At 34.9% G+C, this 144,179-nt stretch overlaps 7 protein-coding genes and 2 long non-coding RNA genes across 31 annotated transcripts; 5 read left to right on the plus strand and 4 right to left on the minus strand.

Moving 5' to 3' along the window:
* Positions 1–6,645: 6,645 nt before the first annotated feature.
* LOC18422111 (chaperone protein dnaJ 20, chloroplastic) lies at positions 6,646–6,951 on the plus strand. Its single transcript, XM_006826923.2, has one exon. It carries the CDS (start codon positions 6,646–6,648, stop codon positions 6,949–6,951), a length of 306 nt encoding a protein of 101 aa, XP_006826986.2.
* A 16,557-nt stretch (positions 6,952–23,508) lies between these two features.
* LOC18422108 (tRNA modification GTPase) lies at positions 23,509–30,313 on the minus strand. Of its 8 annotated transcripts, none has more exons than XM_020666345.2 (12): positions 29,803–30,084; positions 29,278–29,579; positions 28,447–28,552; positions 28,117–28,360; positions 27,204–27,342; positions 26,865–26,986; positions 26,375–26,578; positions 25,177–25,236; positions 24,912–25,050; positions 24,677–24,795; positions 24,269–24,493; positions 23,509–23,950 (listed from the first exon to the last, which is right to left on the minus strand). In XM_020666345.2, exons 4-12 carry the CDS (start codon positions 28,129–28,131, stop codon positions 23,756–23,758), a joined length of 1,218 nt encoding a protein of 405 aa, XP_020522004.1. In that variant the 5' UTR covers positions 28,132–28,360; positions 28,447–28,552; positions 29,278–29,579; positions 29,803–30,084; the 3' UTR covers positions 23,509–23,755. The 8 variants fall into 8 exon arrangements, 6 of the variants coding, with proteins under 6 accessions (XP_020522004.1, XP_088721861.1, XP_088721860.1 ...); XM_088865735.1 differs by having other exon boundaries at positions 28,447–28,535; positions 29,803–29,952; XM_088865734.1 differs by lacking the exon at positions 28,447–28,552 and having other exon boundaries at positions 29,803–30,106.
* Positions 30,314–34,395: 4,082 nt separating this feature from the next.
* Positions 34,396–65,828, minus strand: LOC18422112 (DNA ligase (DUF630 and DUF632)). Of its 3 annotated transcripts, none has more exons than XM_006826925.4 (5): positions 64,699–65,828; positions 45,407–45,582; positions 41,790–42,013; positions 40,730–40,948; positions 34,396–35,125 (listed from the first exon to the last, which is right to left on the minus strand). In XM_006826925.4, the coding sequence occupies exons 1-5, from the start codon at positions 65,573–65,575 to the stop codon at positions 34,540–34,542; spliced, it is 2,082 nt and encodes a 693-aa protein (XP_006826988.1). In that variant the 5' UTR covers positions 65,576–65,828; the 3' UTR covers positions 34,396–34,539. The 3 variants fall into 3 exon arrangements, 2 of the variants coding, with proteins under 2 accessions (XP_006826988.1, XP_088721864.1); XM_088865738.1 differs by lacking the exon at positions 64,699–65,828 and adding an exon at positions 44,755–44,852 and having other exon boundaries at positions 45,407–45,544; XR_016054874.1 differs by lacking the exons at positions 34,396–35,125; positions 40,730–40,948 and adding an exon at positions 44,755–44,852 and having other exon boundaries at positions 41,955–42,013.
* Positions 65,829–73,656: 7,828 nt separating this feature from the next.
* Positions 73,657–76,219, plus strand: LOC110006933 (uncharacterized). Its single transcript, XR_016054876.1, has 3 exons — positions 73,657–74,255; positions 74,357–75,659; positions 75,804–76,219. It is a non-coding gene; the product is annotated as an uncharacterized LOC110006933 (long non-coding RNA).
* On the minus strand, positions 73,885–81,619 carry LOC18422113 (sulfate transporter 1.3). 9 transcript variants are annotated; one of them, XM_088865741.1, is made up of 17 exons: positions 81,529–81,619; positions 81,319–81,366; positions 81,201–81,222; positions 80,423–80,488; positions 79,430–79,820; positions 79,294–79,342; positions 78,562–78,769; positions 78,229–78,403; positions 78,061–78,126; positions 77,376–77,489; positions 77,125–77,241; positions 76,913–77,039; positions 76,250–76,536; positions 75,952–76,142; positions 75,767–75,852; positions 75,555–75,631; positions 73,885–74,232 (listed from the first exon to the last, which is right to left on the minus strand). In XM_088865741.1, the coding sequence occupies exons 5-17, from the start codon at positions 79,763–79,765 to the stop codon at positions 74,089–74,091; spliced, it is 1,977 nt and encodes a 658-aa protein (XP_088721867.1). In that variant the 5' UTR covers positions 79,766–79,820; positions 80,423–80,488; positions 81,201–81,222; positions 81,319–81,366; positions 81,529–81,619; the 3' UTR covers positions 73,885–74,088. The 9 variants fall into 9 exon arrangements, with proteins under 9 accessions (XP_088721867.1, XP_088721866.1, XP_088721870.1 ...); XM_088865740.1 differs by lacking the exon at positions 81,319–81,366; XM_088865744.1 differs by lacking the exon at positions 80,423–80,488.
* LOC148782598 (uncharacterized) lies at positions 76,437–78,047 on the plus strand. The gene is made up of 2 exons (XR_016054877.1): positions 76,437–76,559; positions 77,998–78,047. It is a non-coding gene; the product is annotated as an uncharacterized LOC148782598 (long non-coding RNA).
* A 24,939-nt stretch (positions 81,620–106,558) lies between the features above and the next one.
* Positions 106,559–124,670, plus strand: LOC18422114 (low affinity sulfate transporter 3). Of its 3 annotated transcripts, none has more exons than XM_088865746.1 (13): positions 106,559–107,118; positions 107,248–107,296; positions 107,623–107,830; positions 107,950–108,447; positions 108,806–108,871; positions 108,965–109,078; positions 109,443–109,559; positions 114,325–114,451; positions 119,653–119,939; positions 120,364–120,557; positions 122,400–122,476; positions 122,673–122,749; positions 124,430–124,670. In XM_088865746.1, exons 5-13 carry the CDS (start codon positions 108,851–108,853, stop codon positions 124,574–124,576), a joined length of 1,161 nt encoding a protein of 386 aa, XP_088721872.1. In that variant the 5' UTR covers positions 106,559–107,118; positions 107,248–107,296; positions 107,623–107,830; positions 107,950–108,447; positions 108,806–108,850; the 3' UTR covers positions 124,577–124,670. The 3 variants fall into 3 exon arrangements, with proteins under 3 accessions (XP_088721872.1, XP_011621488.1, XP_088721873.1); XM_011623186.3 differs by having other exon boundaries at positions 107,950–108,127; XM_088865747.1 differs by lacking the exons at positions 114,325–114,451; positions 119,653–119,939; positions 120,364–120,557; ... (1 more) ...; positions 122,673–122,749; positions 124,430–124,670 and adding an exon at positions 113,009–113,471 and having other exon boundaries at positions 107,950–108,127.
* Positions 124,671–127,763: 3,093 nt separating this feature from the next.
* Positions 127,764–128,738, plus strand: LOC18422107 (zinc finger CCCH domain protein). The gene is made up of 2 exons (XM_006826928.4): positions 127,764–128,039; positions 128,538–128,738. The coding sequence occupies exons 1-2, from the start codon at positions 127,926–127,928 to the stop codon at positions 128,670–128,672; spliced, it is 249 nt and encodes an 82-aa protein (XP_006826991.1). The 5' UTR covers positions 127,764–127,925; the 3' UTR covers positions 128,673–128,738.
* Positions 128,739–130,974: 2,236 nt separating this feature from the next.
* On the minus strand, positions 130,975–139,692 carry AAT (aspartate aminotransferase). Of its 4 annotated transcripts, none has more exons than XR_016054879.1 (10): positions 139,393–139,569; positions 138,237–138,474; positions 137,765–137,858; positions 137,482–137,585; positions 132,884–133,175; positions 132,671–132,784; positions 132,418–132,501; positions 131,815–131,985; positions 131,369–131,482; positions 130,975–131,217 (listed from the first exon to the last, which is right to left on the minus strand). XR_016054879.1 is itself a non-coding variant. In XM_088865748.1 (10 exons), the coding sequence occupies exons 2-10, from the start codon at positions 138,396–138,398 to the stop codon at positions 131,077–131,079; spliced, it is 1,233 nt and encodes a 410-aa protein (XP_088721874.1). In that variant the 5' UTR covers positions 138,399–138,474; positions 139,561–139,692; the 3' UTR covers positions 130,975–131,076. The 4 variants fall into 4 exon arrangements, 3 of the variants coding, with proteins under 3 accessions (XP_088721874.1, XP_006826992.1, XP_020522046.1); XM_088865748.1 differs by having other exon boundaries at positions 132,927–133,175; positions 139,561–139,692; XM_006826929.4 differs by having other exon boundaries at positions 132,927–133,175.
* Positions 139,693–144,179: the final 4,487 nt, after the last annotated feature.

Genomic DNA, 144,179 nt, shown 5'->3' on the forward strand with positions numbered 1-144,179 from the left:
GTGTATAAATTCTATAAGGTATATAAATTCTTGTTTCAAAGAAAATAAAACTAACAAATCTAGTATCTTAAAACCTTGATGTCAATAAATCAAATTTCTTTAAATAAATAAAATAACCACAATTTTTATGCTTGCGAATATAAAGACAATATAATTAAATATGGGAAGAAATAAAAAGAGAATACAGGAGATTACTTCTACCAAGCTTATTACACCCCACACTGAGTCATCACCATCTGATGGTGCGGTATCAACGATCAACCTTCAATCTCAATCGGAAAAGTAAGTTTTTAGGTCAAACCCTTCAATGAAATCAATCTAAAATCAATATCTATGTTTTTATAAATCCAAATTTGACAAATAAAATATCTTAAGACCTAAAAAAATTCAAATAAGAATTCTAAAAATCATATATCATTAAAACAACGGTGCGGTTTATATAGAGCCTAGGCTCTAAACAATCAAACTAGAGCCTACCTTCAAATAGTGTCGAGAAATGTAGTTTTAATATTGGAAATCTTATTGATAGCATTAAAATATTTTTTTCTTCTTTATTTATAAATTTTAAAGCTTAAAACATAGTGTAGATCAACAAATCTATGACAACTTGAAATTTTTTAAACTTGATGGTCCAAAAATGTGTTACAAAATACAATATTTTCAATACTTGAAATCTATGTTTTTCTTATGTCCATGTATCTTGATGTAGAGATGATCAATTTGAGGACATTTGACCATCAAACCAACCTCTTCTAGTGAAATTTTTAAGGTAAGCTCTAATTTGATTAGTTAGATCCTCGGCTCTATATAAACTTTTCCCTTAAAACAAACATAATTAAATTTATTAGATGGGAAAAAGATCTATATGGTCTAAGAATTAAATAAATAAATATTGGGGCACTCCACTTTCAATTGTGGAATACAGTCCACACTTGCTTTATCAAACTGACCCAACGTTACCCATGACCCACAGTTCATGCATGGGCTCATTAGTGGGTCACCAAAGTCTAGCTAATGAGCAAGAGGTTGTAGTCCCAATTTATGGATTTCAGGTTCTTCCCTAGAGGCGTACCAAGGTCATCTAGACCTGATACGACTACAACTCATATGGCGCATAGAGATATCTCTCGCACATGCATAAACCTCACCCTGAAAGGTGGTTCGTTTTCTCAAAATGACTATCATATATGCATGCCGTAATAGTACAGGGATGAGGCTTTGGCCTCTGTGTCTAAAGGCCACCATCACACACAAGAGCCTCACAGTCCTTCTGCTAAGTCATCTATACATATCTTCTGCTAAGTCATCTATACATACTCTGACCTCATCAAGGAAAGACCTCTTAAAACCCTTATCAGATAGTTTTCTATGTCCATGTAACATACGCTTTTCCAACCGACTGGCTTAGTTCATAAAGCTCAGTTCAGTATCAGCAAATGTCACTTGCTTAGTGTGGTCTATGAAGGATTGCACTCCTACTGAGTTCATGTTCCATGTTTATTACAAGCACTCATAAAGCCTTTAATGGCCACACTCACCCAACAGTTTTTGCTTATTTTAAAGGAATAAGCTTACCATGTGCATTGAATTTATATGAACAAAAACAACAAAAACAATAATCATCGATCTTAGTACCATTCTCCATTGCTTACACTAATTTTCTTAAGGTTGGTTTGGATGCACTCATTATAACGGATAATTCATTCTTTGAATAAAAATAATCTCAATAATGAATTGCATGTTGTTTGGGGACTATCCATCACAAGTCATCAGAGTTAAACTTATAGGGAGGTTTACATGTAAGTATATCTTTTTGAAAAGCTATTTTCACATTATTCACATGATTTACTGAAAATCACTTTTTTTTTTAACCAACAGCTAAAAATCTATTTAAACAATATACATTTGCAATTCTATAAAAACCTCAAAGTTCCACGCGTGTAATGGCAAACCTGCAATCCTTGACAATATGTTTTTTGATTTAATCTAAAAAAAAACTTAAAGACTCAGGCCACAGTTATATTGTCAGAAAACTTCTTTGAAATCTCTAATTTCATTGCTTGATAACTTGATCAATTTCATCTTTAGAGTTTAGCGTAATCAATACATTATTATTCAGAAAGCGCTTGTACACCGGTTTAACATAAAGCTTCCAAGAGAAAGAGCCTAGCATGGAGACCAAAAAATAATATACGCTCAGAAAAACTCTAAATTTAAATGGAAATTACGAAGAAAATTCATTCTCAAATCTTGCCAAAAAGATTATTCCTCAATCGTGTTTAAATTCGTTTATGTATTTCTTCAAAGAAGTGAATTTACTTCTACTCCAACACGTGTTGTTGCATGTGGGATAAGCTCTTATGTAAAACCCATAAGAGATGTAGAATTTAAAAGAAGAATGGGACGAGTTAGCCACTATGTATGGACAGAGAGCCCCACAAAGGAAGACATTATTGGAAGCAAAGCAATGAGTATATAAACAAGGCAATGATTAGATCTATGAGTTTTCGCAAAATGTGAAAGATTTTCACTGATTAGAGAATGGAGAATGAAACTTGGAAAAATCATAGGTTGAGTTCAATGCCTTAAGGATTTTGATTTAAAAATTCAAATGACACCTGGAGGAGGCTTAAGCCTTTTGCTTCAAGTCAAAGTAATCATTGAAACAAGAAAATTGGAGTGAAATGGTGGATGCAAGAAAGTGGAGTTCATGTCAAAGGAATCGACAAATTCTTGTAAAGGAATGGAATCATGGACACGCCATTTCTTAGAATGAGATTATTGAAGTAGAACCAACATTTTATAGAGGTCATTCCAGCAAATATTAAATGAAAGCAATTTTCTTTAGGTTAATCTCATGTCTTTCATAGATCGAATGAGGATATCAACTTCTCTATAAAAAAAGAATCCGTACATGTAGCCATATCTTTAGGTCTTAAGCCTGTAAGAAATGTGGTGATGAAGTCCGCTACAATCTTGATAACAATTATATAAAAGAAAGACAGATTGATACATCGATCCAGTGAGCTGAGATCTTATGAAAGCTGAGATGTGAAGTCTTTTGGGCAATGACAAGAAGGTCCACAAGGAATTGAAGGAGATGTGTCTTGATGCCTCTCAAGCTTGCCACTTCACACAAACAAAGAAGAAGGATATTGCTCCTTCAAACTCCTAGAAAGCAAAAATTATCTAGTTACAAAGCTAAATGATTCTTATGTGTATTATATGGATTTTAACTTGCCGAGGCTTTGAGGGTAGTCCTTTGAGATGAACCACATACATATTGTGTTATTGTGGTGTATTTTTGTTTTTGTTGTACTTTCCGAACTTGTATTGTTATTATACTTGTATGTTTAACATCTAGTCAACTATGTATATGATCTTGGGTGAGATATTGATTTCTGAGGTTCTTAATTATGCAAAATAGAGGTACCCGAGGACCCTACATCTTCGATTGGGTAGCATGGATACAATAAAAAAAAGAAACATGAAATTCAAAGGGGATAAATATAGGAAACCAATCACTATAATTCGAGTTTTAAGAATTCTGAGTTTCATGTGGTTGTCGGTTCACGGGTTTTCACAAGTGGGGAAAGTGTTGATTGAGAAATAAATTGGAATTGAGATTCAAATACTTGGAAATGGTATGCCGAGACTTACCTTGGCCGGAACTCACTCCTAGCCGAGGCAAGCGACACTTGAGTCCAGCACAGGCCTGAAAAGCCCTCAATAAATTAAAAATAATGAGAAAAAAGCCCTCAATAAATTAAAAATAATGAGAAAAAAGCCCTCAATAAATTAAAAATAATGAGACAAAAAATCCAACATGAAGAAAAAAAAATATTAAAATAAAAATAAAACAAAAACCTTGAGGAGTCCAAATAAACTTAAAAAGTACTGCAAAGATGGATTTAGGAAAATAGATATATAGTTGGGGCATTTTTCAAAAATTTAAAATATATATATATATATAAATATGGATTTATGGCAAAAAAAAAAAAAAAACACTTATCGATCTTTGCAAAAAAAAAAGGATATAGATCATACACAAAAATTTATAAATCAATCCCACTTTTTTTTTTCTTTTTTTTGGAACTTTTTTTAGAACTTAATATGCCTGAGTTGTACACAAAAACTCTGGGATAATAGGAGTGAACTCAACCGTGGGATCTATCATGCCGCGGAAATGGTGCTGAAATGAATGGATTAGAAGTACACTTTACAATTAATGGGATATCATCGTGTGTTTCTAAAGATCAAAGAGAATTTTGAAATGGTCAAGATTTCCAAAAATTGTTAATAACCGTTATTATCCTGTTGGTTTTTTATTGATTTATGATAGTTAGGGATATTATGTAGAGCAATGAGAGGAAAATGTGTTTAGGTTATATCTGATTTTGTGTTTTGGGATAATATTCATAGCCTGCAGCTTGGGCTTTGGGATAATATACATAGCCACTTCTCTTGTTTCCACCATTGATCCCGATGTAATTGAGATTCAGACATTTCTTGCAACCATTAACTCATTTTTCCATATTAATCACCTATGTATGCTGCCCTAGGAAACCCAATACCGATTTCCTTCTTTTTTTCTTTTTTTTTTTTCTTTTTTTTGTCTTTTTTTTTTCCTGCAGTTCATGTATGTGGGTTTTAGGCAATGGAGTGAATCAGTTGTTGAGGATTGGATTTTGCTGGCAATATGGTTTTGGATTTGCGTCTTTCAGTTATGGGCTGAGTTTATGTATCTTTGGCCATTTTCTCTTCTGGGTTTTCTTTTCCTTTTTAATCTTGTTTATAATAATTTGGCTCCACAAATTATCATAAGATCAAATTGAATTTTCTTGTGTCTATGATTGTTTCCAATCTCTATTCAGTATGTGGTCCATTCATTGACTACAATCAGATGAGCTAGCTTTTAGAGACTCATCAAAAAGAGAAGAAAACATGTTTGTGTGTCTTTAAAGTGAACTTAGGAGTTCTTTAAATACAATCTTTTGGAAATCGCCGCAGCCATGGACTTTGTCCATGGATGAGGCGAGTAATAGGGCCGAGCCCGAGACTCGGACTTGGTTGAGTAAATTGCACACAAAAAACAAAAAAAAATAATAAAAAAGTAAAAAAAATTTAAAAAGTATTTAAAAAATCAGAGAAAAGGGTTAATAGGAATAATCGACTAAAGATGATTAAAAAAAATCTATAAAAGATGGATTATTGAAAAATTAGATTCAAATATCAGATATTTCTGAAAAAAAATAGAAAAGGAGAAAGTTTCCAAATGATCTTGAAAACTAGCTAAATATTCCTAAACATTATTTCTAACCATTATACTCGTGTTTTCTTATTTTTTATTTTTTCTCGTATATTTAAATTTTTCTAGGAGTTTTTTATTTTCCAAAAAAATGCTATATATCTAAGTAAAAAGGGTAAAGTTTATATAGAGCGGACCTCAAAAATTTCATTTCACTAGAAGAAGAAGTTGTTTTGATTCATAAAATATTCTCAAGTAAAAATAAATAACAGTTGTTTTGATGCATAAATATTCTCAAGTAAAAATAAATAGCAGTTTAATTGATCTACGTCGACAAAAAAGTTTATCTTTAACCCATATAAATATATATAAAGAAGAGAAAAAACCTAAGCTCTGTATCCAAATGGTCTCCAACCTTACTTACCCCCAAACCTACAACTAAAATTAGTCAAAAATATATATCATCATCATCATTATCATCTCAACTTTATAACTTTATTCCAACTTGGTCGGTTAGGCGAATCGTGCGTTCAAAACTCATAAAAGATGCAGTAAAACCTAACGCCGGCAAAATCTCTCAAAAATATAAAATCTAAAATTTGAGTCAAAGTCAGCCCAAAATTTGAGCCAAATTTGGTTGTCTACCCAAAGGCAAACGGTTCAAACAATATTCATTTCTTGCTCTAATGCAATGAATGTGTCCAGCAAACTGGCCCCTCCTGCTTTAATTTAGTTTTTAGAGATAGAAACAATTAATTTAGCTTCTAGCGAGAGAGACAATTGGACACCCTACTACCTACCGCGTGCATGGCGATATTTACCACACTAACAATTTTCCATACAAATCACCCACCTCCACTCCTATTTAAATTCTCACCCTTCCATGGACACCCAAACCCACTTAGTTTCTCTCTCTTCTTTTTTGTGACCAAGAGAGTTTCTCTCTCTAGACACACACCCCCACAAACTCTCTCTCTCTCTAGACACACACCCCCACAAACTCTCTCTCTCTCTAGACCAACACCCCCAGGTCCAAGCCCTCTAAAAAACACCCCAAGGCCTCCTCTCTCTAGACACACCCCCAGAACTCTCTCTCTAAAAAACACCCCAAGAAGGTCCAAGGCCTCCTCTCTCTTCTTTCTCTCCCTAGACTAACACCCCAAGAAGGTGCAAGGCCTCCTTTCTTCTTTCTCTCTCTAGACTAACAGCCCAAGAAGGTGCAAGGCCTGTCTCTCATGGCTTTGTCCCTCAAATTCGGCATTCCACCAAACCCAAACCTTACCTGCAAAAGGAATTACAGACCTCTTGTTCGTTGCATGGCCATTGCTAGCCCAAAAATATCTAAACTCTCTTCTTACTATGACACTCTCTCTCTAAAAAGCTCAGAAAAGTTAGGCATGGAAGATATCAAGAAAGCATATAGAACCATGGCTCTCCGTTATCACCCTGACGTGTGCGATCCGAGTATGAGGCTCGAATGCACAAGAAAGTTTGTGGAGCTCAACAAGGCGTACCGTGCACTATCCGACTCGAAGCTTGGAGAGATGTACGATTTGGACATGGCCGTGATGGACGGTTTTGATGAGGAGGAGAATATGAGAAGGGTTTGGACGGCCCAGATTGTTGGATTGGAGAGAAGGTCGAAGGATCGTGCAGCTAGGAGGAATGCTCGAAATCGAGGGCAAGGCATGCCTCATTCTTAGTATAATCCAAGGATTAAAAAAATGTCGATCTGGATATCGGCAATTCCAGGTCGGGCAAACTGTTCCCCCAAGAATAAGGAGCTCTCCACATGTCAGAGAACCCGACCCACTTTTGTTTAAATTTTTAATGGGTGATTCAGTAGAGGCCATCGATCTAGATCGCCGATCTGCTGAACAAAATTAGAAATCCCGATGCATGATCGGGGTCACGAATCGAGTACCGAGTTTTTGTTTCCACTTTTCTTGTTATTCAATTAATTTTTCTAGAAATTATGGGGTAGGTTGGTTTGTACAGTAGGAAAATGGGTTTTTCTTTTATTTAATTTTTCTAGAAATCATGGGGTAAGTTGATTTGTAGTACCAATGGTTTAAAAAACGGATCGGTGATCTGGATCGGGCTTCCAAAAAACCGATCCGGATCGACGAATCGACGATCCTGATCGAGAATCGGGTGAATCGGTCAGAATAAAGCTTAAAAAAAATCCGAAAAAATCATTAAAATTCATTATAAATATTTTTTTTTAGGAATTCAATAAAAAATGAGGGTACTCCATTCAGAATTTTCATGTTTTTGAATGAATATGCGAATATTGATATGTTTTTTCCCTGCATGAACCGCCATTCAGCATTTAATTTACATTACACAAAAGGATAAACATATAATTATCATGGAATAAGTATATCAACATACATGGACTACAATAAAGCATAAAATTAGTAACATATGATCTAAAAATAAAATGATAGACGACGTTATTGTTCTTCTTGGTCACGCTGGTACCATTGATTGAATTCGTTTAACAATTCATTGATTCGATCTAAAAATGAATCATCGATATTAACAGGCGTCTGACTATTCCCAAATCCCTGAGTGTTAGTGTTTTGTTGTGTTCCCAATCTAAAATCCCCGAAGATTGTCCATCTTTCATGCTCACCTGCACTATCGTGCTCATCCCTACAATGTTGCTGTTGGGACTCGATATGTGAATAATATGGCTGGGATAGGGTGGCCTCAGAATCATCATCTCTCTCATTTTCTCTTTGAATAATATGGATTAAAAAAATATATATATATTTTCAAAAAAATCGATCATGGATTAAAAAAAAAAATCACAAATTTTCAAAAAATTCTATCATGGATTACAAAAAAAAATTCGATCATGGATTAAAAAAAACAAATCACAAATTTTCAAAAAATTCTATCATGGATTACAAAAAAAAATTCGATCATGGATTAAAAAAAAAAAATCACAAATTTTCAAAAAATTCAATCATGGATTACAAAAAATTCAATCATGGATTACAAAAAATTCAATCATGGATTACATAAAATTTGATCATGGATTACATAAAATTCGATCATGGATTACAAAAAAAACAAACAAAAAAAAACAAAAAATTCAATCGTGGATTACAAAAAAAGAAAAAAACAATTCGATCATGGATTACAAAAAATTCAATCATGGATTACAAAAAACTCCATCATGGGTTACAAAAAAAGCAAAAAACAAAAAATTCGATCATGGATTACAAAAAAAAAAACAAACATTTCGATCATGGATTACAAAAAAAAACAAACATTTCGATCATGGATTACAAAAAAAAAACAAACATTTCGATCATGTATTACAAAACATTCGATCATGGATTACAAAAAATTCTATCATGGGTTACAAAAAAAAACAAAAAAACAAAAAATTCGATCATGGATTACAAGAAAAAAAAACAAACATTTTGATCATGGATTACAAAAAATTCGATCATGGATTACAAAAAATTCTATCATGGGTTACAAAAAAAAACAAAAAACAAAAAATTCGATCATGGATTACAAAAAAAGAAAACAATTCGATCATGGATTACAAAAAAATCGATCAAGTATTACAAAAAAATCTATCATGGATTACAAAACAAAACAAAACAAAACAAAACAAAAAAAAAAATTCCGTACGGGACTCGCCGATTCACTGTACGGACACACCGATTCCGTACAGTGAATCGGCGAGTCACTGTACAGAATCGTCCGGTTCTCTCAAGAACCGGACGATTTCCGTTTTTTTCGCCAATTCGATCCGTCCATGGCGATTCCCGAGTCGAACAGGGCGAGTCCGGTTCGACTCGGCATTTTTTTAAACACGGGTTTGTACAGTAGAAAAATGGGTTTTTCTTTCATTGTTTAATTAATTTGTTCATAAAGTTTAGGTCAGGTTTCTTACTATTGGTACACAGCAGGTGTATCCTGTCCAAAGCCCTTATTGGGTTAATGCCCTTGAGTTGCTCCATGTATCATGTACGAGTTGGGTATGGTAACCTTTCGCGTTATTGTTGAATTGGTGGCATTCTTTATTGTAAGGAAGTTAGTTCGATTCGTTTAATTACCATTGGAATAATTAAGGAAAAGTATAGAATGAGACTATTTACATTTGGTACAAGGTGCTCACATTAATCTTGAGTATTGGATGTAAAATCAGGTAGTGTAATTCTTCTATTGACCAAGTTCAAACTTCAAAATAAATTTTTTCGAATTTTGTGATACATCCAAGCTATCAAATTTCACGTCGATAAGTACTTGTGAGAGCACCTTCTATCAAAAGTAAATGGTTTCATTGTATACATTCCAACAAATTAAAATGTATATTCATGATAATTAAAAGGTATGTTCATTATTTAAAGCATTGATTTATTGAAGTTGTATGTTCATTAGATGTACTAGACACAAAATAATTTCTTTGTTTGACACTAATTATTGGGGAATGGAACATGGGATAAGATGTGCAAAGAAATGAATAAATGAGTATTTATGCAAAAGAATGACTAAAGGAGTCTTTTTGTGAGCTTTATGTATCTGCTTTTGTGTATCTTACTTGGACCCACTGTTGGGTTTGTACAATTTTTTAAAATTGAATAAAAGAAAAAGGTATTTTGAAAAAATAAAAATGGTATTTTGACAAAATAAAAAATAATAGAAAAAGGTAAATATGACAAAATGGGAATTGTTTTCCAATTTCAAAAAATAAAACATATTTCTACATTATTTACACATATGAACAAATGAGACATACATAATTATCTGAATTATTGAGGGATCAAACTTATGAGCCACATTATGAAGCCCTAGGAGATATTGTTCAAGTAACGACTAAGCCATGAAATGTGTGTATCAAAAAACCAATTCGGTTTTATGCCAAGGAGGACAATAAACGAAGTTATTTTTCTCCTTAGGCAACTAATTGACAAATTTAGGGTAAAAAGAAAATACCTCCGCATGGTCTTTATTGCTCTAGAGAAAGCTTATTATAAAGTACTTGATATTTGATTTGGTGGATATTGAAAAAAAAAATGAGTCTCTAGACACTACATCAACTTGGCGAGAGATATGTGCAATGGAGTGCTAACTAGTATACGAACAACTAGTGTAAAGACAAATGAGTTTTCAGTAACAATAGGTCAATATCAAAGGTCAACGTTGAGCCCATAAATCTTGGTCTTAGTTATAGATGACTTAATAAGGCACTACAATATGAGATATGGTACATATTGTTTGCAGTGTAAAAATAAACTACATATTTATAGATTTAAGAAACAGAAAAATATATAAATCTTTCTTGGATCGTTATTCATGATTATTGAAAAACAAAAATAAAACAGTAATTGTAAACATACCTTCCATGATCCAGCAATAAAAGAAAACAGTTTGTCGTTCTGATCTCTTAATGAGGATATCGGCCTTCACATCTTTTCTCCTCCAAGCTTGATGGGAAGCTTCCTTTTGGAGAATGAGTAAGAACTGGGACCGTCACCTTATATCCTTTCTTTATAATGTTTCTTTCATTTATCCTAACCCATCATAAGTAGCTATCTTTAAGAAATAGTGGGGAAGGTGATTATCACTAATTCTTAACTTAATATTAGATAATCGACTAACTTAAATTGTGGATAATATTACCCTTATATAATTATCGTTACACCATAAATTGAGGATATTTTCTAACATCCTCCCACTTGGGCTAACAACAATTATAACTAAAAATACATCATCAACTTTAGCAAATGCAAAATACTATCTCAAAAATCAAGACTTTGACAAGTAGAGCTATTAATACCAAATCATGAAGGCTAATTGTATTCTATAAATGACACATTGTCGTTCTATGGTTATAGTATTAGCACCAACACTCTATAGTCTCCAACATTTAACCTTTATGGTGGACGAAAAACTTTATGATAAGGGAAAATCTATATCCCACTTAAAAATAGTCCAAAACTTTATATCATGTTATCCTTATATATACATATACAACAAGAACTTTGATGCATCCAATATGCATAAATCAAACTAAATGAGTGTCATACTGTATGCTAGCAAAATAACTCCCACTGACCAAGTGCATCGCATATGTTAGTTAAATCCATATGAGCAACATGCTCTACTAACCATTTGGGACTCAAACCATTGGTCAAGGTAATAACGATCATCAGTTTTGTATTGATGTGCTCAATGGACACTACAAGTTCCCTTAACTTCTTCCTTACAACAAGATATTTAATTTCTATATGCTTGGATAAATCCATGCACTTGTTGTTTTGAGAGAAGAAAATTGCAACATAATCATCACAGAAAATTCTCAGCGGCTTGGAAATAAAATCTACAACATGAAGCCTCGAGATAAAATTCTACAATCACAAAGCTTGATTGGTAGCCTTATAGCAACCTGCAAATTTTGCTACCCTAATCGATGATTCTGCCATGAAATGGCTCCACCAGCTATCATGAAGTACAACCTGATATCGACTTCCTATTATCTAGATAGGCAGCAAAATCTGTAATTATATCTAATTATATCAAGATGATCAAATTTACTTTATGTGAGCATAATGTACTTTATCCCTTGCATATACGTCATTTTTTTCTTAGCCTCTTTCTAATATACTAGCCCTAGGTTACTTTGATAGCTAAAAGCTATATTTGGACAAGTACAGTCTTGAGCATACATTAGACTTCCCACAGCTAATATATACGGAAAATTTTTCACATTCTTCCTCTATAAGTTATTTTTGGAATATTGTAATTTTTTACTTTATCACCCTTAGTAATAGGTGCTATACTTTGAGAACAATTATGCATATTATACCTTTTGAGTACCCTCTCAATATATGCCTTTTGTGGTAGTCCCAAAATCCCTTAAGATCTGTCTCGATGAATTTCTATGCTAATCACACATGAAGCTACACTTGAGTTCTTCATATCAAGGATAAAAATATTTATTTCATGCAACATATGAATGTCATTGTTGGCAGTAGAATGTCATCACATATATAACCAAAATAGTGAATCTGCTCCCACTGAACTTGAAATAAATCCTTTCGTCCACAAGATTCTTCATAAATCTAGAAGACTTAAAAGTAACAACTTATAGACCGTAAATCTAATTTCTTTTCAAAAATAGTTATAAAATCTAGCTTTTGCAGGTCATCCCCATATATGCAAATGTCTTAAACTACTCTTCTTACCAGTCCATAAATTCAAATAAGATTTTTAGTATAGCTTTTAACTAAGAACATGACTCACCATATAAATAATATTCTTCAGGGCTCCACGTAGAGAAACAGGCAACTTTGAATTACAAATTATGCTCCTTACTTGACTAATCTCTGCAGCCTTTCTTTTGGGATGTGCCGTAGCCTTCCATACAACAACATAAAAATTCTCATTCACATTTTTATGTTTCACATTGCACACATGAAAGGATAAAGAGACTCAACAAAAACCGAATCTAAATTCAATTTATAGAGACCATCACACAATATTCCAGAACTCACAAATAATTTTCATTGGTCAAATTAAATTAAAACTATAAATATCTAATTTTCATACTTTCCCAACAGTTGGCACATTAAGAGTATATCTCAGGGCTACTACAAAACTACCATCTAGAAGAAGCTAACTACTCATATCGCCTTTATTTATTCCTCTACTTCATTAGCCATCCCAAGCTTTCATTCCTCATAAATGAGTATCTTATTATTAATGGATACCTTTATTTTTCCAACCACTTCTTATATTTGAAGCAATTTTTCTTCAAATGCCCTTTCTTTCTACAAAAGAAGTATTTTCTTTCCTTCCGGTCATTTTGTTTCTGAATATGAGGAGTAGTCCATTTTGATTGATAATTTGTAGGTGTCCCATAACATTTATTTTTTGATGCTCTAAAGGTTCTTTTTCTACCTGAGCTAGTTTCTCCTAAATGGGCACCTTCTAGCTTATTTTGATTTAATCTTTCTTCTTTTTGAACATACATAATTTGAACCTCATTCAAATTCCACTTTTTTTGTCTAAGTATTATAAGCAAACTTGAACTGATCATACTATGTAGGTAAAGAGTAGAGAATGAATTGCACCAGAAAACCTTCTAAGATATCCATGTCCATAAACTTCAATTGATTTGTAATACCAATCATTTGCTTAATATGGTTCATGATAGAGCAGTGACAATCATTCCGCTTGGTCAATAACTTTGTCATAAGGCTATTCACTAGGGCTTTAGTGGGACCTACAAATTGTTCATGTACCTTGCTCATGAAGCTATTAGCATTATCCTCATCAGGAATAACACCTCATATAATCTTATCGATAGTCCCTTTCATAATTATAAGGCTCACTTGTTAGACCTTTCCTATTTCTCATATTTAATTTTATGTTCAGTAGTGTTCATATTATTAGATTTAGGAGGTTCATCTTCACACAAGGCTAAATCAAGATCCAAAATGCCTAGAGTGATCTCAATCTTTAGCTTCCAATCAGATAAGTTAGATCTGTTTTGAGTTTCAATTTCGACTAAGTATCAAGTAAGTGCAGAGGGATTTAGAGATGCCCTGATTTTAAATTTATTATGCTCACAAAACTGTATTTACTCATAATATTGAGTAATTAACATTTCATTATTTTAAAATCATGTACCTTTAGTAAACCGATGCATCATCACAACCCCTCCTTTAGATAACGAAGACGTTACTCCTTTGGGTTTAACATTGTCTAAATCTACAGTGCTCTCACCAACCACCCTATTCCGCTAAGTCGTACAAATAAAAAACCGTATTTGGGTGTGATTTTTATCTACAAGTGCTCAACGCCAATTTGTGGGCTCCTTGATGACTCATACAATTTTTTTTAGTCAAAATAAATCAAAAAATATATATTAATAAGAATCATCAAATATTTTAAAACCATCCAAGTTCTCATGATTACACCACTTTGGCGGTCACACAATCATTCCAAAATATTTGGTTTAAAATACGAATCACCACCCTTAATGGACTAAACCAATTTAATCTGGCCTTTTTATTTATTTATTTACTATAAGCAAATTGTACTTTTGCTAAGGCATAAGGGATTCCACAATAGACAATAACAAAAATAAATTTGCAATCTAGTTTTAAAATAAAAATGCATATTTCCAAAATATTAAGACGAGGCATCCCACATAACCGAGGAAACCATATAAAAAAACGATATTTTATACATGAATCCTTTAAAAGGGAAAAATATACCATACATAATATGTGTTGCTTTACATGGTACAAGCTTTCCATACTATATAAAACTTGAGCACGACATATTTCCATCAGCAAAAACAAAAAAAAAAACAAAACATGAGATAACCAACTTAATAAATATACTATAACAAAAGTAGATTGCAGAAAAATGGGAGCAAATCTCAAATCTCAGTAAGGGGCCAAGTTCCTCTTGAAAACACCCCCCAATCTCCATTACCGTCTATATTTGGGCTTCAATAGGATCGTGAAGAAAAGGGCATCCTTTCTCTCTAGAAGACTCATGAATATTTGGGTACAACATGGGTGAAAGGATTGAAAGAGGTAGAAAACCAGTCCGAAAGCATATCCCTCAACCTCCTCAGGAAATATCCTTTTTTTTTATTCGAGATCTTCAATGTCTTTATTGTCCAATTTACCCAACATATTTGTCTTTCTAAATATACTGTATTTCTTTGAAATATACCTTCCAAAAGGTCTTTGGTATACTGTAGGGTTTTAGAAGTATACCTATAAAAATATACCCATTAATTATATCGTTGGATTTTTAAAATATACCTTTCAAAAATTATCTTTGGCATGTCTTTGATATATATCCTTAAAAATATAAATATTTAATTCTTTTGCTTCTCCCTTTAAATATAATCCTTACCGAAGAAATATACAGTAACTAATAGATATCCATTAGCTAAAAGTTTTCTGCCTTTCATCTTTAAATCAAGTAAAAGCAGCGAAAATATCAATCACCAAAAAGTACGCAACAATCGAAATTTTGATTAAACCAATCATTGAAGATGATCGACCTTGAAAAATTGCCCATGTAGAGAGAGACGTATAAGAGCACAAGCCCCACCCTGTTTTTTAAATGAAATATGCATTTTCTCTACTAAGCATCCCATCATCAACTTTTTATTGTTTTTGGTATCCGTGAACAAATCCACCAAAGCTCCCCATGTAAAAATAAACTATTGATTTACAGTTTTAAGAACTTGAAAAACATATAAATCTTTTTGAATCGTTGTTCATGATTACCGAATAACAAAAATAAAACAGTAGTTGTAAATATATCTTCCATGATTTAACAATACAAGAAAACAACTTGTCGCTCTGATCTCTGAATGAGGATATCGGCCTTCACCTCTTTTCTCCTTCAAGCTTGACGGGAAACTTCATTGTGGAGAATGAACAAGAGCTATGACCGTCACCTTAATTATGAAGAATGAACAAGAGCAAGAGCTGGGACCGTCACCTTATATCATTTCCTCATAATGTTTCTTTCCTTATCCTAACCCATCGTAAGTAGTTATTTTTAAAAGAGAGTGGGGAACATGATTATCACTAATATTTAGTTTAGTATTGCTATTTATTTTCATCTTTATTTATAAAATTTAAAGCTTAAAAAACAATGTAGATCGATAGATCTATGAAAACTTGAAAATTGACGGTCCAAAATGTGTTACCAAATACACTATTTCCAAAACTTGAAATCCATTTTTTTCTTATGTCTATGCATCTTGATGTCGAAATGATCAATTTTAGGATTAGATCGATAGATCTATGAAAACTTGAAAATTGACGGTCCAAAATGTGTTACCAAATACACTATTTCCAAAACTTGAAATCCATTTTTTTCTTATGTCTGTGCATCTTGATGTCGAAATGATCAATTTTAGGATATTTGAACATCAAAACAATCTCTTTTAGTGAAATTTTTGAGGTAGGCTCAAATTTGATTGTTTAGAGCCTCGGCTCTATATAAACTTTTTCCTTTTAGTAATAGAGAAAAGTTTATATAGAGCCCAGGCTCTAACTAATCAAATTAGAGCCTACCAAAAAAATTTCACTAGAAAAGGTTATTTTGATACCCAAATATCCTCAAATTGATCATGTGGACATCAAGATACATGGACATGAAAAAAAAAATAGATTTCAAGTTTTGGAAATAGTGTATTTTATAACGCATTTTTGCACCATCAATTTTTAATATTTTCAGGCTTTCATAGATATGTCGATCTACACTATATTTGAAGCTTTAAACTTTATAAATAAAGATTAAAACATATTTTAAAGTGATCACAAAGATTTTCAGTATTAAAACCACATTCTCTACACTATTTGAAGGTAGGCTCTAATTTGATTGTTTAGAGCCTAGGCTCTATACAAACCGCACCCTTATAATAATCGGAGTAGCGACTACGAATTTGAATATATATATATATATATATATATATATATATATATATGTGGCAAAGTCTACCCAACGTCTATAGGCGAAAATGAACAGTGATTTCGCCTACCTTCATTAACGTCCAAAGTTCATCACACAGTCCCGATTGTCCGGTAGTGTTTCATTTTTCATCTCTTTTCTACAAATCGAAATGATTTGACTTTTTGAGGGTATTATGGTCAATATTTTTCATGTAAAACAATTTTTTTATATTTTTTGTAGATTCATCTATTTTTTATGAACACATGTTCCAAATTTTAGATCATTCTGATTTTAAAAAAAAATGAAAAATTAAACACTACCAGACAATTATGACCATGCGATGAACTTTGAACGGTGATGAGGGTAGGCGAAATCGCTGTTCATTTTCGCCTATAGGCGTTTTGTAGTATATTCCATATATATATGGAAAAAGTTTATATAAGGATGCAACCTTAAAATGTAGAATTACATATGCACCTCAAAAATGCATTGGAAAAAATTGTTTTAATCTTGATAAACTCTTTAACTGATCATATTGACATCAACATGTATGAATATGAAAAAAAAAAATATTTTGAGCCCCAAAAATAGTGTATCTTGCAACAGAATATCTAGGCTGTCCATTTTCAAGATTTCCATATGTTTATAGATCTCTTTGATTTTAACCATTTCCAGAGTTTAAAATTTTATAATTAGACATAAAAATAAATTTTGAGATAATCCTAAGAATTTTTTACATCAAAATTATATGTTATAATAAAATTTGGACGTGTGCCTTAATTGGATTGTTTAAGGTTGCAACCTTATAGAAACCGCACCATATATATATATATATATATATGATACTGTTGGCCAGCCCATCTATGCCAATAAGGTGAGCCGAACGGGTGGGATCAACTTGTGGACTTTTAACGGTGGTGATCCCTCTTGGCTGATATCAAACTCAACCTATGCAAATAACCTGATGGACCACACTACTGTATCTCTCTAGCGTCATGGGGCAGCGGGCCTCTGTCTCTCTCAAACAAAAACCCTAAATCTCTTGCTCTTCTGCTGCCCCCTTCTCTCTCTCTCATCTCTGGTTCAAGCCTGCCCTCCCTCTCTCGCGTTTGTGCCCCGCTTCTCTCTCTCGCGTTTGTGCCCCTTGTCCTCTCTCTCTCTCTTATTTGTGCCCTACCCCCTCTCTTTCGCTTTCTGGCCTCTGCAGCCTGGTCTCCCTCTCTCTCTCTCAACATAGAAGATGAAGCAAGATGAACATAAAAATGTACAAACTCTCTCTTTTTCTAAAAAAATATTTTGCAATCTCTCTCTATCTAGAAAATCTTCTCTCTGATCACAAGAACCAGAAGTAAATTTCGGTTCAGGCAATAGAAACAATTTGTGGCCACAGGAACCAGAGGTAAATCTAGGAGAGATGGGTTAATGTTCAAACAGCAATGGCTACTATTGAAAATAATAGGCGATACGTTGTTTGTATAAAAATTCAGAATTTCATAAATAAAAAGATTCAAGGAAACTAACCTTATTCATCACAAATTTTCTTTATGCGATACATAAGGGTCAGGTTGATGCCATTGACCATATTATTCAAATTGCAATTCATAGTATGTCTATGGTGTAGTTACTCCTATCTATAACTAAGTTGAAATCGATATGCATGGACATTTTTGAAGCTCACTTTCAATGAAATTGTTTAGAAAATTGGCTAAATGTTTTTAGTTGGAGATTGAAACTTAACCTATATATATATAATGCTGAGATTAACTCACTAGCCCATATGAACATATGATTCCAACGGTCCAGATTGAATATGGGTCGATCTAGAGGTCACCACTAAATTTCATGTTTGAATTTTAATTTTTTTTTCTACAGTGTTTCACCCCCATGACGAACATACTATATCCGTGACAGTTTTGTCTAAAAACAGTCATGGACCTACGGGAGCCATAGTGGTCCCCCCATATATTTTGTTTCAAATTTGAGTGAAAAAAATCTCACCAACGACTTGCTATATCCATGACGGACCGTTACGGATATGCTACGTCAGTGACGGTCTTTAATCCACACCGTATGAAAAAATCGGACGGCACCTAGCCTATGGGCAAAAATATTGTTCATTTTCGTTCATAGGTGTTTTGTAGTCTCTTCCACACACACACACACACATATATATATATATATATATATATAAAGAAAAAGCTAAAAATAGTTGTCCAGCTATAATGAATAGTAATATAGGTGGAATCTCAACCGTCAGATCTTCATCATGTAATTCAAAATGCATATTATTTTATGAATTTTAATATTTTTTTAAAAAATTGGATCATAACGAAATTTTATATGTATGCACTAAAATATAGGTCGCACAATTAAAAAATATATAAAAAATATTTTTCAAAATATAAAATGACCAAAATACCCCTGAAATATAACGGGGGTAATTTGGTGATTTTAAATTATTGCAAATAATTTTTTTATATGTTTATATTGAGCGCAATAGTGTTAATTATATACAACTAAAATTTTATTTTAATCAGGTTTATAAAAAAATTAAAATTAAAATAGTGATATGTATTTTGAAACACTCGATTAAAATCTGAAGGCTGGGATTCTACCTATATTACTATTCATTATAGCTGCTTAGCTATTGTAAAGTTTGCTTTTATATATATATATATATATATATATATATATATATATATATATGGAAAACTCTTAACAATAGCTATAAGCGTTTTTGCCTTAAAAACCACCACGGATCTACGGGAACCGTGGCAGTTGTCTGTGTTTTTTTAAGTGAAAATACCGCCACGGATATGCTATGTCCGTTATGGTTTTTTAATCCACGCTGACGGCACCGAACCTATGGGCAAAAATACTATTCATTTTAACACTTGGTTTTATAAAACCTATATGATTTTCTCGATCTAAATCGAACAGGTTTTACATGAAGAAAATTTTGTTCATCATGTTCTATTCGATATTGGTAGGAAAAGAACCCAACTCGATATTGCTAAAATAAAAAAGATAAAAATAAAAAAAAGAAATAAATAGAGGACACAGAACCACCTCACATGCCTCCGATTCAGCAACAATGATTGATGCACGGCCTTCAGAGCATTGCAACGAGCCTTCAGGTCTAAACCTTAAATTTTGAATAGTAAGTATGAAGAACAATTACCTTCTTAGGCCACAGGTTTGGGAGGTTGCAGGTGTCATCATGTCCAAAGTTTTAGGTCTCAAATTAACATTCAGAAAGCGAAAATTTTATGAAATATCTTGTTATTTTTAATATTTAAAAGGAATTGTATATAACAAGATGATTTATCTTTAGTGCATGAAGGTCACAGTTATTTACATCCATCCATTGTAAAATCAGATAGCATGGGTGTGTCACAAAGTTCGAGAACATTTCTTTTGAACATTGAGCTTGGTCAATGAAATAAATGCAGCCACTCAATTTCACATCCAATGGTCAAGATTAATTGCGACCACCTTATACCAATGATACATGGTCTCTTTATATACTTTCCCTATTTAAAACTGGAAAAAGTTTATAGAAGGTTGCAACCTTAAAATGTTCAACTACATATACACCTCAAAAATTCATCAAAAAATGGTTGTTTTAATGTTGAAAAGCCTTAGGATTGATCATCTCGACATCGAAATGTATGACTATAAAAAATAAAAAGATTTTGAGTCCCAGAAATCGTGCATCTTACAATATATTATCTACACCGTCCATTTTCAAGATTTTCACATGTTTATAGATCTACTTGATTTTAATTATTTTTTAAATTTAAAATTTTATAATTAAATATAAAAATAGATTTTGAGATAATCCTAATAACATTTACATCAAAATTATATGTTATGATAAAATTTGAAGGTGCACTTTAATTGGATTGTTTAAGGTTGCAACTTTATAGAAACCACCTTTAAAAACAATCCTTTATATTTTTATATTTTTTTACTCAAGCTCTCTTTTTAAAATCGCATATTTTATTTTAATTAAATTTTTATACATCTGATTATGTTTAAATTTTGGGGATCTACACATCTCACCATCAAGCACCCAAAATATGAAAAAGTTATTCAATAAACATCTGATTATGTTTAAATTTTGGGGATCTACACATCTCACCATCAAGCACCCAAAATATGAAAAAGTTATTCAATAAAATAAAGGGGAGTTATTTCATGTAGTCGTGTTGTTGTATTAAAATGAAACCACACTTCTAGAAAATTTTGTTTGTAGCACTTGTATGACCCTAAAAGTGGCACATACCGTCTCTTCATCCCAATGATCAATCTAAAAAAAAAAAAAAATTGCTCCCTAAATAGAGCCAAAATGAGTCCACCTCCAACAATAAATCTAGACCATCCATTTGGTGACAATAAAGTCATTTAAAAATTTTGAAAAAATAAAAAATCTTTCTAAAGCCTAGATCTCAGCCTCTCATCAAAATAAATAGCCTATGCTAATTGGGATAGGAAAACACTTTTTAGAACATATTTTCAAATTTTATTTTTTTATAATTATTTATTAGAATTAAAAGAGTATGTATATATAAAAATCGTTGTGACACAAATGGCCCAATATGATTTTTGAAGTCTATTTCATTATATTACATAGACTGTTGCCCGAAATCACTTGTTTAAGGGTAAAGGTGCACTTGTTTTAGAACAAATGCATCGCAAGATCATGTCCTATGATAATTTGGACCATACTATGGGTATGGTACAGAGCTTCTTAGACGTTCGTTTCCAAAACGTTTTTGGGATGACAATAGATTACTGTGTCATTATTTGCACGGCCATTAACCAGTCATAAATCACTGGGGCTAGTCATACTCACCTTTAACTGTTCAAATTGTAAGATGGACGGTTACATAACATGCAACATACCTACACTATGATGACATTCAACCAAAATACAATACTGCCTAGAAAGTTACATCTAGAACTTGAAATATTTTCTTCATGGGACCCATAATAATGGGTGAGATTTTTTATAAGGTGCGCACCTGATGCTATACAAGTAAAGCACACCTCTAAATTTTGCTTGAAGACTCGTGTTAGAAACCTCACGATGGTTCGAAAATCTAAGTTCAACTCTAATTAGAAATTTTAAAATGTTAAAAATAGTGCAAATTGAACAAATCTATAAGTACTTGAAAATTTTGAAAATAGATAGTCCATAAAACTTGTTATATAATATATACTATTTTTAAGACCTGAAATTCATTTTTTTTCTTTATATCCAAATGTCAATGTAATCAACCGGAAGGTTTTCCTTTGGAACGCTCTTTTCTTTTGAATTTTTAAGGTTCAGCTTACTTTTACATTATAAGGTTGCAACGTTATATAATTTTTTTCTGATAATAATTCAACATATACTATGTTCAAAGGGTGAGGTTTGTATAAGGTGTCAACCTTAAACAATCATGGTAAGTTGCGCCTCAAAATATTATTAGAAGATGTATTTTTGATGTCGAAACTCTCATCTGGCCCAAGAGTCTATTTTTCACATGTATTATAAAATTGACAGCTCCAAAAATGGTGCAAATCTAGCAGATCTATTGAACACATGAAAATCATAAAAATAAACGGCCCAGATAATATGTTACAATATGTACTATTTCTAAAACTTAAAATTTATTTTTTTATTTTATATCCATACACATAGAAGTCAAGATAATCAATTGGAAAATTTTCTAGCAACAAAACAAGTTTCTTTGATGGGTTTTTAAGGTGCACCTTCTACTGTATAGGTTGACACCGTATATAAACTTTTTCCTTCCATAAAACCATTATCCACATTTTGAATGAAAAGCCTAGATTATCCTTCATTTTCATTGATGTATAGGATTGGAGAGGACATCGCTCTTTTAATGACATATTTGATAAGAGAGTTTAGAAAAGTCACTGTAATCTAGAAATCCTAACTCAAGAACCTAAGTTGTGGGGCTGACAAATCCTTGTTTTCTAACCTATATTGGGGATGTTGGTCATTTAGTGGAGCATAAGGAGAGACTCATGGGCTTGGAAAGGCAACATAGCAGGCCATTGATCATCAAAGAGGATTCTCATAGAGACACAGTGATAGGAAGTAGAAGAAATCAGCAAGATTCCCTCGTAAAATGGATACTTCTCTCAAGAAGAGAATTTCAATAAGGGAAAAGCTTATACAGTGCCCAGGCTCTAAACAATCAAATTAGAGCCCACCTCAAATATTTCACTAGAAGAAGAATTTTTTATTACAAAATATCCTTAAATTCATAATGTCGAATGAGAAAAAAATGAATTTCAAATTTTGGAAATATTGCATCTTGAAGTGCATTTTTAGACCATCAATTTTCAAGATTGTCATAGACCTGCTCGATCCACACTATTTTTTAAACTTTAAATTTTATAATTAAAGATGACAATGTATTTTACGGCTGTCACAAAGATTTCGAGTATTGAAATCACTTTTCTCCAACACTATTTGAAGATAGGCTCCAATTGGATTGTTTAGAGCCTCGGCTCTATACCTTTCAATAATGTTATTAAATAACATGGGAGCAAAAATGAAGTTCTAAAAGCAATATGGAAGTGCTCAATCCATCCTAGAGCTGCCTAGTTCCCTTACAGTACAGACTTCTAAGTTTCCCGTTCTCAAATTATTCACATGTTAATATAAAGGGCGGGGTACCCGTTTAAACCCCTCACAAAATTAGCAAAGAAAAATAAATTACTTCCATACTAATATTCAAAATTGCAGAATAATCATTTCACATTTGAAGCTCAAACACTGCACAAAAATTTACTTAAATTCAACAAAATTTTAAACTATTTCAAGAGAAGTTGATCATTTACTAACATCTTCCTCGAGGTTGAAGTGCATAAGATGATAACAATAACATAAGAAAAACAAATCTGAGATTTTCTGCATATAAAATATTCAAAAGAGATCTCTGCTCTCGAAGATGGAGGAGAATAGCCGCATCGTAAATAATAAATATATATATTAACTCAAAATACTAAGCGAAAGCCGTTTCATTACTTTCCAATACAAAACTTGCCAAAGATATTGGATAAGACTTCTTCTGAGATGTCAGCCCCACTAATTTGGCCAAGCGCCATGGCAGCCTCCCTCAGGTCGATGCTCCAAAAATCCAATGGCAAATCCTCATTGATTGATGACTGCAGCCTGGAAAGTGCTTCCCTCGTGCGTACAAGCTGCTCCGATTGCCTCTGGAAGAACAATCAAATTGACATTGTTATTGCACACACCAACACACACAAATCAGAGAGAGTAAATACTGAACTGTGCATGGATAACCAAGAGAAAGGGAAGAGATAGAGAGTACATAATTATAGGTTGTATGTTCATTCACGTTTGTGTGAGAGAGAGGAGGACGCATAAATAGAATGTGAGAGTGGATATTGATAGACTGTGATTCTGTGTGCATATGGGTGTTCATGCATGAGATAGAGCATATTTCTTTGATTGAGAGAGAGAGAGACTATATTTGTCACATGTGTCTCTTAACTACATAGGTTCACAAATACCTGATTTACAGCCCATCTCCGCCCCCCAGATGGAATCCTATCAAGGCCTACTATTTCAAGTACAGCAGATTCCAAATCAGAGATACCTTGCCCTGTTAAGGCGCATGTGGAGACTAGCTTACTGAAAGCATTGCTCACAACCTTTGGTAATTCGACAAAAGCCAATGGAGCACGGTCAATTTTGTTGATCACAAGGATTGCAGGTGGAAAAGAACCAGGAGATCTCTGTATCAAGAGGTTCCCACATTTGAGTAAATCAATTAATATAAAGAAAAGAGACACAAATCTTTCTCATGGAGAAATAAAAGATGAGGTAGACCATGTCAACTAAGGAATGCAGGATTTTATCAAAACAGGTTACAGAGAGAGAGAGAGAGAGAGAGAGAGAGAGAGAGATGAATCCTGAACCTGATTAATTTGGAGGCGCTCAAGGATTTTGTCATCTTCAGAAGTCCACCCATCAATTGCACTCACAGTCATTATAATCAAATCAGCACCTTTTGCAGCTGCCTCAGATCTCTGTACCCCTAGAATGTAAGAAGATGTAGATTACATAAGTCCAAATAAATGAAAATAAGTAACAAATTTAAAAAGAAATTTTGCTAGAGCCTGTGTATCTCATTTAAGGGTTTGAAATTTTCACCAATTTTCTCAACAACATCATCGGTCTCTCGAATGCCTGCTGTGTCCAAAAGAGTGACAGGAATGCCATGAACAGTTATACCAGCTTCAACCACATCCCTTGTGGTTCCAGCTATTTCTGTCACAATTGCCCTCTCACTCTGCACACTAGGAAAAAGTAAGAGAAGAAAAGAAATCGAAGAGTGAGAAACCATGCCAAAACTGCCACATTACAGAAAAAGATCAACATATGGAAGAAATTCACAATAGAAATTTGGGCAACCTACTTTGCCCCATGCATTGAGAAGGCTTGATTTCCCTACGTTTGGCCGCCCAACAATTGCTATCTGAAATATTGAAAATTTGAAATTTCATGCATTAAAAAGCACAAGTTCTCAACATTCAACACCAATCATGAAAACAAAATTCAAGGCATGCATACTCAATATTATAACACTAGCATATTTTTTCTTTCTAACATACATATGTTACATGTATGTGGCACGTAGATAAAAAATATATATTGATTGATGCATGGATAGACATGTACCTATGAAGCATTCTCTCTCTCATTCTCTCAACATGTGTGTATATATATACATATACATATACGTACACAAATATATATATATATATATATATATATATATATATATATGGATTTTTTCTATTGTTAACACCACATAGAACTCTATGTGTTACATTTAGAAAGGGCTGAATCATCTAAACTACCGTAGTTGCCCCATTTCCTTATTCTATTGCCATAAAATAAGTAAGGAAATATTTGTCATTGGAATGGGTATTGCTGATATCTGCACTCAAAGATAAAAGATCTTTTTGTCATCACGAGAAGGACATTTTTGAGTTAATAGCAGCCATCGATTCTAGTGGATGTTAGATCTGCGGTTAGATGTGCACCAAATTTTATTTTATTTTTGTAAGTTGTTCGTCTAGTGTTTTTAGGACCATGTAAAAATTAAACAAATTCGGAGAAAGGGGTGGAGTTTGACTATATATATCCACACACACATATTTGGTATAAGGAGGTCACAAGTACCTATAACTATCAAATGTGAAATCTAACAGCTTGGGTGTATTACAAAGTTCGAAAAATAATTTTGAACTTTGAGCCTAGTCAATAGAACAAATGCAGCCACCCAATTTCACATCTAACGGTCAAGATTAATTGCGACCTCCTTGTACCAAAGGTTAATATATATAGTGACAAAGTGACAGACAAATAGATAATAAATGGTGATAGAGAGAGAGAGTCTGATGGCTATAGCTGTAGTGTATAGGGAAGTTACAAGAGAGAGAAACAAAGATGTACACCATTCTTCTTTTATGACAAAGAAATGCCCCATTTATCTAAAGTAAGGATGCAAAATTATTTTTTTTTGAAACTGCAGTAAGGATGCAATATTGATTATATGAACTAACATGAATCCCATAAAATAAATCATAAAACTCCATTGCCTATGACACCTGTAATCCAGATTCTAATAGAACATGGCGATTTGCAGTTTCCAGCGCCTGATTTACATTTTGGCAAATCTGATTGATTTTGTCCATCAAATGTTTGGTGTCCAATGGTGGCAGTTCATCATCAAAGTCAAGTCGGGCTTCAATTTCTGCAAGCAGCTCGATGCACTGTGCTCTAAGAGATTTTACTAAAGCAGAGAAGCCTCCCTATCACCAGAAAAGAGAAAAACTCAATTTAGATAGAGCCAATTCAAGTTGTTCTTGAAAAATTAAGTCCCCGACAGAGAAGCCAAATTCAAGTTACCCTGATACACATGACGCCTTCCTCTCAAAAAAAAAAAGTCCAATTTAGTCCAAGAGCCCATTATAAATTACCGGAAAACATACACAAGTCCAAATCAATATAAAAGTCTAGGATCATAAGCAAGTCCAACTAAAAGAGCCTCTCACAAGAAAACAATCACAGAAGCTGGAGTGACAAACAAGGACGTGCCTGAATTCCAGCCAAAGCACTATCAGCTGCAGCTACAGATTTAGCCGATATTAGTTTCGCTATATTTTCTGCTTGAGCGAGGTCCAGCCGTCCATTCAAAAAGGCCCGTAGAGTGAACTCGCCTAACAAAAGAAAACCCAAGAGAAATTCCATATGAGGGTGCTTGGCTTGTATAATTCATGGGAATTTTGTGACATTTAAGTCAAAACAAGCGTCCCCATAAAAAGTGTTCTGGTGCCTCATAATAGAAAAGAATCGAACACTGATGTTAAACCATAGTGTAGAAATGAGAGAAAATCAAAGAGAGAGAGAGAGAGAGAGCATAAAAAGGAAGCTGACCAGGTTCTGCAAGCCTTGCACCCGCCTCTAAACAGGTTTTCAGTATTCTCTGTATGCATAAATTGCTACCATGGCACTGGAGCTCCACGACATCTTCTCTCGTATAAGATCTAGGTGCCAACATCGGTACAGCTAAAACCTAAACAAATCATTCTATCACTTTATCCCCCTCACTGACTGACATTATATACAAATATATACACAAAGAAAATTATTTGTAGAAAAATATTTGGAAATACATGCAACAATCAAAGAAATATGATAAAAGGAACTCGGTCCTGATTTACACAAACTACTCACTAGGTCACAGAGAGAAGAAAGACAGATGACATATGCAAGAGGATAAGGATTATGTACTAAATATATTTCTATCATATGCTCATTACGATCGTTTGCAATGGTTCTGTAGCCACCGAGATAACTCGGAAAGATATCACTTATTAAGATGAAGAGGGGTGATATGTGATGCTTTTCTGGCTAAATTTGCCATGACACTCACCAGGAACCCAAAATTACAGTAATTAATCCTTCCACGGCTCTAGTTTTCTTATGATTTCGTCTCTCTCAGGACGGTCCAAAAAACTCAGTCAAGAAGGTCAACAATTGGAGCTGGAAGAACTTAGGTCCTCTCAAACTAATAAGCAATTAATCGATCTCTCCCCCTTCTCCCTCCCTCCCCATGGAGTGTTTGCTCAAAATCCTTAAACCTTTTCTTGTTAAGGCCTATCCCATGCAAAATCTAAAGGCATAAGGAAGACAATATATCCATCACGACATGTGCTTAGTTTTAATTATTTTATTTATTTCAGAAATTAAGAATAAAAAATGGTTGTTCACTAAATTCCAAAAAGAAATGAATCGGTATTAAGCATCGTTGAGTTCAAAATCCATGACATGAAATGAAGTTTATTACCCTCCAAATCTCCATATCCAGGGTAAACAAAACAGAGGGGCCCCAATGCTTGCACTCGCATTACCAGATCCATATTCTTCCTCCAAAAATTGTCCAGTGAATTTAGACCAGAAAATAACCCAGCTCATGTTTAGCTTGAGTCTTTAGCACAATAGAATAATTACAAGCAAACTTATTTTTGTCGATTTCAGCTCCATAGGAACACCACATTCATGACCAAGTAATTTCCCTATATAAAGAACACCTGTAAGCAAGAGTATAGTTTGACAGTTATAAATATGGAGTCGCAGAAGGGTTCTGTAGTCATAAGTATAAGGGTTTGGTACTCACAAGTATAACTGTGGTGTGGACAATGGCAAGGCATTGGCTTTTGTGGCTAAAATTGATATTGTTACAAGTGTGACTGTGCTTGCGTGATACTGTAAATTTTATAGAGCTGATGAAAGTTACAAAAAATAAATTAATAAAATAATTCAAGAAAAAAAAGCAATCTTTGGGATGAAGAGGTGTATGTACAGCATCCAAATGAGTTTGCACAGTCAACTCCTTAACCTAAGTTCGTTTTCTAAAAAGAAATTTTAGTTCTGATATTCATGCCAATATATAATGGTGACATGGTAAATTGAGTATATTGCATACTGGATAAACTGACATAAACTGTAACTAGTGATAAACAATTGGGAACTCCAATAACTGTTATCTGCCATAATGGTCAACAAGAAATTCTTTTTCTTTTCCTTTTCTTGTCAAGTATAAACCAATCATAGGACAGATATCAATGAGGCATTTTTAACATATTAAACCCACTATGATTCATGAAACAATGATACAAAGATGTATAAAAAAAAAGTTATGAAAGTCTATAACAAGTCAATTTCAAGGAGTGAATTTTTTTTATGTATAAATAACTCAAGAAATGCAACAAAGAGATAAAAATCCCTGATTTAGACTATAAGACTTCACAAATTGGAGAATTCATTGAGAAGAAGACATGGAAATGAATTCAACAAGCTACAAACTAAAAACCAATTACCTAGACATCAGACCAGAAAAGCTAAATACAAGAATATTTTCACCTAATAAAAAGAATTTAGTCTTGAAATATTTATAGACCTCAGTTATCAAAAGAAAGAAAGGAAGAAAGAAAATGAATTCACATACCTCATCAACAATGTTTCCCTCCCTGTCCAAAACCACCCCATATTCCACAAAATGACTTTTGGGTTCCCAAACAAATGGACCCTTAGACCTATTCTTCTTCTTCCTCGCTGGCGTGAACACACGGCCAGCAATGGCAACAGCTGAAGAACCAGAGAGGCGAACAATGCCTACAGCGCTCGGTTCACCACCCAATGAAGTTACAATGGCCGCAATGGTGTCGAAACCCTGCTCTTCTACCCTTCTTACTGTAACTGGGGGAGAAGTATTTATCCTCTCATCCTTTGGTAGAACAAATCTTCTCTCTATGCAAAAACAAAAAAACCCAAGTGAAATCAAGCCAGGAAAAACCCACAAAGATCAGAGACAGAGATAAATATGCTCTTGAAAGCAAACACATGGAGACCCAAGCATAAATATGCCTATAAAAACAAACCCATCAAGAGAGAGAGAGAGAGCATATATATGCTTAGAAACCAAACCCACCAAGAGAGAGAGAGAGAGAGAGAGAGAGAGAGAGAGAGAGACCTTTTCCAAGCTGGTCATCATTCACATGAGTGGGGGAGGAAATGGTGTGGTGGTTGGATTTGAGGTGGAGTTGAAATTTGTGATGTGGGGAAGAGGGAAGGTAGGAGGAATAGAAATAGAGAGAGAGAGTAGGGAGAGTGAGAAGAGGAGAGAGAAGGGATTTCCCTTTCCTGTACTGGAAGATAAGGAGGCGATTAAGAGGAAGAAAACTCGCCATGCCTTCGATGAAGGCCTATCCGCCCTTCTCTCTCTCTCTCTCTCTAAAATGCTAGGCCTCCTGTTACCGCGCCTAACTGGGTTACACGCGGGTGAGGCAGATTGACGATAATGAATCTAATTTTCGAGTAAAATAGTCGTGCTCCTTCGGGGAGTAAACTATATACCCCGCTAGAGTACCTTCATTAGATCTCACATTTTCACATACGAGTTCTTTTTGGACCTAAAATTTTGGGAATCAATTTGTAGCCTTACAGGTGAAAATGTGCGGTTGGGAGCGCTCCACTGAAATTTAATGGCCAGGGGAGATGTGATCTCTTTATACCAAATGTAAATGATCCTATAGTACACAGTCTTTCAAATTCCAATGGCAAGGGGAGATGCGACCTTCGTATACTACATGTAAACGATCCTATAGTACATAGTCTCTCAAATTCTAAAGATTTAATTTAATTATAGATATGCATACCTTTGTTTTATTTAAATAGCTATGGTCGAAGCTTATTATTTGGGATTGTATGCAATGAGACTATTTATTTTTAAAATAGGGAGGTTACCTTTTCCATCCAACAATCAAATTTCGTTTTCCTGTTCATACCAATTTTTATTTTATTTTCTTTTCTTTTTATGTTTTATTTTTTTTGCACACCATAGTGAGGCTAACATCCTAAGAGGCAATATTTTGATTGGCAAATTTTTATGCTTCAAATTTACGTTTTGTCGAAGCAAAAAGCTAACCAAAACATGAGTTTTTGTTTGGCAAATTTTTATGCTTCAAACTCATGAAGCAAAAAGCTAACCAAAACATGAGTTTGGAGCTTTTTCTTTAGTGCGATCCATCAATATCCCATGAGGGTAAAAGCTTTTCTTTGGTTGCTAGCACAAGACCCGAACCCTTGTTGTGGAAGAAAAATGTGGAATCAAACTGCCATTTATTTTTACATTATTCTTTTACTGATTTTATTGGGGAATGGAGCAACTTCTTGGAACTGGATAACACAGAAATATTTGCTCCTTTTTTTTATTAAGGACCCCGTTTCTATAAGTCCATGCAGAAATGAGGGGCTTTTTAAAAATATATTTTTGAGATGAATTTTTTTACTTAATTTTTAAGGACACGTAATCTCTAAAATAGAGATCATGAATATGAAAAATAAATAAATTTTGAAAATTAATAATAATAATTCTATTAAGAAAACATTTGGACCGTTAATCTTAATTATTTTTAGAAGAACTACCTATTTACATCCATCTTTAAAATGGATGCTTTATATTTCTGAACTGCATATATAGGAATGAGGTCCAACTCTCATGAAACAATTTTCTTTTTATTAATGTTTTAATTCCCCCTTCCCTAAAAGTGGCAAACACCTTTGGAGCATTGTGGTATCTACAATGTGTTGGAGAATGTGGAAAGAGAGAAATGCTAGATCTTTGAAAATCGCATGAGGGATCCTGAGCAGGTGATTCATGTTGGATTTGCTGCTATTCGAAATTACCCATATATTAAAATGTCATATTATGTGGAATTGAGATTTATGTGGAATTTAAATTGATAGTGATAAATTTCTTAAAAGAAATAGAAATCCGAAAAGATTAGAACTCTTTGATGGTTACATCTCTTGGGTTTTAGATATATATAACATCTATAGGAAATTTTCTATTTAGAATAGATTTCTAACTTTATATATATAATATAAAAGTGCAGAGAATTTGTGTGCCCTATTTGGGTCATCATATGGGAAAGGTGGTTTCCTCTAGAGAGAGATGGGGGCAGGGCCTCATGTGCATAAGATGTAACGTTTCTTCTTAGTGAGAAGATAGCTTCCTATGGATAGAAATATTGCGATGGTGCCTCTTGTAGACTCTGAAGATTGAGAGACTTGTTTCTTGTAGAGAAACGGTTCCCATAAAGATTTTGAGTGTTTTTCTTTTTAATGAGAAAAAATCTCGGTTGCTCTCAAAGTTTTTCTTCATAAACCATAATCTCTTCCTAGGCAATGGTCTAGTTATGAAATAGAGATGAGAGAGAGATTGGCAGTGGTGCTATTTGGGAGAGCGTGTTTAAAATGGTTTGCTCGACTGGGTTTTGTCGAAGTTAGAGAGGTAACTCTATGTCTCAAACTCTTTGATGTAAGTTTCATTAGTATAGTAGATTTCTGTTTGTCGTGCCTGTAGATGTGTCCCTTCTGGGATGAATCATAAAAATCTTTGTGTTTTAGTGGTATGTGTTTTATGTTTTATTTCTCAGACTTTATTTGTCAAACATTAATCTATCGGATTTAAAGCTTCCGGGCACAATAATTCAAAGCATTAGTATAAAAGTTATTCAATAGGCACTAAGGCTCCCAAACTTCAAAGATATCCCAACATATATATGGGTGCGGTTTGTATAGAGCATGGGCTCTAAACAATCAAATTAGAGCCTACCTTCAAATAATGTCGCGAAATATGGTTTTAATATTGGAAATATTTGTGATAGCCTTAAATATATTTTTATATTTATTTATAAGGTTTAAAGCTTCAAAATTAGTGTAGATTGACAGATCTATGAAAACTTGAAAATCATGAAAATTGACGGTCTAAAAATGCTTTACAAAATACACTATTTCCAAAACTTAAAATCCATTTTTTTTTTTTCTCGTGTTCATGCATCTTGATGTCAAGATGATCAATTGGAAGATATTTGAGTGTCACAATATTCGAGAAAATATGGGTGTCACAATGTTTGAAAAAATTTCGTTTGAGCTTTAAACTTGGTCAATGAAATAAATGCAGCCGCCCAATTTCACATCCAATTGTCAAGATTAATTGTGACCACCTTATACCAAAAGTAAATGGTTTCATTATTGAAAATCAAGAAATATACCCAATAATCCTAAATTTTTTTGAATTTTTATTTCCCACGAGGAACTTATCCATATTAATCACATCAATCACATGCCCACATAATATAAGATTTTCCTTATTTTGGACGGTTTTTAATACCACCATATCCAACACATGTGTCTACGTAGTGCCACATATACAATCCAATTAAACACAATAACATGTTGAGCATATCTAATTTGAATACGGACCCTACATTTTTAGGTGGTCAAACTTGGGTGTTTAGGGAAATTACAAAACGGAGAATTTGACAAAACATCCTTTCTGAAGAAAATTGGACAAAATCATCATTCTGACAGACAACAATGCCCTTTCCCTGGAACTTAGAAGAACCTCTCGTGACTCCTACTTCTCTTTTCTTTTAATGCTTTAAATGGTTTCATTACTTCTCTCTGTCATTATACTTTCTCATGACGCAAAAGAATCGTGTTGAAAATTTCATTACTAAAGACCTGAGTTTTCTTTGCTCCTTTTCCGGTATATGCTTTCTCATGCCTTAACAGAAGGCCTTCTGCCTCCTCGGGCACCTCGTGCTACTATCACGAAATCCTTGGCTTCCCACAAGAAAGCAGCCAACCATCCCTCCACTTTACCTCAAAAAAAACTCTCTCTCTCTTTCTCTCAACATTCACACACAATATAAATAGCCAGCAGATATCAACGGGAACTAGATTCAAAAAACATTGGTTCTTTAATCTTTAAGGATGAGAGGTGCACTTGTTTCAAGACTGACCGGTGTTGTCTTGATGGTCCTAGGGATAACAATGGCGAGTGGTGCTAGTTTGGAAAAAATTTGGGTGATAATTGCTAAACTCTTGGTGCTCTTTGGGCCTCTTGTGGCCTCAACACTGACTGCAGTTGTGATTGATTTAGGGGTTTTAAGGCCACACTTGCATGAAGCCCTTTTAGGTGAGCAGGTGAATGAGATCATGTCATGGCTCTTTCAACCCCTAGAGGTGAGTAATTACTCGCAAATTCATGAAGACCATGGCTGAACATCATCTCTCTTCTCAAAATCAGTCACTTTTGCAGATTCTCGCATCTAGAACCGTACAGCTCTCCTGTAACATATGCGCCTTTCAATCTAAATGTTTATAGTCTTCTTTTCCTCTTCAAACAAGTTTTTACTAGTATCAAATTTTGCCTGTCGGTATCCCATTTCTGACTTTAACCAGGGTGAGATTCTGCCAGTTCTCTTTTCTTTTCTTTTTTTTGTACTGTTAACTGAGATTCTGGCATTTATTGACACGACAATCACCCCTGCAAGAGAGATGCCGTAGTCCATGCAAAAGAAAGAGAGAGAAAGAGGACAAGTGAGTGAGAGAAAGACTGCAATTTCCAGCAACCAAAAATGCAACGACCGCCTCACCCTGTTTCATCCAAACCCTGCGAACCCATCATAATAGCAGTTCATAATACGTGAGGACACATTTAACACCACTGCACGAGAGAGAGGGGACAAGTGAGAGAGAGAGAGAGAGAGAGCCATTTCCACCAACCACAAATGCAATAACCACCTCACCCTGTTTCATCTAAACACCGCAAAGTGCAAACCCATCATAATAGCAGTTCACAACATGAGACTACCCATAACACTAACACTGCACATAAATTACAAACACCACCCACCCCTCAACTTGAGCTCTCTGCTGGCTTACGCTTAATTGTGACTACATGCAGCTCTTTGTAGACCTCCGAGCAAGTGTGTGCATAATCTGATATGGCCCTAAAGAGAGGTGGAAGCCCAGTCTTAAGGCTCCCCAAGGACTTCTCTCTCACTTGTTTACAAATCTTACGATGCAACTCCACCTCTTCGTCAAACCTCTTCTTCAAGGTTTCTACGACAAATTCTTTCTCTACCAGTGGATCTTTGTGAGTTCCACCCTCCCCTCCTCTCTCTCCATCCACCTCCTCAGGCCCCCTCTTATCCAAATATTTTTGTTTCCAATCCACAAAAGACCGGTTCTTTCGATTATAGTCTTCCTCTAACTCAGCACACCTCTCCTTTATTTTGATCTCTTCCGCTTGTTGCTTATGTATTGCTTCAATGACTGCAGCGAAACCCGAAATTGCATTTATGGTGACCTCATCAGAAAGCTTTCCAAGGCGGGCATGCCATTCATGGAGGAGGGTGTGAATGGGGGGGTTCACAACACGAGGGGGTGATGAGACCTTTTCTTTTAGGCTGCTTTCTATGGGAATGAGATTGAGGCGCAACCTAAAAGAAAGAGAGTTGATCAATATTTCACATTAACACCGGGAAAGTATACTATAATCTGATGGACCATGGGAAAGATAGTCTATTGGGTTATGAATGCCAAAAGGAAGATAAAAGAGTAGGACTCACCAGATTAGGACAAGACCACCACCATCCATTAATTCATCAATCGGTCATGTTCCCAATGGAATGCCATAATCCAATGGACTACAGAAAAACATAGTCCAATGGCAACATGCCCGTTTGATAAGATGGAATTGTGCTGATGAAAGAGAGAGCAGGACCCATCATTGGGTTGTCATACACTTCACAGTCCCACTCTCTCCCATCACCATCCAACAAACTATCGGATATGTTAAGGTTCTCCACAGTCCAGTAGGCCACCACATATGCTTTCCTTTAAAGTTACCACACACAAGCACACACGAGAGAGAGAGAGAGTCGATTTTGGTTTTATTAAAAAGTTGCCGTCCTAATGTGTGTTGTGGAAGTCACTCCGCAACACGAAAATGAACAGTGTTACCCATAAGCTCAGCACCATCCGATTTTTTTGGACAGCATGGATTAAAAAACCGCAACAGACATAAGATGCCCGTGGTGGTATTTTTTCACACAAAAAAACACAAAAAACTGCAACGACTCCCGTAGATCCGCGACGGTTTTTAAGGTAAAACCGCAAAGGGCGAAACACTATTCAATTACACCTATAGACATTTTTAAGAGTTTTCTTTTATATATATATATATATATGGTGGGGCAAAACACTATTTAATTTCGCCTATAGACGGTTTTAAGAGTTTTCTTTTACACACACATAAAGGGTGAGGTTTGCATAGATTGCAACCTGAGACATCAAAGTAAAACGCACCTCCAAATTTTATCATAAGATGTAATTATAAAATTCTAAACTCTAAAAATAGTTCAAATCAAGTAGATCTATAAACATATGAAAATCATGAAAATGAACAGTCCATATGATATTTAGCAAGATGCATTATTTTTTAGACTCCAAATCTTCTTCTTTTTTTCTAAATTTCCATATGTCTTGATGTCGAGATGAACAATTAGAGGGTTTTTCAAAATAAATACAGCCTTTTCTAATGGACTTTTTGAGGCACATCTTAATTTTCATTTTAAGGTTGCAACCTTATATAATTATTTTCCATACATAAATACTCATATATATATAGGATTGTATAAAGTGAGACCATCTACCTTTTGATATAAGGAGGTCAAAATTATTTATTACGTTAAATTAGATAGCTAGAGTGTGTTACAAAGTTCGAAAAAAAAAATTGAAGTTTGAGCTTGGTCAATAGAATAAATGTAGCCAGTTGATTCCACATCCAATGGTCAAGATTAATTGTGACCACCTTGTACCAAAAGTAAAAGTCTAATTGTATATTTTTCTTATATATATATATATATATAGAGAGAGAGAGAGAGAGAGGGGCAAATGTCGCATATAGGGCAAAGTGGAGATGTGCAACCAGAATTTTATGAGATCGTCAGATACCAATGAAGCTGAAAGGGAAGTTCCATATGACAACAGTGAGAACAATTTACATTATTGGAGCAGAATGTTGGGCGGCCAAGAAATAACATAACCATAGGATGAGTGTAAGATGAGTGTAATTGAGATGTGGATGTTGAGATGAATGAGTGGCAAGACAAGAAGAGATAGAATTCGAAATGAATACATTCAAGAGAACTTGCATGTGGCTCCAATAGGCGATAAGATGACAAGAAATAGACTTATGTGGACTAGCCATGTATTAAGAGGATAAGAGGTACGAGTTGGTTAAAGTGGAAGGCTCAAAAAGCGCAAGGAGTAGGCCCAAAAAGACATGTTTGAAAGTAGTGAAAAAAAATATGGGGACTTATATCACAGAGGGTATAGTGCGTGATAAAACAGAACGGTGGACCAGAATTCATGTAGCCAACCCAAATAGTTGGGAAAAGGCATGACTATGATGACGATGATGATGATATATATGTATTTAAATATGGGTTATCTAGAATACACCACGAATGGCAAGCTAAGAACTTGTTGCTCTAAATCTTTTGACCATAAAATGTCATTATATATTAAATAAGGTCTTTTGACCATAATAGTTCACATATTTCAGGAAGGGTATTTTTTTTCTTTTCAAAAAACCTCCAAAAGACCAAAACTCAATTTCAAATTAAAAAAGATTCCTTCAATTTTTTGAATGATAATTAGATTCTAAATGCACACACACACACACACACACACACACATATATATATATATATATATATATATATATATATATATATATATATATATGTGTGTGTGTGTGTGTGTGTAAAGCTATCAAACACTTGGCAGCTATAATAAATAGTATATAGGTGGAATCTCAGCTGTAAGATCTCCATCAAGTGTTCAAAATACATATCTTATCTGAGTTTTAATATTTTTTCTATAAATCTGATTGATACGAAATTTTAGGTGTATATAATCGACACCATATAAAAATATAGAAAAAATACTTTCAAAATTTTAAAATGACCAAATTGACCTTGTCCTTGTTTCAAGGATACTTTGGTCAATTTATATCTTAGAAAATATTTGTTTTATTATTTTTTTAATGTATGCCTCATTTTTTAATATACATGCCCAAAATTTCATCATGATACGATTTCAAAAAGAAAAAAATATTAAAATTCAAATAGTGATACGTAATTTGAACCACCATATAAAGATTTGACGATTGAAATTCCACCTATATTACTCTTCAAAATAGCTACCAAGCGTTTGATAGCTTTATCCCATATATATAAATATATATATATATATATATATATATATATATATATATATATATATATATATAATTTGTGCACCCCCCTTGTTTATGGAACGTCAAAGAAAGATTCCTCTACTAAAAGTCAAAATGAATGGCAAAAAAAAATCAAGAAACTCTAAATTTTTATTTTTCAAACGGAAAAAAATTTCAGATTCATGATCATCATCACCGTTAAGATTATCAAACCATTTTTGGATCCAAAGTCCATGTTCAAAATGAATTTTGAAAAGCAGTCGTACATCAATGGGTGAGCAGGCTGAATTACCATATATATATATATATATAGGAGAAATGATATCATGTCACCATGCCATTATAGTATAATGAAACCACACTTCTAGAAAACCATGTTTGTGGTATTTGTATGAACCAAAATTTTGCGCACACGATCTCTTCATCTCAATAATCAATCTCAAAAAAAAAAAAAAAAAAAAATTCACCCCATATATGGTCAAAATGAGTCCCCTCCAAAACTAATCTAGACCGTTCATTTGGTGAATTTTAAGATCTAGGCCTTTATGAATTCAAAATAATTTTTTTCTTTTTTAACATTGTTAATCTAATGATAATAAAGTCATTTAAAAAATTTGGAAAGAAAAAAAATCCTTCTAAGATCTAGATCTAAGTATCCTATCAACATGGACAACCTAGTTGGGCTAAAAAACACTATCTAGGTTGTGTTTCCAATTTTTTATTTTTTTGACTGTTCATTAGAATGAAAAGAGTATATATTTTAAAATTTGGGTCAAACAAATGGCCCTAACATGGTTTTTTAAGATTGTTTCATTATATTACTATACAACTGCAGTATGAAATCACTCCCATATATATATATATATATATATATATATATATATATCGAGATTTTCAGCATTGAAACAACTTTTTCCAATGGATTTTTGAGGTGCATCCTTAATTCTACATTTTAAGGTTGCAACCTTATATAAACCTTTTCCATATATAAGAATGCAGTTTTCACTAGGATGTTCGTCCAAAAAGCACTTTGGGCATCAGAAATCTACATGATGGCTCTAAAATCAATGGCCAACCCTGACTATGAAATTTGAAGCGCAGAAAGTAGCATAGATCTTACGGATAAGTAGACACTTGTTTTTAGGTTGAAATAGACAGTCTAGATAATGTGTTACAATATACTCTATTTTTAGGGCTTAAAATCCTTTTTTCTTTTCCACAACCATAATGGTCAAGATAGAGATGATCGATTTAAAGGTTTTCTGATGCCAAAACCACAATTTTTTGTGAGTTTTGAGATGAGGCTTTACTTATTTTGATATAACTGCAGCCCTATCAAAATATTTTCCATACATACGTGTGTGTCTGTGTGTGTGTATATATATATATATATATATATGGAAAAACCTATAGGCTAAGTGCTACAATGTTTCTCCACCGCCACGGACTTGCTATATCCATGACGGTTTATTGAACGGACGACATGCTGTCCATTGCGGTTCCGCGTGAAATTTCAACCACCACAGACCTAGTATGTACATGACCACAGACATGCTAGGTTCGTGGCGATCGAAAAATGTATGCCATCAGATTTTTTCGAGCGATGATTAACCTATGAGCAAAATCATTTTAGCATTTCGCCCATAGGCGTTGCGAAGATGCTTCTCAGATATATATATATATATATATATATATATATATATATATATATATATATATATATATATATATATATATATATATATATATATATATATATATATATATATATATATATATATATATATATATATATATATATATATATATATATATATATATATATATATATATATATATAATGCTGACATTAGCCCACTAGCTCATATGAACATATGAGCCCAACGGCCCAAATTGAATCTGGGCCGATCTGACAGTCACAATCTCATGTCATATTTTAATTTTAATTTTGTTTCTACGAATCCAAATAATTTGAAATTTTAGGCGTGTATTCTTAAAAAATAGAAGAATCTAATTAAACTACCAAAAAAATAGTTTGCAATAAATAAATTGATCAAAACACCCCTGAAATGTTTCGGGGGTATTTTGATTAATATATTTTTTGCGAATTATTTTTAAAATATTTTTAATAGGTGTGCCTTGATGAGAAAAATGGACACCTAAATTTCCAATTATTTGGATGCGTAGAAAAACAATTAAAATTCAAACACGAAATGAGGTCGTAACCGTCAAATTGGTCTAAATTCAATTTGGGCCGTTGAGCTCATATGTTCATATGAGCTAGTGGTCTAATATCAGCATTTTCCATATACATATATATATATATATATATATATGAAAAAAGTTTTCATGGACATGAGCAACGTTGATCATCTCGACATCAAGATGCATGGACAAGAGAAAACATTGGATTTCAAGTTTTGGAAATAATGCATCTTATAATGCATTTTTGGACCGTCAATTGTCGAGATTTTCATGTTTTCATAGATCTGCTCGATCTACACTATTTTTTAAGCTTTAAATTTTACATATAAAGATGAAAATATTTTTTAAGGCTATCACAAAGATTTCCAGTATTGAAATCACATTTCTCAACACTATTTGACGGCGCGCTTTCCTTTGATTGTTTAGAGCCTCGGTTCTAATCCAATGTCATGCAACTGTCTGTGTGTGTGTGTCTATATATATATATATATATATAAGAGAGAGAGTCATCTTGATTTGGGTTCCATTAAACAAATGCTCTGCCCTATGGGCATTGTGTTTGCGAGAGAGAAAGAGAGCGAGAGAGAGAGGTTACCAGCTGTTGAGGGCCTCAATGTACTTTTTCTGGAGGGTGACAAGATTTTTAAAATGGCTGTCCCAGTCCTTGGCGGCCTGACAGAGCTGGCCAGTCTGCTTGTGGTGCTCCTTGCTTGTCTCCTTTGGGGCGTTGGAGATGTCGAGGGAACGCAGGTCAGCCACAATCTTCAGCTGGTTCTCATGATTCTGGTACATGGCCTCCCACATCTTTGCCAGCCTGTTCCCATACAAATGCTTTAGAAATACACATACAGCATAAAAAACTCAACTATTTAAAAGAAACCCTAATCAATCTATACATTGTACACACATACAGACACATGTGCCACACATCATCGGAGCCTTTTCCCAGACATGTGCCACACAAACACAAATAGCCCAAAATTATATCCCATAATTATCCTGAAGACAACCATCGTCAAATTTTTAGCCATAACCCAAATGGGCAAAGAACAGATAACATCCAAATCTTACCGTAGTTGTTGACCAACTGATAAGAAATTAAACAATAGTCATCACAGTTTTTATGAAAGATAAATGAGAAATGGAGACTGTCTTAGACATTGATCATACTCACTCCATTACAAACACCAGCCCAACTTCTGTTTTCTAGCCACTTTTTTCTTTATTTTATAATGAGTTAGAATTAACAAAGCTCCATACCACAGCCAAACTCATCATGGAGAACTCCTCCAGAATGTCAATGGAAAGAGAACTTCCACAGCGAGGCAATGAATTTATAGGAGAAAGAAATGAATGCAATAGAGCAGGGTTTTCTAAGTGCTGCTCATGGTTAACATCAAACCAAGATTGTCATATCAGAGGAAAACAAACCTTAACTTTTACTATTCAGAGAAAAGTGACAATTTCAACAATTGCCCAAGAAAGAGTAAACATATCAAGATAAATCGTGATGCAGATTTCTATAATGAACATAGAAAACTATAAAATATGTGAAGTAAATTTGCTGCAAGGTATATACACATATCAAACAAATTCGACTGTATTCCAAGATATAGACAGAGTAAAATAAGTTCTATTTCACCCACTAAACATACCCATCAACAAGTTCCACAAGTTTTGGGTAAAGTTGCTCATCACGTAGCCGGCATATCTCTGATGCAGTGGAATCCATGGCTTGGATGTCAACTATGTATCTTGTATGCAGATATTTTACCGCAGCTTTAGTTTTCTCAAGGGCTTCAGAGCTGACACCTCTTCTCTTTTGCTTATTTAACAAAGCTGTCTTCCTCTGATACTCTTTCTTCATAAGCTCACCAGCCTGTCCACCATGATTACAGAATCCATTAAGTGTGGCTTGGGGTGGTAACCACATGATAAACATTACAACTCATGGCTTATACTTGGCAAATAAACAAGATTTAAACAATAGTACAGAAGACCACAAATTTTGGGAGTATGAGCTCATGTAACATTACATCTTCCAAATTGAAGAGAAATAGTTTTTTGGGTAGAAGTTCACAAAAGGAAAGGGCAGATTTGAGGCACACAAGTACACAACAAATCTATTGGTCAAGCAATCAATAGTAGGTAACAAAGCCACCAATCTAAATGTTGCAAGCTCTAAAGACCAGGCCAACCTTCAGGATTATAGAAGGTAATGAGAATCAGTAAGGGAACCAGTCTGTCAACAAAAAAAAATAAAAAAATGCAAAAAAATACCCAATTGAACATCATTTAAAACATGGTACAGAGGCACTCAATATACAGATTGAACCAGCTGGTTCCCATGTGAACAACTGATTCTGATAACACAAAAGGAACCAGTAGGCAAGTCACTTTTGGTAGTTTTCCAAGTTTCCTTTCTAAAGGCACTATTAGCAGGTCATTGAGGAATTTTTCGGCAAAAGTTTCAAAACGGTGATCAAACTGTTTACATTGCCTCAAAAAAAATTTACAAGTTACATACGGCAATAGAAACTTCTAGCCATCAAGTTTTGAAGAAACTGACTCCGTACTAAAATATAAAAAGGAGCAATGATCCAATGCAACGGTTGTATCATAGTTTAATGCAACAACACTTCTAGAAAACCATGGCTGTGGCATTTGTATGACCTCAAATTTTGCACACACTCTCTTCATCTCAATAATCAATCCCCAAAACAAAAAAAGTTCAATTTGAACCCTAGATATGGTCAAAATGGGTCCCCTCCAAAAACGAATCTAGACCATTCATTTTGTGAATTTCAAGATCTTAGCCTTTATAAATTCAAAATCATTTTTTCTTTTTTTAACATTGTTCATCTAATGATAATAAAGCCATCAAAAAAAATTGGAAATGAAAAAATCCTTCTAAAGCCTAGCTCTAAGCATCTCACCAAAATAAACGGCCTATGTTAATTGGGCTAAAAAAATACTTTCTAGGGTGCGTTTTCAATTTTTTCTTCTTTTTGTGATTGTTCATTAGAATGAAAAGAGCATATATTTCGAATTTTGGATCAAACAAATGGCCATAAAATGGTTTTTTAAGGTTGTTGCATCATATTACTATGCAACGGTTGCATGAAATCATTGCCCCATAAAAAATGTACAGACTAGATGTAATGGTGAATGGCCAAAATAGTGGACAGAGTATATGTGGCATGTACAGGAAGGATACAAAACTTCCTCATTAGGATTGACGAGCAGTAATCACAAAACTGTTTCCAGAGACACCATCTTTTGTAAAGGGCATCTGCAGCTGCATTAGCCTCTCATCACACACGCAGTGAACGGCAAATATTGAAGACACGGCCAAAACTGGTTCCACTAGCTAGGGGCAGGGGGATGATCCTTTGCCCAATTTATGAAATTCTTAGAATCCCCGTCTACTGGATGTCAGGTTCCCTATCTATCAAACAGTGACCCAGTAGAGCCTGTGCCTCAGCTGACTGAGGACTTTGTGATTCAGATCAGGAGGCCTGAGTCGAGCAGTAACATTACAGAAGCTATTTCTGAAGATACCTCCAACACCAGCTGGTCCCGGGTGACCGAAAGAGCAGCCATCAAAATAGAGTTTAATGGCACCCAGTTCAGGCAGTATCCAATGGTTAGATCTAGGGATTGTCATCAGTCTTGACCATAGAATGGGAACATGTGTATAGCTATCTAGCCATATTTAATGGAATTCTAATTATATCACTGGTAAATAACAGCCACTATCCCTCTAGTCATGATACTAATTTGTTTGTATGATGAGCTGATTCCTTATTTAAAACTATATATTTTTTGGACAAGAATTCATAACATGGAACAAGTATGAGCATGATGTCAAAGTCAAGTGTAGAAGCTTAGCATATATTGAAGATGGCCAAAGCAGCAGAAATTACTCGGGCACCATCTCCTTTCATATGAAAGAGAAGTTTGATTCCATAATATTGCACTGTAGAGTGTGCCACACATCTATCTGAAAATCTAGTTTCCCATGATTGCATATTGCACAGAACATATCAAAACAAACTAGCAATTTGTACAGGAACAAATGTCCACTGAAGATAATAAGCAAGGCAAAACCAGTGCAGGCTTTTGCAGGCATCCTAAAGCAATTTAGGAAGGTATAGTAAAGAAATTTAAATGTGCAGGCAAACCCATTGAATTGTCTAAAACAAAATTCAATTTTGTACTGAGCACCAGATCTGTCGGCCGGGGACACCCATGTTTCGTGGGATGTTGTAATCATATATATGCTTTAATATAACGTCAGATATTCTCAAAAGATATAACTTGAGGAAGAGCCAAAAATATAATGTTCACATGCATACAAGCATTATTCATTTCATCCAGTAATCCCCCTAATGCAGCATAGGACTTGTTTTAAAAAAAAAAAAACGGAACTTTAGTTCCTTCTTACTCATAAAGAAAAGTTTCACTTTACTCCATTAGATATGCATCATATTGTACATACAATTTATACATATTTCCTCATATTAAACTTTTAACGATTACAAATGTCACCGACTCAAGTTACCAACTATGCATAATTCAAGCAGGCCCTCATCATTACATGGGTAACATGTCATCTACCTCCAACATCGGAACTGCAACCTCCCACATTCTTTAGTGTTGGTAAGAAATATCACCAACTTCCTCTTCTGTTGTCCAATGAACTACCAGATATCAAACTGGAAAAGATAGCATCAATTAGCCTTGGAAACCACCTCTTCTTAATTCGGAAAAGCTCTTAAAAGCCGTATGTCCCCAACCTGCAACCTCTCCACCCCACTACCCCTCCACCCCACTACCCCTCCCCCTCCCCCTGCCTCTCACAAAATACATGTCTTTTTTAAAAATAAAAAATAAAAATTCCCTTCAAGTAGGATCCTTACATTAAAATCATTCAAGAAAGTATTATTCAGCTTCAACACATTCAAACATCAAAACAATAATATTCATACTGAAGCAGGAAATAAAGCCAATAGATAGAAAGCAATCATAAAAGAAGCATTGCCAACTTGTGAAAGCATTTCTTTTACGAAATCAATTTGCACACAGTATCACAAAAGAAAGAAATAACTAATATTCCAAAATAAAAATCACAGGAATTATCCAAATTATCCAACATTAAACTTCATAAAAATAGTAGAGAAAAAGGTGACCATCCTACAGCCTCAACATAGGCTAGAGTCATCAACTGTTTTGGATATATAAATGCATTTAATAAACAACTCTAGCATACCTTTACTTCATCAAATAGCTTTTTCTCCCATGCTAGCAACTTGTCCAATATCGTTGCATGAGTTTCCCACTCATCCGCCTCTAGATCTTCCTTTCCATCTTCAGGGTTTTGTGGACCTTTGAATGACCTATTCCACGTTATCACACGCATAACTCGTGCAGAATGATCAATGTGTCCTGCAAGAATTTGCATGATTTAAAGATAACAGTCCACACCAAAACTCTGTCTATATCAATTAGTAGGCAAATGTCATCACGAAAAGTCTACAACCAGTCTAGGAAGCTAATGATGTATAAGTTTCAGTGATATATAAGCTTCTGCCCTAAAACCATTCATAAAATTAATCTGGAAATCTACATTTATATTGCAAGGTACAATAAGATTATTAATCAAGGTTTCACAAATCCCTGCTTTCAAGAGCAAAGGAAGGCAAAGTAAAGGTGTACTGTGGCAATAAGAGCTAACATACTTTTGGTTTAAATAATGAACATAAATTTCTTATTAAGTTTACATCTTTAAATTTATATTACTCAGGATATTATGGTTGCAAAATATTATTAGGCTTACCAGCTTGAGAGATTCGGAGACACAATTCCTATAGTATTTTACCATAGTTATTCTTACTCCATTAGTAAAAAAAAAAGATAAAAAAAGTTATTGTTATTCCATTTAAAACACATGTTTCTCCAAAAGGACTTCAATTTTCAAAAACAGTTTTAAGACGCTTGAACTTCAAAAGACTCACTTTTTTGAAGAAAATAAAATACTTCCATATTATATTTTTTGAGAAAGCACTTAAACAGCACTCTTACAAATTGTCTTAAATTTATCTTCCTTCTTGTTTTTTCTGTGTAGCGGCTTAATACTGGGTATAGCTATTATTGAGTAGCAACAACATACTGATAGCAGATCCTATTTAATTAATTCAAATGCAAACTAAGATGTTTATTTGTTTTACACGAAGTTATATATCCGCATTGTTCTTGCTCCATTTTTTTTAGCCAAACCCCACTGAATCACGTTCTTTTCCTCAGTGATTTCATGGTAGTAAGTAGCATAAATTGTTTTGGCCATTTTTTACTTGGTTTTTCTTCTTCTTTTTTTCTTTTCCTTTTTTGTGGCACCAAAACTAAGTCGGTAACATTTTTCATGTTTGCTGATAGTTTGCTGTCACATATATCGCTAACTATGGTATTGACAGAGTCACATATATCGCTAACTATGGTATTGATCTGGTGGTAATTGTAGATGACAGCAATTGTAGATCACAAGGGATGATTTAGATGTTAGGATTGTTGTTCTGATGGTAATTCTAGATGATATTTTAATCACAAGGGATGATTTAGATGGGATCAATCAACTGAAAGAGCCAGTGGGGGACAGCAGAAGATAGAGAAGCGTTCACATGTAACATTGAGACACAATCACCACGAGCAAGCATACCCCAAGACAACGATGATAGAGCAAATATTAGGGAAATAAATAGGTGAGTCACACCACAAACTGAACATTAAGTTGTTTGCACATGTAGGGGAACCAATAGAAGATAGGATGGGGTATTGGTAGCAAGTGGAAAGCGCCATCCATTTATAGCCACTCGAATATGGACAAGCTTGCCACTAGCCAACATACAAGTGATCTACAATGACCAATGGAAAATCAATTCAACCCTGAACACCCAAATTTGGCTTTACTCTCAGACTTGACATATGACATATTAAACTATCAGTGCTAGCTGCATGGTTATAATTATAAGTAAAAGGCATTCCACTAAAACGATGCATACATATTGCTCACTGATGATTCAGTACCAGCACAGATAACCCAGGTGCTAGTCATTGCATGCATAGCCATGTCCTTCCATATGGTTGGTGCACTGAATCATCAGTGAGCAATATGCATGCATCGTTTTAGTGGAATGCCCTTTACTTATAACTATTAGCATGCAGCTAGCACTGACAGTTTAATATGTCATATGTCAATATCCAACAAAAAAAAGACAAGTCATTGATTGTGGAAGTAGCACCTTAGAGAGATCTACATGATTTGATAATTATGAGGGTACTGGTATCTTACACTTATAGTGCTTTCCCGAGGCTTGCTCATGTCCTCTCTGGGTACTTTTGGACATTCCAATCCAATCATGAAACTTTCCTAGATAATCCTGGTGTGTGTATGTGCATGTGTCTGTATATATATATGTCCATGTACGTGTACGTATGTGTGTGTGTGTGTATAACACGAATAAAACCTCCTTGGCTTGACCACTTTTTTATTTTTTTAAGGGAGGATAACACATGGTTGGTCCATTCGACATTAGGTTGAACCTAGAAGGTAGTTCCAGTCAATTAAAAATATGCAAAAGGAATTACTATTTGTCGCTTAAATTTTCTTATGGAGTATTGTTTATGTTTTAAATTTATTTTGACCCATACTTCTTCAACTTAGAGGATAGGTCCAGGCATCAAACATGCTCAAGGGTCTTTCAGTTCGTAGTTTACATTTATTTCTAACCATACTTAAAAAAAATACTCATCTATTAGGGTATTTCTGGACGATGTTGATATCGCATGATGATTATCTGGTTCCCACAGACAGAGAGATCTTAAGTCAACTTCACGGGGGACAGTTCTCGGTTTGAAACTGTCAACAAGGTGAGTTGAGGGGCCTCAGCAATAAAACATTTACAGCATTTTCAATTGAGACAGAATTTCAAGAGTGGCGATTTTGGAATGAATTATCCTGGATTTCGCTACCACTACAAAAACCCTATTCTCATTGTCTCTTACCAAACCAAAACAGGAATGGCTAAAGAACTATTTCTAGGCAGGAAACCATAGCTCAGAAATTTGAGAAGGGTTGCCCCTAGAGTATCTAATTGGATCCCTCACATTTTGTAGTACATTGCTCTTCATGGTGTGCTTTACAAATTTGGGCGAAGGATAGCCTTTTTTCTTTTCCTTTGTTCGTTTTGGGACAAATTTGGGCTGACCAAAAAGTCCAAAAGTGAATGTCTGAGTTAAAAATGTTTCGCTCCTTCAACTAATAGCTCAGCAGCCAAAAACTTGAACTTAGACATAGAGCAGGGCAGCGCCCGAGCCTGAGTTAGCCAGTCTGATTTGGTCAGGTCTCAACAAGACTCATACAAATCTATGAAAGAATAACATCGTAACTCAGGAACCGGCAAGCCTCAGCCAGCTCCTAAGGAATTTCAATGTGACCTGGCACCCTGCCAGACCAGAGTAACTTGAGTGTGTCTAAGTCAACTCAAAAAGGTTTTAAACAGTGGTGCAATAAGATCACTCACACATTTTCAATGGTAGGAGCCCAAGTCCTGTCATGTATGCAGTGATGATTGACCCTCATCTGAACTGATACAGGCCACCCATAACTGAAATTTTAATTGAGGGCCAACAAATAGGAATCTCACATTTACTCGACATATCATAGACATGCTTATGCTTCATTAATTCTTAAATAGAAACGCAAAAGAGTTATTAGGAAAAATGAATGAGTGGTCCAGAAAATTGAATGTACAGTATTCATCCAAGGATTAACAATCCACCAATAACAAATAACAACCAAAACACAAAACTGATGCAGGAGGTCCAATGGAGCATAAGTTTCCATCCATATGTATGTTCTAGATGATTCAAATCTCTTCTCCAAGATCTTCCAAATATCTATTGATGCCGGATAGGATGCATCATGTTTTTTATTTTATATTAAATTTTAGGGATGTATGTTTGGGATTTTTCAAGTTTATTTTTATGGTTTTTCCAATTTTTCTAAGGATTTTAGGAGTTCTTTAAATTTTTTTAGAATATTAGGGGGTGTTTGGAAGAGTAGTCAAAGTCCTTATGGAATTAGTTATTTTATCAAGGTAAAAGTGTCATTACAAATTTTGTTTTAATTAGGGCTTCTTTTTCAATTAGAATTTTTCTTAGGTTCTAAGTAAGGTATGCTATTATAAACAGGGATTATATTAGGGTTTTTATTCCAGAGTTGAATATCATTTGTTTTGAGAGTCCTAGTTAAACCAGAGACATAAGAAGCTTGCCTTATAAGCACCCACCATTATTTTCAATTCTTTGATTTCATTCTTTAAATTCTCGATGGCATTATTTGGAATCAGAACAAGCATGTTACCAAAGTTCATGATGATCTGCTGCAAGTTTGCATGATGGCCGCTAGAGGAGGTCAAGTACATGGCCTAGTGGAAACAAAGTATACTTGGAAGCAGTGTTTCAAAAAGCGCTAGGTGGCACCTAGGCGATGGGGGGGGCCAAGCCGCCCAGCGCCTAGGCGGTCGCCCAATAGAATTTTTTTTTTTTTTGGGTTTTCTCTCTCTAAAATAGCCTCTAATGGGTTTTAGGTTTCAAATGAACCTAAAACCCACAATTTTTCCATTTTAATATTAAAAATAATGACCCAAAAAACCCTCAAGGAGCAACATTTCTGTCCCTGGGCGGGGCGCAGGCACAGGCGCCTAGGCAGGTTCCTTGGCGCCTAGGCGGGTGCCCAGGGATATCCGTCTAGTTTGGCCGCCTAAACCAGGCCTTCTGGACCGCCTAGGCGGCTGCCCAGGCGCTGGGCGGTCCGCTTTTTAAAACAATGCTTGGGAGGAATTCAATGATCTGAAAAGGAGAATTGAGGAACCAATGTTTGAAATACACAAACAATGTTCGAATCACGGGAGGTTCATAGATTTGACGCACAAGGTGCATCCAACCCTGCTTTGATCGATGTTTAGTTGTTTAAGACAAAAGTTAGATATGAATCATATGGATTTGACTCCTTGGATGAGGATTCTTTCTGTAGCCATGGAAATGATGAAGCTTTGCTTCACAGCCAAGGGAGAAACAAAGATATTTCTCATGATGAATACCTACTTAACACATTTTTTATAAGGAAGAAGGTCTTTGACTCGAAGCTACTTAAGGAAACTTTGATTGCAGGTATGACCTCCAATTTCAGTTTAAATCACCCCTCTTTGATCCCATAGTTGGATAGATCAATGATGAAAATTGAGATCGTGGAGGTCATCCAGCTTTTTATGAAGTCTTTGGAAGAAGCTCAGGAAATTGGATCCTTTCTCTTACAGATGGTGAGGACTTATTAGAATCTTGAAAAGGATGAAGAAACCCTAGATGGCGAGGTGAAAAAGGAAAACCTAGTTGACGACATGGCCATGGTGATGGCAAGGAAAACGAGGAAACCTCATGTTTGTTGTGGAAGTCTTGGGCAATAATTTTTGTGTCATGTCAAGGGCCACAGACTTTTTGCATACAAAGTGTTCAATTAGGTGTGGTGAATATGACGTTGATGGGCTTGCACACTTGGTTAGGGCTCTTAAAGTTGCAAAGGAGAATTCTATGGGTTTTAATGCATTCGAATCAGAGCGGTGTAGAGGAACCGTGGAAGATCCTTAACCCAATAATCAAGGCCCTAGATTCAATGAAAGGAAGTAGTCGTTAAGGAGGCTAAAGATAGCAAGGAAAAAGAATTGGAGACACCACGAGAAAACCGAATAATTGAGGTTAGGAAGATTCAATTAACATGTGAGCTGATTTTGAGGATTGTACTGTCAAGGGAGGTAACTTTTCAATCGTAGCTCAAAATCACTATTATTGATACTCGTTGGATTGAGGTCCAAAGCTCAACAATGTCCAAACCCACTGCCTTGGTATTACCAATTGCGAGTTCTGGGAAAGCCAGATTTGATATATTTGTGACAATTTTTCAACACACATATCAAGAATTCAAGATGTATTTCTTCAGGACGTCTTCCTATCACGAATAATCTTAGACCCAACAAAGGAGGAGGTTGAAGAAGGTGGTGGTTGTGGTGCAAAATTAATCTTGGCACAATTCAAAACTTGATGACAAGGTTTCTCCAACAAGGGACTCTGATGCAGGATAGAAACTCTTATTTCTGAGTTTTTTTCTATTACATCTTATGGACGAACTTTTTGGGATTTATTGGGTTTGTCTTTAGGGTTTTTCCGTTATTTTAAGGATTTTACGCTTTTTTCTAATTTTTACGATTTTAAGGGCTCTTTAGGGAAGTATTTAAGAGTCTTTATGGAATCAGTTATTCTATAAAGGGTGGAAGTGCATTAAAATTTTGTTTTAATCATGATTTTTTCAAGTAGAATGAAGATTTCTACGGTTCCAAGCAAGGCCTTTTATTATAAATAGAGGTAGTATTAGGGTTTTTCTTTCGTAATTAAATATTACTTGTTTTTTAGAATCCTAATTGAACCAAAGAGTTACAAACATTGTTGTTGGAAGTGGAAGTTTTCCGAGAGTGTTTTAGGAATTAGAAGCATGGAATTGCGAGATGATAAACGCTCCATATGTTAGGAAGCACCATCCGTACAATGCATATCATAAGAATCAAGATTCCTAAAGTGCAAGTAATTAACAAGGAAAGAATTTTACAAGGCCAAAAGGTCAAGGTTCTAGAATATCCTTATCCAAGAATCTCTTAGTATTGGAAGCAATATATTGAGGACGCTTAGCCAAGATTCCACTAGTATTGGAATCGAGATCCTCAACTGCCTTATTGGAGTTGATGCATTGAGTGCCCTTAATCACGGTTCACCACAAGTTTTGAAATCAAGGTCATCGAGTGCCCCAAACTAGTTCCTTAATTACTAGAGTTGAGTTTTACTAGAGTTTGCAGATTGAACAGAGAAAGTAAAACTATTTGATTTACTAATAATGAATTTTAAAAAAACAAGACACTTATGTTGGGCTCTGGACTATAAGAATGATGTTAAGTAGAGTTTCTAGGCATGCATTCCTATGTTAAGTAGAGTTTCTAGATATCCATCACTGTTGAGTAATGAAAGTACAATATATTCATTAATTAATCATAAATTTTAAAGACCAAAGTGTTTCAAGTTAGGGAGATGATCATGTAAATTCTCAATACACTTTGTTGAGGTGTATAAGATCTATGGACTTTTCATCTTAACAAGTCAAAAATTTCATGATCAGTTGACTTTATGACTAAAAAATGGTTTTCAAGGTTATCAGCTATTTTACCTTATTGTCATCTTCTCTCTTCCCAGTTAAAATCTTCCTCTTTCTCTCCCTCACCATCTTTTGTGGTAAAATCAATACCTCCACCCAAATCAAATCTTTACAAAGCCAAATATCAATGCCAAGATCAAAAACAACAACCCTTTTTTGGGGGAGAGAGATTGATAAAGGAGATATTCATTGTTTTCAGAGAGAGAAGGCAAGCCGAGAAGGGAAAGAGCTTTGGTGAAGGAGAGAAGAAGGGCGAGGATTGTCAGAGAAGAGAGAAGAAGAGAAAGGTTTGTTCGTTTTTATTTTATATGTATATTTGTGGATCTTGGAACTCTGTTTTTGGATATGGGTGTCGAGGAAGAGTAAGAATTGGGATTTGTTGAGAGGGAAAGGGCAGGAAGGGAAAAGAGAAAGCACTCTTTGGAGACAGAAATAAAAGGGAGAAAAGAAAGGGCAATTTGTCAGTCTTTTTTTGGTCTTGAAGACCTGTTTTTAAATCTAGGTTTCGGTGGAGAGAAGGGGTTTATGAAATTGGTAGCTTTCTAGAGAGGGCGAGGGTGGGCAAGGGAAGAGAGAGCTTTGTTGATAGAAGAAAGAAAAGGAAAGGTTACGCAGGTGAAGAGAGAGAGAAGCATCGTAGATCAGTGTAGGAAAAATTGGGCGGTTCAAATTCTAACCACCCGATTAGACCCAGTTATATCAGAACCGACGCCGGTTCTGATTTTGCCCAGTTTGAGTATTTCAAAAAAAATTATATAAAATTCCAAAAAATTTAAGGGATTTAGTTTGTAATGTATTTTTTAATGTTTTCCATTATTTTGGAAAGATTGGGAATTGTTTTGACCATTAATACTTATTTTTACATTTTCTTTATCTTTTTGAAAAATTTCAAAAATACCCCTAGGCACAAATCAATTCTTTAAAATCCATTTTTTTCCCATTAATTTCCAACTTCATTTGGATGTGCTTTATTTATTCATGCTTTAAATATAATTTTAATATATTATTAGATATGTTTTTGTATTTTATTATTTTTTGACCGCCTGGGACTTGCCCGATTAGGCAGGTTGAACCGCTTCCAGCCCCATGTTCGGTTAACCATTCCGGTTGGATTTTTCCTACATTGTTTGTAGATAAAGAGAGAAGAGGGGTTTATGGGATTTTCATGCGTGTAAGAAAGAATAAGAGGTTTCTTTTTTTTTTTTGTTTAGATGAAGTTAACTTGTTTTAATGATGAAAGAGATTACGTGGCTATGGGAGTCCGATGTCACCCACACATGGGGACTCGGCTAAAAATAGTTTAGTCTATCATGTACAAAACGGGCTTATAGAAAACGCCCAATTACATTGATTTACATTGAGCTTTCAAAAAATCCAACCGTGCAAAAAAACCCAATAAGAGAGAGGTTTAAGTTGTGTGCCACTGGTCCCGAGCAAAAAAGGTGGACCCGGCTTGAACATCTTGTCTTTGACTTCTAACTACCTCTTTCGCCAAGCGATCTGTGTAGTCGTTGGACGTCCTCCATATATACTTCCAGGAGACGTCCATAGCCCTGCAAATATGGTGAATCTCATCAAAAATTGGAGTTAGGTGCCAATGGTGGAGAACTTGCTCTACTTGCCCAGGATTTGACATTTTGGGAGTCACCTTCCACTATGAGGTGTGAGCCCCAAGAATGATTTAAGTTTTTCAAGGCTATTAAGAGGGCCAAGGCTTCTGCGTGATGGGAGTCCTTAAGGCCAAGGTGCTCAGACAGTGTTAGGAGGATGTTGCCTTCGTGGTCTCTAAAGACCCCCCCTGCCCCTGCTAGGCCAGGACTACCTAGGGAGCACCCATCAAAGTTTAACTTGATGTTTCCCTCTGGAGGAGGTTGCCAGTTATTTGGCCTTGCTACCCATTGTGGTTGATGATGGAGGACATTATTCCATTGGGAAAGGAAGAAGCTCCCTGGGATACCCGAAAAGACCTTGTGATTTGAGGCCCAAAAGGTGACCATAGAGATTTCCTTGTGAAAGAGTGCCGGTATATGGATTTTAGAGCCTAGAAAGATTCTTGAATTTCTTTCCAGCCAAACAATCCAGATAGTTGCAGCTAGTGTTGCCTTCCACAAGATTCTTCCGGCCATAGGCCAGCATGAATCAAGATCGTAAGATATCAAAGCCTTGACTAAGGGGGCGGTGACCCATTTGATCCCAAAGAGTCGCAAAACACGGCCCCAGAGGTCTTAGAGGATGAAAAGGTGGAGGTTTGTTTCTTCCTCACATTCACACAAAGCACACCTATTAGGGATGGGGATCCCTCTCTTTTGGAGGTGGTCCACTGTGAGGGCTTTATGAGAGAATGCGAGCCAGCTGAAGGTCTACACTTTAGGTAGAGCAAAGGTGGCCCAAACTTTGACCGAGTTTTGAAACCCCGAGGGGGTGAGTATGAGGGTAAAGATTTTATAGAAAGAGGCAACCGAGAAGTTCCCAGAGGGGGCTAGAGTCTAGACAATGGCATCGTTGCCTGAAGGGAGGAAGAAGAGAGAGTGTAGGGTTGTCGAGAATACCTGAAAGGGGCTGGTTTCCTCTTCGGTTAGGTTCCTTTCAAAGGATGGGTTCCAAACTCTACGGCCTCCAGTCAGAATCATCTCCTCAGCAATAGAGGATTCTTTATTACGAGCAAGAGAGTAGAGGGTAGGGAACCCCTCACACAAGGGGGAGGGTCCTAACCACAAATCTGACCAGAATTTTACTCTGGAGCCATCTCTTGGGTGGAACCTTACATACCTTCTGAATGGAGTCAAGGCAGTTGAGAAAGATTTCCAAGCTCCTGAGGCGTTATGTCGTTGAGTCCTTCTGACAACCACGCACCCGCAGGGATTCGATATTTATGCCTTAGAACCTGTGCCCAAAGTGCACAAGGCTGAGTCACTAGGTGCCACCACCATTTTCTGAGTAAAGCCAGGTTGTGTTTTCACAGGACTCTGATACCTAGACCACCCTGGTTTTTAGGTCGACAAACATTGTCTCAAGCTACTAGATGATATTTTTTCTTTTCAGCCTGCCCTGACCATAAGAAGTTTCTCATGAGTTGGTTCAAACGGTTAGCCACCTGAGCAGGCATATGGAAAAGGGACATGAGGTAGACTGGAGAGTTTGCAATAGTAGCTTTAATCAGGGTCGTTCTACCTGCCATTGAAAGGAATCTGCCCTTCCACCCTGCTAGGCGCCTATCTACCTTATCTAGGACTTGGGACCATTGCCTCTTCCTAGGTTTCCCATGTCCCAGAGGTAGACCAAGGTATGTGGAAGGGAGATCCTCGACTTTACACCCCCAGCTTGGCACGAGTGCTCTGACTTCTGCAGTTGTCATAGCAACAGCCAGCATTCTGGATTTTTGCAAATTAACTTTGAACCCAATTGCTGTTTGGAAACAGTTGAGGAACATTTTTAGGGTGTCGACTTCGCTTGGAAAGGCATCCAAAAACACCAGGGTGTCATCCGCGTATTGCAAATGAGACACAGTTGGGCCATGTCTGCTGGTTATGAAGCCAGAAAGGAGACCTGCCTAGTATATTCAAGAGATAGAGCGATTGAAAACTTCAGTCGCAATTGCAAACAGGAAGGGGGAGAGGGGATCTCCTTGACGGAGACCCTTCAAGGAGGGGAAGTATCTTTTTGGGATTCCATTACTGAGAATAGAGAAATGTGGATGGGAGTAGCAACCTCTCATCCACCTCCTCCATCTCTCCCCAAAACCCATTCTGGCCATGAGCTCATCCAAAATTAACCAGTCCACATGGTCATAAGCTTTTTCCCAATCGATTTTAAAAATAAGACCTGGTTTTTTTGTCAGATGTCTGAAGTGAATACACTCGTGGGCCACTAAAGCCCCATCGAGAATTTGTCTACCTCTGATGAAGGCTGATTGTGAGGAGGAGATGATAGAGGGGAGAATATGTTGAAGCCTAGTGGCGAGTACTTTAGCCAGAATCTGGTAGGTGGAGTTAAGAAGGCTGATTGGGCAGAAGTCTTTTATTTCCTCGGCTCCTACTTTTGGGATCAGTGCTAGGAAGGTGGCATTCAAGGCTTTATGGAGAGTTCCCCTTTGGAAAAATTCCTCAATGAAGAGAAGGAAGTCAACACGGACGACTTCCCAAAAAGCCTTGAAAGGGGAAATCGAAAAGACATCGGGTCCAGGGGCCTTGTCTTTGGTTAAAGCATTGATAGCTAGTAGAATTTCTTCTTCTGTAAAGGGTCACTCTAACCAAACAACTTGGTCTTCAATGAGAGTTAAGAAATCAAGGGAAGACATTCTCAGTCTAGGACCCAACGGAGCAAAATATAGGGTCTGAAAGAACTCTATGATTGCCTGCTCTATTTCTCCAAGTTGGGTAAGGTAGGTGTTGTTTACTTTGATTATCGAGATAGTATTGTCTCTTCTGTGAAAGTTGGCTATCCGATGAAAAAAGGCAGTATTATGGTCCCCTGCCTTCAACCAGGAGACTCTTCATCTCTGAAACCAGTAGATCTCTTTTTTCTTGAGAGTAGAAAGATATTCCAGTTTTGACTTGGATTTGAGGTCCTGCTCTGAGGCATCCAGAGATCTTGTTTCCTCGAGAATGTCCAAATTCTTGATGGTTTCTAACAGTGAAGACTTAATGTGGGAGAAGTTACCGGGGATGGAACTACTCCATGTTTTGAGGGCTGATTTAAGGAGTTAGAGTTTGGTCTGAAGGATGTAACCAACTCTATCCATAACCTGGGGAGCAAAAGAATTCCACCAAGTTTGGACAAGGGTATGTAGGGACTCTTCTTGGAGCCAAAGAAGTTTAAATCTGAAGGGCGTGGGGCCCCTCGTTATTACATTGGTATCAAGCAGAATCAGGCAATGATCCGACATAGGTTTAGGGAGCGCCAAAGATAAAGATCTCGGAAATTTTTCCTCTCAATTTACTGTAAGGAGGAATCTATCTAATTTAGAAAGGGTGGGATTGGTAGAGTGGTTTGGCCATGTATATTGACAACCTTGAAGAGGAATGTCTATCAATTCATTTCGGCAGATGAAATCTGAGAAGTCCCTCATCTCCTGTGAGATCGAAGTTGAGGAATTTCTCTCATAAGACCATCGAACAACATTGAAGTCTCCTCCCACACACTAAATGGGGTGTGGAAGGGAACCTACATGGTCCAGTTTCTACCCAAAATCTGTTTCTGAGGGTTTGTGAGTTTGGCCAGTAGACAGCTGAAAATTTCCATGGGACCCCATCTGAGATGTTGGAGAGGAGAAGGGTGAAAACTCCCCTAAAAAGTGGGAGTCAAGAGTTAGATCATAGGGTCCCAGACCACCCATATACCTCCTGAGGCCCCATTCGCGGGTATTGAAACCCACTGGCAAGGTCATCTTCCCCATATCCAGCGAATGAGTTGGAGATTAGGGTCTGGTAACTTGATTTCTAGGAGAGTAAGAACGGTAGGAGAGAGCTTTGAGGCGAAGGCTTTGACTGCGTCCTTCTTAGAGGACTGACCTAGCCCTTTCACATTTCAAATAAATATAGACAGTCAATGAAGAGGAGGCTAATCTGGGGGACCTCCTCGGACGGTCTGCGGTGGAAGAAGAGAGAGGGCAGTCTATAGGCTTTCCAGCAAAAGGTGGAGGAAAAGAGGTTACGAAGTTCTCTATGTCCTCTGAATCTCACCTGCATCCTGCTCTGTGCGTCGGCTGTGATGAATCTATGAGCAAGTCCTTCGAGACCTTCGTATTCAAACCCCATTAGCCTGTACATCATTCTCATCCAGTCTTATTCCCTATTTGTCCCATTCCGGTTTCTTCCCTATTTGTCCCATCTCTGTCTACCTCCTTGGCATCGTCGCCAACCTGAGCAGGGGAAGAGGGTATCGTTGAGTTCACAAGTAACAGAAGTGAATCCACGGGTGCCTCAGGGGAAATGGGTGCCGTTGGGTTCTCGGGTACTATAGAGTTCTCAAGTAACTCAGGTGAATCCTCGGGTGCCTTAGGGTCAGGAGCTCCCACGAATGGAACTTCGAGGAGCTCTGTGGTAGTCACAGTTTCTGCCAAAGGAAAGGTAAGGTTGGAAGGGTAGAGGTCAGAGGGAAGCGAAGGAAGGGGCGAAGTTTCAGGATCGGTGGCCACAATAGAGAGGGAGCATGGGTGGGTTATAGGCAAGATGAAACTATTAGGGCAATAGAGGTAGAGGTAGGGTAACGAAAGAAGCGGTTGAGGGTTGGGGTCAACAGGTAGAAGGGTTAACAGAAGGGGAGGGGTGGACCCGGGGGGGGTTTGAGTAGTGGAGGTAAGGGAGGTAAGAGAGGAAATGGTGAGATTGAAAGGAGGAGTAAGTGGAAAACAAAAAAGGGGAGGAGGGAGGCCAAGCAACCTATAGGGTTTGAACTCTGTGGACGTGGACAAGGTGTGGAATAAACAAAAGGTGGGGTGCCAGCAAGTCTAAGATAAAAGTTGGGTCAGGAGGGTAGGGAATGGGCGGCAACAATGCCCAGGGGTACCATATCACTGTTCATCTTCAAGTTTGCATGGACTTCTAGGCAAAGGGGGTAGAAGGTGAGGGAGAAAGGGTAACGAGAAGGAGTAACAGTGGATTGTGTAGGGGCACTAGGCAGGTTTAGGGTTAGGGCCTCCTGTAGATAGTGGGCTGGTGGTATCTGTTCACAGGGGCCGGCATCTGTAGCGAAGGTCGAGGGCGGGAATGATGGAGGGGTGGGTGGAGGGGGCAGAAAAACACGAAGGGACTGTGATGGGGACGCGTCAGCAGAAGTAGTCGACAGGGGTACCTGGCACGCTGACTCCGACTGGGGCGCGTGGCGAAGAGACAATGAAAGAGGCACCGGCGAAGGCAGCGAAATGACCTCGGATGACACGTGGACGGCAGAGGGCGGCTGTGGTAGAAGCTGAAAAGGTGAGGCCTTTTCGGCTACCATCTAGCTAGGTAAGGTGCCTCAAGTGGACGCGTGGCAGGGGTTAATGATGAGTGAAGGGAAGGGCGAGAGGCGATGGAGGAGCAAGGGAATGGTGAGGTTTTAGAGCAAGACGGGTCGGGTTGAGAAACTAAGCCAGGCGACTGAGAAGACGGGTCGGGTTGATAAGCTGGACCAGGAATGGTTTGAGAGAAGGATGGGCCGGGTTGATCTACTAGGCGAGGAGAGAGAGAGGAGGGTGTGGAGTCCTCACAAATTTCTTTTCCGGGTCAGTGGAATAAGGTAAGGGTGTCCTCTAGAGGTGATAAAATCAAGGCATCTTTGACGCTAATCAGGTCGCAAAGCGGGTCCACGGCAGGCACCGGGTCCAAAAGAGGCTCATTATGAGACAAACTCTGCTTGTACGCGCGAGGTCGCCAGAACGCCTTCTACGTCTGTTGGCCCGGGTGGCTCGCCTTATACTAGGCCGGGTAGGGGGGACGCCGGCTAAGCCTCAATCGGTGTCGCTTCTTCCTGGTCACCACTGTGCAGGACTGAGCTGAGGTTTCCGAGGAAGGGGCAAGGTCGGCCAATTAAAGGAAGTTGGGGGAAGGGGGCGAGGCTGAAGACCAGGAAGTAGAGATTGGGTATTAGAGGTCTTCTACTTCGAGCCAAACTGTTTGTGGAATCCTAGCAGGTCAAGGACTTCCAATAAAAGTTGGATAGAGCCCAAAGGAAGAGACTCTAGGGGAATCCTGTGAATCGAAACTAGAAATTTGCAGGCTACCGCCACTCTCCGAAAGGTTTCGGGTGACCACGCATGAAGTGGGATGCGGTTTAGAGTAAGCCAAATTCTTTGTTTCTTGAAGGAGACTTCTTTAGGTGACCATGCCCGAAGTAAACATGAGGCTCCTTTAAAAGAGGAGCTAATGGATTCCTGTAAGGCTAGCTAGGCTTCCGCAAGTGATGGAAAGGAGAAGAGAAAGTCTCCACTTGAAAGACGTTTGTAGGTTAAGTTCGACTCCTTCCAAAGTCTTCTGGCCCAACTTTCTATCCCTCTCAGATCATCCCGTCTAGGTTTAAAATTCCAACTAATGACGCTAGAAGTTTTGACTGTGTTTCGCGGTCTCCTCAGGAGGAATGGAGATACAGAAAGGTAGGTAGGGGGATAAAACCGAGGAACAAGAGGAACTGCTAGGAGGCAAGGAGGAGGTTGAGGAAGCAGAGCAAGTAGGGGAAGCAGTGGTCGAAGGTTTGGAGAAGCTGCAACCTGTGCAAATGAGGCTATGTAAATGTGGTCCAGAGGTGGAGGAGTCTTTGAATGGAGTTATAGGAGATGGGTTTTAGGGTACAAGTTGTAGATGTTATTCCAACTGAAGGGGGGGAAGCGGTGACGATTGCTGGTTCTCATGTCTGAGATTCTTGAGGTTTCTTTTTATTCATTAAACTTTGCGACAAAAGGGAGAGAAAAAAGGGCAAAAAAGCATTTACTGAAAGAACGGGTCAAAAAACTCTTGTATATCGCAATACTATGTTTTCAAAATATATAGGATCATTCCCCTACAAATAATTTTAAAAAAAATATAATATTTTTGCAACAATCAATACTTAAAATTCCATGTATTCCATAATATTTTTGCAATCATTCTACCACAAAGCAATAATGAGGTTAATGTTGAACCCAAGACTAGTTGAAGCGTGTCACCATTTTCCACAACAGAATTTGTCTTTGAATTCCAAATAACTCAGATGGATATTCCTCAAAAGTGGAAGCAAGATTCCCTGATGATTGAATCACAGTTAGGTGCACCTATGACCCCTAGATTTGATGATGTAGATTCCTAAATTTAAAGAACATAAGGATTTACAAGATTTCAATAACTATGATTAAGAAGCTTGGCTTGTAAGCTTCCACTATTATTTTCAATTGAATTTTCTTTTTTATTTTTTGAGAGAAGGTTAACATTTTCAATTGAATTTACACTTTTCTTTTTTTTTTTTGAAGAAATGTTAACGAATTGAATTTTCATTTTCTATTTCTTTTTGCATATTCTCCACGACAATACCTACTAAGGCAATTTCAAGGCATTTTGAATTATTTTGCTACTTTCAATATCAAATCTTACTCTAGAATAGAGTTACAAGAAGAGTTTCAAATTTTATTAAGAGTATTGTAGGGCTTATGTTGCTTACTTAGGTCTCCGGTTATAGCATTAGGAAACAAGTTGCTTATAAACAAGGTGTTTGGGGCCATTATAGAGGAGATTGAATTTTTATTGGAATCAAATTGGAACTTCTGAGTACTTTTAGCTTTAAAGTCAATTAATGGTTGCCTTTGTTTTATGAAGTATAGCTCAATAAATGGTTGTTATGCTCGCCTCTTTGGAATTAATTTCTTGTGCCACGCGATTCTCTGCATCAAATGGTATTGGAGCAAGGAGTTGCAACAATTGATGCTCAAGAGCTCAAGGTTCCAAGAAGACAATTGAATTAAATTAAATTCTCCATATGGAAATATGTTACCATAGTTTTGAGGATCTTTTCCCCTTTTCTATTAGAGTATGACCTCCATTTGTTTTTAAAGAACTTGATCTTTCTGTTGGAACCACACTACCTGTGCCACCAAGTAGATCATCAGCCTTTCTCGCTTTTCAATTTGCAGATGTGAGTTTCCGATCCAAGTATATTGTCATTCATGCTCAGACCTTGCAGATCCGAGTAACTCTTGCGAGTCTGAGTGGACTCACCCAAGGCCACAAAAGGCTCAGGAACATAAAAAAAAATTAGGGAAATTCCCTAAAAATCAAAAAATTAATTGAAGCAATAGAGAATTATACAGGAACTAAGGAAGATATATAAACCCCCTATCTTGAATTTTCTACACGTAAGTCCCCCAATAATTTTTTATTCACTCTATAAACCTTGTTAATGTTTTCCTTTGCATTCAGCTCAGGTGAATTTTTATGTTTTAGGTCATTGTGGATGAAAATGCCCCTCTAAGTCAAACACAAAAACTTTTAAGTTTTAGGTTGGTTCAACCTAGGGAAAGTTCTTGGAGAGGAGGTCGGTCCAGCCCTCCAAACATGTTACCCAACCTTTGTCTCTCTATATTCGTTTCTACTCTTTTTCTCTCTCTTCTTCTTGTTTAAGGCTTTTGGATGATGAAAATAGAGTCCTTTCACGCAATTGCACTACACCTATATTGCTGCTTTGGCAAGGTGAGAATGAAAAGGTCAGAGCAGCTGGTGTGTGTGTGAGAGAGAGAGAGAGAGAGAGAGAGAGAGAGAATTGAAAAATGGGGGCCGGGTTTTTGCCCCCTTTTTAACAATTTCGTTTCAGGAACAGTTCTTACACGAGCACCATATGGACTTGCTGAGTACTGCAGAATTCGATAGAGTTTTCCCCAGTTCTATATTACTCGGGCAAGCCTGTACAGCACCCACCTGAGTACTGTACAGGTGCTTTGGCCTTAAGTATGTAGCTTGGTAATCACCTTGGCTTAGGCCGAGTAACTCAGCCAAGTCCAAATCGACTCGGTCTCGTCCGGGTCGAACAGTACATCCAAGTGGCAATTTTCACCGGGGACTTCATTCACAAGAATCTGTAATGCAATCATAGACCTCTCCAAATCAACATGATCTCTGCGTGTTTCTACAATGGAAGTGTCATCACCATCCTATTGCTGTTGACAAGTGATGATCATCAGAAACTACAAATGAGACTTCCCAATTTGTTATTGAACTCTAATCAGAAACAACACATGAGACTTCCCAAATTGTTATTGAACTAATCGCTAAACATACCACTTCAATCTCCTCTTCGATGAGAAATAATGCATCTGAAATACCTGCAATCCTTTTCACTCTTTTAGTCATTTGGACTTCCCAATTACAGCATCTTCTTTAGCTCATGATAAGTGATCGTAACCTTGCAAGTTTACAACCCAAAAAATATATATAACATCATGAGGTTTGGTCGCTTTGCAAACAGTATGCCAATTCATTGACATGCATAGTGAAACAACGTCAGGTCCATTTATGGATTTTTGGACCAACATGGAATGTAAGCACACTCAATCATGCCGGATTAGAGATACAATTGTTGCACAAGACCCTTGAGACCCCGAGTTGCACGATCATTGATGGATTTTACTCGAGAGATGCATCAATTGATGGATCTTGCAATCCATTGAGCTACCAAAACTTGGAGGTGCATTGGATGAGTATGACGACATGTGATTTGTGCCAACCACTATGCACCCAAGGAGGCCTTTATTCGGTTTAACCAGATCTATATCTCTCGGTCCATTACAGATTTCAATATATTCAACATTTCATTGTATTTTGTGTTTAAAACTTTAAATTTATGTGCTGCTTTTTGTTTTAATAAATCAGCCCATGCCAAATAGCAGCCATCCAGAATTGGGGCTTGCGATTCTCACCCAGCCAATCCAATGATCTGTAACACTTACAATAGGCCATGGTCATATGCTCAATGTCACCAAAATCGAAACAATGTGGCTACAAGAGAAACTACATGGACTGGCCAACCCAGTCCAGCTTTAAGAACATTTTTCCAGACCTTCCTCATGTGGATCAAGTTACTAACGACCCCAAGCCTCGCAAGAGGCAAATCTCTGAAAGAAGCATGCATGCCTCTCTACTAATTTTTCCCCAAATGAGATCATATAATTTTCTATTCAGAGACTGAATACAATATGACTATGAAATAATACACAGAGAGTTTACTAACAGTTTTGTCACAAAAAGTTTTCACACGTATAGATCTTAGAAATATCATTCTAAGTAGATTGCAACCATATAAGCATGTTGCAAGCTCCACATAATTGAGATTTTAGAAATATCATTCTAAGGAGATTGCAGCATACAAACATGTTGCAAGCTCCGCACAATTCCACAAAAGAATACCAAACCTCTCACACGTGCACTTCATCCTCAAGCTCCACATTATTTAACAAAAACAGGCTAATATAGTTTTTGACTTACCATTAGATATAGACAACAACTATATATTCCCCCGATTTTCGACGCACCCAAATCAGAAAACGAAAACCAATAACTCATCACAATCTCTGATGTCTTTCAAAGAAATTGCTTTGCAGATCAACCCTCAGTAGATATTTACATAAAGGCATAGCATCAAGCAAACATGAAACAATTACATCACAAAACATAATAATTCCACCATAAATTGAAATGAAAATCCGAAAAGCATATTAAAAACAAGGAAATCGATATAAAGGAAAACAAGATGAAATTTTCAGTGTACAACCAAATAAAAAGCAAAAACCATTAAAAAAGCTGAATCTTTCCTACCTCGACTATCTGCAAAATTCGAATGGTAATGCAACCTATTGGCCTCAAGCATCCTCGAAACCTCCTGCCCACTCTCAGAAGCCTTAAGAAATAAGTCATCAAGCTGATGCAAAATCCTGAACAAAGTCCTTCCAGCCTCTTTTCCCTTCCTCCCATCCCCAGCAACTGCGAGCTCCATACTCTGTCCCTTCTCTGAAACCGTCGCTGCCTCCTCACTCTTACTCCTCTCCACCTCCACCCTTTCTCGCTCCTCCTCCACTCTCTCTCTGTCCTCTCTCTCTGACTCCCTCTCTCTCTCTGACTCCCTCTTTCTCTCCTCACCCACCTGCCTGATCTCATCAATGGCTGGGCCAGCAGGTGTTTGAGTATCAAAGATGTAATCGATATAGCTCGAAGACGAAGGAAGTGGCTCTCTCTGTTGAACAGAAGAAGCAGGAGGTGGCTCTCTCTGTTGAACGGAAGAAGCAGGAGGTGGAGGGGGAGGGCGAGGTGCCCCCTCTGCTTCTTCCCCATCTTCTTCCTCTGGAATCGTCTCACTACTTTGAGAAACTGACGTTTTAGAGAGAGGAATAGCAGGCAGGCTCGCTGATCGAATCAGAGGTGAGTGAGAAGGAAAGGTAGGAGGAGGAGGAGGAGGAGGAAGGACCTTGTCTTTTACAGGGTTTATTATGTTTGAACCAGAGGCTGGGTCCTCTTGTGATTCACCATGAGCATAATCACTCAGAGCCGCTCCTGTGTTTTTTAGGGTAAATATGTAAGAGCTATGAGCAGCTGCAAAGCCGTTTCTCGCTGTTACTGCTTCTTTCATGTGTTGCTTTCGCTCTTTGCATCTCCCGACCGATTCTTCATTCTCAATCTTCGACTGTGTGCATCCCATGGCTACGAGGGGAGGGATTCAGAGTTAGGGTTTCTAATGCAAGTCGAGAAATTGAAATCAAGAGTATTTACAGGGGAAAATCATGGAGCTCTGGTTCAAATCTAGGGCTTTCCATGAAAACTAAATTAACGGTTGGCTCAGGTCGATCTAGGGTTTGTTACTGCCTAAGAGGGATCGAAATCTGGGGTATATCCTGATTATACAGAAAAAAAAATGGGTTTTCAGTCTAGTGTTTCAGCTGCATAATAAGACCAAGATGACTGAGAAACCCAGGGCTTCTTGAACTGAGAAGATCATTAAAGTTATCAGATTATGAGGAATGCAGGGTTTGCAGTGAAAAAGTAAATAAAAAATTAGGGTTTCTATTTGCAATGGTGAAGTTTTAAATTAGGGCAGTGTAAAGCCAGTAACTTTGGATAGATTGTACATGAAATACAGAGCCTTTACTACGAAGAAATTTTAGGGTTTTTACGTACGCAGCGCAGAGAATCTCGGCAAATGTTTGAACTTTACAGGAGTGGGGCCCAATGGGAAAAGGCGGAAAAAGACGACGGTTTGGCATCTTTGAGTTTTCGGTCAAGGGTTACTGATTAAAGCATTGGGAAAGGTTTATATAGAGCCGAGGCTCTAAACAATCAAATTAGAGCCTACCTTCGAACGGTATAAAAAAAACGTGGTTTTAATACGAATAATATTTGTGATAGTATTAAAATATATTTTTATACTTATTTATAATTTTTAAAATTTGAAAAATAGTGTAGATCGACATATCTATAAAAATTTGAAAATCTTGAAAATTGATGATCTAAGTTACAAAATAAACTATTTTCAAAACTTGAAATCCATTTTTTTCTCATATTCATGAACCTTAACGTCGAGTTATCGATTTGAAAATATTTGAGCATTAAAACCTCTTCTAGTGAACTTTTTTAAGTAGGCTCAAATTTAATTGTTTAAAGCCTCGGCTCTTTATAAACTTTTCCCCGTAAAAATATATGATTCCCACTTTGGTTCATGCCAAGTGGCATAGTGAAAAGCTCGACGAATATTAATAACGTATATGATACTTGATGAAATGATTAAATGTCGTTTGTGATTTTAAATACTTGATGAAAGTGATTAAATTTCATTCAATTTAAATTACTATTTTTTCTTTTAAGTAACTATTGAACGTCCGACTAAAATTGTGGTTTTCATTCCTACCCTTAACACACCACCTCATAAATATATTTTTTAAAAAAAGCTTACTCTTAATTTACTTGAAAAAAACAGTAGACATGTCTTCCATACTGAATTATCTAAAAAATAAAAATAAACATTTTCTTATTTTCAAGGATTTTAATATTCAAAACACATCCCAAGTGGCTGAAACACATTATGGCCCCAAATTCATGAAATCAATGATTCAAAAATAGTAAATACTTAATGATCTTTGAATAATTGAAATAAACTGTCCAAATAAAACGAAAGGACTCCTTTTACATCAACCCAAATTTTTTTTTTTAGATATGGCCGAAATAATAGGCCTATAGAGTTCGTGCATCCAAGCCACATATGTATGTGTATCTCATATGTGTATCACACGCACAAACAAATTTTTTATATGGAGAAAGCTAGCAACAAAATGTCACCTAAAGCGATTTGTAGTTTAAGTTACACTCCCAAGTGTCAAATCTTAATCAAATTGTTGAAAACACATATTATTATTTAAATTTTAATATTTTTATAAATTGGATCAAGATAATTTTTTGTGCATTCATACTATATAATAGGGTGCAAAAGAAAATACAAAACAAATATATTCTAGGACTTAAAATGACCAAACTACACTTGAAATATGTGGGGGCAATTTGGTTATTTTAAATTTTTACAAATATTTTCTACTTTTTTCATGGTATATGATAGTGGAAGTAGATAAACATAAAAGTTCATCTTAATCTGATTTATCGAAAAAAAATTAAAATTCAAATAGTATACATGTTCAACAATTGTTCAACATCTAACTGCTAGAAAACAATTGTTCTAGCATTGCGATATTGACAATGCATGTGCATTATCACCATCCACATACATGGATTCTTACAAGGATGCAAACTTGCTCTTTTCCTTTTTCTTTTTTCTTTTTTTTCTTTTGTTAATGCAAGCATGCAAACTTGCATTTGGTCATGAGTTTATACTCGTAAGTGATTACCCCTTTCCAATAATCTAGTTTAACATGGGACCCCTGTCATATTTACAGGAATTAAAAGTTTGAAAATGGCGCAAATACGGTAAATTATGAACACTTGGGAAAGTGTGTTTATAAAGCGTACTACTTTCAAAACTTTAAATCTTGAACTCATGATTGATGAGGTTAATTAAGATAATAAAAAAAGGTTACGTAACACCTTAAACTGTAGAATTGAGACCCAACTAAAAAATCGATCGCACAAGGTCCAACGCTGGAAAGCTCACCAATTAACCATCTTGACTCCCAGATGTTGGATAAGGAGAAAAAAAAAAAAAAAAGACTTCAATCCTTTACAATAATGCATCTTCTAACATATTATTTGGTCCATTCATTTTTAAGATTTTAAGATGTTTACATATATGCTCCATCCCCACTATTTTTGGAGCTTTGAATTTCCTAATTATCGAAATAAATTTTAAGAACATAAAAGAAGTTTCTATACCAAAATTACACTTTTTAATAAGATTTGGAGGTGCAACTTGTTTTGATTGTTTAAGTATTACCTAAAGAGGACACCTTATACAAACCTCACCCCACAATAATTTACATACAGGGATAATCTACAATTTATAACTCCTCAAATTATAATGATTAATGTTAGAGTGAGTATGATTGATGAATATACTAAATATGAGGTGTGTTTTTTTAAAAAAAATTATTTTTCATATTTTGCTTATCAATTAAAGGTATTTGTGTAAATATCATTAAAATACAATATGCATTTTTTTTATTTTTATAACAGGTAAAATTGAAATTATTACTAAAGGACAATGATACTCTATAAATAAAGTTTATCGACACTAACTTTTTGAATGCTATTGTACTTTTATAATAAAAAAATTAAGTTGTCTTTAATGATTAAGTTATCTATTAAAATAAATGTTCATACAAAAAACAATGACTTTTCAATAAATTTTACACCTATCACACCTCACTCTAACATCACCTTTACATTTTAATGTTTTTTCAATATATACACACATCACCCATCTTTTAAAGGGATTGTCTATAAGAAGATCATTTATTTTTTGTACAAGGAGGTCACAACCATTTTAGTCTCTTAAAATTTAAAAAAGGTGGTTGTAAGAGTGTCATAAATAAACACAAAGTTTCAAAAAAAAATTCTCATGATTCACCACAAGCCATTAAATTTGAAATATAATGAGTGAGAATGATTGTGACATCCATATACAAAAGATAAACAATATCTTTGTACATAATCCCATATTTTAAAAGGTTATTAACGGTGGACAAACCTTTATAGATAAATTATTGACATGAGCACTACCTATACCCCACGAGGGGAAAAGTTTATATAGATCCTAGGCCCTAAACAATCAACTTAGAACCTATCTCAAAAATTTTATTAAAAGAAGTTGTTTTGATACCTAAATATACTCAAATTGATCATCTTAATACCAATATACATGTACATGAGAAAAAAATGGATTTCAAATTTTGGAAATTGTAATACATCTTAAGACCGTCAATTTTCAAGGTTTTAAAATGTTTATAGATCTGCTCGATATATAGTATTTTAAAAACTTTAAATTTTATAATGAAAGATGAAAAAATATTTGAAGGCTATCACAAAGATTTTCAATATTGAAACCATATTTCTCAATACTATTTAAAAGTGGACTCTAATTCAATATTGAAACCATATTTCTCAATACTATTTAAAAGTGGACTCTAATTTGATTGTTTAGAGGCTCCACTCTATACAAACCGCACCCTTCCCCAAAGCTTTTAAAAACGTGGGTTTAACGCGGGGGCTCAACGAAATAAGAAAGATAGGTCAAAGCTGGCTCCCATTTGCATGCTACATGCTTTTGCATGCAAGGGGGAACGCGTGCCCTTCGATGTTTGTTTGTTTTAGGGCAGTTTTCCTTAAAACAGTAATCACACTCCCCAGGTGTATCAACTTCCATGACAACTAGCCATTGAGGGGTGCCACTTCACTTGCTCTTTTAAAGGTTGCCTCTCATAAAACTGAAAGATAAGCACAGGGATTGTATATAATGAACAAAACACATTTACTTATTATAACATATGATGAATTCGAGAAAATTTCTTTTGAAGTTTGAACTTGGTCGATAAAATAAATACAGCCACCCAATTTCACATCTAGTGGTCAAGATTAATTGTAAGAATCTTGTACCAAAGGTAGACGGTCTCAATACGTGTGGAGTGCGGTTTGTATAGAGTCGAGGCTCTAGACAATCAAAGTAAAGTGCACCTTCAAATAGTGACAAGAAATGTGGTTTCAATACTGAAAATCTTTGTGATCATCTTAAAATATATTTTAATCTCTAATTATTAAATTTAAAGCTTAAAAAATTGTGTAGATCGAACGGATCTATGAAAACTTGAAAATCTTGAAAATCTTGAAAATTGACGGTCCAAAAATGGTTACAAGATGCACTATTTCCAAAACTTGAAATCCATTTTTTTCTCATGTCCATGCATCTTGATGTCGAGATCATCAATTTGAAGATATTTGGGCATCAAAATAATCTCTTCTAGTGAAATATTTGAGAGGGGCTCTAATTTGATTGTTTAGATCCTCGGCTCTAAATAAACTTTTTCCTTGTATACGTTTCCAGGAAATAAATTATCTGGTTGTGCATCAAGCTAGGAAACGAGGTTCTATAGTTCCCTTCCACTATGATGCCGCCCCCCCCCCTCAATGGTCATTTGATAACCAATTTTTTTGGCATCAACTGTTAAATTATTCGTAGTGATTTACTAGGAAAGCTATTGTAAGATTGGGAAATTTCTCTATTTATCAAAAAGGACAAATGGAGACTTCTTTTGTCGAGAGACGCCGAGAGATGCGAACTGCCACGCAATACCGACGAATTCTTTCAACAAATGGAAAAATATGAATTTCTCATTTTCAAAGGAACTTTTTTATTTGCCAATTTTACTTTTTCTTAGAAATGAAATCTTATAGAATATTTGAGTGTGTGCACCTCATTTGTGTGCATTAGTAAAAATACAAAGTATAATTTGTAAAAAGATAAATGACCAAATTACCTCAAAATTTTGGATGAGGTTTCTATAAGTGGTAGGCTTTATGAAAACATAGTAAAGCCTCACCTTAAATCCTCGTTCAGAAAGTACTTTCGGCGACGTAAATCTTTATGATAGCTCTAAAATCAATTTCCAACGTTGATAATAAAATTTGAAACTTAAAAAATGGTATAGATATTGCGGAATCTGTGAACACTTATTTTTAAAGCAAAATGGACGGTCTAGACAATTTGCTATTATATACACTATTTTTAAAGTTTGAAATCCTATTTTTTTTCCCCAACCATAATATTCAAGTTGAGATTATTGATATAGAGATTTTCCAATGCTTGACTTGCAATTTCAATGAGTTACGAAGTGAAGATTTACTTATTTTGATACGGCTGCAGCCCTATCAAACCATTTTCCTAAAATTTGTAGGGGTATTTTTTGTTCTTTTATTTTTTAAAATATTTTCTACATTTTTTACGGGCTCTTGAGTGTGAAAAGTATGGATGCCCAAAAAGTTTGCTCAATCTGATGCACAAAAAACAAATATTGAAATACTCAAAGGAGCTCTTGACCATCCAATCAAACCCGGATAATTGATATTGATCGCATTTCACTAATTAATGATAATGTTTTGTGTGATCCAGATAGTCCATTTTGTTAGACATGCAATAGATGAGTTATGACTTTCAAACGTGATCTCGACCATCCAATCAAACCCGGATAGTTGATATTGATAGCATTTCACTAATTAATTATAATGTTTTGTATGATTCAGACAATCCATTTTGTTAAACTTGCAATAGATGAGTTATGATTTTAAAATCTCATTCCTTTAACAAATCTCACCATCTCGTCAATGAAAACTTCAATGAATAGTTAAATTGGATAGTTCACTTTAATGAACCATTAAAACAGACTAAATTCTGTCTCCAGGTTTACAAAATCCTAGTTTAAACCAAAGACTATTTCTTCAATCCCTTTGCTTCTCTCTCTCTCCACCGCACCCCCTCTCTCTAACTTTCTAACTTTCAAAAAGAGGAAAACTCACCTCCTATCTCGAATACATCATCATATAAAGTTTATTTCAATTATTTGGAATTGACTGTGTGAATTATGTTATGTCATTCAACTCTATCAAGGGTTATACTTTAATCAGACTAAAAGTCACCATATATCTTCTCACTACTTTTATTTATGTTATATTAGGCTTTATGCTTATTCTTTTAGAGCCTTCCACTGGAACTAAATCACTAATCCTAATGACATTGTATTAGGTCTACGCTGCAAATGTCTAGCCTGCTTTTCGTCATCGTGTCGTTTATTGAAACCACCCTGTCCACCTCTAAGTTCTTAATTAACGGGGGTAAATCCTTATAACCCACTATTTTCTTTCACTCCCTACTTTTTTATAAGAATACTTCATCAATTTCAACCTATCGCTCCCTCCATTTATTTAGTGTTTGATCCAGAGTACTTCACCCCTTGCTACCTCCCTCTCTCTACATTTTAATCAAGAATTCAAGAATGCTTCAACCCATTTCTCTCTTAATTGTTTAAGGATTCTCGCACTGCAATAACCCTTCTTTTTCTATTTGGATTTGCAGTCACCTCTTTAACCCATCACTCCCTCTGCTTCCTAGTCCCTCGCATCAAACCCACCCATCATTCTCTCTCCAAACTGATCCTTGCGTACCCTTTCTTTCTCTAGTTTCCACTCCACTCCGGGTGAAATAGAGGGCAAATAAAAAAGACGAGTGAACTGAAAAATCGTTGATTAGCCTCCCGAAGTAACTAGCATTGAGATTTTTCATATATTAGAATGTATGGCTTCAAATATTTAAGGAGATTGTATGTAAGGACGTTATTTATTTTTTGTACTTGGAGGTCATAACTAGAAAGATTTCTAATCTTGCACTGTCGAGAGAATTAGAATCTTCCCCTACCACATTTCTTAAGTCGAGTTTGTTTATGGCTTCCATCACTGCTGCACTTCCTGCATTTGTTTGCAAGTATGCATTTGTTTGCAAGTATAAGTTGTTTTGAAAGCCGTAACTTTCAAAATAACGTCAAAACAACAAATCTCGGGGAACCCGTCACTTCAGAAGTTCGGTTGCAGTCGAGTTTGTTTATGGCTTCCATCACTGCTGCACTTCCTGCATTTGTTTGCAAGTATAAGTTGTTTTGAAAGCCGTAACTTTCAAAATAACGTCCAAACAACACATCTCGGGGAACCCGTCACTTCAGAAGTTTGGTTGCAGCCCCATCCTCCCTGAAACAACGGGCCTTAGCTTCTTATACCAGTGCCATTTTTCTCCCCTTGGGGGGGGGGGGGGGTTTATGAATTGTTTTCTCATTGTCATGGTTGTCATGGTGGCCTAAATGTAATATATTTCTAGCTTCTCCCTGCATAGCTTAGTTCAAAATAAAGAATAGAAAAAAACAGCAAGATTCATCATGATCGTCAGCAAGAAATAAATGCGTAAGGGTGGCATTGGGCTGGGCCCGCCTTGGCTCTGACGCTTCCTTGTGCTCATAGGACCACGCCAGAAACAAATGAAGTAAAAAAAAAAAAAAAAAAGATCGGACAAAACCCGGCCCTAGCTCTATCCTTGGTCCATAATTTATGGGCCAGCCCGACATTTTTAGGGCAAGGCTGGGTTGGCCCACCCATTGCCAGACCTAAATGGAGAGGCGTTTCCTATATTTACTCTCATGTTTATACGTTACGAATTCGCATGCTTATCCGGTACAAATTCACGGGGACCACATCCCACCCACTCACAGAAGCACAAGGACCTTCCCCATCCCTTTTGCAAGTGCGCCTACGCCTTGCTTCCCCACTTTATCACTCATCACCTTCCTCCCCCTTTCTCACTCATTCGTACCAGACCTCCCCAGGGCCACCCTTTCTCACTCATTCCCTCTGATCTCACTACCAGACCTCCCCAAGGCCAGCTATGGACCAGGTCTTTCTCTCACATATATATGTATAATATATGTATGTTTGCTTCATTATATATATATATGTTTGCTTCATATGAATTTCGAAAGCTTCCACAAAACTTGACCTTATTGATGGTATTATTCAACACAACATTTACACTCGTGGCCTTCGTTTCCATGACTTCAAATGCTCCACAGAATCCCATGAAATGGCTATGAAATGACCCATCTCTCTTCCTGAGCATGTAAAAGAGCATTGTTCGTTGGTTTTCAGCGACTGCCTATTGATTTAACTTGTTAGGGTGGGTTTTGGTTAAACTTCGACCGTTGCTTTAGGAGAGAAGGTCTGAACAGCTTCGGCAACAGTGAGAAAGATGTTGTCTGGGCCGATGGTATCGGTGATCTTTGAGGCGTGGAGCTTGTCGATCACATGTTGTCCTGGATTAGCTAGTGCGAGCTGCATACACAGTTTTTTTTACAGTAAGCTCTGTCATTTCAAGTTATGGTGCATAATTTGGATTTCCCTTTCTCTCTCTCTCTCTCTCTCTATTTATATATATATTTGTATGAATGTATGTCAGGTTTTACAACACGGAGTTGACTCAAATCTGCCCAAGCAACTCGGGCTCGGCAGGTTGCGTTGCCCGAGTCCCCACCCCAGCCCACCAAAAAAAAGAAAAGAACTTGGGGGGAACATAATTAATGATACATTTTATCTGAATAGAACAAGAGCCAATTTTGTGTCTGACTTAATATTTGATTAAATCAATTACAAATGAGCTATATTTAGTTTTGTTTATAGTTTGTCCTTATATTTTTAATCATTCTTTACAAATTTTCCTGTGCTTTTGCATTTTCCTTAGAAAATAAAAGTGATCTTCAATGGTTTTCTTTTTCATTTTTTACTATTTGAAACTTTTCTCCAACAAATTATAAGGGTTTTTCCACATTTTTTACTTTTATTTTGGCCATTTTCGACCTGGGAGCAGTCTCAGGTTAGTCGACTTGGTCTTGCCTGTAACTTGGCCAGGTTCGTGACTGAGTTCTCAAATATTGATGTATATCATTCGAATCGATTTGGTAACTGGGTTTTAGTGATGGAAAAGGATGAGTATGGCATTGTGCTGACCAAAATATGTTGAATTTCTCTCTTGAGAGATATTTATTAATCCAGGTTTTAGTGATAGAGATCTTCCCTGAGGTTTACATATAGAAAATGATGAATATGTCCTTGAATTAGTCAAATAATGGTGAACTTCTCTCCGTTCTTGAAATGGTTAGCTGATGCGGTTTTTGAGGGACAGAAAAATGATGCATATGGCGTTGAACTCACTGAAATGTTCTAAAGTTCTCTTATACATAAAAGATGAGAAAAAATGTCCTTGTTATCTACATGATTTTTGAACTGTTACAATTACTTACCATGTATCGCCAATACTTTTTTAACTAATTTAAGAAAATTGCAGAGTTTGCTTCAAACGAAGATGGCTTCTGCTTCCAATTTTCAAAACTTAAGAACATAATGAGTATCCCTCACAGATTAATTTCATTTTTAATTTATTCATAATTTTTTATTTTTTGATATGTTCAAATCAATACCATTTTTACCTATGATTTTTTGTAGATTGCCAAACATAGGTTTGTGATAATTGATGTCATGGCTTTTCTATTGATTCCTTCTTTTTATATACAGGCATAGCTCAAACGCTTCATAGAGAAGCACGATGTATTGCATAGGTTATCTTCCTAGTTATAAGGTTGATCATAGTCATTTCTCACCTGAATATCTCGCTTTTGCAGGCTGCTATGCAGCTCTTCTAGAGCATGGATACCACTGGTGTCAATGTTGATAACAGCTGCACCAACCAAACTAGCAAATGTCAGGTACTAATAAGAAACGAGGCCCAAAACTCTCTCTCCCTGATTCTATATATATATATATATATATATATATATAGAATATTATTATGGAACTGATACTAGTTTCTTACGTGACATATCCACAACTAAGAATTGGATTCTTGGCAGGCCTTTCCTGTCTAGCTCTTGTGTTTCATCACTCAACCATCGGAGGATTCTGCATTTAGACATTGGAGGTCACTAGTATCTCTCTCCAACCTTTTATTTTGATAATATATACTTCTTTATCAATAAAAGAGAGGGAGAAGATAATTACCTCTCTCTAATATAGTTGGAGTTGGAGAAATAAATAGCTGAGTCCACCCTCAAAATAAGCATTCCAGGAACCTTTGTTGCTTCTGGGTACTGTTCTATGTTCCTATATATGGATGTTCTTGGTATGTTTCCAAGAAGAGCAGTGTGTGGTCGGGTTACATGGAGAAGGATTTTGGCAAAGGACAAAGAGATCTATTCACAGTATCAAATCAGGGTATTTTCTTACTCTTTTGGAAAGAACAGTCTCAAATATCCACTTAATATAAAAAGAATAATAATTTAGAATTTTAGCTACTTACTGCAATCAAGAGGCCAATCTCAACAGAGGAAAATACTACTCCAATAAAAGCTCCCATGCAAGCTACAAAGTCTAGCTTGTCGATTTTCCAGATGAGTAGTGCTGCCTCATAGTCAATAAGGCCAAGAACAGCAGAGATGATAATGGCCGCTAAGATTGCATTTGGGGTGTAATAGAATAAGGGAGTGATTACTTCTAGAGTGAGAAGAACTACTATTGACATAACAATGTTGGAAACTGCAGTTTGACATCCAGCCATGTAGTTCACTGCTGAGCGAGAGAAGGAACCTGCAAAAACCAGAGGTCCCAATGTAAGAATAGAAAACCATAATGTAACCAAACAATATATGCATGCAGAGATACATAGTACATACATGCAAATATGCATCATATATACATGACATAAAGACATACATATACATATACACATCTACATACATAAATGTGTCAATGTAAAAATGAATGAGAGTGGGACCTCCAAAGCAGGACATGACCCCAATTTGCAGGTCCCATTCTCTTTCTATTGCCATCCCTCATTTGAATGGATGATGATTGCCCTATGGACTTATGGTTTTCTCATGGTCCTTGGGATTATGCATTATAGTATACATCCCCTCCTTTATACTTATAAGAGTGTACTTCTCTTTCTATTTTGTTTGCTTACCTGTAGCCACATAACAAGAAGTTAGAGAACCAGTTAAGTTCATCACTCCTAGAGCGAGCATTTCTTTATTCCCATCAAGATGATAATCCTTCATGGATGCAAAAGTCCTTCCAATTGCTATGGCTTCCTGAGAAAGAGGAATATAATATGATCATATGGCCAATTTAAATAAGTGAAGCAAGAATTCATTTAAAGATTAGAACCATGCATACCGTCAGGCCTATCATTCCTGCAATCACACCGATCTTGAATCCTTTTGCTACATTGGGTCCAGAGAAGTAAATTTTGTGTGCCGAAGGTGGGTTGATACCCCTTCTAATTTTTTTAACCTTTTATCCAAACAAAGTAACATGAGTATGTATATCATAAAATTGTCATCTTATTCATGCATAAGTTGGCTTTTATGCTTCTTCCTAGCACAATTAACATAGGGAACTAGTTAAATTCAGGTTTAAGAGCTTACAATTTGTACACCATCCTTGTCGACCCGTGTAAGGTACACGAAAAGAGTGGATAAGATGACTGAAATCAAAGGAGCGATTGCAGAGACCCAGAACAGGCTCTTCTTCTTCTTTCCCTGGACTTACACTCGAAGCAATTAGGATACAAAATCTTATATACAAAATACATACGCGCATAAATACATGCTGTGTCTCACCAAAAGAACAGTGAGATAGACTTCTAATATGAAGAATCACAGCTGACTTCAAATGCACAGTATCCATATTTTTAATAAAGTCATTTTCTCCATGCATACTAGGACATAGGTCCAAGACAAGGAAATATAGTTGTGGATTACTTTTGATATAATAAACAAATTGCAGATTACTTTGATATCATAAACAAATGAGTAATCCATAACCTGTGCCAAATGCTTCTACATGTACATTCTATTTATGTACAAATGTATGCCAGTGTCGTGTTGTAGGTTATATGAATAAGAAAAGTAGATGTCAATGAATGTGTATATATTATTTAAGTGTGATAAGCCCTGTATATCCAACATATCCAAATTGAGCCAAAAATGAAGAGGTTTTTGAACCTACGGGAGAATATGGGTTTTGAACGGGTATTTTCTTTGGTAGATCTATCAATTTCAACCACTTGGAGCTACGCAACTAAGAAGAAGAAGAAATCATGAATCTTACAATGTATCTGGCTAGTAGGAGAAAAGCCAGGAAAACTGATCCTAGAACAACTGTCTGCCAATTCCACTGCACAAAGCATAAAATAACATGGCTCAGTTTGATGGAAATTGATTAAAAAATGGAGGAAGTAGTGCTCAAAATAAACCCAAAATTATAGGGATTTTGTACCCCATGGTGCACATTGCCCCAAACCGAATGCATGACAGAGATTATGTCAGTCTTTTTGGTGAATTTAATGACTCCAAGCAAGCCTTTCAGCTGTTGGAGAGCTATGGTGATGGCTGCTCCACCCATGAACCCAACAATGGCGGCATGAGAGAGAAAGTCAATCAGGAAACCAAGCCTAAAAAATATCAGTGTGAAGATCAGTAATTGTATATTTGAATGTAGAGGATGCCCTTCCTATATGTATTTACAGTCCTAACCATGTGTTGCAGTGAGAAAAAAAAGGTGGCGTTTGAGAACATAGCTCAATTGTGTGTGTGTGTGAGAGAGAGAGACCTCAAGAACCCGAGCGCTGCTTGAGTGACTCCAGCGAAGAATGTTGCAGTGAAAGCGAGACGGCGATACTCAGCTGCATTGTGCACAGGGTCTACCTCATTTTGGAGAAGAGTTCCCAATATAAGAGAGACAACAGCCACTGGTCCAATGGCTATATCCCTTGAACTCCCCATGAAAGCATAAACCAGAGGCGGCACAAAACTTGAATCTGTCAAGATTCCGAAAACCACAACTTAGAGATGAAGTTAGGAGGCCCCAAGTCACTCTCTCTCTATTCAAATTTGACTCAAACCCTCCTCTCTCTCTCTCTCTCTCTTCAAATTTGACTCAAACCCTCCTCTCGCTCTACATGTCTGCTTTCCAATTGAGCTATGATCTTGAACCTATCAGCCCCACGCCCCCCGCTCAAGCCCTCCACTCTCCCTCTTCCCTGAGCAATAGTTTTGAACCCCTCCCCCTTCTCTCTCTCTCTCATATCGGCAATATTTGACAAATTCCCACCTCTGCTCAGTGCATTAGTTTATTGAAAAGAACACTGAGCAATCAGTTACATAAAAAGATCATCCTGTTCCCGAACTATTGCATAAGAAAGATAAACAGTCAGGCCACGTAATAGATTCTATGCTAAGTCAAACAAGCTGACGCACTATGTTCATGATACATGGAGACAGCAGCATGGATGTTCAACAAGCAAACATTGTAAAGGATTAAACAGAGTCCAGTTAAACTTACAGAGCCCATACTGAGGATCCAAATTTGCCAATTTAGCGTACCCAATGTCCTGATTTCAGAGGGAGGGTCAAGATTTAGAAAAAGGTAGCCATAGAATTCGTTCAAGAATGGATTTTGATAATTTCGTATAACTTACCTGAGGTATGCAAAGACTGGCTATGGTCAATCCGGCGATAAGATCACCCTTGAATTTACTCAAACTGTAATATCTTCCCCATTCAAGAATGGGAAAGAGAGCTTGAGAACCCAAAATAAGCTTCTTGGACTTGGATTGGTCCTTGAAATGGCGAAATGGGTTATCTGCAAAGAAGGTTTCCTTGACTGTGGAAGTGAATTCGCTCATGAGCTTGCGTTTCGGAGGCAACCCGACCTTATAAACAGAGGGAATTTCATCTCCATTTTGGTGGAAAGATATCGCTCTGCTAATGTCATGCTCCTCGGCCTCTTGCTTGTCTCTCACAGAGTGTCCCATCTCAAACTTGGGTTATTTAGAGTAGAGAGGAAGAGACTAAAGAGAAGAATACCACCTGCATAAAGGTTAACTGTGTGTTAGCGTATGGATATGATTATAGTAAGATTAGTAAGTAATTTTCAATAATTATTGGTCTCTACTAGCCGTATATTTATACGGATCTTCAATATTTTTTATTAATTAATAAAGAGAGTATTGTGGTTTTAGCGAAATGTAAATGATGGGTGAACTGTATTCTCTCTCTTGCAGGACGAGATTTCTAGAAACCTTGTAGAGGAAAAGTGAAAGACGCAGTTACCCCTATCTCTCTGTGTCGTGTGTTCGCTTTCTATCTGTTTGTTTGCATGTGTGATGTGTTCTCTCTGTGCTTTTTTTGTGTATGTTCTCTCTGTTGTTTCTGTGTCCCTCTCTGCTGTGTGAACGGGAAGGAGAAATCTTGCTACGAAATTGTCTCTTTCCTTTATCAAACCTTAACCCTTAAACCAGAAATCCCCTTTATCAAACCTTAACCCTCAAACCAGAAATCCATGACACAGGTAGGGATATAGATACAGACGAACACTGGAATCCAAACCAAAAACTTACAAAAGAAAAAGCGGGTTAAAGAATTAATGGCTCCAAATTGGCCAAAGCACACAACTGAGAGAGAGAGCTCACTGATTTACTCTGGTTTTGTTCGTGCTGTCTCTATCAAGAATAGCAGCCATAGAAGACAATAAAAGGCTGTTCAAAGAAACCCGTTGTTTCAAAGTTCAAACAATGCTCCTCAGTTTCTTCGTCAGACTTGTGAATATGAACAAAGAGAGAGAGAGAGAGAGACTCTTAATGTGATCAAGAGAGAGAGAGAGAGGCCCCCTTCTTATAGGCAATTTACTGAAAATTCCAAGTCAAACTTCTCATCCGCCTTAGCTACGAACCTACTGCTAATTCTGTCTTGATACAGAATTAAGCTGGCAATCCATGAAAAATTTTAAAAAATCACAAACCCTTCGATTCATAATTAAAACCCATTGACCAAAAATTTTAAGTGATCTTGTACGGGTCAATGGGTTTTTTAAAATGGAAACTTAATTTTTTGGGAGGCAAGCTCAAGCCCATAACCCATTATTGCAAGGAGTTTCTCTATCAGGTCAGCCATTATTAAAAAAAAAAACCAGACATATGTTGACCTGGGGCTACATTTTATCTGAACCACACAAGAAAAAGAGGACTTTAGAGAGAGAAGACAGTCGAGAGAGAAAGGACATATATACCCCATTTTCGAATATGAACTTGAAAAGCGAGATATCGACGTAATTTTTTTTTTTTTCCTCTTAATTGTCAAAGTTCCTGTAATTTTGGAAAATATAAAATTTTTAATAAAAAACGGCGTGGCACTTAGAGAGAGAAAGAGAGAGGGGGAGAGAGAATAAGCATGCAACGCTTTGTCATTTACCGAATGTCATGACCAAAATTTCCTGCAAGATGGAGATAAAAGACCATTAAAATAAGATCCACGAGCTTTACCTGTGGATTACAAATCGAGAGAGAGAGAGAGGAATAAGAATTTATACTCTATAGCTCTCAACTTCCCACCCCACGTTGCAAACAGTACTTCGAAACTTCCCAATCACAAAACCAGAAAGCAAAACGTCAAAAGAAATATAATTGTATGCACAAACGGATTCAAAAGCCATCCACTCCTTAAGGTTCAAAAGAAGAATCAAGAATAATAAAGCAGACAAAAAAAAGGAAAGGCCATCAATTCTTTCTCATTTTGTTACCTCTTAGAGAGAGAAAGAGAAACTATTCCTGGGTGGAGCTGGAGGGCTCAGAAATCCCCTGACAGGCCTGGTAGGCCCTCTCTCTCTTTCCTCTTTTTTTCTTTACTTTAACAAATAGAAAAAAGGAGAAAAAAAAAAAAAAGAAATAATAAAAAGAAAAAGAAATCTAGAAAGGGTAGGCGGGTATCTCAAACTCTATATAATTACACTCCACTCTCAATGGTTTCCAAGCCTCTGTAGGTCAAAACATAAGCAAAAGAAATCACGTTCTCCTCCTATCTTAACTCCAAAAAATATAAAAAACACAAAAAAAGGGCAAAAGAGAAATGATACGGTTTTAGGTAAGCGGCGACTCGCTCCCCCTATTAAATAGTGGTGAGTCGCAAATGCGTCTAGATTCAATGAATGTAGAGACACCTCACAATAATCAGTTATTTAGTTGAGTTCGTTCTTTTATCTCATTCTTGCATGCGTAGTCTTAGAATTATTATTATTATTTTGGGTATGTTTCTTAGAGCTATCTATTTTATTTTATTATATTACATGTTATTCAATCTTTATTTAATTATACAGCTGCATATAAGGTGCGAATTCGAGTCATGGAAGAGGCAGGGAGTGGGTTGCCCAGTATTAGGTATGTTTGTGTTGTGCATGAGAGAGAGAAAGAGAGAGGGAGAGATAGGGTCACAAGATTTCACATAAGAGAGGGAGAGATAGGGTCACAAGATTTCACATAAGAGGGGGAGAGATAGGGTCACAAGATTTCAAATATATGATTATAAGTAATTCTGACCTTCTTATATTAAAAATAAGTAATTTCATTATTATATATATATATATATATTTAATATCTTACAAATAAGAGAGCGAGAGAGACACTTTTTCTTGGAAAGAGCACCATTTGAAAAGCCGAGTTACTCGGGCTTGGGCCCTTGCCGAGACCGAGTTTTTATGAGATGGAGGTCTAACTTAGGGATCTTAATTTTTTTTTAAAAAAATATCTCAAAAAATAAGAAATATAGTTGTAACATGTTTATTTATATTTTTCTATCATTTTGGCAAAGATTAGAAAGTATTTTGGCTATGAATACTTATTTTTATATTTTTCCCACCTTTTTAAAAAAATTGTGATAATATCCTCAATCACAAACTCATTTTTTAAAATCTATTTTTTGTTATTTTTTAAAAATACAGTTAGTTGTATTGTGTTAAAGTTTATTTTAAATATGTATTTTTTTATTTATTAGGACTTTTTATATGTTTTATTTTTCTAATAGTTTTCAACGGTTATAATACTCGACTCAAAGATAGTAACCGATTTACTCGGAATCGGGCGAGTAGTCAGTTGGGACATGTGCTGAGTAGCCCGCCTAAGTAGACTATTGGAACACTAAGAAAGAAGAGAGCGAGAGCGAGAGAGAGGCTGATTTTCTTGGAATATAAAATGGGTTTAGAGGTAGAAGTTTCTACATTGAGCGGCCAATTTTGCTCCAAATGTAATTGTCAAAAGAACATTTTATTACGTCGATGCAATGAATCGCTATTACGTGTCCTAGAATCGACATGATTGGAAAATAGATTGCTTTTATGCAACTGTATAGCTTTGGATATTTTTCGATTTGGAAGGTCAGTTATATTCGGAACGTCTTTTTCTTTTATCTAGTGAGGAATAAAAGAGAGGAAAATCATTTAAATGTTCACATCATCAATGAACAATTAAATAAACTTTCCAAACAAAGCAGATACTTTTTAAGAATTCATTCAGGTTCGTATTTTAAGAGTAGAATAGCATGATCCATATAGCCAGACTCTAGTTGGAAAAAGACTATGATGATCCATATTGTTATTTTTTAAAAAATTTTATTAAAAATGCTCATGTTGCCCTTGTTTAGGACATGTAACCATGAATAAGCGAGGGTGACCTGGTAATTTAATCCACTTACATCACATGATACATGATTCTCTTGGTGACTTTGGTGCCACTTAAGTAACATGAGCCCAAGATGTAAATACTCCTCCTTGTTTGGGTTTCAAACCCAAAATATGATATTCTATTTAACATCATAATTTGGAGTTGTAATGGAAACAAGGGGAGGTATTGAAGTCATTTTCTATAGGGGTTTTTAGTGTTTAAAATACATATTTGCCCTAAATTTGTCATGATTCCAAACCAGAAATAAGGGTAATTTGGGTGTTTTTTTAAAAAAATATTTCAGGTAGTACCTCAGTAAAATGATAAAAAAACTTACTATCTTGTTTATAAATCGGTAGATTTTACCCTGAAGATTTTTTAAGTGGTCTAACCATTTTATCGATATTTTTAAAAAACACAATTATGTTGCACAGGTTCTTGTGTGCCAAAGCATGGAGAGAACCGATCCAATTTTAGAAGGGCAAGTTTTCTATGCTTCTTTTACAACATAAAAGTTATATATTTCTCCTCATCCAATCGTTCATTTTGAATGGATGGCTGAGATGAACCCAATCATAATGTCATGTTTTTGCAATATTTTATTTTTAATTTTTTTACAAAATATTTTGATACGAAATTTTGGGCGTCCACTCCTCTCTTAAACTCTCACTTGTAAAAATATAAAAAATATTTTCAATAAAATAAAATAACTAAAATATCTTTGAAAATTTTAAGGGTATTTTAGTCATTATATTTTGTCGAAAATTTATGTGTTTTGTGGAGTGTTTTAAAATCTGAATCGATGGTTTAAATTGGTCACCCAATGGATCTAAAAAGTTGGCTTGCAACTGCCCAAGCCGGCTCTTGGTCCTCTAAAGATGTTTTTAAAGAAACATAAAAAAAATTGAAAAGAAACCCCCTTCCAAACCTGTGAAACACCAGGCAAAGGTTGAATTTTGTAGGCCCAGGTACCCCACTAGTTCCGAACCAGCTCCCTGATTTTCAATACACTGGATTTATTAAATTCTCATTCACAGGAAAAGAGTGGAAAACAATTGTTAAGTAGGTCTCCTTTTTCGGCCTTTTGATTTTGATGGCCTCTTTTTTAGAAATTGGATCCTTAATGTTCGAGAAAGTGTCTTGACTTGATCCCTAAACCGTATGCTCCTTAACCGGTCAACATTTTCTATTTGTTAATATTCCTGTGGAACCAGAGGAGTGATATTTTGGGGAAAATGTTTCTCCCAAAATATTATAGTTAAACTCAGTATTTAAAGTCCCGTGATTTCTAAGTTGGAAAAATTACAAATATATCTTTTGCGTTATTACAAAACTATCTAATAGTTTTTGTTAGTACCTATTTGTCTGTCTTTTTAATGTCATAACGAAAATTAAAAAAAAAGGAGCAATTTTATCCTTTTCCGGCTTTTCAACCACCGAATTCAGTGGATTTTCGGTTGTTCAACCACCTAAATCATGCGAATTTCTGTTTTTGAAAAACCAAAAATTAAAAATTTTCAGTTGTTGAGGAATCGAAAATATATTCCGTACGTACTCTGCGTATTCTATAGATTTTCCCTTTTTCAGTTGTTGACAACTAAATTCAATAGATTTTCTGTTGTTCAACAACCAAAATTTTAGATAACCATAAGAAAGAGTTTAAACCCTAAAGTAAAGAGAGAAACATAGGAGAGAAAATAGAAAAAAAATAGAGAAGAGTTTAAACCCACTCAAGGTATAGAGAAAATGGATAAACATCAGAGAGAGAATAGATTCATATATGAGAGAGTTTAAAGGGTAAAGAAGAGTTTAAACCCATCCAAGATAAGGTATAGAGAGAGAATGGATAAACATTAGGTGGGTTTAAACTCTTCTCTATCTTTTAAACTCTTCTATATGTTTATTTATTCTCTCTCTATACCTTAGATTGGGTGGGTTTAAACTCTTCTTATGTTTAAACTTTTCCTTATGTTTATCCATTCTCTCTCTACAATGATTAATCTACATAAATAAACATTGAGAAGAGTTTAAAAGGAAAAGATAAGTAAAGCGTAGGTGCAATAAAGGCATAGAGGATTTCCGTTCAAAATCCATTGAATTATGTTGTTTAACAACCCAAAAAAGAAAAATCCATAGAGAGCGAATAGGCAGAGTACCTAAGAAAAAAGATTTTGGTTATTGAAAAATACAAAATTTTGAATTTTCGGTTTTTCAGAAATCGAAATTGGTCCGATTTCGATTGTTAAACCACTGAAAATCCATTGAATTCGGTTGTTGAACAACCGAAAAAAGGTAAAATTACATTTTTTAAAATTTTTTGTTATGACATGAAAAAAAAAGAGGTAATAATGGAAACTATTCGGTAGTTTTGTAATAACGCAAACTATAACAGATATATACGTAATTTTACCTTATAAGTTTTTGTGATGGTACGGTCCCAACCTATGTTCCCCTCTAAAATCTCCCTCAATATATATATATATTTTTTTGTTATTTTTTTTAAGCTTGTATAATATTTTTTTAGGTCATTCTTAATTCCTACCTTATAAACCCCTACTTTAATTATTTTTATTTATTTTAAGAGTTTTATGGATCACAGCTTCAGACCCATTCAAACCTTATTCAAATCAATGATCCACCCCACATATCTAGGTTTTAAAACACTAATTAAACTTTGTTCCCATCAATTTCCGTGAAGTGATGCGTAAACTAGTTTAAAAGGAGCATTCATGGGAAACTAGGAAATTAACAGTATCACCTTTTTCAGTTATGTAGAATACGTATATTTTCGGGGCTATATAAATGTAGAAGAACAATAATTCTTCAAGATAACCCTCGGTGGAGTCCAAATGTTTTAAGCATGAATTATTTTATATAGAATACGTATATTTTCGGGACTATACAAATGTCGAAGAACAATAATTCTTCGAAATCACCCTTGGTGGAGTCCAAATGTTTAACCATGTTTTTATCAAGACCCGCTCTTTCAATATATTAGCACTGATTTCTTTTTTTAAAAACGAAAAATTACTGAAACAACTTTGATTGGACTTTCTTTACATCTTTTCCCGACTACTTTCTAAGAACAACTTTTACCCTGAAAAAAGCTTGTGTAACACAGACTCCCCTGAAGTAAAAAATCCTAAGGTGTAAAGATGAAACTGCCCCTTTCCGTACATCTTGGCATCACATTCCCATCATCATCATTGACAATTTGACACATATTCGTGTTGGACTAGAACCCAAATCGTACAATACTAGTCCATTACAAAATGAATGCCGGTCCAGTGATAACCTTATCGGACCGGCGTACCAACGTGCCAGATCCAGTTCCGGTCTAGCATCAAGAAGTGCTATACCTGTTGCAGGCAATGCCGAGCGTATTTTAATCACCGAACCGAATGCATTGCACATCAAATTGTCAGACGTCGTTACCAAATGATCGGACCTGAGAGTGCAACCAGAAGAAACACTACTGGACCGCAAAGAGAGAGAAGGCTTTCATGGGTAGCAGGAGAGAGACAAAGAGGGCCATGAAGCTTCCTAAAGAGAATGAATATTTTGGTCGTAATTTGAGCTTACTTTTTTACTAGGGGTAAACGCTATACAAAACAACATTGGAGTTTAGTGAATGATATAAAAAGTAGTTGGGGGGAGGAGGAGGTTGTCCAATAAGTTACATCTTGGGGATATATGTAATTTATACATGGACAGATATTATCATTTATAGCTCGCTACTAAACCATTCGATAATAAAAACAAAGGAAAATTACGTAAATATCTGTTTTAATTTTCATTATTATCAAAATACCAAATACTTTTCGTTATTTCTCATATGTCCGTTTTTTGGACTTTATAACAACTTTGTTTAAAAAAGATGAAACTACCCATTTTTTGTTTTTAAAAAGTTAGGCCAATTTCGGTTCTTCAACAACCGAATTTTTTTTTTTTTACATTACAAAAGTAAAAATGGTTTTTTTCTGAAACTCTCTCCAAACCAATCGAAGGTGAGAGAATAGAAAGTCTATAATGGCATTTTGCAGCTGTGAATTTGACTTTGAACCAGGGCAAAAGAGCATTGTTGGGAGCAAAAGTATTCGGAAAATTGAGTTGGGGGAAGATTGGGTGGTTACAGAAGTGTTAGGAGATTGAGTTGGGACATTGGGTGGTTGAGGAAGGGCACAAGTTAGATAGTTGGTGCCATTAATGGATGGGAGAGAGTGATAGGATTAGGGCATGAGAGAAATGAAGGGGAGCCATTCGAGGTTCGGGTTGAGACTTGGAGAGAGAGAGATTAGTGGGTTAAATTTATGAGAGAGAGGAAAGATAGAAAATTGAAAATTCAGTTTTTGAACTTGAATAGTCAAGAGAGAGAGGTAGAGAGAGAATAGGCCACAAGAGAGAGAAATTTTTTTTTAGTTTTTGAAGAGTTGAAAATTCAAAATTTCCTATTTTTTAAAAACTAAAATTAGTTTGATTTCGGTGTTTGAAAAACCGAAAATGGATAGTTTCATCTTTTTTAAAAAATTATTATGAAGTAAAAAAAAAACTGATATATCAATAATAATATAAAATATTCGGTATTTTGATAATAACGAAAACTAAAACAAATATTTACGTAATTTTTACTTCTTCAATAATTATTTTTTTTTTCGGATTTTTGACATCAATATTTCAGCCATCGTCGTCATACATGGGCTCAGGCATAATCCAACCCAAACCCTCCGAGGTTTGGACATTGCTAAGCAAGAGAGAGAAATTAGTTTAGAGATGAAAGAGAAAGGCATTTGTGCATATGAAAAAGTAGTTGCAAGTTGTAGAAAGGGACAATCGTGTGAAGATGATGAGACACAAAAAACCAAACAAGTTGACTTGAAGGACAGGCCGTGGGAAGTCTTCAAGTTTTAAACGACTTTGGAAAGGCAAGTCTTGAAGTTTGCTATTTGCTTTAGTGTTTAAACTTTAGACCATTATTTAAAAAATGGATTGGTGCCATGGGCAGGGTACCCCAAAACTTCATTCGGATCGGTGAATTGGTATTTTGGATTGAGAATCGATCAAATCGATTAGATTTAGTTTTAAATTTTTTTAAAAAAATTATTAAAAATTATTATAAATATTATTTTTTAAGAATCTAATAAGAAATGTGGGTACTATATTAAGAATTTTCATTTTTTCATCAATATGTGAATATTGAGATGTTATTTTCATGTATGAATAAATTTAAAATTTGTCTTATAATATCATTTAATTTTTTTAAAAAATATTTACAACTATAATACAAATAATACATTATATAATTTATAATGTAAATAAATGAACACATAAAATACAAGATTTGGTTATCAATGTATAATTATTAATAATAAACAAAGGTGTGACCCTTACAAATAAATAAATCTACAAAAATATAGAATTTTAAAATATAAAATTGTAATTATATTCTAATAAAATTTAAAAAATATATAGCTATCATACTTGCAATGTGGGATAATTGAAAAAGCAACTTTAAAATAGATTTTAAAGTGGTTTGGGCTGGTGTTATTTTTATTTTATTTTAAGATGTCCCATAAACTAGTAATTTTTTTAATGATCAATAAATTAGTATTGATATTATTTTTTGTTGTTCTAATGCTAATAACTTTTCCAATGAGTATAAATTATGGGTATAACGTTAATGAGTGATAACATTATTAACTTTTTCAAGCTATTAACGACACGTTAATGAGTTTAATGTTAATGAGTCACACGTTATACCCATTAACGTTATAATAAAGTAAAATTTTTTATTATTAATGACACGTTAATGACTTTAATGTTAATAACTAGTAACTCATTAACGTTAATGAGTGATAACATTATTAACTTATTAACGACACATTAATAACTTTTTCGATGAGCGTAAATGGACGACACGTTATACCCATTTGCAAGTTGATGAGTGATAAAAAGCATTTGCCCCACATCAATAATATGAGGGAGCTCTAAACCGAATAAAAGACCACTTGTCATTGAAAGAAGGCGATTGACATTTGTAGTAAACCAGATTGGTTTTGTCATTGAAAGAAGACGATTGACATTTTGTAGTAAACCAGATTGGTTTTGATCACACGTGTAACGATGCATGAAAAGCGATCGAGGTTATGTTTGCCACGTGTAAAACAAGTCTGCAAAAGCCAGAGGTTAGACATGTGCGTTTGTTGATCGTGTGTGACGATTCTGCAAAAGCCAGAGGTTAGACAAGGTCCGTTTGTTGATGATGGTGTGTGACGTTGCCTCTTAACGGTGCAAAGAAAATCCGGATGTCAATAAAAAAAAATTAAGAAGATAACTGAATTGCCCGATATTGTTTAGATAATAAATAAAGGTCTCCTATTTCAACTATGAGAAGAGGATAATAAATAAAGGTCTCCTATTTCAACTATGAGAAGAGGCTCTTCCTAATCTATGCAAAAGCCAAAGTAAGAAAGAAGGAAATTAAGGGGCTCTTCCCTAACGGTATGCAAAAGCCAAAGTAAGAAAGAAATTAAGGTGCACCTACAAAATTCATCGTTGAAAAACCCTCAATTCGATTATCTCAATGTTCAAATATATGAATATGACAAAAATAGCTTTTAAATCTTGAAAATAGTGTATCTTATAATGTATTATCTAGACAGTCAATTTTTAAGTTTTTATTTACTTGATCGACACTAATTTTGAACTTTTTTTATAATTAAAGATGAAAATAAATTTTCAAGACATCATAAAGATTATTTATGTTGAAACAACATATTTTGGCAGTATTTGAGGGTGTGCCTTACTTTAATTATTTAAGGCCTCTAACTTCCACAAACTGCACCCACTTAAGAGAGTCAAAGATGAAATTGGTGCGGGGAGAAAGCTAAAAAGAGGGGGAAAATAGAGGAGAGAGTGTGGAAATGGATAGAAAACGCCAAGGAATAGAGCATGAGGAGAGAGAATAAGGGTGGGGAGAGAGAAGTAAAAGTGCTTCTCTAGAAAAAGAAAGTCAGGAGATGAGACATATCTTTGGTCACACTAGAATCAATTTTGCTTTTGATGAGTTATTTTGATTTTTTATTGATTTTATAAATGATATATCTTTGGTCACACCAGATGCGGTTTTGCTTTTGATATGAGATTTTGTGATTCAGTAAGTAGGGCAGGTTTGGTTAACAGTCCCAAAAAAAAGTATAAGATAGAGTATTATAAGGTCTATTAGTTTTAGATTTATGAATTTGGTGATCGATTTTAGAGTGCGATTTTGTTATTTAGTCACACACCAACCTCAAGTTTCTAAATAGGTGTATACCTTGTGGAAAGGTTCCCATTTTAGTAGTTAGAAACCTTCCATATGCGCCAATCGCATGTAAAACATTCAAGACTGCCATTACCAATCTTCCCATATAAAGTGGATAGTTAGGTTTGGGTAATTCAGTGGGGAAGACAGGCCCTACCCATTTTTTTTAATAGATTGGGGAGTTACATTTTGAAAGTATTAATTGGGGGGTGTAAACGGTAGGAATGGATATCACGATGCGATAATTGGGTGTAGAAATGCTACCACCACAACCCCGGCCCCTTTCTTAAGTGGATGGTTAGGATTGCCTTAGTCACAGTCCCACGCCTAACATATATATTTTCCACAAATCTTCATGAAAAGAGTTTGGGCCATTCCCACTCCTTGCAAAGGTACACAAAAAATATATAATAAAAAAAGGATAAAGTAATAGAACAAAAATACACTTATAGGAGCATTTTGCTCATATTTCTTGAGAATACTTTTTAATTAGATGAGGGGAACATCCAAATTTCATTTGAAATTAATTTACGAGAAAAATTAAAAATCATTTACTCTAACCCATCCAATCAAGATCAGATCCTCAGTTACCAACTCGTGATATTATGAATGAAGTTATCTCAATTGCCGATACGGATTGGAAGAGTTAGAATTGCAGTTAAAATATTTTCCATAGGAAAAATCTATGAGTCAGTGCCAAAAACATTAAAAAAAAAAAGACATTTTAAAGTTTTTTTTTTTTTTTTCATATTTATGATCAGTTTGGCTTAGATGATGAATCTCTAAAATTTTGGATAAAAAATCCATTTTTATGGTGAATTTTAGATGGGGGCCGCACGTGAACATATGAGTCGGCTGACTCGTAGAAACCAATCCTTTTCTATTATAGGTTGCGTCACATGTAAAGATTTTCCTTTAAAAATACTTTTTGGTTAATCTAAAAAAATACTTAAAACATCTTGATTTAAGATGATATATGATAGGCATCTTGTTTAAAGAAATCAATGAAATCACCGTTGATAATCTACCTGTAGTGCTCCTTCGATCTGCAAAATAAAAAAATTGAGCAAAGTTATGTTGCAATTGAAGAATGTTGATGATGGGCAGGTGGAGTTCTTCATTGGTCAAGGATTGTAGCGTGATGGCATAGATACGCCACGCCACGCCACGAGGAAGGGCACGCACTTGCATTCATGTGCCCAATGCGTCGTCAATAAAGCCGCCTCGTGAAATACCCCAACCTGCTGGGTCCCACACAACACCATTTTATTTCAAGCTTTCAACCTAAGCAACTCATGAAGGTGCATCTTCCAATTTCTGTTTTTATAACTTGGTGGGTAAGTAGGGTTTCGAAGGGGTGTTGAAAAAATCGACAATCTGGAGCAGAATCAGAGGGCCGAATAGGAACATAGAGGTCCGTCCCTAGCGATTACAGTTGAAGAAAAAAAAAAAAAACTCAGATATTCCAATTTTAATGTGACCTTTTTGAGCCAAATCGAAATGGGTTTAATCAGTCTCTTAAAACTCAGTGATTTTAAATCTGGATTGTCGATATGGATGGGATTCGATAGGGATTGAACCGATTTTGGGATGGCATCAAACCGGTTCCCCCAAAACCCCTTTATATATTTATGTCATTTTTCTGTCAGCTCATCCAATATTTTCCTAAGTCTTAATTTTGAATTTATTTCATTTAGTTTTTAGTATTTTTCTAAATGATTGGTTCGGACCGATTCAGACCTAATCCAAATCACCAGTTTGACATGGATATGTAGATGAACAATCTGCCTCTCGGATCTAGGTTTTAACATCACTAGGTTAGATCTAGGTTTTAACATCCTTGTACAGGTTTCGAGGTTGATAAAATAAACTCTAAGATTGGATTTAGAAAATTGGTCTAAGAATGGCGATGATCTTAAATTTTCCCTTAACCCGTCCTATGTCGGGGTAAAGAAGTTGGGTTGTGGTAGGAAGGCAACCAACATAAAATTTTGTCAAAACTTATCATGAATTTTGAACCTAAGCGAATTACGATTCGTGTAGCCGACCCCAATTAATTAATTTTTTTTTTTGATGATGATGATTATGATTGGGCTTAAAAATTTCAAACTAATATTGTCCTACGTCTAGAGCTTATCCATGCTCTATGACAGTTTCTAACTATTGTTGTCCCACGTCTAGAGCTTATCCATGCTCTATGACTTGGCAAGAGGGAGTTTGGTGAGATGGGATGGCTTGACGAAAGCCAAAAAAAATAAAATACAGGGCTACTAATACTATTAGTTAGAATACATTATGCACAACAATGCACATTTTATTTTACAACGTTTATACATTATCCACCATAATATGTACCCCAGAAAAAAAAAAATAGTCCATAATAAATTCCAAGAGAATGTAAATGCCTCTAAAGACATATTTGTCCATATCTTTCAAAAATATATATATATGAAAATGACCTCAAAGGAGCCACTAGAAAGAGGGCATGTGTGTTACAACTCAACATATTAATATTTGGGGTACTCTTCTCCTTGTTAAAAGGATATATAGAGAGAGTGATAGTTGACCAAAATGATATATGGATTTATGTTGACTCTTTGCAAATGTCTAGCTCAAGAATTAGCTGGGGGCTTATAGTTTGGGTATAATAAATCACTTTCTTTTGATTTTGTGATTGACCTAAGAATTTTGGTACTCACTTTTAACAAATGCATGTAATAAGAGTATGTGTGTATATATTTATTGTATGTAAATATCTATTTGATTGGTTCGCACAATGAACTCGTGGCTAGCCCAAGAGGCCCGTTTAGACCTTAGATGAAACAGTTTCGCCGCGTCCAATAAGAGGTTTTTTGGCCTTAAGCCTCGACAGAACTAAGAAGATATATATATTTTTTTGGATCGTTAACGATAATTTCATGGAGAGAATGATAAATTACAAAGTAAATAACAAAAGGAGAAGTAAAAAGATTTAAACTCAATGCCTCGTGATCTATGTAAAACTAAGCATGGTTTGGGACTTACCCTTGAGATAGTCCCATGTTTTGGTATGTCTTTTGCCATCGTCACTGTGTATTCGTCGATCGGAGGATGATGATGAAGATGAAGTGGGCTACGATCTTTCTGTAGTATGTATGATAATAGTACATTTTAACTCGGCCTACTGAACACAAAATCACAAACACATGCATTGACATAGGGTCTGTCTAGACACACGTTGGTGTTAATGGACGCAAGTATGCTTCTCTGTCCTAACATACACTTGTCCACGCATGGCTGAACTTTCCTAACGAATCTAAACCGGCAAAGATCTAATGCAACAGTTGTATCATATTATAATGCAACAATACTTTTAAGAAACTATGTTTACGGTATATGTTTGACCCAAAATTTTGCACACTCTCTCTTCATCTCAATAATCAATCCAAAAAAAGAAAAAGTTAAATTTGAACCCTAGATATGGTCAAAATGAGTCCCCTCCAACAACGAATCTAGTCCATTCATTTGGTGAATTTCTAGATCTTAGCTTTTCCAAACTCAAAATCATTTTTTTCTATTTGAACATTGTTTATCTAATGATAATAAAAGCATATAAAAAAATTAAAAAAGAAAAAATCCTTCTAAGTCCTAGATCTAAGCATCTTATCAAAATGGACGGTCTATGTTAATTGGGCTAAAAAATACTTTTTAGGTTGCGTTTTCAAATTTTTCTTTTTTGTGATTGTTTATTAGAATAAAAAGAATATATATTTTAAATTTTGTATAAAAAAAATGGCCCTAACATGGTTTTTGAAGATGGTTGCATTATACTACTATACAACCATTGCATGAAATCATTGTCCGATTACACACACTAGCTGAGGGATGTGCATTGCAGTAAAATGGAAAATACAATACTAATTTACATTATATGAAATATTAATTTATATAAGGTGCCAACTTTAAATAATCAAAGTAAGGTACATCTCCAAACCCTGTCAAACGAGACAATCTTGGTTGCTGAAAATCCCTATGATGGTCTAAAAATCTAATTTTGCCCCTAATTATGAAATGTAAATAAAGCTCTACCAATGGTGCAGATTTAGTATAACTATAAACACTTGAAAATATTGAAAATAGACTGTAAAAATACTACAACTCAAAACCATTTTTTTCTTGTATTCAATTTTTGAGATGCGTCAGGTTAATGCCTTATATGCCTTCTAAAACAAAATACATAAATATTGTTAATTTTGTCTTATATATGATATTAGTAAGCTATTGAGCCTACAAATCTAGATTATAAAATAAAATATGTACCTATTGTTAATTTTTCTTATAAATGATAATAATTCTCTAGTAGAAAGAAGACAATGAAATAATAGAAAAATTTGAAGAAAAATGATGATTTACTTTAATAATATCATTGTGTGGAATAAAAATAATCAATGATGAAAATAATTATGAAGACATAACTAAGGTTAAAATCTATTTAATATAACGGAAAAAAGAGATTAAAAGATAGTTGAATTTAGAGCATGTAGTGTTTGAATTTATTAAAAGATGTGTAATTGAGAAGATTCATATATATCTAAACTTGAACACTAACTTTTTGTGTAACTTTGTGGCATTAATTCTGTAACCACAGGATGGGCCTAGAGACGGTGGTTTCCCACGACCCTGTCCTAGATGCCCCCTTGGGGTCAGTTATATGGCCTTTGCGAGGGGGTTTTGGGTGCATTAATCTCCTTTCATGGGTTCTTCATTGTTTATTTATTTTCAAAGGGAAATTTAGGGTTTCTAGGTAATCAACGTGATTAAATCGTAATTAGGTACCTTATGAAGTTATGATGCTGTAAGTTTTCCTAAGTTAGGTTTTGGACCTATTCAGGAAGATTTCAATGTGGGTTTAACGTATCTAGGAAGGTTTAAAAGAAGAACTTGGCCTGATTAAGCAGTTTTTTTAGTGGTTTAGGCAAACTAGAGAGTTTTAGGCTAAGTAAGAATGCTTAACATTAAGTAATTAGGATTTATTACATCTTTAGGTTGTTACTTGGTGCATGGAGCATGGTATAGGTGGCCTATGGATTACCTAGTTAATACGGTCCCCACCCATAGTGTTTTAGGCAGGCTTAGGCATTTTGCTGCTTTGAAAGTAGGGGTGGCAACATGCCAGGTCGGTTCTGGATCTGGCAGGTCCCGGTCTTGAAAATAATAATGGGACCCAGACCTGACTGAACCCTAAAGCGGATGCAGACCCAACCAAAAAATAGAAGGAAATATATATTTTAATATATTTAAATATTATGTTAAATATATATATGTATTATTTAAATATTATAAATAAAAATATATAGTCATATTTATTTAAAGGAAAATTATTTCATGCGGCGGGGACCGCATTTCTACATTTGCAATCCCTGAGGTATAAAGCATCCATCTTAAATAAGTGGTCCATCTAAAAACAATTGAAACTAACGGTCCAAATGTTTTTTAAATAGAAATATTATTTTAAAATTTATTTATTTTTTCATATTCATGATCTCCATGATAGAAATTACATGTCTTTGAAAATTGGGTCAAAAAATCCATCTTCAAAATAGATTTTTAAAGGTGAATTATTTCTACATGGACTTATAGAAACTGTCCTTATTTAAATGTTAATATATATATATATATATATATATTAAATATTAAATATTATTTAAATAGTGACATTATTCGGGTCGGGTCTACATGGACCCCAACCCGACGAGTATTCGGGATACAATATCTAGACTCAGACCTGACTCGCCTAGCCCAATTTTTGAATCCATACTTGGATCTAGGTCAGGTTCGATCGTCGGGTTTGGGTCCATTGCCACCCCTATCACAAAGTTATGCTTTTTGTCCAGGATAGCTTTGGGATCTAAGGTTCAAGGGTGTGAGTACCGAGGAAGTCCCTTAGCTCGATTGAGGTGTCTAGAAATTTATTAATTCTATAAGCAAATAAAGAATACATGACTTTTTAAGTTCAAAATAATATAATGATTAAGTATAGTCTATAAAAATTTCATGTATAGAATTGGAAATATAACTTCATAATCAATACTGCATTTTAATATAACAAATACCTTATAGGGTGTACATCGATGTGTGACATATCCTGTCGTTGTAATTCCATCAATCATTGCCCTTCAATATGTAAAGTTCACGGTTTTTATGAGTTTCTGGACTGATATGTAGAAATGTTGATCCCTTAATAATTTAGTTTTGAAATAAATTTTGTCTTGATATTTTAGGAATATATAATCCGATCATTAATGTATAAAAAAAAAATTTAAAAATTTAAAATGATATTTTTTAGAAGAAAAAATTTGAACAATTGATTTTACCCCTTTTTTAGGCATCGTCACTTACATCCGTTTTTAGATGGATGATTTATGCCTCGGGGATGCACATGCAGAAATCCATCCCCCAACGCATAAAGTACTTTTCCATGTATAAAGGAAAAGTATTTGGAGAGTATATTCATTTGAATGATGTCATATTATCAAATTCTTAGGACTTTTTAGTTTGGGTGCAGTTGTATAGAGCCTAGGCTCTAAACAATCAAATTAGAGCCTACTTTCAAATTGTGTCGAGAAATGTGGTTTCACTACTGGAAATATTTGTGATAGCTTTAAAATACATTGTCATTTTTATTTATAAAGTTTAAAGCTTCAGAAATAGTGTAAAATGACAAATCTATGAAAATTTTAAAATCTTGAAAATTAACGGTAAAAAAATGCATTACAAAATACATTGTTTTCAAAATTTTAAATGAATTTTTTTCTCATCTCAATGCATCTTGATGTTGAGATGATCAATTTGATGATATTTCGACATCAAAACAGCCTCTTCTAACAAATTTTTTGAGGTAGGCTCAAATTTGATTGTTTTGAGCCTTGGCTCTACATAAAATTTTCCCTTTTAGTTTACCTAATAAATAAATAAAAATATATATAACATTTTTTATTGACAAAATCCATAATGAAAGAATTCATTCTATGTGTGTGTGAAGTCTATATAAATGTATAGACTTTAAATTTTGCCTGGAAGGTGTAGTTCTTGTATGGGAGACTTTACAATGGCTTAAAAAACCATGTTCAACTTTAATTATGAAATTTAAAATTTGAAAAATGGTGAAGGTCATGTAGATCTATAAATACTTGAAATCTTAAAAATAGACGGTCCATGTAACTTGTTATAAGATGCACTTTTAAGACTTAAAATTCCGTTTTTTTTCTTTATATCAAAATATCTCGATGATCAATTCGAAGGGTTTTCAACTTTGACGTCCTTTTTTCTATTGGACATTTGAGGTGCACCTTACTTCGATGCCACCTAGTATAAACTTTTTCCAATATATAGGCCCAGGATTGATTTGAAGTCATACCTGAAATGCCAACCAAAAGTTGGGGTCCATGCTCAATAGGGGTGGCAATGGACTCGACCAAACCCAAAACCCGTCGGGTAGACTGGACCTTGGGTCTAGGTATAGATCCAAAGTTTAGACCTAAAAGGTCGGGTCCAGGTCTAGCTGAATAATATCTTGTATACGTGGGTATTCATAAATATTGCCAATACGTTTGTTTCTAGGAATTTCTATTATTACATAAAACAGTAAGGAATGGTAAATGTGGCCATTCATAAATGTTGTGCAATACAATAAATTTTGCCAATAATATGGGTATATGTATATGATGGTAAAAAAAGGGCCAAAAAAAAGAAGAAGAAGCTCATAGTCATAGTGTGGCAATGGACCCGACCAAACCCGGGTCTCGATGGGTAGACCCGACCTTGTGTCCGGGTATGGATCCAATTTTGGACCGAAAAGGTCAAATCAGAGTACAAAACCTAGACTTGAATAGTATTCAAGTCCGGGTCTAGCTAGACTCGACCTGACATGTTGCCACCCCTACGCTCAACCCAATTAGGGCTAGGCTGGGCCCCCAGGCCCATTGCCAACCCAAACTTCACGAGTCCAATAAACCAACAAGACCATCACCATGTGGCATTATGACCTCATTAATCTTAGGAAAATGTAAAGATTAGCCCACTAGCTCATATGAACATATGAGCCCAGATTGAATATGGGCTGATCTGACGGTCACGACCTCATTTTGTATTTGAATTTAAAGTTTTTTTTTTACGAATCCAAATAACTTGAAATTTTAGGTGTATGTTCTTTAAAAATAAGACAATCTAATAAAAATATCAAAAAAATAATTTATAAAAAATAAATTGACCAAACTAGCTTTGAAAAGTTTCGGGGGTATTTTGGTTAATTTATTTTTTATAAATTATTTTTAAAATATTTTTATTAGGTGTGCCTTGCTGAGAAGAATAAACGCTTATAATTTCACGTTAATTGGATTTGTAGAAAAAAAATTAAAATTAAAACATGAAATGAAGTCGTGACCATTAGATTGACCCATATTTAATTCCGAAAGGTGAGTTCATATGTTCATATAAACTATTGGGCTAATCTCAACATTTTCCTTACTCTTGTAACTATTAGTTAAAAGTAACGGCTTAGATGGGCTTTTAATCAAGACAACCGAGGGAGCTGGACGGTTAGAATTGAGCCTCTTACTTGCGCCACTCACAAAACATGCAACTGCAGTTTTGAAATATACAAATAAAATAATATTAACTTTTTTTGTGACTTGGAGTTTGGGACTAAAGCATTTAGTGGATTCCCACTTTGGCTGGCTGCGGTGCTGTTAGCGATCACTCGTGCCAAAAGATATTCTACTCTCTCGGATGTATACTATTTATGTACTCTTTTGTAAATCCTTATTGTACTTTTAAAGTACTTGAAAAAAAATAATGTCTCAATCAATATTGAATAGAAATTGTCCAATATTTAGAGGCTAAGATCTAAATAATAAAAAACTTAAATTTTTAATTTTTTTTAGAGAAAAATCATCCAGTAGTTCTGAGGTGGTTAGCAAAATTTCTGATTGTCGGTCATCTTATCTTATGGAGGGAGTAAAAGTGAACTGTGCTACCAGGACATAACATGTCACCAGAAACTACTGCCCATTCAAATGCCTCTCTCTCTCTCTCTCTCTCTCTTACTGCGATCTCTAGTCAGATGCTCAGAACACTTCAAAAATAAATGCAAGATGTCAAAAGAGGCCGACCTTGGCTTTTCTTTCTATTTTCTGGAATTTTTTTAGGACGCGGTTAGCATGCGTGACAACCGCTTCGTAAATCTATTTTTAAGATGGATTTTTGAATTTAATTTTTAAGGATATGTATTCTTTGACACACGCAGATTATGAATATGAAAAAATAAATAAATTTTTAAAACTAAAAATAATAATTCTATTAAGAAAACATTTAGACCGTTAGTTTCAATTGTTTTTATATGGACTATGTATTTGCATCCATCTTTAACATAGATTGCTTTATACTTCTAGACTGCATATGTAGAAATGCGGTCCAGCCTGCCTGAAACAATTTTCCTTTTCTTATCGTTTTGAAACTTATACATTTTCTTGAATCTATTGTCCATTTTAGTAATTTTTAGCCTTAACATTTTTGCTTGTTCAATTTGGCACTTAAGTGCCATAATAATATTTTACTTGGTGAAATTTTAATTAAGCACTTTGAAGCAGGAAAAATGAGAAAAAAAATTATGTCTAGCTAATGTTATGTGTACATAATTATGTGATTTACCAAAAAATACAATGTTGTATGTAAGTGCCAGTTTGGATATACCCAAAATTACAATATTTTTGGATTGCAATCCAAAAATTTTGTGAAACGGATTTGAACTGTTTGGAAAACTGCAAGATTTTTTTAGATTGTTAGATTGAAATAAAAGATACTGCCAACGTGGGGCTTTTTGACCCCATGTAAAGTCCAACCCAACAACTGACACAGTGAATCCTCAAAAACTCCAAATATACCCTCTCTTTGTCTAAGCATAGCATTTTTTTTCTCTCTCTAAAAAAAGAGAAGCTCAAACCCCATTTATGAGCTTATAAGCCCAAGGCCCTTTCTTTCTTTACAAAAAGGTTCCTTTTCTTTAATACCACACCCTTGGGAAACCTTTTTTCTTCGGGAATAAGAAAAAGCTTGGGTTGCATGTTTGGTTATTGTATGGAACCAAATTTCTTACTGATGCGAGGGATATAGGAAAGTTTTTTGGATTGGCAAGGCAATTTTGGAACGGTAGAATGTGAATCACGCCATCCAAACAGTCGAGCTTAATAATAATAAAAAATGACAATTTTTCTTAATTAAGGATGAAAAAAGTAACAATCTTTTTCAGTGTGAAGACTTTTTTATTTGACATCCAAACTAGCCCTAAAGTATCGGAATAAAGTTTAGGTGAAAACATGTGGTCTACAGGGGTGGATTGCTACTTTCTCCTATTTTAGGGGCCCTATCACCACTGAACGAAGCCGACCCTAAATTGTTGTGAAAAGACTATGACGATGATGATCCCCACTCAACCACCCAAAAAATAAAAGAATTTACTCCTATTTTGAGGGATTTTGTGGTATTTGTTTGGTCCGGTCCCTGAGAAGAAGATCGTGAATAATGGCTTAGTTTTCGTTTGAGAAAATGAAATAAACGTGAGCTATCTATTTTTCTCTTTTCTAAAAAGATGTTTGATTAGACTTTGGGGGACCTTTTTTTTTGTCTTAAAAATTGTATATTGCATCATCATCATCATCATCATTTGATGGGCGAGTCAACAAAAAAAAAGAAAAGATTTTGAGTTCTAAAATGATCACATACAACAGCAGCTAAAATATATGATGTGAGCCTATCAGGTCTAAATAAAATTTAGTACTTGGAAGCACAAAAGAAGGAAAAGATATTGACTCGCCAAAGCACCTACATGATATAATTGCTTTAAGGGATTGTACATACAAGGAATTCACAATTACTTACAATCATTCGATGTGAAATATGATAGCTTGGGTATGTCATAAAGTTCGAAAAAATTTCTTTTGAAGTTAGAGCTTGGTCAATGGAATAAATACAACTATCTTATTTCACATTCAATGATCAAGACTAATTGTGATCCATTGTACTTCATTGTATACTTTTCCTACTTTAAGCTTCAGAATCATGATTCTTGAAAAAAGAAGTAACAGTTCTTCAATTTGGACTTCAAAGAGCTGAAAAACATAAACAAAAATGAACATTTGCTTGTAAAGGCAACCTCATGATGTTGCAAGAACATATTTTTCATATGAGTAGGGGTGTAAGTGGGCTGGGACTAGGCCGATCCTTTATCCAGCCTCTTAAGCTAACTTAAATTGAAATCCGGCTTCCTATAAAGGGGTACAAACCTGGGCCATATCAGGTCGGGTCTTTAAGGCCGCCAGGTCGGCCAAACCTAGTTGCACCTCATTAATTGATATGTCGCTTAAAATATGGCCTATCAAGCCTCACTACTAAGACCCAGGCTAAACTAGCAATCTTTAAATTCAAGCCCGGCATAGCCCGACAGGCTTGAGCACGAACCATGTCAGGTGGGCAGGCCCAGCCCATTTACAACCCATACATTTGAGCACGTATTCCAAGCTTTTGTTCCTTTTTCCTTCTTTAGAGGACCATACATACTAAAGTACCACACCAAGAGTTCGAAACCATGAGCAGTGAAAAGTTCTTCCGTGAATGGATGAAAGAAACTCATGAAATCAAAGAGGAGGAAAATCCATGTGGTGATAAAACTACCAATGAAGCGGAACTGTCAGCAGTCTTGCAAGAACTTAAATTAATCAAGGAACGGAATATCCATTTACTATCTGTTGTTGAAGGAGACTGTCTGAATATAATCAATTGGTGCAACTCTACTTCAAGACCTCCGTAGAGATTAAGATAAACATGGCTGGAAATCATGGAGCTTATGCGTGGTTTGTCTATCGTGTTTAACCATATTTATCGAGAAGGCAATTAGGTGGCCGATTCTTTGGTTAAAAGGGGTGTTTCTTTTCAATAGTTGATTGTTTCGGATAATCTTATTGTTTGAAATTTTTGTAATCTTTTATAATCAATAAAGTTATGGAAGATTGTAAAAAAAAAAAAAAAAAAAACCCATAGAAGTGGAATAGTTTACATTTTGGGAAAGTACAAAATGAGATCATTTACTTTGATACAAGGTGGTCACATTAATTTTGACCATTGGATGTGAAATTAGGTGGTTGTAATTAATTCATTGACCAAGCTCAAACTTCAAAAGAACACATTCAAGCTACCAAATTTTACATCAAATAGTTGTAAGCAATTGTGACTACCTTGTATCATAGGTAAATGGTCTCATTGTATATAATACTTTATATTTAAACATTATTTTAAATAAAAACGTTAAAGAAAACGAACCAAATATCGAGTCGAGCACCTTGGATCACCGATTTTGGAGTCAACTACTCAAATCTCGCCCTCGAAAATTGTTTGGCCAAAAAAAAAAAACCTTAAAACTCAACACTCGCCGAGTGAAAGTGAATGACATAGTTATGGGACAACCATTTCGGGCTATTCAGGGTTCTCTAGTCAGAGCAAACTCAGGCAAATGCAAATTGGCTTGCCATTTTTGAACCACTTTTTTAACCTAACTCGGACGATTGCAAGTGAGCTTGCATATTTTTGAACGACTTTTAACCTTGAAAGTAGTTGAATAAGTATCACACTTTCGGCCATTGACTATCACATCATGACCGCGTGATGATTACGAAAAATTATTTCAACAAGGTGGTTCGATTGCTCGACTTTTGGCTTCAAACCCATGAGAGGGCCCTAAATGAAGCTTCTTTGGGTGCCCATAATTTTTACCTGTGCCTGCCCAATAGTGTAAGGATAAGAATAAAATTGCCAAATACGGTACGTTTACTAGACATTAAACCAAGTTCCAACACGATGCCACAATCACTCACCTCAAAAGTTTGTTCTTTTTCATGACTAGGTTAACTTTTTCCCTAAGTTTTCTTTCTTTTACATATGCTAGGTTTTAGTTGTGTTTGTATGTCAAAAGCCACTTTAACTTAAACGTAAGTTTTATTTTATGGGAAAAGTTTATATAAAGCCTAGGATCTAAACAATCAAATTAGAGCCTACTTCAAAAATTTCATTAGAAGATGTTGTTTTGATGGCCAAATATCATCAAATTGATCATATGGACATCAAGATGCATAGATATAAGAAAAAAAATGAATTTCAAGTTTTTGAAAGAGTGCATCTTGTAAGCATTTTTGGACCGTCGATTTTCAAGATTTTCAAGTTTTCATATATCTGCTTGATATACACTATTTTTTAAGCTTTAAATTTTATAATTAAAGATGAAAATATATTTTAAGGCTATCACACAAATTTTTGGTGTGAAACCATATTTCTTGACACTAATTGAAGGTGAGCTGTAATTTGATTGTTTAGAATCTCGGCTCTATACAAACCACACCCTTATTTTATTTACCATAGTTTGCTTTCTTTATTACACCTTAATTATGTTTGTGCAGAACCACTTGGTCATGAAAAAGAAATAATTGTGGCTTGCATGTCTAGTCACTCCCCAAAGCTATGTTCATGTGGGGTAGTGTAACTTTCTCTTACCTTTTAGTTCTTAGTAGTACTTGAAACTTTCAAACACCTTTTAATTGGTAGCCTCTTCTCCATACTGCATCCGCCTTCAATTGAAGCCCCATACATCCCTTGCTAAAAAGTTAAAAAACAAACATAAATTTTGTTAAAAAATACTAATATATATGATTTTTTTTATGATGATTTTGGATTTTTTTCTTATTGCATGCTCCAATTTTTTTTTTTTTATATTTCTTTGAAACATCTCAAGGTATATTCCATCTTTTATATACTTTCCATCTTCTCTACAATTGTAATAGTTTGTTTATTTTTTCTGATTTTTAAATACTTTCATTTTTTCTTTTTTTTTGCTTTTTAACATTTTGGGCATGTTTTATCCTTATACATACTTGACTGAATTACTGAGCTTGGGCCAGGCCACATGTCAAAACATCGGTCCGAGTTTCAGAATATTACAAAAACACCCCTACAATCATATATCCATATTCTTGGATAGGGCCGAGTTTCAAAATATTACAAAAACACCCCTAAAATCATATGTCCATATTCTTGGACAAAGAGAAGGGAAAATATGCTGTACTAATGGTCAAAAGTTTAAATTCCCAGTTCAAGTGGGTCCATAAGTCTGACGAAAATCAGCAGAGTTTTAGCTTTTTGGACCAATTTTTAGGCCTCAATGTGGTGATTATGAGGCCTCAATTTTGACACCTTATGTAAACCTTTTCCTTCGAATTATGTGAAATAAGTAGCCATGTACATCTTGGATTTGTGTAAAATAACTATGTATGGGTGTCTCTATGCATATGTGAGTTTCTATATGTGGATTATTTGAGGGCGATTATTTGGGGTAAGAGCATAGGAAAGCCTTTGATACTCAATACGAGAGAGAGATTGATTGATTGGTAGGTAGGCTTTATTTATTTTTTTCTTTCCTGTTTTAAGAGGAAGGAGGGGAAGGGGGGGAGGGAGGGAGGGGGTGTATAACATTCTCACATGGGAGCATATTGTATACTTACTATTTTTTAGGCGAATGGCCTACTTGGACTCAATTTGAGAATTTCGGTATCCACCTAAGCATCGCCATATGAGTATTTTTAAAAGGAAAAATATTATATAAGATTGAGGCCCTAAACAATCAAATTAGGGCGCACCTCAAAAATTCATTAGAAATTGTGGTTTCGATGCTAGAAAATACTCGAGTTGATCATCTCGACCTCAAGATGTATAGACATGAAAAATAAATAAATTTCAAGTCTTAAAAATAGTGCATCTTGTAATGTATTATCTAAACCGTCGATTTTCAAGTGTTCATAGATCTAGATCTACGCTATTTTTGAATTTTAACTTTCATAATTAGATATAAAATAAGTTTTTAAGCCATCATAAATATTTCTGACTCTGAAACAACATATTTAGGCATTATTTAAACGTGCACCTTACTTTGATTGTTTAAGGCCTCAGCCTTATATGAACCACAACCTTTGGTTGTTTAGGGCCTCGCCTCAGGCGGGATTTCGAGTTCTTCAATAGTTAAATTTTGCCTTCAAAAATTGAATTCTCTCTCTCTAATCTTGGGATGTTATTTTCTCAACCACATAGTACAATTTTTTATTTTGAGGTTACTCCTAAATTGGGTTTTACGTAATGTCGTACGCAGACAGTTTACTCTCTGAGGAGCAACAAATCTTTTGGTAATATTAAAATGTCCAGTCCAATTAGAATCATGTTTCGTGAGTTTTATATGCATTTGTCCATCCACTTCTCCCATGAAGTGGGACAAAGTAGACCCAATGCAATAAGCATCTCTTTCCTTATTACTAATCGAAAATTGTTTCATGCGGGGAGGCAGGACCGCATTCCTATATATGCAGTCCACAAATATAAAGCATCCATCCTAGAGATAGATGCATCTAAAAACAATTGAAACTAACGATCCAAATGCCTTTTTAATAAAATTATTATTTCTAATTTTATAATTTATTTAATTTTCATATTCATGATCTCCTCTTAGAGATTATATATTCTTAAAAATTAAATCCAAAAATCGATTTCAAAAATAGATTTATTAAGGGGTCCGCATTCTAACAGCATCTATTACTAATTAACTAATCATATTTCCCACTTCCGCCACCACTGCACCACTCCATTCTTGGTGACAGAAAATAAGTAAGAAATCACCCACCTTTCCGTAGTGAGAGGAACAATTAAACTAATTCATTAGGCCTATAAATTGAGATCCTCTGTCTTAAACATCCATGTCTTCCTTTGCTCATTCATGGCCTCCATTTTCTCTAGCCCATGGTTCTCCTTTCCTTTCAGGTCCTAAGCTTCCTAAACTTCTACCCCCCTTTTCCACTATATGAGGTCACTATACATCCCACCTCTTTCAATGAAGCATCTTATCCTGTGGTGCAGCTTTACCACTGTAAAGATGTTCAATCTCTCTCTAAAGTAAGGGAACTTTGTCTAGTTCTCCCAAACACTTCAAAAAGACATGGGTTCTTCTCAAGCTGGAGAATTCTCTAGCAAAGAGCTTGATGCCATTGTGAATTCGCCTGAAAAGCAGGCGGGAAGGCCTGATTCGGTGCACCGTGTACTCGACTATGTTGAGCCACCGGGCTTGGTGGCTGAGCTCAAGGGCTCGATCACAGGTGCCATCTTTGGGCCTAGTTGGGGTAGGCTTGGACCGAGATGGTTCGTTAGGGGGCTGAGGCAGCTCTTCCCTGTACTAAGTTGGGGGAGAGAATATGATCTTGGAAAGTTTAAGTGCGATTTAATGGCGGGTTTGACGCTTGCTAGCCTGTGTATTCCTCAGGTACTTCTCTCTCCCTCTCTGGGGTCTGCTTGGTTTGTTGAAAATTTAAAGAGTAAACTGTTTCATCTCTTTTTGAATTTCTTTTGCCCTCTCTCTCTCTCTCCTGCTAACTTGTTCAATATCTTGCAGAGCATAGGCTATGCTAATTTGGCAGGACTGGATCCTCAATATGGACTCTGTAAGTTTTGTCCTTGTATTTCTTAATCTATCTTCTAACCTCTAAAGATAGGTTCTTTATCCTCTAAATAGCATGAAAATAAGAGCTTTCCTTTTCAATTGTTAATGATAAGTTTGCTTTTACTGTTTATCTCTCTAATAAAAACAGCAACTATAAAATTTGCAATATATTAATAAATAATACTCATTGGACTAGATTTTATTAAACAACAAAGATCCCATGTTTTCTCCTTGTTAGTAACAATCAAATTGATAAAGTAATTTATGGTTTAGTGTTAATCATGTGTTAATCTGTTCATGTGGTTATATGGGTTGTGTTCAAATCAGATACCAGCTTCGTGCCGCCACTGATCTATGCAGCAATGGGAAGCTCAAGAGAAATTGCGATCGGTCCAGTGGCCATTGTCTCTCTCTTACTATCCGCCATGATTCGAAAAACAATAGACCCCTTAAAGGATCCAATTGGTTACAGAAAGATGGTTTTCACCTCTACCTTCTTTGCTGGTATTTTTCAAGCAGCATTTGGGCTATTCAGGTAAATCTCCTCCAAATTTAGAGCACCTCCAATTTAATTTGGCTTGATCAATGAAATCATTGATATCTACATTTTGGGGTAATTGCATTTGATTTCTTTCTTTTCTATATATTTTTTAGGTTGGGGTTTCTGATAGACTTTCTATCACATGCTGCCATTGTTGGGTTCATGGGTGGTGCGGCTATAGTGATTGGACTCCAACAATTGAAGGCATTGCTTGGGATTGCTCACTTCACAAACAAGACTGATGTGATCTCTGTGATGAAGGCTGTTTGGGCCTATGTTGATCATGCTGCAGTCTCTCTCTCCTTTTTATAAGTTCTAATAATCTATCTCAATAAACTGGATTATCTTTCTATCAATCATGGGCTTGAAGTTTCTGATATCTATCCAAATGAGTTGGGTTTTCAGCAAATCATCATTTCATCTTTCACTAGGTTTACCAAAATTGCGGATTACATATGAGTAACACTAGTCAGATATGAGATAATAACTTTCTCCATTTTCCTTTCCCCTGAAACATTGATGAAAATGCAATTAGGCAGGGATACATTAGTACTGAGCGGCATTCAGTTGCTAGTGACTCGGACTTGCCCTATGGGTGGCACCGAGTAGAGGTGAGTTCAATAGCAACTCGCTCCACCCTCATAAATGTACTAACAAATAAAAAAAGAAAAATGTAAAAAAATTGGAAAGCACCGCTATATTTGTTAGAAATTAGGTTTTAGATGATTTTGGTAGTTTTTAAGATGATTTGAAAACTTTCTTTTTTCTCTTTTCTTAATTTTTTCTAAAATATTCAAAATCTAAATAAATTTTTTTAATAATCAATTCATAGATTTTAAAAGACGCGTCAATCTACACCGTCCAAATCATTAGGTCCAGGTCGGGCCCTTGACCCAACCCGTTGCCAACCCTATCGATAAGTAACTTTAGTTGCTAATACTTGTTGCTCTGTTTTTATACTGGTACCAGTGGCATCCATACAATTTTCTAATTGGGAGCTTCTTCCTAATCCTCATGCTAGCTGCAAGATACATTGTAAGTATATGGCCAAACCATTCTTCTATTTAAATTTTGCAGGGTGCGCAAAACAAATCAAATCAGAGTGATAAGTGCTCATGAAATTTACAGGGGCGGAAAAAGAAGAAACTCTTTTGGATACCTGCAATTGCTCCCCTGGTTTCTGTTATTATTTCAACTCTTGTAGTATTCTTGACCCGGGCCGACAAGCATGGAGTTAATACTGTGAGTAAAAAACAAATGGAAAAGTATGCAGAGAGAAACCATTTATTTTTTGTACAACGAGGTCACATTCACTCATATCGCTTCGATTTCAAATTGGGTGGATATAAGAGTGTCATTGTGAAGACTCAAAATTAAAAAGTAAATAAATAAACTTTCGAACTTTATGACTAGTCCAAACAATCCAATTTGACATCAAATGAGTATGAGCTATTGTCACCTCCTTATAAGAAATGCAAGTGGTATCATTGTATACATCCCAAAACAAATTCTCCCTGTTTTTCTCTATCTCTATTGAAGCAATGAACTTGGAATGGTATTATTGAAGGGGTTGTGTTTAACTTGGATATTTGTTTTGTAATGGTAGGTAAAGCATATAAAAGGTGGCATAAACCCTAGCTCAGCAAAGCAATTGGTATTCACTGGGGATCATACCGGAGAAGCTGTAAAAATTGGCTTGATTTCAGCTTTGGTTGCACTCACTGTAAGTCCCCTGTATCCTTAAATACTTTCTCCTCCATACTTATTATTCCTCTAGTTTCCATCTTGTTGGTTAGCTCTTTGATGACTACATTTCTTAATAATCAATGAACAAGTGGTATAACTTGCGGAGATTCAAGCTTAGTAGCAGCCAGCAATACATCATATCAAGAGTTTCAATGCTCCTGCGGGTATTAAAGTCCAAAAAATAGTGCATCTTATAAGAAGTTATCTGGACCGTTTATTTTCAAGATTTTCAAGTGTTTTTTGATTTGCTCGATCAGTACCACTTTTTTAAAATTTAAAACTAAAAATAAAAAAAGGGTAACATTCCGTACTGAACCTTACTTCCTCATCTTATTTCATGTTAGACCTCCTTTCCATTTTTTTTTCAAGTGGCATAAAAAAATCCCTAAAGATTTCACCATACCCCTTCATATCTTATTTTCCTCATTTATTCACTTTTGACTATAAAAATTAGTCCTAACAGACATTTTTACACCATTTCAACCTAATATAAAAAAGAGAGAGATAGGGAGCCCTCAACGTGGAATTGAGGGGTTGAAAAGGCAAAAAATATAATAAATTTTTTTTTTTATATGTTTTTGGGTTAAAAGATATAATAGGGTGGGAGATATAATGGGATGGGTTAAAAAAGTTTTTGAAATGTTTTTAAGACATTTTTGAAACGTTTTTTGGTTGAAATGGTATAAAAAAATTTGTTGGGGCTAATTTTTATGGTCAAAAGTGAATAAATAAGGTAGCTAAGAGATGATGGGATATAGTGAAATCTTTAAAGATTTTTTTATGTCGTTTAAAAAATAAAAAAATGGAAAAAAGGTCTACCATAAAATAAGATGGAGAATCAGGGTTTTGTATGATATTTTCTTTAGAAAAAATTTTTAAAGCCATCATAAAGTTTTCGACGCTGAAATGACATCTCTAAGTAAATTTTATAGGTGTGCCTTACTTCTATAGTATACGGAGGCCACCTTATACAAACCTCAGCCTTTCATAAGAGCTAAAAGGGTCATATTATTATTTCCCTAATTCCATGAATCTAACACACAAGGACCCCAAAATCCAACACATGTAAATTTCTTTTGTGCCAAAAGATTTCATGCTCATGAGGGAGGATATTGTCCACTTACTCCTTGGGCAAACCAGATCTCGGAGTATATCTTTGGGCCCCAAATTTGGAGATGTAACCTCCTCAACCCATCTGCTATATTCAATAAATTTTTTTCCAAGTTGCATTGTCCATAGGCTTGGATCTAGATTGAATGGAAACCATCCAATTTTTTATGGGTGAGATTTCAGTGCTAGGAAACTCAAAAATCAAAAGTTTGTATATTGATTTTTTAGGTCGTTGCCAAAAGTTCTGATAATAATAATTATTTTTTTCAAGTTTATCTTCTGCTCAAAGGAGTAAGTGCAAATGCTCCCCCCGGAGCATACTATAGGTACTCTTCCTTTATTATCGAGGGAATTAAGTGCTTAGGTCTTTTGCAGTGTTTTAAAAAACGCCGAGTCGAACCGGACTCGCCCTGCTCGACTCGGAAATTGTGAAAAGGGGACCGGATCGTCTAAAAAATCGGAAATCGTCCGGTTCTAGAGAGAACCGGACGATTCTGTACAGTGAATCGCCGATTTACTGTACGGATTCGGCAAGTCCGAACAGTGAATCGGCGAGTCCGTACGGTTTTTTTTTTTTTTTTTTTTTTTTTTTTTTTTTTTTTTTTTTTTTTTTTTTTTTTTTTTTTTTGTAATCCATGATAGATTTTTTTGTAATACTTGATCAATTTTTTTGTAATCCATGATCGAATTGTTTTTGTTTTTTTGTAATCCATGATCGAATCTTTTGGTTTTTTGTAACCCATAATAGAATTTTTTGTAATCCATGATCGAAATGTTTGTTTTCTTTTCTTGTAATCCATGATCGATTTTTTTGTTTTTTTTTTTTTTTTTGTAACCCATGATAGAATTTTTTGTAATCCATGATCGAATGTTTTGTAATACATGATCGAAATGTTTGTTTTTTTTTTGTAATCCATGATCGAAATGTTTGTTTTTTTTTTTGTAATCCATGATTGAATTTTTTGTTTTTTGCTTTTTTTGTAACCCATGATAGAGTTTTTTGTAAGCCATGATTGAATTTTTTGTAATCCATGATCGAACTGTTTTTTTCTTTTTTTGTAATCCACGATTGAATTTTTTGTTTTTTTTGTTTGTTTTTTTTTGTTTGTTTTTTTTTGTTTGTTTTTTTTGTAATCCATGATCGAATTTTATGTAGTCCATGATCGAATTTTATGTAATCCATGATCGAATTTTATGTAATCCATGATTGAATTTTTTGAAAATTTGTGATTTTTTTTTTTTAATCCATGATCGAATTTTTTTTTGTAATCCATGATAGAATTTTTTGAAAATTTGTGATTTTTTTTTTAATCCATGATCGATTTTTTTGAAAATTTGTTTTTTTTTTTTTAATCCATATTATTCAAAGAGAAAATGAGAGAGATGATGATTCTGAGGCCACCCTATCCCAGCCATATTATTCACATATCGAGTCCCAACAGCAACAGTGTAGGGATGAGCACGAAATACTGTAAATTAAATGCTGAATGGCGGTTCATGCAGGGAAAGAACATATCAATTTTCGCATATTTATTCAAAAACATGAAAATTCTTAATGGGGTACCCTCATTTTTTATTGAATTCCTAAAAAATAATATTTATAATGAATTTTAATAATTTTTTCGAATTTTTTTTAAGCTTTATTCTGACCGATTCACCCGATTCTCGATCAGGATCGCCGATTCACCGATCCGGATCGGTTTTTTGGAAGCTCGATCCGGGTCACCGATCCGTTTTTTAAACCATTGGTCTTTTGGCAAATGGATGCGTACGGACACAACAGTATATATTCGCATTACATAAGGACATGGTTTTCTTCCAAGCATATCTACTTTTTCTATTCTAATAAAGTTGAATGGGTAAGTCTCATTAACTAGGAGCATCTCTCTAAGATAATAGAGAGTTAATTTTACGAGCAATAATAGAATAAGACTATTTATCTTTATTAAAAAAAATAGAATAAGACCATTTATCTTTATTACAAAGAAGTTTATCTATAGAGCAAATTTTTTATGCTTCTCCTACTGCATAAAACTTATATACTTCCTCTTATCCAACTGTCCATTTTGAATGGACAGTTGAGATGGCCCCAATTATAGTGTCACGTATGTGCATTGTTTTTTATTTTTATTTTTTTTGATATAAAATATTTTGATACCAAAATTTGGGCGTCCACTCTTCCCTTAAACTCGCACTTGTAAAAAATATAAAAAAATATTGCCAATAAAATAAAATGGTCAAAATACTTATGAAAGTTTCGAGAGATATTTTGATCATTATATTTTATCAAAAAATTTATTTTAATAATTTTTTTAGATGCGCCTCAATGAGATGATGGGACATACCAAATTTTATATACTCTGAGACCTCAATGATGATGGGACGTACCAAATTTTATATCTTCTGAGACGTCAGATCTAGATCAAATGGTCAGTAGCTCACTTGCTCTAAATTGGACAGCTAGATGGGGAGAAGCATATATCTTCTATGTAATAGGGGGAGTATAAAAACCTTTCACTTATCAATAATCTTTGGATTTCAAAATCAGATAGTTGGGATGTGCTATTGACTAAACTCAAAATTCAAAAAAAAGTTTCTTGATCTTTGCAATGCATCTTAATATTTCTTATTTGACATCTGAAGGTTTAAAGTGGTTATGAACTCCTTGTAATTAAGAAAAATGATCTTATAGGATATGACAATTCCTAATTTTATAGGTTTTGTAAGGGCACCATTCCGTGTGGTTTAATTATTGAAATAAGATTAGAGATTGTATGCATTGAGACTCTTACCTTTGCAATGCAAATGTCATAAAATCCCCAAGCTGGACGACCTTAATCTGACCTAAATCAAATGCTTGTCATTCCTCAGCACAAAATTTGATGAGAATTTTCCCAGATACCAATGGTCACTTTTGTACACCCTTAGTTGCTTGATTTCATAGCTGACATCTATGGATGGGATGATTGTGTCACATGTTTTTGTACAAAAAAAAAAACATGTTTATTATATGCTTTTCCTTGTACCCCTACCGTCAAATTCTACAATTGTGGTCTTCTTGTGCTCGTGATCTTTGCATAACAAGGAAATGGACTAACTGTATACAATCCCAATAAATTGAGTACAGTCTCATTTGCTGATTAGTTTCCAAAATACAAACTATATTTCGAACCAAAAAAAGGCTAGAAACTTATTATTAGTAATGCCAGCCTATACCATGGTCATTAGTGTGGGATGGTTAATCCTCCTAGTTCCCTAGTGGCTCACTCTTATGTGGGATGGTTAATGCTCCTAGTGAGCACAGCCACTACAAGTTCCCTAGCGGGCATAGTATGTTACCCACTTTTCCCTGTTGTTTATGTTTGATTGAGTAAAATTTGACAATTGAGAAAAGAACGCGTCCATCCATAGGAGAAAACTGTACATGTACTCCATCAAACAAAATGCTTAGGAAACTTTAATCAATCTAACCTTTTGAAATCCACTTTGAAATCAACTAATGTTTTTGAGGTTGATTGCTTGATAGATTGACGATGATATGTCCCCAAAATTTAAGCTCTCATTATATAATATTTCGGAGTGAGAGAAACCAAAAAAACAATAATAAACAAATAATTGCATTAATGTTTCAGGAGGCCATCGCTGTTGGCAGATCATTTGCATCATTTAAAGGTTATAACCTTGATGGCAATAAGGAGATGATAGCCATGGGTTTCATGAATACTATCGGATCCTTTACTTCCTGCTATGTGGCCACAGGTACCCCCCGATGACATTGGTCTCTCAGTTTTGAAGCACTCTCTATCACCCCCCTCCTCCCCCATATATATATATATGATTTTATGCAACCCTTGTATAGTAATATGATATAAAAACTTTAAAAACCCATCTTATGGCCATTTGTTTGATCCAAATTTTGAAATATACACTCTTTTCATTCTAATGAACAATCACAAAAAAAAAAAAAAAATTGAAAACACAACATAAAAAGTATTTTTTTAGCCCAATTAATATAGGCTGTTGATTTTGGTGAGATGTTTAGATCTAGGCTTTAGAAGGATTTTTTTATTTCCAATTTTTTTGGATAGCTTTATTATCATTAGATGAACAATGTTAATAAAAAAAATAAATGATTTTAAATTTATAAAAGCTATGATCTTGAAATTCACAAAATGAATGGTCTAGTGTTCATTTTGTGAATAGAAAAAAATGATTTGTTTTTGGAGGGGACATATATATATATATATATATATATATATATGATCCTATAGGACCCTCCCCCACCCATGTGTCAAGGACTTGAAAAAAACATCATTAAAGTTGACACGGATCTCTAAAAAAATTATCACATGGGTGTGGGATTTGATTTTTTTAGAGATCCGTGCCAACTTTTAATAGTAATCTTTTGAGGTCCTACGCACATGGATAAGAGAGGGTCTTATATGATCATTTTTTTTTTCTTCTCTCTCTCTATATATATATATATTTATTTATTTTGACTTATAAAGACCTTATTCACATTCTGGATCTGATTGTAGAACCAATCGGATCTAGACCCATATCCTACGGGTAGTATTCACTTGTTTGAAAAGGGCACGGTTACTATGCGGATCTGCCTGTACAGTAATTTGCGCCTCCTACCATCCAATTTTGTTGGACGAAAAAATTTGATGCTGGGTGGCGCAAGTTATACGTGGGCGATCACACATGAACTTTTCTCTGAGTTGGGGTGTTTGCCCAAGGAAGCAAAGTTAAAATTTAGGAGTATTTGCCCATGGTAGCAAGTGAAAATCTGGGAGTTTTCGCCCACAGTTCATATCTCGAATACACATTATACCATAAAATCCATATATTAACATGCACGACGCCTATATCCAATATATTGATGTCGGTTAATAATTAAACAAATATTATTTTAATTCAATAGAGTTGGTTTTGATTTATGAGACACCATTTATATATCAAACAAATATTTATAAATAATAATCTAGTAACATACTATGATCTATAACTTCAATATGTTTATATTTGGTAGTGATTTATGAAAACTACTTACATATTCAATGGATATCCATAAATAAATTTACGAATCAATCGAATATCCAAAAATAAGTTAACAGATCAATCAAGTTGAATATCCAAAAATAAGGTCACACATCAATCGTGATTAGCTTTCTGATCAACTTTTTCTCTCCTTTAGCTTTGATCTTTTAACCCCCATATTCCAACCCTTTATAGAATTTCTCTCTTTTATCTTGGATCTTTTAACCCACATATTCCAACTCTCCATAGAATTTCTCTCCTTTTAATGGTATTGTTCCACAAAGAAAAAACTTAAATATATGAGTCTCACTAACTAATTGCATTCCTTTTAATGTTATTGCTCCAAAAAAGAAAAACATAAATGATTTAAATGGGTGAGTCTCATTAACTCTAAATTGGATTGAATGACAATAAAATTTTGTAGTAGTTTTACTGAGCAAGAACTTCAGATAAAAATAAATAAATAATGAGAATAAGGATATAAGGAAAAAACTGATGTAACTCAGTTATAGGGAACTATAAAAGATTACATCCATACCGTAATACTTATGTGGTCCAATTCTTCCTATATATATATATATATATATATATATATTGTTTTTTTTCAATTTTGCCTTAAAGTTTAATTTTTGCAACATGGTTTGCTTTTTTATTTTATTTTATTGTAATTTTTTTGATTTGTAGAGCTGTCCGATATGTTGGAGGTATATTATTGGTAAGTATAATGTTCCAAACATCGGATTGACCTAAATTTCACTTTTGCCTTTTGTGACATAAGTAATATTAGACGCTCTATACTTTTAAAATTTTTTTAAGTTTCAAGCAGTCAAATATTTGTGAAACGGGATTATAAGAGGTACGATTTCTGTAACATGGGTGAGCCATCCAATTTTGGAAGATATTTGATATTTGGAAAATCAAACTGATACCTATTATACCTCCAAGACAATTCAGATGTCTGTACCCAAAACAATTTAAAAATAAAATAAAAAAGCAGTCTCGGAAAATCGAAAAAAAAGAAGAAAACATAGAAAAGAAGTAGGTTGTAAAATATAAAAAGAATTGGACTTTTCCAAATAACTAATATAAAAATATACCTTGGTTGCCTCCAAAATCTTATATTTATAATATTTTTCTATTGATGAAATATTTCTACAATAATTTGATAGCACCACAATATATTTGACTAATTGTATACCATAGCTCTATAACTTATGGATGAGTAGTCATAACGAAAAGATGAATAATCGAGTAATCACTACAAAAGTACGAAGGAATCCGCTTTGATAGTAAAATTTATGTTTGGGTAACAAGTCAAAATATAACGATGAAGGAATAAGAAACACATTCACCAAAATATCTTAGGCTCATGAGGAAAGATACTATCCATTTACTCCTTGGGGCAAAACCTAATTTAGGAGTACTTTAAGAATCCCAAAATTTAGGGACTCTTCAACCCAACCCATATGCTCTATTTAGAATACCAAATTGCATTCTTTATGGGGTTGCAAATAATACTTTAAGATTGGAGAGAAAGCATCCAACTTTTGAACAGTGAGATCACTAGAAAACTCAAAATTCATAATTTGTTCTTATAAATATAATCATCCAAGGCAGCTGTAAAAATTTTAGATAAAAAATATTTTTCCAAGCTAGTATTCTGCCTGAGGGAGTAAGTATACAATATACTCTTACAGGAGCATAGTATGCACGCTCATCATAATAAATGGCTAGACGAATCTCCCCTCTTTTGACCACATAATATATCCACTGCTTTTGTTGATTCCCTCCTACATCCATCACTTTCTGTTTTCTTAAGAGAATTGTTCCGGCACATTTAGATCTCAATTGGATCCTAGGATGAGAATTGTTTACCCAAATTAGGGTCATACAAATACTCCTAGTTAAGGTGTTTCTTTGCTTGAGGGAACAAATTACAAATATACATTTTTCAAAAAAATTATTTTAATTTTAATTTTTTAAATTTTAACCTAAAAGTTACATAAGAAGAATATTATGTAAACCAATAGACCAATAGGCTTACATCGTAGTATAAGACACGCGGTCCGTTGCACTCTAAGTTTTCCAAATCCAGATTCCGATTCGAAAGGTATATATAACATTTGGATATGATCGGATCCAAAATGTTTGGGTCTTAATTCGGATCTACAAGCTATCCATCGGATCTCTATCCAGATCAGTTCTACAATTTGATCCATGATGGGGATTAGGTTTTTAAATTTAAATTAGCCTCTGGGGATCAGGTCTTTAAAAGTTAAAAATACGTATTATTTTAATAATTGAATAGTAATCCAGATCCAAATTTTAGATCCAGATCCAAATTTTGAATCCATACAATCCGAGTAGGATCGAAAATTCTGGATCGGGTAAATTTGAGCCCTAATCTTCATGATCAACATGTAGACACTTAAAAGGTGCACATACATCTTTTAGTGGTTCAGATTGAACCATGTTCATCCTCGGGCTAATAACGAATCTCATTTTTATTTTTATTTTTTTAGAAACTGTATTAATATGAAATTTCGGTTTTAGAGTAATTTTTATAAGTAAGATTGATTAAAATTAGTAAAAAAATATTTGAATAAAACTTATTGACCAAAATATTTATTTATTTATATTTATTGACCAAAATATTTATTTATATTTATATTTATTAACCAAAATAAATATAAATAATTATTTTTATATTTATATTTATTGAATAAAATATTTATACTTATTTATATTTATATATTTATTGACCAAAATATTTTAGTAATTTTTTATTTAAAATATTTGTTAGTCATTTTTATTTATTTATATTTATAAAAATACACCTACACACTAAAATTCAGATAAGTATCTTATTTAAATAAAAATAAAAAATAAAAAATAAAATATGAGACTGATTTTCGGCCATTGAATATAAACATACGAGATCTCAACCATTGAAAAGGTGCTTGTGCAACCCTTCCACCCCGTCTCCACATGTTGTGGACATGATACTTTTCTAAGAATATATGCCTGCCATTTTCGGTGAGCTTAAACCACTCAAAAGCTCAAAATCAAAATGTTTAGAATTATTTATTTTTCAAGTCAAAGATGTGAAAACTTTGAACAAGTTCTACCTATGTTTTTTGGAGATCTACTTAAATTCTCGTGGTTCGTTTGATTTACAAAAGTTATTCTCAATGCATAAAATATCTATACTTGTGCATTTTAAACTTTGTAACATCTATACGAAACTGATTTACTTAGGATGTCTATAATTGGATCTTCAACTTCATGCTTGCCATGTGCACACAAGTACAAGATAATCACAATCAGTGTTCGAATAATCGAAGGGGCTTCCAAAACCGGCCAAGGGAGCCGGGTCCGAGTAACCAGTAAATTGGCTGACCTAATCGGGCATATCCCGGTCAGTCCAAAATGTATTAAAAAATACAAAAAAGTCTAAAAAAATAGGAAAACTATATTTAGAGAATAATTAAACAAGCACATCCAAATGAAATTGAAGAGTAGTGCAAGCTATAAATTTAAAAAAATCAATTTGTGTCCAAGAGTATTTTCAATTTTTTTTTAAAAAGATAAAAATATAAAAATGAGTATTCATGGCCAAAACATTTTCCAATCTTTACCAAAATGATAAAAAGAAATTAAAAAATACATTACAAACAAATCACTTATTTTATGGGATTTTATATATTATTTTTTATTTTGAAAATACCCAGTCGAACCACCACAACCGGATCGGTCAGTGGCCGGTTCCAGTTTGACCTGCCAGTTCTGAGTTAGACCGGCAGAGTTTGCACCGATCACAATGGTCTCTCTCTCGCACGCAAGTTCAACATAATTACAATGGCCTCCCTCTCTCTGAAAGCAAATTATAACTATGATTTCTTGTATGAATTTTGCAGGCTCTTTTTCTCGCACGGCTGTTAATTTTAGTGCAGGATGCCAAACAGCAGTGTCCAATGTAGTGATGTCTATTACAGTTCTATTGGCACTACAGCTTCTCACTCATCTCCTCTACTTCACACCAATGGCTATCCTCGCATCCATTATCCTTTCATCTTTACCTGGACTCATCGATTTAAAGGAGGCGTACTCTATATGGGAGGTCGACAAACTAGACTTTCTGGTCTGCATGGGCACGTTCTTCGGGGTTTTGTTCGCATCGGTTGAAATCGGCCTCATAGTCGCGGTATCAGGAAACAAAATCAATGAAAATAATCTCTAATTACTTATGTGATTGTCTACAAAGAGACTATTTGTCTTTTATATGTGGAGGTCACAATTATTCATGTCATTTAAATTTCAAAATTGGTGGATGTAAAATGTCATTAAATAGACTCAAATTTTGAAAAAAAATTCTTGAACTGTGTAACTCACCCCAAGCCATCTAATAAGAATGATTGTGACATCTATGTACAAAAGATAAATTGTCGCTTTGTAGACAATCCCATTTCTAAATTTGTCTTGTTTTAGTTTATTTATCTTTATTCATGTATGGATCTTTGATGGTTTCGAAGAAGATGGGTAACGTTCAATCTTAATTTAATCTTCCGCTTTTTTTTTTCCTTCTTTTATTTTTTATTTTTTTATTTTTTTAATTTTTTCTCTCTCAGGTTTCTATCTCTTTGTTGAAGATCGTATTGCACATTGGCCGGCCAAGCATTAGTAAACTTGGAAGGGTCCCCGGGACTGATATTTATTGTAGTATTGAACAATACTCTCATGTTGAAAGTGTGCCGGGTGTTTTGATCGCAAGAGTTGATTCAGCTTTAATATGTTTCTTCAATGCAGGCTGCATTCGAGATAGGTTTGGATCTTTAATATATTTGCATTTGAGCTACGCTGCATTAGTATGGTGTATATAAATCCAAATAGTATGAAATTTGGAGATTAAACTCTTTTAATCAAAGCCAACCTAATAAAAATATTAAAAAATAATTCACATAAAATAAATTAACCAAAATACCCTTTGAACTTTTCAGGAGTAGTTTAGTCAATTTAATTTATATTATTTATTTTTTTGATTTTTTTATTAGATTCGACTATTCTTGAATAATAGATGCTCCAAATTTCAAGTAATTTGGATTTGTAGAAAAAAACTTAAAATTCAATTACGAAATACACTTGTGATCATTGAATCGGTTCAGATTCAATCTGAGCCGTTGGGCTTATATTGTTCCATGAGCCCATGGGCTAACAGAAGTTTTTTTCTATACACACGCCTAAAATTTCAAGTGATTTGGAGTTGTAAAAAAAAAGTTAAATTCAAACACTACCGGACATCCGTGATCGTCAGATCGGCCTAAATTCAATCTGAACCATTGGGCTCATTTTTTTCCTCTGAGCTAGTGAGCTCACCCAAGCTTTTTCCACACACACACACATACACACACACACACACACACATATATATATATATATATATATATTGTCATTGTAATACAGTGAAATCATACTTTTAGAAAAGGGTGTGGTTTCTATATGGTTGCAACCTTAAACAATCCAATTAAAGAGCACCTTTAAATTGTATCGTAATATGTAATTTTGGTGTAAGGAATTCTTAAGATTATCTGAAAATCCATTTTCATATCTAATTATAAGATTTAAAACTAAAAAAATAGTTAAAATCAATTAGATCTATAAACTTATGAAAATCTTGAAAATGGACGGTCTAGATAATGTGTTGTAAGATGCACTCTTTTTGGAACTCAATATATATATATTTTTAATATTCATTATCTCGATGTCGAGATGATCAATTAGAGGGTTTTTCAACATTAAAATAACCTTTTTTTGATAGATTTTTGAGGTGCATCTTTACTTCTACATTTTAAGGTTGCAACCTTATATAAACTTTTTCCTTTAGAAAATCATGTTTGTGGCATTTGTTTGAGCTTAAATTCTGCGCACACACTCTCTTCATCTTAGCAGTCAATCAAAGAAAAAGTATATTCAATTTGCACTGTAGATATTATTAAAATGAGCCCCCTTAATAATGAATCTTGACCATTCATTTGATGAATTTCAATATCTAGACCTTTATGAATTCAAAATTATTATTATTATTTAATAATATTAATCTAATGATAATAAAGCTATCTAAAAAATTTAGAAAGGAAAAAGATCCTTCCAAGGCCTAAATCCTTCACCTAAATGAACAACCTTTATTAATTGGACTAAAAAAATACTTTATGAGTGGGGTTTTTAAATTTTATTTTTTTGTGGTTGCTCATTAGAATAAAAAGATCATATATTGAAAAATTAGTATCAAACAAATGACCTTATATATATGTATATGAGATTTCGTTAGTCCAAGAGCTGACATAACAGTACAAACCCAATAACTCAAATTCAATCTAGGCCGATTGGATAGCCACGATATGTTTCATGTTTGAACTTTAGTTTTCTTTATGCAAGTCTAATTTACTCATTTTCTTTTTAATTCTTTATGCACGAGATGGGGAAAATTCTAGATACGTGGCATTGCCAATGATCTATCATCTTTAGGTTTGAGTCCAAGGTTCAACTAGGTGTAAGTAGTTGGAGCTTCAAACCTTGGGTCATGAAGTTATGGAAAGAAGTTTGAGAGAAGTAATGGATCATTAAAAAGTATAAATTTGATATTTATATGCCTGACTTTTGGTTTCAGGATTTTGAGGATGATACATGTTGAAAAGGAAAAGATGAATGATCATATGTTTCAAGCCGTGATAATGGACATGTCCAGTAGGTTTTCCTCTCTCTCTTAAATTGTAATACAAAATTCATCCTCTCTCTTAAATTGTAATGGAGAATTCAAAATAAAACCTACAAGAAATTGAAATTGACTGAGAAGAGACACTGAAACCAATAGGAAAATCCTTTTAATTATATTTGATTTTAATTCTAGGTTTTTATGTTTTTGCTGCTTCTAATGGTGCAGAGGTGATGAACAGTGATACCACGGGTATCCGTGCTCTTGAAGAGCTCCATGACAAACTCAACCGCATGGACATAAAGGTAAAAACCACAATTACCATATCAGGAGATTAAATTACAAAGTTTATGGGCAATTATAGTCTGAAGAATGTAAATAAAGTAGCTTGATAAATGGGAAAAATCTACCTCATAAAAGGAGTAACTTGAAAGCTAATATATTGGATATTTATTTTCCCCAAAGGGAAAAACTTTCCTTATAATAAAAAGTAAAGTTGCACTACAAAACTTGCCAGTTGCACCTCAAGAACTTGGCAGAAAATACAGTTTTGGTGCGAGAAAATCCTTACATTGGTTATTACGACCTTGACAATTATAGAACTGAAAAAATGATAGATTTGACAATAATATATCTTATAATACATTATCTACAATATATATATATATATATATATATATATATATATATATATATATATATATATATATATATATATATATATATATATATATATATATGCTTGCCCTACAGCATAGAAGTTCTATCCTCCCCCTTATCCAACCATCCATTCTGAATTGAGGGTTAAGATTGCTCCAATCACAATGTCACCTTTCTATATTATTTTATTTTAAATTTTTTTTCTATAAACTATTTTGATACTAAATTTTGGATGACGTTTCCTCTATTAAACTCGCACTAGAGAAAAATATAAAAAAATATTTTCAATAAAATAAAATAACCAAAATACCCCTGAAAGATTCAAGAGGTATTTTGGTTATTATATTTTATCGAAAAATTATTTTAAATATTTTTTATAGGTGCGCCCTAATGAAAAGATGGCACGTGCCAAATTTTATATTCATACAATTTTTATAAAAAAATAAAAATAAAATACTTTGAGACATCGGATCTAAGATCAAACGGTGAGTAGCGCTCTTGATAAAAATTTGACGGCTGGATGGTAGGGGGAGGATAGAACTTCTATGCTGTAGGGAAAGCATAGAAACCTTTTTTTTCTCTCTCTCTCTCTCTCTCTCTCTCTATATATATATATATATATATATATATATATATATATATATATATATATATATATATATATATATATATATATATATATATATATGAGCAACGATCCAATGCAACGGTTGTATCGTAGTATAATGTAACAACACTTTTAGAAAACCATGTTTGTGGTGTTTGTATGACCCCAAATTTTGCACACATACTCTCTTTCATCTCATCAATCAATCCCCCCCCCCCCACCAAAAAAAGAGTTCAATTTGAACCCTAGATATGGTCAAAAGGAGTCCCCTCCAAAAACGAATATAGACCATTCATTTTGTGATTTTCAAGGTCTTAGCCTTTGTAAACTCAAAATATTTTTTTTTTTTTTAACATTGTTCATCTAATAATAATAAAGCCAAATGAAAAAATCTTTCTAAGGCCTAGATTTAAGCATCTCACTAAAATAAACGGCCTATGTTAATTGGGCTAAAAAACTACTTTCTAGGTTGTGATTTCAATTTTCTTTTTTTGTGTCTGCTCATTAGAATGAAAATAGTGTATATTTTAAAATTTGGATCAAACATGGTTTTCAAACATGATCAAACATCGTTGTAAGATTATAAATACTATCAGATCACCTAACTCATGATTTGAGCCTGACATGTAACTACGATAATATGACCAAGTATATGACATTTATTGCTTGATCCGAAAAGATTATTGTCTGAGTAAGTATGTTTGCAAATGTCTTGCAGCTTGCACTTGCCAATCCCGGGTGGCAAGTCATTCACAAGTTTAAACTCAGCAAATTTGTGGACAAAGTGGGAGAAGAATGGATTTTCTTTACAGTTGGTGAAGCCTTACTAACATGTTCGGGGTTTAAGCAGCCCATTATATGCTAAATGAACTTGGGGGCAACCCTGAAGACTTACCACTTGTATTTCAATACATGTTGGGACTGTCAATAAATAAATCTTGTGTGCTTTCTGTGCTTAATCCCTCAAGGACTAGTACGTTTTGGATAATTAATCATTTTTTTATATAGAATTAGTATTGATTAAAGGGAAAAGTTTGAACGAGGTCTTATTCTAACACAATCGTTTGTTAAAAATCCATCTTTGAGATTGATTTAAGATTTGGAATACTTGTTTAAGTCGCCATAGCTGTATTTGTGCTTTCTATTCATGTTTTTTGCACCACAAAAAATAGAATAGATATAAGGAAAAATATCTCCATACTCTCTATTTTTAAGTTTCATTTCACAACAGATCCAAAGTCTTAAAAGATATATTGGGGCATAAAAATTATAGATTTTATTTCTTCTAACCCTCTGAGCTAATTTAAACCTCTTTTTTTTTGCCAAATAAATCTAAAAAGACATGCCTTTTTAAAAGTCATCATCCCAAACTTCTAAAGATAGAGAAGGGCTTCATGAAGGTGAGAGGTTACCGGGAGAGATATGTGTTTGGAGAAATACGGGAGGAGAGAGAGAGAGTCAGAAATGCAGGATGAGAGAGAAATAGAGAAATTTGGGATATATAAGTAGAGACAAAGAAATAATTGGGTTTAAAAATAGCATGTCTTACTCACATCCATTAAGGTTAAAAAATAAGTTTAAAGTGGTCAGGGGTTTAGAAGATATTTTTTGAAACATTGGGTTTATCCAGAAATAAAACTTAAAAATATGGGATATGGAGATATTTTCACTAGATATAATGATCAACAATGAATTGAAATGAATGGCGATAAATGGTCTAATTTTTTTTTTTATAATATTTGATTTTTAAGTTTTAAAAATCATATTTTGTCGAAGTTAAAACAGTAGTGATTGCGATCATCACCCTGTAAAAATTTGAACTCAAAAGCAACCTTTAAAATAGATTTTTGAAGGAGACCGCATTTGAACATATTCACGCATTGTGGCTGCGTCCTTGCATCACCTCTCACAAACAGGCCGCATACTTAAATCACATGTATCCATACGTTTACTTTTTTGGAAATTTTTTTCCATGTGAACTAAAATTATTCAAATTCTATAATATATTTTGATAAAATTGTTCAATATTTGTAGACAAGCAATGTGACAAACACAAATTAATAACTTAAAGAAATTGAAATAGGGCCTAGGGGTGGTTAAGTTGGATTCAAACGTAATGCTGGGCTTATGGAACTTGATCAGGAAAAGCAACATTATATAGGGTTTCCAAGGGACTGGGCTAGGGCTGACCAGGGCCTGACCTGTTTCCCTAGATGCCTGGCCCTAACCATGACCACGCTTAAGCAGCCCTTGCGTGGGTCAAACATGGCTGGGGTCGGGCCGGGTAGGACCTAGTGGAAATTTAAAAGAAGAATACAAAAATTGAAAGGGAAAAAAAAAGGTTGGGCTGGTCATAGCCCTTGGCTTAGGCCCAGTCTGGCCCAGCCCCCTGGCCAAGATTTGTTGTATAGGCTTTAGCTTTTCAGGGCTCCCATTGCGAGCCCGAGCTATACGCTCTTTGATCTTTAACCCTTTAGGGAAAGCATTTCATCGGGGTTTCTTTTTAAAGTTGCACCTCAATTCATACCTAAAAATGTAGTTGCAGAGCTGGAAAATTTGCAAATCAACCACTCTATCTTGACGATTACGGATATGGAATATTAATGAATTTTAAGCAGTTCCCAATTCATTAGAAAAAAGCGTTGACGATGATGATGAATACCAATGAATTTTAAAACAAAAAATTAGTCTATCCTAAACACATTGTGTGGCCAGTTCATTTCAAGTATTTATATACCAGGTAGTTCGCAATCGCTGGAGCTCTAAATACCACAATCAGCCAGCGGCAAAAATAAGATTGAAGGGAATCACAGGGGTTTCTGGTTCTGAAATGAGTTATCTAATATTGAAGTGAAACTTTACAATTTCTACGATAACTTTACAATTTCTACGATGCATCTGATCATTAATTTTAGCGGTGCATCTGATCATTGATTTTAGGGGTGAGATTTGACTTGATCCGGATCTGAAATTTGGATTTCGAACTATTTGAATCCGGCTATGGACCAAAAATTTGGATCTAAAATCCAGATCTAGACCCAAAAAGGTCAAAAAACAATCTGGATTGGAGCCGGTTGCAGGTGAATCCGATCTGGATCCAAATCGGAATCCAATTTGGGTTTTTAAATAATAAATTTTTATTTTATATATATGAATTTTTTAAAATACTATATATATAATCCTGATCCTGATCTAGATCCGGATCCGATGTAAATTATTTGGATTTGGATCTGGATCCAAATATCTGGGATAGGATTTGGATCCTAACCGAATCCGATGTATCTTATTTGGATCCGGATCCAGATCTGGTTGGATCCAGATCCAATCCGACCCATTCTCACCCTATGTAATTTGTGTCATCGTAAGGATATTACTTGAAACAAATGATATGAAAATTGCTCTGGTCCGGAATTGCCAGTTCAGCTTGAAATCGATGGGTATCTTAACATATATTCTTGCTCATAATAAAAAATCGGCTTGGTTCAAAGTGACTCCCCTTATTGGAGAATGGGATCAATTAGTTTACGCACCAAGTTATTCTATTAAAGCACGTTTCTACCTATTTTATTTTTTCACTTGTAATAGTTTTTCAAAGTTCAAAATATTATATTTAGTTTATCTAATTGATTTTGAATATCCATTCAATTCTCCCTTCTGTCACAGGTGGTGAGTGATCCACTCGATTCGGGTTTTAGCTCATTGCTTGAAAACCAAAAGCTGTTGCATCAATTGGGCCCAATGTGTCTTGATATAAAAAAATAACAAAAAATGGCGAAGGGGACAAAAAACTGTATAGATAATGGGTGTAGTTCTTGTACCGTGTCAATATTAAATAATCAATGTGTTAATGATTTGGCATAAAATTTAAAAATATCACTTTTTAAATATTGTAACACATTTTAATCTATTAGATTTCACATTTGACAGTTAATATTTCAAGTAAAATTCAAATTTAAATTTTTTTTTTAAAAATAATCATTTTTAGAATAATAAACCGCAAACGTTAGTTGCAGTCACAAGCAATAAATTGGACGGTTATAAGCTCTTAGTTCCACAATTCGTACGGAACAAAATATGAGTTTTATTGGAAATAATAGACGCGCCTCACGTGTGTAATTGGGGTTCTCCTCCCCATTCCCTAGAGATTTACACAAGCATCAGTGCGAAGGAGCTAGAGAGAGAAAGTGAAAGAGATTGTAGAGAGAGAAAGAGAGATGGGTGAGGAGCAGGAGCAGGAGCAGGAGCAGGAGCAGCAGCAGCAAGCAGGGGGCGGTAGCAGAGCAAACCCTATAACTCATGCACAATTCCTCTCTTGGAAACGCCAAAAGGTTTTTATCCTTCTTTTTCTCACTCTTTTCTTTTTATTTTTGCATTATTTTCTTTAGCCCTAGATTCAAAGCCAGGAACAAATCTCTTTAAAAATTTGGGGACCCGTCCAACAAAACTTGATCTTGATTCTCCTGGATTCAAATTTCTCTCGAATTTGGTGCTTATTTATTGGGTATCTTGCAATTCATTGCATTTAGATCATTTGCACAGAGAAATGAACAGAACTTATTAGGTCTTGTTGATTTATTTGAAAATCCTCAGTTTTGAGAGGAGAAATCATTTGATTATTGCTGCTATTTATTCTGCAAGCAATATAACTCATCGATCATGTTGGACGTATACCACAGGATAGTATTCTTCATATTTGCACATTTCGAGGGAATTTGAGTCATTTGCCCTAATACTCTCTCTCTCTCTAAATTGATCATTGTATTCTGGTTTTTTGATCTGTAATGTCATGACTTAAGATTGTGGAAGCGGTTTATGTTTGTTGGCAGGACGCGGATGAAGCGGCCAAGCAAGCAGAGGAAGCAAGAAAACGAGCAGAAGACATTGAGGCAGGGAGAGTTGCCATGAATGGTCGTGAGCTTTTCCTGCGTGAGCCCTGGGTCTTTGACAACACTCGCTACTGATATAATGTTTGTTGTTGCAACTTTCAAATGAATAAGATACATCGATTTCTGATTTCTTAGGATAAATGTCATCATACTGTGCAATGCATCTCTCTCTCTCTCCCACAATTTCAAGCACTCCCTCTCCCTCTGCCTCTCCCTCTCCTTCTCTCTCTCAATCCATTTTCAATCTCTCCTAAATTCTTGGATCTTCACTAAGTTTGTTGAATACATGAACTCCTCTATTTCATGAGAAAGGAAGATGAAGAGAAGGACGATAGCTAATGGAAATTTGAAAACTTTTTTTTTTTTTTAACGGTTAAATTTGAAAACTACTTGGCCATTAAATTTCTTGATGAAATAGTAGGGCGATACCATGTGATACACTATTGCTAGCATCAAATATTTTCGAATTTCAATGTTTCATCATACATTTTTAATCCGAATTTCTGATCTTGTCACGGAGTATCAAACTCCATTTAATTTAATTTAAGGAAAATTATAAGAAATATAACTTAACTTTTCTCAAATTAGAAAAAGGAAAAAGTTTTTATAGAGCTGAGGATCTAAACAATCAAATTAGAGCCCACCTCAAATATTTTACTAGTTGAAGTTGTTTTGATGCTCAAATATCTTCAAATTGATCATCTCTGCATCAAGATATATAGACATCACAAAAAAAAAAAAAGAATTTCAAGATTGGGAAATTGTGCCTTGTAATGTATTTTTGGACTCTCAATTTTCAAAATTTTCAAGTTTTTACTATTTTTAAAGCTTTAAATTTTATAATTAAAAATGAAAATATATTTTAAGACTATCACAAAAATTTCCAATATTGAAATCACATTTCTCAATACTATTTGCAGGTGCGCTTTACTTTGATTGTTTAGAGCTTCGGTTCTATATAAATCATACTCTATAATTATGGAAGTTTAAGTGCCGTAAAACATGTTAAGTTCATCACGGTATCTTAAGTAACTGCGATGCATTGCCTTCACGGTAATACAACTATTGTAAAAGTATGAGTTTAGACTGTGAAGACAATGTATCACATTTACTTAAGGTACTGTGATGAACTTAACATGTTCTACGTCACTTAAAGTGCTATAATTATAGGGTGTGGTTTGTATTGAAGCTCTAAACAATCAAAGTAAAGTGCACCTTTAAATAGTGTTGAGAAATGTGGTTTCAATATTGAAAATCTTTGTGATAGCCTTAAAATATATTTTCATCTTTAATTATAATTTATTTTTAAAAAAAAGTATGGATGAAGTTTAGCCTTCACGGTTGGGAAATTATACAACTATGTATGATTTTTTTTGTTTAATTAGTAAAAAATTAAAATATATTTTTGATAATTTCTCTTAACTTAATCAATAGCAAATCAATATTGGATCCTCAATATAAGGGAAGAGCCAAAATATAAATAAAATAAATTTCTTTTAGTATTAGAGAAGTTGATAGGCAAAATCACGACCCAATAAAATTCTAAGAGTTAATTTGGATAATAAAAATAGAAGTAAATTAGGAGTCCATCTTAAGTTTGAGAAGATACATGTGACATCCATGGGAAGTTTTTTATTCCATTTGGTATAGGATTTCTAACCTTATATACATGCAATGAGAGAGGAAAAGGTGGCCACATGGGTCGTCACATGGAAAAAGTGGCTTCCTTTAGAGAGAGAGAGGTAGGGGTTTCCTCCATATTAGAGGCGCCGCATTCATATAGAAAGATGTGAATTGTTTATGATAAAAAACGTTGTGATGGTGTGTCTTATATAACAAGAGATTGGTTTCTTGTGGATATGGTTTTATGGAGATTTTGTATAGTCTCCCCTGTTAGTAAATGGTTTCTTGTGGATATGGTTTTAGGGAGATTTTGTGCTGTCTCCCCTGTAAGTAAAAAAAAGTCTCTGATGCTCTCAAGTTTCTCTTTCTAGATGGTGGATGCTCTCAAGTTTCTCTTTCTAGATAACGGTTTAACGATATAATAGACATAAGAGATCAGAAAAGTGACGTCGGTTAGGAGAAGGGTTTAAATGGTTGCACGACTAGGTTTAGTCAAGTTTTATAGAGGTAATATTGTGTTTCAAAATCTGTGCTGTAACTCTCATTGAAATTTAGTAAATTTCAATTTGCACCCTCATAGATGTAACCTCTTTACGGTCAACTACATAAATATTTATGTTCTTGTGATTGTGTTTTATTCTTCATATTGTAATTCGTATTCTTGCTGATTTTATTTCTAGCTGGTTTAAGTACACAGTCATGGTGGGATCTAACTTTCAGTGTACTCGTTTATGTACGAGTACAGAAAAGATTATTTGTTCCAACAATCTTTCATTGGATTGAGGCAACATTCAATTTTCCATAAATCATAAATCACTCATAAATCATCACGTTAAAATACACATAGGACCTAAGATCAAACTGCAACAGCGGGCTTGATGAGAGGCAAAGCTTTCTCGATCTTGTCCATGGCTGCTTGCAGTGTGGTGAGTGAAGCTGCATACGAGATGCGCACGCAGCTGTCATCACCAAATGCATCTCCTGGTACTAGGGCAACCTACATATTCATACCAAGATTTTTAGTCCTAAAATATTCAAAAAATTGTCAATTGATGAGTGAGAAAGTAGGGAAGATAGACTCTTGAAAGCATATATTGAAAAAGAAATTTAATTTCAAAAAGTTAAAAAGTTACTCATTTGATGCTTACCTGAGCCTTATCCAAAAGAAACCGGCAAAGGGAATCGGAGTCCTTGATCAAGCCAAAACCTTCGACGTATGATCCATAATAGGAGCTGAAATCCAGAAACAAGTAGAAAGCCCCCTACAAGTGCAAAAGAATAATTCAAGGTATTTGCTGATGAAACTACAATGAGAGAGACCACCTCATGACATAAGATACAAATGCTCATTCTCAAACTTGACAGAAATTTCGCATATATCCCCACCATGTTTATAAGATGTATGAAAAGGCAGAAAAATACAACTGCCTAGAGAGAGAGAGAGAGAGCGAGAGAGAGATCTCCCTCCCTGTTGAATGCTTGCAACCATGTACAAAAAATCAGATCACAGCAGTGTGTATGTGTGTGTGTGAGTGAGTGAGAGAGAAAGAGAGAGAGGGAGAACAATAAAATGATGGTTACTATCAGCTCATACCTGTGGTTCGGAAACCTTAACACCATCAATAGCCTTGAATCTTTGGACTAGGAAATCCCGTCGCTCTTTGAATGCTGCAACCATAGTGGAAACTGCTTCGCCTCCAGCATAACCCAGCCCCAAAGCCGCAAGACCCGCTTTCTGGGAGATGCTGCTTGCCCCTGATGTAGCCTGAAGGAACCCAAATAACTACCCAATGAGCTTCAGCCATGAAATGTGCTTTCAAAGAATGGCAAACCATAGCCAATGACAATAAAACACCATGGACACAAGGCATAGGTGGTGGTCAAGGTGGTAGATGCCACAATATGAGATCTTGAGTTCCATTCCTACTATGGATAGCGGAACCCTTCCCCCACTAATCTACTAAACAAAACAACATGGTCTACTTGAGTCATCACGTTCAAATGAAATGATGGATGGTCATAGAGAGAGGATGGGACACCTTTTTGGGGACGTGTCCTGTAGTGGTGGATCCCACTCGCGATCCATCATTTCACCCTATGGTGATGACTGAAAGAGCTGTGTTTTTACATGGTTCATGGGATTATAGGTTACATTATTAAAATAAGAAAAGTAAACAAAAAAGGGGAAAGCTTCTACCTGGCTCTGAATCTTGTTACAAGCGGTGATAAAGTGTTTTGGGGCAGCAAGGTAGCCAAGCCGCCAACCAGTCATGGCAAAGGCCTACAGAAATGAATGTTCAAAAGCTGTTCATTTCGAATATATCCCCTATTTATGAAACTTCAGAGCAAATTTCATTCAAAATGCCTTTTTGCTTGTCTCAAATATTGACACTAGATTGACCATTGGAACACACGAGAGCAAACACATGGAAAATGATGATTGCAATTACCTTGGAGAACCCATTTACAGTTAAGGTTCTCTCCCACATGCCAGGCAAAGAAGCAAAACTTGTGTGTTCTGCCGGCTGATAAATAATGTGCTCATATATCTCATCACATAAAACCTAAAAAACACATTAACTTCAGAACTTTTCACTTGCAAATCTCATTAGAATCAGAAACTATGCACAAACCAGATTACAAAAGGAAATGGCTAAACTTACACATTTGAACTTACGGCACAATCTCTCCTTCTCAAAAGCTTACCATAAGTCTAGGGTGCTTTGCTACCAACTCTGCGATTTGTTCGAGCAACTTCTTGGGATAGACTGACCCAGTAGGATTTGATGGGGTGGAGAGAATCAGCAACCTTGATTTTTCATTGATTTTGGAAGCTAGAACATCCGGGTTTAGGAGAAAGTTGTCCTCAATAAAAGTAGGAATTATCACAGGATTTGCATCAGCCAACCTTGCTATTTCTGGGTAACTAACCCAATATGGAGCTGGAATTATAACCTAAATAACGAGAACTCACCATGTAAAAGCTTCCAATATAACTGTGTAAATCAAGTGTTCTAACCTCAAATACCATGCAAAGTAGAAATGAAACAACTCTTCATGCAGCAAGTTCTTTCTAAAACACATGTTAAACCCAAATAATCATATTGATTAAAGTTAAAAAATGGCAAGATCTCACAAGCTAGATTTAGTCAAATTAATAGTTAAGCAAGTGTTAACAACATAAAATCCTGGAACAAACTAAGCAGAAGCCACTTGCAGCAACCATAATCTATAGATTATGCTGAGAGACAGCATGATAAGCAAGGGCTAATATAGACTTAGGAAATATCTAGTAACCGCTCAAAAGAGCGACTCCCAATAGAGGGATGCGGTACTTTACATCTAAAACATTGCAGTATGTTAACATAGTTCACTACCAATGAAGGAAGGTATCTATGTGTTTGTGTGAGTACCTAAGTGAAATTGTTGCCTTCCCATTTTCATCATAGTATTGGGACAACAGCTGACCAGATCAATTTCCTCCTTCCAATGCATTTCCATAATACAGAAATGACTTAGAGGCAATGAGCTTTGCTACTTATCTTCAATATACAAATTCTAATACTTAATTCCATCATGATAATGGCCCTCAACAATAGATTAAAGCAATTTGCGATAGACCGTATCCTAAATATGTTCGGAATGCTAATATGGCAAAGTTTTTTTTTTTTTTTTTCACTTCCTTTTTTTTTTTTTTTTTTGAGAAATGTTAACTTTTTTTCACTTCTTTCTCTCACAAAAAGAAAAAAATAAAAGGGTTTTCTGAGTTGCAATCAAATTATCAGATTCTCTTTGCCTCGGTCAATTCAGCTGAAGTCTTCAATTTAGGCCCTAAACCGAAATGAAGCAAAACACTTCTTGTTAGTTTGAATATATTGGAAAGAATTAAAAAAATAAAAATAAAAATAAACATAAAAAGAATATAACCATAAATGATTGAAAAAGATAAAAACACCTCCGTAATATTCAAAATTTTGTAAACCATACGTTATATATTAAAAGTCTTTAAAAAAAGCCTAGCATCACATAGTTTTTTATTATTATTTTTTTTTTATAGGCATACCCAATGGTTTTTGGTTTTCCCATATACTCTAGAGAGCCAAAGCATTCTCTTTTCCAGCCGAAATGAAGAGCCCTTCAAGATGAATCTGATAACAATGATTTGGCGTACTAAAAAAGCACATAATCACTTACAAGGACGACATTAATGTAAGTTATGTAAGATTTTTACAGCCACTCCTACATTTCAAATAATGTCTCACCTTTGGAAATGCCACAATAAATTTCTCAAAGTTCAATTCAAAACCCCTGGCTGCCTAGGCCCTGCGTAATGCACTTTTCTACACTATTTCAGTGTTCAGAGTCCAACTAAGCATTCGCTAAAATCATTAAGTCAAAGTCATTCTTTCTACATTCTCCAAATGACTTCAAAGTTTGTACCCTTCTTTGATATTTATTCTCAAACCCAAATTTAGGTTGGTTTTAAAACTGGCTACTGCATCTTAGAGGCCAGTGGCTTCCATGCATCATTGGAAGTAGAATTCACCAAAGGCGATGCAAAAGTTATACATTCATCAAACTACTCTCTACATTCATGTCAAAAAATGGCTCTCCTTGCTATGCCGTCCAAGATGTTCTTTTTCAATTTACTTTATAACGAAGATTCACGATACAGTGATAGAACATATATAAAATAGTTTTTGTTAGATAATTATATCACATAAAAAACAAGGACGTTCTCAAAATTTTACTCAGTTTTAGTGGCACTATGATACATCAAGGTATGGCTGCAACCGTCATTAGACATCAACGACCTGCATGGATTCCAAGACCATACCATGAAGCAAGGTATTGCCAATGGTGTAGTCTTGGAATCCATTCCTTTTCTCAGTTCATTGTTCCACTAAAACATTTTGTAGACATCCCCTCTGAATTGGTCATATTTCTAGGACCATGAACACGGAACTTACGAAATATCTTGGAAATATCTCATAATCTCCAACTCACCTCAAAAAATAGTAGGTTCTCAGCCCAAAAGGGAAGAAAGTTAGAGTTAACTATCCTGGACACAAATCACATGGAAAGTTGGACATAAATCTCTCATACAAGGCAAGTGTCAGGCGGCTGCAGAAAATAAGACGAAACGCGACCTAGCGTCACATACCACATTGCTGAGACAGGGACGGCCCAAATTTTCCAGGCATAGACTCATTTCAAGAGCCCTAGAGGATTTTGGCTGAATTTCTGGATAAATTTTGAGAGAATTTCTAGAGAACCAAACCCTACACCTAACCTCATACTTAGGCCATCACCATGATCCTTGCAACGTTAGATAATTCTAGTCTAAGAAACCTCCTCCATTCTAAATCTTAATTTCAAGTTCAAGTTAATCCAGAGAATTTCCTTCGAGACGGAGAAGGTGAAATCATAGGATTAGTGGTCTGATTCGGGCTCTGACTCCGGGTGCAAGGCTAGTGGGCTTGGCTTCAAGTAAGAAGCCTCGTTCCTTCCCTTTCAGCATTGCTTGTTTTCTACTATTTTGATCATTTTATTTTGTTATCTTAGTACTTAGTTTTGGTGCATTCTAACCAGGGCTCCTGACAACCCGTTAAAGGATTGGTCTTACGAGATAGATTCTCCTCGTGTTTATTTATTTTGGTTTTGCTTGAAGAATAAATCAGGGAGGGAATCTTATAAATCTCAATCGGATTTGGCTATATACGCATCTATTACTCCTCATAATAGAGAACTACTCTGTTGGCTAGTGTTCTCATCATCCGTTTCATCCTCTACCGTTCACATAGAAGTTGGATTTGTATTTTCCTGATTCATCCACAATACCCAGTAATTTTATTTGCAGATTTAAAACTTATAGTTAACCAGTCTATATTTGTTATTTTTCATCTAGCAGATTTTCAAATCGATGCTCATCTCCATTCAATGGGAAAGAAGTAGATCATCCTAATCACTCCATTCATGGATGTATCAAGTCTTTGGTCTTTTTAAGTAGTAATAAGCTATACATTTATTTTAGTTATTTAATTCAATTTTTACATCATATTTATAGGTAAGTTACAAAATTGTCTTAGTCGCTTATTGTTCTGGTATCAAATACTAAATCCAATTGAAATATGCTGCAGTCATGATTTGCACATTTTGTACTTAGAATATGCATATCAAACATTTTTAGTGTTACTGCCAAATTCCATCAATGATCCCTTTTAGTTCGTAGTTGAATAGATATTGATGTAAAAAATTGTGTCACTGGTCCAAATATTTAACTGATGTTTGTAATCTCAGCTCAGGCCCTGGACTCAGCCCTAGCCTGAGCCAAGTAAGGCTGAGTGGACTTGGTCGAGTAGTGTACAGGGCCCAAAAAGCCCTAAAAATTCAGAAAAAATTCAAAAAAGTTGTTAAAAATAAAATAACAATTATAAAAGTCAAACAAAACAAAAAATAACATAAAGCGCCCCCATAAGCTGAAAATAAATATAAAACATGGATCAGAAATTTTTTATTTAAAGTTGAAAATACAAAAAAAAGATGAAATTATATAAGAATTGGGCACATGATAAGAAAAACTCACAAATCAATGTAAAAAAACCCAAATTATTATTTTATACATTGATTACACAATTTAATATAATTTCTATGATTTTTTTTGTAAAAATTAGCTCGATTTTTACACGAGTATTCAGCTCGGCAAGGGGCCGAATCCGAGTGGACTCAACAAAGTCCTTGAACACTGCATTTAACAGTAGCTCTTTTCGGTATGTAATGCATGACTAATTGTAAAAGCTATACAATATTAGAAGTTACGTTGGATTTGAATGCCCAAGCAAATGATTGGCAATTCTATTATCAAAAAAACAAATGGCAATCTCATAGCTCGCCTTGCCTCTCTATTATTCTGCTTTGCCCTGAAGATAGTTTCTTAGTTAAGCAGCATAAAATGATTACCAAAAGCAGTACTTAAATTACCAAAATGATATATTTATACAAACCTGAAGCTGAATACTAACAAATTTAGTACATCAAAACCAAGCTCAATGTTTTTTTCTTCATAAAAAAAATCTCCTTTTTTTGATAAGTAAACAAAAATCAATCTCTATTGTCATCAGGAATATAAAATTGCCCTAAAAAGTAACCATAAACATGGAAAAGCTAGGAGAATGGGCAATAGCTTATCACAGCGTAGTACACTAACTACCACAGAAGATGAAAGTTCATGATGCAAGGGTATAAGTTTGAACTACTTTACCTCATCACTAGGAGAGCAAACAGCAAGAACAGATTGCAAGATACATTGCTTAGCCCCATTACTAACCAGAATCTGGTCAGGTGTGTATGAAAGCCCATTCTCCTCTACACAAGAATTCAAATCATCAAGACCTCAGTAACTTACAAAAAATCCACCAGAACATATAACTAGTTCATAACTAGACATTCATAAAACACTTATCCACCAGAACATACAACTAGTTCATAACTAAACATTCATAAAACACTTATCAAATATAAATGCATGAAAATCATAAACTAACCCTTTAGTTTATGGCATATTGCTGTCCGTAGTTCCAAAGTTCCAGCATTTGGGGTGTACCTTGTATATCCTTGTTGAATGGCTCTTATGCCAGCCTGATTTGTTATAGTAATAAGATTAAACCATAGGTTATCAAGTACTACTTTCAACAAAGAAAAAATATGGAATAATATGAGAACTAGACTGTTTTGTTAAATATGAACATTAAACCATTCCTTCAAGCACCAATAAGCATTTGGAAACTAAACACTAGTGTGATTTGTAACAAAAAAAGTATTAAACTATATCTTTCAAACATATTCTCAAAAAAAAAAAACTATATGTTTCAGACAATCAATTTCAACATAGAAGCATAAGGAAAATAGAAACTAGCCAGATTTGCGACAATATGAAGAACAAATCATTTGTTTCAAGCACCAAGGTGAATCAAGGATGATGGGACATTAGAAACTATCTTGTGGTCAATGCCGCACCTCAGCTATTGCAGTCGGTGTGTCAAAGTCAGGTTCTCCAGCAGCTAATCTTATGACTGGCACCCCTTTTTGCACCAGGGCAGTGGCATGATCACTTATGGCCATGGTCTTTGATGGTTTGATAGAATTAGCTCTTGGGCTCACTGATGTATCAAAATCCATTGAACCAGTACAAGCTTCGGACCTTATCGTGCTTCTGGTTTTAAGTGATCGTATGGGTTTCCTTCTCTCCCAAGCTCTGGCAAACATTTATAGAACACAAGGCAAAAATGTTATGCATAGAAGCAGGACATGAGCATTTTCATGGGCATTTTGATGCACATATTAAAAGCATCTCAAAATTTCTTTCCATAGATATGATTGATATCAATAAACTTCAAAAGCCTCACATTGGTCACAAACATTTGCTCCATGCCAATCTAAGCTTAGGAATCTAAAGATGCCTTTAAGTAAATAACTCCGATTAAGTAGATAAATTACCAAGAATCATCTTGCAAAGATTCTTAATAAAAGAAATATCATGAAGATTCATCTATTGATGCAAAACTATAGCAACTGCAGAGCTCTTTGCAGCCCATGACATAATACCACCTAAAGCAGCCAAATCCACTATTCAACTGTAAACCAGAGAGCAAACCAGCTAAATATTCACTCAGGCAACAATTTAACAAAAGAAACTTCAACTGAAATAAAAAATAAATGTTACATATCCACAATTCAAATATGCAGGCTACTATATTCAGAATTTGCCAATAGTTATGAGAATTGCCTCCATTACCAATCCAATCAACAGGTACAACAATGCCCTGTCACTCTTTCAATTATATTTTCTCATAACAATTAAGATGGATCAGGCCCAAAGTGAATGTGGAAGCAACTCACAACACATATTTAATGCTAAAAAATCATAAGCCCATCAAGGAAACATTAAATACAAAAAAATAATAAAGTAGAAGGAGCTGATACCAAAGACCATCCAGAGATCCTTGTTCTAACAACATTACATATAGAAAAGGGCAAAAAAGGCACCATAACATTCATACCAGCAAGGCAGGGGCAAAGCTCCAAGAAATAGAAAACTTGAGTCCAATGCAAAGAAAAAAAAATAATCAAGAATTTGAGACAAACCCAGGAACACAAAAGGGTGGGAACTTGCCTTAGAGAGACACTGTGAATACCATTGTGCAACTCTGATGCTTGGTTGGAAAGGGTACTTTGCAAAGTGATTTTGAAAGAGGAACTGAAACAGAGGCCCTCCATGATTGGGCCCAACAATAATTGAATTGATTATTTGAGCTATAAATATTGGATTTCAAAAACAGACCTTGATATCTGAAGTGGGCTTTCAACAAATGCCGTTATATAGAGCAGCAGTGTAGTTGTAGAGAGAAGGTTTGAGGGTTGGTAGCTGCCAGCCAAGTGCAAAGAGACAGAGAGAGAGAGACAGAGAGAGAGCGAGAGCGAGACGCAAGGGGTAGGTGTTATATAATTTCGGCGAAAACTTTGGTTTCGACCCTGAATGGCGGCGAAAGCTTTCTTATTCCTTTTTGGCGACCGAATATCAAATGCTTGCCGAAATTTGACTAAAATGAGGGAAGGAAATTTCACTGAAACAACAGCGAAAATCCACCAAAACTTTTCTTATTCCCTGGCTTTAAGCTTTCGTATGTCTTTCGAGTTTTTCGCTTTGAAACGGATATGGAAAGACGCAGATTCGGATAGGTGGGGGGCCGGATTTTTCACCAGCATCTGCCTTCCGGACCGTCAGAAATGTGGTTTCTATCGTAGATTGGTCCGAATAAATGATTCATTAAATATTAAAAATTTAATAAAATAAAATTAAAATTAAAATTCAAGTTTATTGGGTGGAGATTTAGTAGAGATATACGAAAGTATCAAATAACCTTAATAAAAAAAAAAAGGAGGTTTAAAAGGAAAATTGGGGCGGAACTTTATCATCCTGGAAGTGGTTGGCTCCTAAGTCCTAACTAATCCCATATGCATCCAAAATAGTTTTGTTTTAAAATACTAAAAACAACACATGGAGTAAATCGTTTGAGTTCTATTGACATTATTTGACTACTATTTATGATTATTCTACTGTATTTTGTATTTTATGTTTATGCATCACACACTCATTTCTATCTCTCTCTCTCTCCTTTTGGTCTCCATCGGTCGTCCTCTCCCTTGCTGCTCTGTTTTTCTAAACTAGTTAAACTCGTGTTGTGGAATTTTTTTTGCTATTTTTGAGTGCCGTGAAAATTTTTCTGTGAAAAATTTGGAGGTCTTTTGAGTGTTGGGTCTTCAGTACTTGATAATCCAATCCTAGTGATTAGGTTGATGCTATATGTTGTGTAAGTAAATTAATAAAATTTTGTGCTCTTCTCCATCAGTGGTTATGGTAGCGATTTAGTTTGCTCCATCATTTTGTTGCCAATTACTTTTTTTGTTCTTCCAGATTTTTCACTTATGCATCAATTAAACAAACTAAGAATCCTTTAGTACTGTAGCCTCCGCAAATTTACAATGGGTTTTGTTAGGCTACACTACTTGTGGTGTGCACCTTTAAAATACTCAATATTTTTAGACATTTAGATACCTTTATCCTATAGTATAGTAACTTTTTGTTTAGAGATATTTTAAATAATTAATCCAAGATAAATTAAAAATTTCTAATAGAAACAAAAACATTTATTGGTTGTAACATGAAAGTTTTTTCTTATATTTTTAACGGTGAAATGATTATAGGTAGTTAAGTTTATGTGACTTTTGGTTGCTGCTTACCCAACTAAAAATAAATTGTATAGTTGCCATTTCATATCGAGATATAGTCTGGTTTTTTTGGTCATGAACGTAATTGCATCCATCATGAACTTGGCAAGTGCAACAATTTTCAGTGACTTGATCAAGTCACTTCAATTACTAACCAGTTGCCAAGTCACATGCCGCCGTAGTTGTAATTGTTTGGTTTCTGTTTAAAATGATTGTAAATTTAGGTGCCATTAAAACGTCATCGGTCTTGACAAATAAATGGTTAGCTTTAAAACTTTTAAATATTTATTTCTTAAATAACTGAAATATTTTTGCTCTTGGAGGTTGCCAATGCATTGAGAGAAATTTTGATAGTAAGAAACTCAAATTTTTTTCTTATTTATGTAAATGTTGTTAGCATCAGAGGGGTTTGATACTTTTATTAAATATCCAAGCACTTTAAAGTATTCCTTGAATCTATTTACATATTTAGTATTGGGTACAGTTTCTATAAGGTTGCAACCCTAAACAATCCAATTAAGGCACACCTTAAAATTTTATCATACCATGTAATTTTGTTGTAAAAAATTCATAGTATTATCTTAAAATCTATTTTCAAACCTAATTAGAAAATTTTAAATTTCAAAAATGGCTAAAATCAAGAAGATCTATAAATATATGAAAAATCTTGAAAATGGCAGTCTAGACAATATGTTGCAAGATGCACTATTTTCGGGGCTCAAATACTTTTTTTTTTCATATTCATACATGTCGATATCGAGATGATCGATTAGAGGGTTTTTTTCAACGTTAAAACAACACTTCCGATAGATTTTTGAGCTGCATCTATGATTCTACATTATAAGGTTGCAACCTAATATAAACTTTTCCCTTTACTATTATATTGGATAGATTGAAAAAAATTTATTTATTTGTAAAATATTATTCAAAAACTGCATTTTGCGCGTCATATCAATGAAATACATAATGAACAATTGTACAAGGTAGTTTTCGGCTTCTTAAATGCCAAAAAGGTGAAATAGCACCATGGTTTATCAAATATGGTTTTCAACTTTCATGCTATTGATTTTCATGTGCCTACCATAATCTAGAAAGGTCAATAACATGGGTTTTTCCCAAGGGACTGTAGTAAAAGTTGTCAAATGCCACCCTGACCGCGGCCAATTATACACCACCACCATTTGTCAATTTTGCATTTAAAATGAATAAATGAGTGTGTTTACGTAGATAAAGACTTGCTTGTAGTGACACGCTCTATATACGTGTGTGTGTGTTTGTGTTTGAATGTGGTAGAACATGTATAATCAACAACAACTTCGAATTGGACATTGTACATGATTGATTTTATTGTTAACAAGTTGCCGTTTCTACTAAGTTAAGCAATGCAATCTCAATGTAAAACTATAAAATGTTTTTAAAAAATTAAATTTGTTGAATTCAGCCTTTATATGATGATGATGAATGGTCCATCATTAAAAGGGAAAGCACACCGTTTAGGGCTTTCACTGATTAGATTAAGGTTAGAATGTCATAGTTATGGCAATTAATGGTTGGATATTTTAAAATTCGTTTTATTGTTTTCTCGTATCAATTTTTGTTGCGGACTTTCATTATGAGCAATTTAAGTCTTCTAACTTGCCCACACCTAGTTGTGGTTTTTATTCTTACTGATACCATGCGATTAATACCTTTAAAAAACTAACCCTTAAACTATTTGAAAACATAAATAGAGGTATGTCTTATCTACTGAATTATCCAAAAGAAACTTGACTGTGAATAGGAGCATGTCTTCCCTATTGAATTACCCAAACAAAAAGTTGCTCTAACATTGGTCATTCTAACCACCGATCACTATGAAAATTGTTATGGAGTATTTTACAAATAACTAAACTTTAATTATCGAATACCACAAGAGCCAAATAGCAATAGGTTGAGGCCTGGGCTAGGCCAATCTTGGCTCAGCCTTGCCTTAGTCTCTACTATAGTGCTAATGCCTTAAAAAAGCCAACTCGTAAACTATTTGGAAAAACGGGTAGGGGCCTATCTTCCCCAATGAATTACCCAAAAAAAACTTTCTCCAATATTAGTCATTCTAACCACCAGTCATGCAATAGAGTAAAGTTAGTTTGACAGTTGTCCTATAGAACTTTCTTTTTAGCTTTGTTGGTACGCGGTGATCACATAAAATTCCAATTGCATATCTCCACTTCGCCCACCCAGCTCTAATTCTGTGGTGACATCTTCCTCAATATCTCAATTGTCATGGATTATCGATTCAAGATATCTTGGTCAACAATCTTAACTACTTCTTCGTCTCTTCTGCTATTATTATTAAACTTGCATTCCATATACTCTAAATTAGTCCAGTTAATTTTAAAACCTTTGGTTTCTAGAGCATCCCGCCAAAGTTCTAACTTTGTGTTCACGTTGTTTTGCATCTCATCGATGAAAACTATATCATTTGTGAACAATATGTACCATGGTACCTCACCCTGTAGGTGCTTAGTTAAGTCGCCTATAACTAAAACGAAGAGGTCCGGGCTCAATGATGAACCTTGAAGTAGACTTATTATCACCAAAAATTCGTCTCTCCACTAATTGTTTGTACACTAGTTAGCGCTCTATTATATATATCTATCACTAAATCGATGTAGTGTTCGAAGACTCATTTTTTTCTAATTCCCGCCAAATCAAATATCTTGGTACTCTATTGTAAGCTTTATCTAGATCAATAAAGACCATAAGGATGTCTTTTCCCTTTGCCCTAAGCTTCTCAATCAGTTGTCTATGTAGGAAAATAACATCGATTGTTGATCTTCTTGGTATAAAATCAAATTGGTTTTTAGATACATTCGTTGTATGTCTTAGTCGTTACTCAATCACTCTCTCCCAGAGCTTTGCAGTATGACTCATAAGCTTGATCCCTCGATAGTTCGAACAATTGTGTATGTCTCATTTGTTTTTATAAATAGGTACCACGATAAGTTTCCTGCATTCGTCTGTCATTTTTTTGGTTCTCAGCACCTTGTTGAATAGCTTCGTCAGCCAGTCAATGTCAATCTCTCCCATGTACTTCCAAACCTCTATGAGGATACTATCGGGTCCTAAAGCCTTTTTTATCTTCATCTTTTTCAAAGCTTCTTTCACTTCTGACATCCTAATTCTATGAAT

The sequence above is a fragment of the Amborella trichopoda genome, chromosome 4 (assembly GCF_054954075.1).
Source record: "Amborella trichopoda isolate Santa Cruz 75 chromosome 4, AtrichopodaSantaCruz75HAP2 v2.0, whole genome shotgun sequence".
NCBI classification, from domain to species: Eukaryota; Viridiplantae; Streptophyta; class Magnoliopsida; order Amborellales; family Amborellaceae; genus Amborella; species Amborella trichopoda.

Bases quoted from the DNA above. Each gene is read 5' to 3' on its own strand.
- LOC18422111 (XM_006826923.2), top strand. From the start codon at position 6,646: ATGGAAGATATCAAGAAAGCATATAGAACCATGGCTCTCCGTTATCAC.
- LOC18422108 (XM_020666334.2), bottom strand. From the start codon at position 30,019: ATGGCGAGTTTTCTTCCTCTTAATCGCCTCCTTATCTTCCAGTACAGG. The intron at 29,580-29,802 runs GTCTCTCTCTCT...GTTTTTGCATAG, and splicing joins TGATGACCAGCTTGGAAAAG to AGAGAAGATTTGTTCTACCA. The intron at 26,579-26,864 runs GCACGTCCTTGT...TTCTGGTGATAG, and splicing joins GTGCTTTGGCTGGAATTCAG to GGAGGCTTCTCTGCTTTAGT.
- LOC18422112 (XM_006826925.4), bottom strand. From the start codon at position 65,575: ATGGGATGCACACAGTCGAAGATTGAGAATGAAGAATCGGTCGGGAGA. The intron at 42,014-45,406 runs GTATGCTAGAGT...CATGGTGGACAG, and splicing joins AGCTATTTGATGAAGTAAAG to GCTGGTGAGCTTATGAAGAA. The intron at 35,126-40,729 runs GTAACCTCTCTC...TCTTTCTTTTAG, and splicing joins ATTGAGGCCCTCAACAGCTG to GTTGCGCCTCAATCTCATTC.
- LOC18422113 (XM_020665026.2), bottom strand. From the start codon at position 79,765: ATGGGACACTCTGTGAGAGACAAGCAAGAGGCCGAGGAGCATGACATT. The intron at 78,770-79,293 runs GTAAGTTTAACT...GAATCTTGACAG, and splicing joins GGATCCTCAGTATGGGCTCT to ATTCAAGTTTTGTGCCGCCT. The intron at 77,242-77,375 runs GTAAGCTCTTAA...TTTGGATAAAAG, and splicing joins ACAAGGATGGTGTACAAATT to GTTAAAAAAATTAGAAGGGG.
- LOC18422114 (XM_011623186.3), top strand. From the start codon at position 106,798: ATGGGTTCTTCTCAAGCTGGAGAATTCTCTAGCAAAGAGCTTGATGCC. The intron at 108,128-108,805 runs GTCTCTCTCTCC...TACTGGTACCAG, and splicing joins CCTATGTTGATCATGCTGCA to TGGCATCCATACAATTTTCT. The intron at 114,452-119,652 runs GTACCCCCCGAT...TGAATTTTGCAG, and splicing joins TTCCTGCTATGTGGCCACAG to GCTCTTTTTCTCGCACGGCT.
- LOC18422107 (XM_006826928.4), top strand. From the start codon at position 127,926: ATGGGTGAGGAGCAGGAGCAGGAGCAGGAGCAGGAGCAGCAGCAGCAA. The intron at 128,040-128,537 runs GTTTTTATCCTT...GTTTGTTGGCAG, and splicing joins TCTCTTGGAAACGCCAAAAG to GACGCGGATGAAGCGGCCAA.
- AAT (XM_006826929.4), bottom strand. From the start codon at position 139,496: ATGGAGGGCCTCTGTTTCAGTTCCTCTTTCAAAATCACTTTGCAAAGT. The intron at 131,986-132,417 runs GTAGAAGCTTTC...GGGTTCCTTCAG, and splicing joins GTAACAAGATTCAGAGCCAG to GCTACATCAGGGGCAAGCAG. The intron at 131,218-131,368 runs GTAAGCATCAAA...ATGAATATGTAG, and splicing joins TTCTTTTGGATAAGGCTCAG to GTTGCCCTAGTACCAGGAGA.